This window comes from Cibotium barometz, chromosome 16 (assembly GCF_041138505.1).
Source record: "Cibotium barometz isolate CiBa-2024 chromosome 16, ASM4113850v1, whole genome shotgun sequence".
NCBI lineage: Eukaryota > Viridiplantae > Streptophyta > Polypodiopsida > Cyatheales > Cibotiaceae > Cibotium > Cibotium barometz.
This window is the reverse complement of record NC_141061.1, coordinates 17433240-17577418: the sequence shown is the minus strand read 5'-3', so window position 1 is coordinate 17577418 and position 144179 is coordinate 17433240.

The following is a 144179-nucleotide window of genomic DNA, read 5'->3' as shown; positions in this document are numbered from 1 at the left end:
AATCCAAACTTTTGACCACGTGTCCCAAACTTTTGGGAAATTCCCATATTCCCCAATATGGTGTTGACGACACAAAAGAGCAGCTCCTCCTGAGATCACTGAAGAACTCATCCGCTCTGCAGCTCCCACCAGCAGTCAAAGTCCATGCCCATGCCTTCGAGACAAAATGCCTTTGGACGTCATGTTAAAGAAGAGTTTGTATAACTCCAATGGGAAAGAGTACGAGAATATATAGGATGAGGTCTCAGAGAAAGCCTGCAGAGAGCTATGTCACTGATAATGCAGGTGAAGCTAGTGGATTATTACAACAGGGTCTTATTAAACAGGATTGCTAAAGTGCATGAAGAAAAGGAGGACTAGGTGTATTACATCCACAAAGAAATGGAAAACACCCTTGGTATATAGGGGTTGTCACGGTCCTTGGAACTATAAGGTAAATACCATCATGTCTAGGCCTCAAGCAAAAGTCGGGGATTCCATATAATTGCGGTACTTCCATCTAAAGACCCAATTACTAATTTATGAATTTCAATCTGAATATTAATTTGTATGAATTTTATCACACAATTATAACCTTTTACTGCTACGTCATAAATTTTTGACATTTTTGGCTTCTCGGTTGATCCACATTAGCCAATTCGCTCTGATACCAGCTGAAAGATCCCTGTCCCCACCGCACAATGAATTCAGGGGTGCTAACAATGGAAGTAGCACTTCTTGCGCCGTGGGGCAGGGTCCCTCTTTCGGGCCTCGCCCCCCACCACGGATATTCGGACAAGAGACTAATCCATCAGTTCTTCCAAAACCGAACCTAGAAAAACTTCCCTTGCCTGGAAAGCACAGGCGATTCCTCCAAGATAATTTTTCTCTAACGTAGTCAAAAGCCTTAACTAACAGAACTGATCTGACCGAACCCATAAGTCCCATAGTCAGATCAAGGAAAAGATTGCACTTGGATCATAGAGACCAACACTTTTTTCCTCATTGAGAGGCACAAGCGTTGACTCTTTTCCATATACCATTTTTTATCTGCGATTTACTTCATCTATCATACCACCATAACAGAATTGAGTCTCAATTCTGGGATCCATCAGTCCAGCCAGTCCCATGGGTTAGCCAACCGTCCAACCACTATAGTGATGGGATCCAATTAGGAATTTGATTAGGTTTTGTCACGGGTACTAGGGAAAAGAGTTCCCAGGCCCCCTAGCAGGATATTCATGCAAACTTAAAACTAGTCACACCACTTACACACCCAATATGAAATTGCCTTTCTTACATATTCAGCTCTCTTTAAAACAATCATTTAATGAAATCATAGTGTCACTCATCACAATCCTCCAAAATCTTTGGTTGAATCCTAATTTCCAATCATTCATACTGTGAGATCCCAGTCCCCACCATGCGACAGATTCGGGCTACTAGCAGCGGAAATAACACTTCTCGCGCGGGACAGGGGTCCCACATTCGGGGCCTCGCCCACGGATATCCAGATAAGAGACTAATCCGTCGGTTGTTCCAAAACCGAACCCGGAAAAACTTCCTTTACCGGAAGGCACGGGCGATTCCACCAGGATAACTTTTTACTCTAACGTAGTCAAGATCATTTCTGATCGAGCTGATCCAATTGCATCTATAAGATACTTGGTCAGATCAAGGAAGAAACTTGCACTTGGATCATTGGGATCAACGCTTTTTTCCCCATTCAAGAGGCACAGCCGTTGATTCCTATCCATAGAACAATTTCTGTCCGGGATTTACTTTATCTATCGTAATAACAAAATTTTTGAGTCTCGATTTACAGATCCATCAGTCCAGCCTAACCCCATCCGATCCCATGGGTTAGCCAACCGCCCAACCACTGTAGTGATGGGATCCAATTTGAAATTTGGTTAGGTTTTTGTCCCGGGTACCAAGGAAAAGAGTTCCAAGGCCCCCTAGCCGGAAGTTCATGCAAACATAAAACTAGCCACACCACTTACACACCCAATATGAAATTACCTTTTCTTAGCATCAGCTAACTTTAAAACAATCCTTTAATGAAACCATAGTACCATTGATCACAATCTTCCAATTTATCCGGTTGATTCATAATTTCCCATCATTCCTTCATCAGAGTATCTATGGCATCATTGGCAACTAGAACGCTCACCACCTGTCCACACAGGGGCCGTTTCCTAGTTCCTAACCCATAATACCCGGCAATATAATCACTTATCAAGATGGACTCTCGTTGAAGATCAGCAAGATCAGCAAGATCAACCAACAGATCCATATAAAGAGCCATGGACTCTCGTTGAAGATCAGCAAGATCAACCAACAGATCCATATAAAGAGCCATGGACTCATCCGTTGAGGACCAGCAAGGTCAGTCAACCATATCCATGCCCGGTTTCAGAAAACAACTCTTACTCCTTGTTCCAATATCTTCCACGACGCACGTGTGGGTATCTTCGGCGACCCAAAGCCCGAGCACCGTATGGTCAGCACCCTCTAGGGTCCTTCGCAGGTGACCTAGCGCTTCACTCATAGGCCGCTTCCTTGGTCCCTCATCCACCGTACCGGAAGCTCACCATTTAAATCGAACCGAGGCTGGTCAAGACCTCAGTCGACCTTGCTACGCGAGACGTCCTCCATTGACTCTCCGTCAGCAGTTGCAACTTTAACAGTTAGGTCTTTATGACCTTAATCCACAAGACGGTCAAAATGCTTCCCCAGCATTCATTACATAAAACAGTCATTTACAAACAGTCACAAAATACAGTTTCTAAATCAAACTCTTGTCTTTCCATATTATCCACTCTCGGACTACATTACTTATTCCACATTCCATTCAGTGTGTACTTGTTCTCATCCATTCACTCATATAGACTACATTATCTCACATACATCTTCATATTCATTATTCTACATACATATCCATGTTCGTACGTCCACATCATACATCCAATTTCACATTCATACATACGCATCTACATGCATACATCCACATCTACATTCATACGTCCATACCTCCATTTCCACATCCACACATCCACAATCATATTCATACATCCACATTCACATGCATACATCCATTTTCACATCCTCATTCGTACATCCACATTCACATACATACATCCACATCCGTATCTACATCCATACATCCACATCCATACATCCACATCCACCTCTTCATTCACATTCACATCCATACATACATCCACATCTACATACATACATCCACATCTACATACATACATCCATACATCCACATCTACATACATACATCCATTTTCACATCCTCATTCATACATACACATCCACATACATACATACACATCCGTATCTACATCCATACATCCACATCCACATCAACATTCACATTCATACATATACATCTACATGTATACATCCACATCACATTCATACAACCATATTACATCCATTCTCGTCCTAACACATCTCATATACATCTTAACACATCCTAACTCATCTTAACACATTCTATCACATCTCATACACATCTTATCACATCTTTTTACATCTCATACACCTCTTATCACATCCTATCACTTTCCATACGCATCTTATCAAATCTTATCACATCTCATACACATCTTATCACATCTTTTACATCTCATACACCTCTTATCACATCCTATCACTTTCCATACGCATCTTATCAATTCTTATCACATCTCATACACCTCTTATCACATCTTATCACATTTCATATCTTTTTTTTTTTAAAGAAAAAGAATTCTTATATTTGATATAAGATTTCTCTACACATTTATTTATACATAAATTCCATTTAAGGAGACTAACACTTTCGAAATTAAAATCAATCTTTTATGCATCTTCTTATGCATAAATTCAATTTGGTAGGAAATTACACTTTTAGAATAAAAGAATTTCTCTTATGCATCTAAGTTATGCATAAAATCCATTTATGAGGAAAATCACACTTTTAGTATAAAAAGAATATCTTTTATGCATACCTATATGCATGAAATCCAATATTATAAAAGTAACACTTTTGATATAAAAAATTTTCCTTTATGCATACTTCTATGCATGAAAATTAAAAATGATAAAAGTAACACTTTTGATATAAAAAATTTTCCTTTATGCATACTTCTATGCATGAAAATTAAAAATGATAAAAGAACAATTTTGATCTAAAATGTTTTTCTTTATGCATACTTCTATGCATGAAAATTAAAAATGATAAAAGTAACACTTTTGATATAAAAAAATTTTCCTTTATGCATACTTCTATGCATGAAAATAAAAATTGATAAAAATAACACTTTTGATATAAAAATTTATCCTTTATGCATATTTCTATGCATGAAAATAAAAATGGTAAAAGTAACACTTTTGATATAAAAATTTAACCATTATGCATACTTCTATGCATGAAATAAAAATGGTAAAAATAACACTTTTGATATAAAAATTTATCCTTTATGCATACTTCTATGCATGAAAATAAAAATTGATAAAAATAACTCTTTGATATAAAAATTTATCCTTTATGCATACTTCTATGCATGAAAATAAAAATTGATAAAAATAACACTTTTGATATAAAAATTTATCCTTTATGCATACTTCTATGCATGAAAATAAAAATTGATAAAAATAACACTTTTGATATAAAAATTTATCCTTTATGCATACTTCTATGCATGAAAATAAAAATTGATAAAAATAACACTTTTGATATAAAAATTTAACCATTATGCATACTTCTATGCATGAAATAAAAATGGTAAAAGTAACACTTTTGATATAAAAATTTAACCATTATGCATACTTCTATGCATGAAATAAAAATGGTAAAAATAACACTTTTGATATAAAAAATTATCCTTTATGCATACTTCTATGCATGAAAATAAAAATTGATAAAAATAACACTTTTGATATAAAAATTTATCCTTTATGCATGATATTAAAATTCAATGTCTCCATGATTATAATGAAATTCTTTCAATTAATCTAGGATGATAATTCCTAGAATATGGTTGGAAGTCCTCTTTTTATGCTTTGAATGAAATTATTTTATGCATAATTTTTATAAAAATTTTGCCATAGCTCCGCTACTATGACTGATAAATCTCAATTTTTTCTAAGGGATAAAGCTTATCATTAAGGAAATAATTAAAATGATCTCTAATTGGATCATAAATCCATAATGGATTGAATCATCAATATACATAAACTAAAAGTATAGAAAAAAGCCATTAATTTGGCCTCAAGCATAGCTTAATCTTGGGTTAAGGAAAAGCTTTATGAAAAGCTTGATTTGGATTGAGAATGGGTCATGAGTATGACCATTTCTTGAGTGAGAGAGAGAAATTACATAAAAATCATTAGAATTTAAACATAAATGGAAATTAGCTTCAATAGCATTTATTAAATTATGTAACTCTTCACTACTATTCACCAATTAACTCAATAACATTTAAAAAAAAACATACCAATTAAGCTTCTCAAGCTTGAGAGGGGTTGAGAAGAGAGAAACATTGAGAAATTATAGAAAAAATCAATATTCACTAATTACCTTACAAATTGCTTGATTCTTTGTTCACGGTAGAGGCCCCCAACCAATCAATTGGTTAAGTATGTTGATGGAGCCACTAATGGGGATTGAAGAAAGAGGGAAGCTCCAAAAACTAGTGAATTATTAAATGAATTCACAGTTCTTGGCTTAGGTGGAGTAGAGTAACGATGCATAAACACTATATATTTTTCAACAAGGGGGAGGCTTCTATTTATAGGAAAAATTGAGCTCCTAACCAAACAAATTGATTCTAGAATTTTCTAAATCAGTTTGGTCAATATTTGACCATTTTTAGGTCAGTTAAGCTAACTTTTTGGAACTAGACTTGAATGAGGAGAGAGGAGAGATGAAATATCTGAATTTTTATGAGTTTAAAACTCATTCAAGCATGTGAAATATGCACCTCCTTTAAAGAACTCCCCTTCCTTACATATGTGTCATAATGGAATCATTTTAATATTGCTCATAGTTTTTTTACTAATAAACCTTGTACATTTTCAACTCTTCATCTTATGTGAAATATGCACCTCCTTTAAAGAACTCCCCTTCCTTACATATGTGTCATAATGGAATCATTTTAATATGGCTCATAGTTTTTTACTAATAAACCTTGTACATTTTCAACTCTTCATCTTATGTGAAATATGCACCTCCTTTAAAGAACTCCCCTTCCTTACATATGTGTCATAATGGAATCATTTTAATATGGCTCATAGTTTTTTTACTAATAAACCTTGTACATTTTCAACTCTTCATCTTATGTGAGCATTTACTCATTTTTGGGTATCTTCTTTTACAAATTGGATTTATCTCCTCCCTACACTTGGATTGATGCTATTGGCCCATAGGAACCTTAATTGGACCATAATCCAAAAATTTCTGAAAATCTAGACCCTTAGGCTAAGGTCCTTTATACCCATTTTCAATTAATTCCAATTGCACATTGGAAAATTCTTTTTGAATTTCTGTTTCAGGGGAATTTATCTTAATTATAAAAGATATTTTTCTATCCAAAAATATTCAAAATCTGAATATTCTCTCTCTATAATATTTTCTCTCTCTAGGTTAAAACAGTTAGAAACAAGTCTTTTATATTTCTGAAGAGGGATTGATTACAGGGGAAGATGCTGGACATTTTGAGAGGCTGGGGAGGAATCTTACATTCTCTCCCACTTAAAAAACGCGAGATGCCCTCATCTCGCAAACTGGGGTAATTTCGCAAGATGCACAAGTATGAGACTGAGAGAAAATTTTTTTAATTAAGATTAACCACCAATTAAAAAAATCTCAAGAGAGCAAGATTCAAGATAAGAACAAGATTTAAACTTTATTCATTCTCGGAACTTATACAGTAAAGATAGAAGAACTCTTTACACTTCCATAAGCCCGTCCATCATATGATCACAAAAGCAGCACTCACAAGCTGCACAAGTATAGGGTAACTCATCTATGGGAATGATTCTGCCGGTTATTGCCGCACCTATCTCATTGGTATGAGGTGATCTAACAAAAGGACCTCTGAGAGGCAAGCCAAAAACGGGGTAAAGGCATATCTTCTCATGAGGAAGAAAACACGCCAGTAAGAAGACCCGCTCAGAAAACCCAAGATGCCTTGATCTCATGACGCAGTAGTATCGGGGACCCAAACCCAAGGCTTCAATAACCATGGCCAAGCGGACATTGTTGCGAAAGTGCTGCTGACCTCAAGGTGTTACTCTAGTTATGTCTTGATAGGTCCGCCATTTGGTCTGAGCTACAGACGTTCCCAATTGAGGAAAAAGTGAGCGCTCATACTGTTCTATAAAATCCTTCTTCACAGACTCGCTTGCGTCTTGAAGGTGAGAAATCATCATGGATAAAACTAATTCCTGTTGCCAAGCCATGAAGGAGATTAAGAAGAAGGAGATCGATGGAAGTAAGATTACTGTGAGCGATAAGTAAAATTTACGACTTATATAAAGGAAGGAGCTAGCGTAACTTAGAAGCCAACGGTAACTTGCCACTGAAGTTTTACCGTCTTACGATGATTTGGGTTTGGCACATTTTTCTATAGAAGGCATTCAGAACTTTGAGATGAGGAGATAAAAGAAGTTCGTAAGGTAAATCACCTACTTTCTTTGGTCCACAATATCTGGGAGATAACTTCTTATACTTCCCAAGAGATAAAGAACTTCTTTTGGGCCGTACTCGAGACCAAAACCTTGATATCCAAAACATCGATTCTCACTTCTGAACTCATTGTTCTGAATCCTTAAAACAGGTGGGACTCTTGAGAAGTATTCAGGAAAAAGGTTCTTCCTTTTTTAAACAGAATCTTTCTTTTATTTTAGAGAGAGAATAATTATAAGATCAGAAGGGAGATTCTTACTCCTGTATACCTCTAAGGCTGGGGGAGGAATCTTACATTCTACCCCACTTAAAAGGTGCAAGATGTCCTCATCTCGCAAGTAGAGGACAACTCTTTTGCTTAAGATCCAATTTATTTTAGGGTTCCTTATATTCCAGTCAACCCAACAGAATATGGGGATAAATATCCCTTATATAGAACTCATCATTAAATAACAATTCATTCAGATCATATCATTCATATTTTTAACACGATAATGGTCCATTAGACCGAAAAATTTTCTTATGAACATTCCTCCACATGAATTTTAGTCAAGCAAGTTCTCAATTTGTCATACCTTAACTTGATCCACCAAGTCAAGTATTAATAGTAGCAATCTGACAGCACAATCCACTAATCTCATAGTGATTTGCTGAAATCATTATCATCATTCCAGTTATGAATATCATCACAGGGACTCATCCCATTCATCCTCATTGAAGCTTATTACATTTCAACCAAATTTCAGGGATCATCATTTTTCAATCAGAATCCAAATCAATTCATCAATTCTCAAACAGAATTAAAAATCATATCAACCACATTCGAAATCATCCTCTGGATAGCATTAACGCTTATAATTTCAAGTCTTAGATTTACTCGTATATACTGTCGGTAAAGAGCTGCAGTTATACCCTCGGTATATACGGATAGTCATGATACTCGAAACTATAAGGTAAATACCATCATGTCTAGGTCTCAAGCAAGTCAGGGTTCCATACAATTGCGGTACTTCCAATTGAAGACCCAATTACTAATTTACGAATTTCAATTTGAATTAACAATTTGTATGAATTATATCAAACAATTACAACCTTTTTGTGCGTCTTGATAAACTTTTGACATAATTTGCTCCTCAGTTGATCTTATTGGAGATCTATGACTTAAGTCTGATAAATAGATTTTTCTTTATCCGATCGTCCGTAAAAAAAACATTTGTATATTTATATACAAGTCGCAATAATTACATAGAGTGGCTCGGCTCCAAAATTCAAAATCTCTTCGAGAGACGCATAAGACGACGGTACTGGGCCATAGTCATGCCCTGTTACATAAGTTCTCTAACTGCGAAGGGAGTTATTATTTTCTCCTTAGGGATAAATCGACTAAGGAGTCTATAAATTCGACATGAAAGTCTAAAATTTCGAGGTGTCGAATGATATAGAATGACACCACTCACCATTTTCAGCTTTAACAGGATCATAGTCAATGAGAGATTCTGCCACAGCATTGTACGGCGGTTGCAATGGGCGTGGACATATTGCCCTGCAAACCACTTAAGTTGTATTCTCTCCGCTGGGGTAGGAAAATATAAATCCGCGAAATGGCGTGCGAGTCTTGCTTGGCTTGTTTGAGTTGAAGCGGAAGAGATGAGATGCTCGAAGGCAAATGCAATCATATCTTGAGACTGGGTGAGGTCGGAAATACCAGATAAATGTGGAACTTCCATCTATAAAAACAATTTCTTTGATTAAAATTTCTCCATTAAAGAAGCTTACGGAATGAAAATACATTATGAAAATGCTGTTTCTGAATTCTTATTACCAATTTTAGATAAGAATTTAATTATCTTTATTAGCTTTCAAAATCGCTCTGATACCAACTGTGAGATCCCAGTCCCCACCATGCGACAGATTCGGGGTACTAGCAACGGAAATAACACTTCTCGCGCGGGACAGGGGTCCCACATTCGGGGCCTCGCCCACGGATATCCGGATAAGAGACTAATCCGTCGGTTGTTCCAAAACCGAACCCGGAAAAACTTCCTTTACCGGAAGGCACGGGCGATTCCACCAGGATAACTTTTTACTCTAACGTAGTCAAGATCATTTCTGATCGAGCTGATCCAATTGCATCTATAAGATACTTGGTCAGATCAAGGAAGAAACTTGCACTTGGATCATTGGGATCAACGCTTTTTTCCCCATTCAAGAGGCACAGCCGTTGATTCCTATCCATAGAACAATTTCTGTCCGGGATTTACTTTATCTATCGTAATAACAGAATTTTTGAGTCTCGATTTACGGATCCATCAGTCCAGCCAACCGCCCAACCACTGTAGTGATGGGATCCAATTTGAAATTTGGTTAGGTTTTTGTCCCGGGTACCAAGGAAAAGAGTTCCAAGGCCCCCTAGCCGGAAGTTCATGCAAACATAAAACTAGCCACACCACTTACACACCCAATATGAAATTGCCTTTTCTTAGCATCAGCTAACTTTAAAACAATCCTTTAATGAAACCATAGTACCACTGATCACAATCTTCCAATTTATCCGGTTGATTCATAATTTCCCATCATTCCTTCATCAGAGTATCTATGGCATCATTGGCAACTAGAACGCTCACCACCTGTCCACACAGGGGCCGTTTCCTAGTTCCTAACCCATAATACCCGGCAATATAATCACTTATCAAGATGGACTCTCGTTGAAGATCAGCAAGATCAACCAACAGATCCATATAAAGAGCCATGGACTCATCCGTTGAGGACCAGCAAGGTCAGTCAACCATATCCATGCCCGGTTTCAGAAAACAACTCTTACTCCTTGTTCCAATATCTTCCACGACGCACGTGTGGGTATCTTCGGCGACCCAGAGCCCGAGCACCGTATGGTCAGCACCCTCTAGGATCCTTCGCAGGTGACCTAGCGCTTCACTCATAGGCCGCTTCCTTGGTCCCTCATCCACCGTACCGGAAGCTCACCATTTAAATCGAACCGAGGCTGGTCAAGACCTCAGTCGACCTTGCTACGCGAGACGTCCTCCATTGACTCTCCGTCAGCAGTTGCAACTTTAACAGTTAGGTCTTTATGACCTTAATCCACAAGACGGTCAAAATGCTTCCCCAGCATTCATGACATAAAACAGTCATTTACAAACAGTCACAAAATACAGTTTCTAAATCAAACTCTTGTCTTTCCATATTATCCACTCTCGGACTACATTACTTATTCCACATTCCATTCAGTGTGTACTCGTTCTCATCCATTCACTCATATAGACTACATTATCTCACATACATCTTCATATTCATTATTCTACATACATATCCATGTTCGTACGTCCACATCATACATCCAATTTCACATTCATACATACGCATCTACATGCATACATCCACATCTACATTCATACGTCCATACCTCCATTTCCACATCCACACATCCACAATCATATTCATACATCCACATTCACATGCATACATCCATTTTCACATCCTCATTCGTACATCCACATTCACATACATACATCCACATCCGTATCTACATCCATACATCCACATCCATACATCCACATCCACCTCTTCATTCACATTCACATCCATACATCCACATCTACATACATACATCCACATCTACATACATACATCCATACATCCACATCTACATACATACATCCATTTTCACATCCTCATTCATACATACACATCCACATACATACATACACATCCGTATCTACATCCATACATGCACATCCACATCAACATTCACATTCATACATATACATCTACATGTATACATCCACATCACATTCATACAACCATATTACATCCATTCTCGTCCTAACACATCTCATATACATCTTAACACATCCTAACTCATTTTAACACATTCTATCACATCTCATACACATCTTATCACATCTTTTTACATCTCATACACCTCTTATTACATCCTATCACTTTCCATACGCATCTTATCAAATCTTATCACATCTCATACACATCTTATCACATCTTTTACATCTCATACACCTCTTATCACATCCTATCACTTTCCATACGCATCTTATCAATTCTTATCACATCTCATACACCTCTTATCACATCTTATCACATTTCATATCTTTTTTTTTTAAGAAAAAGAATTCTTATATTTGATATAAGATTTCTCTACACATTTATTTATACATAAATTCCATTTAAGGAGACTAACACTTTCGAAATTAAAATCAATCTTTTATGCATCTTCTTATGCATAAATTCAATTTGGTAGGAAATTACACTTTTAGAATAAAAGAATTTCTCTTATGCATCTAAGTTATGCATAAAATCCATTTATGAGAAAAATCACACTTTTAGTATAAAAAGAATATCTTTTATGCATACCTATATGCATGAAATCCAATATTATAAAAGTAACACTTTTGATATAAAAAATCTTCCTTTATGCATACTTCTATGCATGAAAATTAAAAATGATAAAAGTAACACTTTTGATATAAAAAATTTTCCTTTATGCATACTTCTATGCATGAAAATTAAAAATGATAAAAGTAACACTTTTGATATAAAATTTTTTTCTTTATGCATACTTCTATGCATGAAAATTAAAAATGATAAAAGTAACACTTTTGATATAAAACAATTTTCCTTTATGCATACTTCTATGCATGAAAATAAAAATTGATAAAAATAACACTTTTGATATAAAAATTTATCCTTTATGCATATTTCTATGCATGAAAATAAAAATGGTAAAAGTAACACTTTTGATATAAAAATTTAACCATTATGCATACTTCTATGCATGAAATAAAAATGGTAAAAATAACACTTTTGATATAAAAATTTATCCTTTATGCATACTTCTATGCATGAAAATAAAAATTGATAAAAATAACTCTTTGATATAAAAATTTATCCTTTATGCATACTTCTATGCATGAAAATAAAAATTGATAAAAATAACACTTTTGATATAAAAATTTATCCTTTATGCATACTTCTATGCATGAAAATAAAAATTGATAAAAATAACACTTTTGATATAAAAATTTATCCTTTATGCATACTTCTATGCATGAAAATAAAAATTGATAAAAATAACACTTTTGATATAAAAATTTAACCATTATGCATACTTCTATGCATGAAATAAAAATGGTAAAAGTAACACTTTTGATATAAAAATTTAACCATTATGCATACTTCTATGCATGAAATAAAAATGGTAAAAATAACACTTTTGATATAAAAAATTATCCTTTATGCATACTTCTATGCATGAAAATAAAAATTGATAAAAATAACACTTTTGATATAAAAATTTATCCTTTATGCATGATATTAAAATTCAATGTCTCCATGATTATAATGAAATTCTTTCAATTAATCTAGGATGATAATTCCTAGAATATGGTAGGAAGTCCTCTATGCTTTGAATGAAATTATTTTATGCATAATTTTTATAAAAATTTTACCATAGCTCCGCTACTATGACTGATAAATCTCAATTTTTTCTAAGGGATAAAGCTTATCATTAAGGAAATAATTAAAATGATCTCTAATTGGATCATAAATCCATAATGGATTGAATCATCAATATACATAAACTAAAAGTATAGAAAAAAGCCATTAATTTGGCCTGAAGCATAGCTTAATCTTGGGTTAAGGAAAAGCTTTATGAAAAGCTTGATTTGGATTGAGAATGGATCATGAGTATGACCATTTCTTGAGTGAGAGAGAGAAATTACATAAAAATCATTAGAATTTAAACATAAATAGAAATTAGCTTCAATAGCATTTATTAAATTATGTAACTCTTCACTACTATTCACCAATTAACTCAATAACATTTAAAAAAAAACATACCAATTAAGCTTCTCAAGCTTGAGAGGGGTTGAGAAGAGAGAAACATTGAGAAATTATAGAAAAAATCAATATTCACTAATTACCTTACAAATTGCTTGATTCTTTGTTCACGGTAGAGGCCCCCAACCAATCAATTGGTTAAGTATGTTGATGGAGCTACTAATGGGGATTGAAGAAAGAGGGAAGCTCCAAAAACTAGTGAATTATTAAATGAATTCACAGTTCTTGGCTTAGGTGGAGTAGAGTAACGATGCATAAACACTATATATTTTTCAACAAGGGGGAGGCTTCTATTTATAGGAAAAATTGAGCTCCTAACCAAACAAACTGATTCTAGAATTTTCTAAATCAATTTGGTCAATATTTGACCATTTTTAGGTCAGTTAAGCTAACTTTTTGGAACTAGACTTGAATGAGGAGAGAGGAGAGATGAAATATCTCAATTTTTATGAGTTTAAAACTCATTCAAGCATGTGAAATATGCACCTCCTTTAAAGAACTCCCCTTCCTTACATATGTGTCATAATGGAATCATTTTAATATTGCTCATAGTTTTTTTACTAATAAACCTTGTACATTTTCAACTCTTCATCTTATGTGAAATATGCACCTCCTTTAAAGAACTCCCCTTCCTTACATATGTGTCATAATGGAATCATTTTAATATGGCTTATAGTTTTTTACTAATAAACCTTGTACATTTTCAACTCTTCATCTTATGTGAAATATGCACCTCCTTTAAAGAACTCCCCTTCCTTACATATGTGTCATAATGGAATCATTTTAATATGGCTCATAGTTTTTTTACTAATAAACCTTGTACATTTTCAACTCTTCATCTTATGTGAGCATTTACTCATTTTTGGGTATCTTCTTTTACAAATTGGATTTATCTCCTCCCTACACTTGGATTGATGCTATTGGCCCATAGGAACCTTAATTGGACCATAATCCAAAAATTTCTGAAAATCTAGACCCTTAGGCTAAGGTTCTTTATACCCATTTTCAATTAATTCCAATTGCACATTGGAAAATTCTTTTTGAATTTCTGTTTCAGGGGAATTTATCTTAATTATAAAAGATATTTTTCTATCCAAAAATATTCAAAATCTGAATATTCTCTCTCTAGAATATTTTCTCTCTCTAGGTTAAAACAGTTAGAAACAAGTCTTTTATATTTCTGAAGAGGGATTGATTACAGGGGAAGATGCTGGACATTTTGAGAGGCTGGGGAGGAATCTTACACATTCACATCAGTGTACCTATGGCAACATTGGCAACTAGAACGCTCATCACCTGTCCACTCAGGGGCCTTTTCGATTGTGTCTAGCTCATAGTACTCGCTAATATATTCACATAACAAAATGGAATCTCCATTGAAGATCAGCAAGATCAACCAACGGATCCATATAAAAAGATCCATGGACTCATCCGCCGTTGAGGACCAGCAAGGTCAATCAACCACATCCATGCCTGGATTTAGAAAATAACTCTTAATCCTTGTTCCAATATCTTCCACGACACACATGTGGGTATCTTCGGTGACCCAGAACCCGAGCACCGTATGGTCAGCACCCTCTAGGATCCTTCGCATGGTCACCTAGCGCTTCACTCATAGGCCGCTTCCTTGGTCCCTCATCCATCGTACTGGAAGCTCACCATTTAAATCGAACTGAGGAGGCTGGTCAAGACGTTGGCCGACCTTGCTATGTGATAGGTCTTCCATTCAGCTGTTGCAACTTTATAAGATTAGGTCTCCCCACGACCTCATTCACAAGACGGTCAAAATGCTTCCCCAGCATTCTTGACATAAAACAATCATTTAAAAACGTATTATAAATTTAATTTCTATAATGAACTCTCGTCTTTCCATATTGTTCCACATCAATTCTCATTTATTTCATATGTATTCCCATTCTCATCACATCATTTTCCATCTCATCACATCTTTTCTCATTTATCCGCATCAGATCTCATTCACTCGCATCTACCCATATCCACATCTCATCACATCATATTCGTTCACATCACACATCACATCTATCTCCATTTACATCACATCACATTCATTCATATCCCTCACATTCATTCGTTCATATCCTCCACATACAATCTCATAACCATCCCATCACATACATTCTATCCACAATATATCACATCACTTCTATCCACATCATATCTCGTTCATACACATCTCATCTCATTCATCCACAATATATCACATCACTTCTATCCACATCATATCTCGTTCATACACATCTCATCACATTCATCCACATCTCATCTCATCTCATTCATCCACATCCATCCAATCATTCACATGTACGACTTGTCACATCTATCCATACATTCATATCTATCACTTCACATCCACATATATTCATGTCACATCACATCTCTTTACATCACATCACGTTCTTTCATATACACATCTATATCCATTCTTTCACACTCCACATCCATTCTTTCACATACTCATTCACATCCATTCTTCACATACACATTCGCATCCATTCTTTCACATACATCCACTCACATCCCATATCATTCATTTACATCCTGATTCACATGACATCACATCTCATTCATTGATTCACATCTATCTGATTCACCTCACATCTCATCACCTCTATTCACATCACATCCATCCATCCATTCATGCACATCTATCTGATTCACATCACATCTCATCACATCTATTCACCTCACGTCTCATCACATCACATCTATTCACCTCATCACATCTATTCACCTCATGTCTCATCACTTCTATTCACATTACATCCATCCATCCATTCATTCACATCTATCTGATTCACCTCACATCTCATCACCTCTATTCACATCACATCCATCCATCCATTCATGCATATCTATCTGATTCACATCACATCTCATCACATCTATTCACCTCACATCTCATCACTTCTATTCACATTACATCCATCCATCCATTCATTCACATCTATCTGATTCACATCACATCTCTTCACATCTATTCACCTCACCTCACATCTCATCCATTCATTCACATCTATCTGATTCACCTCACATCTCATCACCTCTATTCACCTCACATCTCATCACCTCTATTCACATCACATCCATCCATCCATTCATGCACATCTATTTGATTCACACCACATCTCATCACATCTATTCACCTCACGTCTCATCACTTCTATTCACATTACATCCATCTATCCATTCATTCACATCTATCTGATTCACAACACATCTCATCACATCTATTCACATCACATCTCATCACATCTATTCACCTCACATCTCATCCATCCATCCATTCATTCACATCTATTTGATTTACATCACATCTTATCACATCTATTCACCTCACGTCTTATCGCCTCTATTCACATTACATCCATCCATCCATTCATTCACATCTATCTAGTTCACATCACATCTATCTAGTTCACATCACATCTCATCACATCTATTCACCTCACATCTCATCACCTCTATTCACATCTCATCTCATCCATCCATTTATTCACATCTATTTGATTCACAGCACATCTCATCACATCTATTCACCTCACGTCTCATCACCTCTATTCACATCACATCTCATCACATCTATTCACCTCACGTCTCATCACCTCTATTCACATCACATACATCCATCCATTCATGCACATCTATCTGATCACATCACATCTATTCATAGAATTTAAACATAGAATTTAAGAGAATTCTAATTTTGATATAAAAATTCTTTATGCATCTATTTATACATAAAAATCAACTTTAATGAGAATAACACTTTTGAAATAAAAATAATTCCTTTATACATATTTCTATGTATTAAAATCAACTTTAATGAGAATAACACTTTTGAAATAAAAATAATTCCTTTATGCATCATTCTATGTATAAAAATCAATTTTAATGAGAAAAACACTTTTGAATTAAAAATAATTCCTTTATGCATCTTTTTATGCATAAAAGTCCAATTTAATGAGAATTACACTTTTGAAATAAAAATAATTCCTTTATGCATCTTTCTATGCATAAAAGTCAAATTTAATGAGAATAACACTTTTGAAATAAAAATAAATCCTTTATGCATCTTTTTATGCATAAAAGTCAAATTTAATGAGAATAACACTTTGAAATAAAAATAAATCCTTTATGCATCTTTCTATGTATAAAATCAATTTTAATGAAAATAACCCTTTTATAATCAAAATTTTCCATTATGAATCTTTCTATGCATAGAAATTAAATTCAATGAAAATAACACTTTTATAATTAAAAAATTTCCATTATGCATCTTTCTATGCATAGAAATTAAATTCAATGAAAATAACACTTTTATAATAAAACAATTTCCATTATGCATCTTTCTATAGAGATTAAATTCAATGAAAATAACACTTTTATAATAAAAAAATTTCCATTGTGTATCTTTCTATGCATAGAAATTAAATTCAATGAAAATAACACTTTTATAATAAAAAAATTTCCATCATGCATCTTTGTATGCATAGAAAATAAATTCAATGAAAATAACACTTTTATAATAAAAAAATTCCATTATGCATCTTTTTATGCATAGAAATTAATTTTAATAATTAATATCAGTGATATCCATGCATATTTATAGGTGAATATATACATGGAGTAAATTAAAATATTTCTTTAGAATTCACAAACGATGGGAATTACTCTTTTGGAATAACATAAAAACAAACTTTCTTTTCCACAAAATTCTGGAAAAATTTGCCATAACCTCCTTTGTATGGCTAACCATTTCTCTTTTTTATCATTCTAATTTCAACTTAAACTAACCCAATATAGATTTATAAGACTCTAATCCACTTAATTTTTAAAAATCAAGAGAGTAAACAATAAGAAAAGTTTAATTAATCATTTAACTAATCTTTCTAAAATTAAGAAAGGGTGAATTGTAAAGAAGAGAAGGGTGTGGCCTTTTCATCAAGGCATAGCATTAGAATTTACTTCAATCAACTATAAAACAAGAAAATCAAGGAAACCATAGATTTAAAAATTAAACAAGTTAGAAAAATAAGCTTACATGGAGCTTGTAAGCTTTCCTTTGGCTTGAGGGATTGAGGGTTCTACTATTGTTTGGAGCAAGAGTGGCCACCAATTACTTTGGAGAGGATTAAGCCAAAAACAATTGAATTATCAAGAAAATTCAATGTAAATGGCTCTGGGTAGGAGTAGAGTAACAATGCAAAAACACCATTAAGCTTTTACAAAGGAGGAGGCTTCTATTTATAGGAAAAAGTGAGCCTCTAACCCAGCAAACTGATTCTAGAATTTTCCAAATCAATTTGGTCAATTTTTGACCATTTTTGGGTCAGTTTAGCTTACTTTTTGGATCTAGTTAAAACACGAGAGAGGAGAGATGAAAATATCTCATTATTTTTTAGTTTAAAACTCCTCCACACATGTGAAATAGGTGCCTCCTTCATGAGGGGAGATCCCCACACTGAGGTGTCAAAAATGCATCATTTCCTCTAAATATCTTTTAATTTTTAACTAATAAACCTTGTACTCAGTCAACTCTTCATCTTATGTGAGCATTTACTCATTTTTGGGGGTTTTTGTTTTATTCTTCAATTTATCTCATCCCTATATTTGGATTAATCTTATTGGTCCATAGAGACCTTAATTGGACCATAATCTAATTTTTTTTGAAAATCTAGACCCTTAGGCTAAGGTCATTTTCACCTATTTTCAATTAATTCCAATTGCACATTGGAAAGTTCTTTTTGAATTTCTGTTTCAGGGAAAACCATTTTAGACACTAGGAGGATTTTTAATCCAAAAATATCTCAATTTTGAACTACCCCCTTCTCTAGACATGTTTTCTCTCTAGGCCAAAATAGATAGAAACAAGATCTGTTATTATTCTGAAAAGGGGATTGATTACAGGGGGAGAAACTGAACATCTTGAGGGGCCAAGGAGGAGTCTTACACTACCGGTAGCTACCTATGCATGTCGGTTGCTTTCTAGGCATGCCCATAGCTACCTATGCATGTCGGTAGTAGCAGCCTAGACATGTTGGTAGTAACCTAGTCTACCTATGGATGCCGGTAGCACCTACGCATGCCTAGATTGTTACCTATGCATGCCGGTAGCAACCTAGGCATGCCGATAGCTTCCAATGTAGGCATGCCAGTAGCTTCCAATGTAGGCACGCCAGTAGCTTTCACTGTATGCCGATAGCAACCTAGGCATGCCTAGCTTTCAATCTTTGCCCATAGAGCAACCTAGGCATGCCGATATAGCAAGCTATGCATGCCGGTAGCAACCTAGGTATGCCGGTAGTAACCTAGTCTACCTATGCATGTGGGTAGCTACCTACCTATGTATGCAAGTAGCTTCCAATGCATGTGGGTAGCTACCTACCTATGTATGGAAGTAGCTTCCAATGTATGCCTATAGCTACCTGTGCATGATGCTGGTAGTAACCTAGGCTAACTATGCATCCTGGTAGCTCTCTACTCATGCCGGTAGTAACCTAGTCTACGTATGCATACCAATAGCTACCTATGCATGCCGGTAGCAACCTAGGCATGCCAATAGCTTCCAATGTATGCCGGTAGCTACCTATGCATGCTGGCAGCAACCTAGGCTACCTATGCATGTCGATAGGTACCTAGGCATGTCGGTAGCAACCTAGGTAAGTAACCTAGTCTACCTATGCATGCCGGTAGCTACCTATGCATGCCAGTAGCAACTTAGACGTGCCGGTAGCTTCCAATGTATTTCGGTAGCTACGTATGCATGCCAGTAGCTTCCAATGCATGCCAGTGGCTTCCTAGGCCTGCATGTAGCTTCCAATGTATTCCGGTATAGCTACCTATGCATGCCGATAGCTTCCTAGGCATGCCAGTAGCTACCTAGGCATGCATTTAGCTACCTATGTATGGTGGCAGCTACCAAGGCTATCTATGTATGCTGGCAGCTACCTAGGCTATCTATGCATTTAGCTATGAATGCATGCCGGTAGCAACGTAGGCTACCTTTGCAGGTCGGTAGCTACCTAGGCATGCCAGTAGCTTCTAATGCATGCAAGTAGCTAGCTATGCATGCCGGTAGATACCTAGGCATGCACGTAGCTTCCAATGCATGCCGGTAGCTACCTAGGCATGCATTTAGCTACCTATGTATGCCGGTAGCTACCTAGGCATGCAGGTAGCTTCCAATGCATGCCGGTAGCTACCTAGGCATGCATTTAGCTACCTATGTATGCCGGTAGCTACCTAGGGTACCTATGCATGCCGGTGGCTACCTAGGCAGCACGCAGTAACTACGAATGCATGCCGGTAGCAACCTAGGCATGCCGGTAGCTACTTAGGCATGCCGGTAGCGTCCAATGTATGCCGGTAGCGACCTAGTCTATCTATGCATGTCGGTAGCTTCCTATGCATGCCGGTAGCAACCTAGGCATGTCGGTAGCAACCTAGGCTACCTATGCATGCTGGTTGCAGCAACCTAGCATCCAATGTATGCCGGTAGCGTCCAATGTATGCCAGTAGCGTTCTAGTCTATCTATGCATGTCGGTAGCTTCCTATGCATGCCGGTAGCAACCTAGGCATGTCCGTAGCAACCTAGGCTACCTATGCATGCTGGTTGCAGCAACCTAGGTATGCCGGTAGCACCCTAGGCTACCTTTGTATGCCGGTAGCAACCTATGATGCCGGTAGCTACCTTGTTAACAATCTACAAATACACCATACAATATTACATATGGCATTCCTATCTCACCACAATATCTTGCTCCTATATCTTGCACCTCTAGGGTGCTTTCCCACATACACACAACACCACGATTACATCTCTCAACACCCCCTCTTAATCGAGGTGTTCCACAACTCACCCATCATCCATCATCCATATCAATGTAGCATTGCACAAACACAATCGCTACCTCTCAACACTCCCCCTCAATGATACATTGGAGTGTTCAATCAAACATGTGTGCGCGTGTCTACCATCTTAGACACCTAGTCCATTTTGAGCCGACTCGCTCACAGCGGAACCACTGAGTCCGATTTGAACATGGAAGTTCGGGTGGGAACTAACCCATGCGCATGCACCTCACACATGCATCGCTCTTGCACACATCACAACAACCATTTTGAGCTTCTCGGTGAGCTCGGGTTGGCAACCCTCATACCATGGATGATTACAAAATTTTTCTCTGAGCACGCATGCTCATGGATGATTTATCCATCATCATGTTTGGGTGAGAAATTAAATGATTACAAAGTCTAGCCAAAGCCAGCTAGCGGACCCATGCTTGTGTGAATTCCAACTTTACAAAGATTTTAGCAATGGCATTGCTATGTGTGAACAATGTCTTAGACAATGTATATGGGGGTGTGAAATGGTAAAAAGATATTGAATCTTTTATTAAAGAACTTTGAAATATGAAATCGTGCAGGCTGCGCTGACGATTTGCACGGCTGGCGTTGAATGCTCCGATGAGCCGAGTCTGCTCTGCAGTCGTGGACCCACTTCACACCAGGTCGTCTTCTTCACAATTTTTTGCACAGCAATTATGGCGGTCTCCTTCCTCTCGACTGCTTCTCTCCTTGGCTACCTCTGCTCAGCTCTTTGCTCCATATGCTTCTGCTGATGATAGCTGCATCTGTTGCTTCTGCAACTTTCGCCGTCCTCATTGCTCAACCTGCAAGTCCTTGAGTTGTCTGATTACAATTCCATGGGCGCCATACAGAGAGCTTCCACGCTGCCTCGGCTATTGATGCTAGCTCTTAATGGCCTGCTCATTTTGCCTCTTTAGCTCTCTGCTGTTGCGACCACCACCATGGCTTCCAAGGCTTCGCTCCTTTTTCACCTATTATCTGCCCACTGTAGCTTCGTTTCTTTCTCATCATTGGCTGCCTAGCTCTACTCTCTGCGCTATACAATCAATGGTTGTCGCCTCTTTGTTGCACTGCTCTAAGCTTGTAGGCTGTGCTGCTATCCAGTTTGTGCTTCATCTTTATGCTGTCGGTTTTCTACTGCTCATTCTAGCCATAGCTGTCCGTCTGTTGCTACAGCTATTTTGCTGCCATCAACTCCTCTACTGATGGCGCTTGCAATTTACCAAGACTGGAAGCTTGCATGTTCTTGTCTCAAAGCTTCCATTGGAAGCTTGCTTCAACTTTCCTAATAGCCTGCGTAACTTTTCATGAGGCTGGATTTTAATAGCCATCAATATAGCCATTGTGAGCTCCCATTTGGGCTCTAAATTGCATGTCTTTTACCATAGCATGCTTCATGAATGCATCCTTCTTGATGCACCAATCTTTGCCTCTTCAACCTTTTTCATAAGGTTTCATCATAGCCATTTACATGGCCATGTTGAGCTCACACATGAGTTCCATAACTATTTGCCTCTTCCATTTTTGACAAGCAAGCTTTCCATGCAGCTTCTCTCACAAGGAAACCACTCCAAGGGTGCCTTCAAGTAGATTTCTCACAAGAAATCTCTAGGTGCCAAACATGTGAAAGCTATTAAGTGCTTCCACCATTGTTGCCCAGCTTTCATGAGCAACTTTGTGAGCCATGCCCTTTCAACATGCTCTAACATGAGCTGCAAATCAGCCCATTATAGCTTGCCACCAAGTTGAAAAGCTTGCACCTCTTACACTCTTTGCCCAAATGCAAAGAACCATGGGATCTTCTCATCCGACAAATCAGCAACCCTTTTTCCATGCTCAAACACAAAACTTTGAGGCAAAACTTCACAAAACCAACCTTCTTGAGGCGTAATCAGCAACATATCTTCTCTTGGTAGCTTCTCCTTGACAGTGATGAAGACTCCATAGCCTTCATAATGCTGAAATCTCCATTTTTAGCTTCCTTGATGATGAGCAAGCGCTCCATGTTGCAAAACTCCATTTGGAACTCTCTTGGGCAGCTTCTATGCAACCTCCTTGTTGCAAATCTCCTCTCAAACTTGAGAATGGTAAATCCAAATCTCTCTCAAATCCTCACAAATGCAAATCCAAATGATAATATGAGTGTGCATAATTTTTTTTCATAATAAATTGAAAATAATTCTTAATCAAAGAAACACACAACCAAGCTAATATACATAATAAACACCATGACCAAGAGCCCACCCAAGCTCTGTTGATACCATGTTAACAATCTACAAATGGGATTGATCATGGTGATAAACATAGATTAAGCAACATAATTAAGGTGGATTAAACCACACTAAAAACTCCATGAGAGAGAGAGAGGGATTGCACACTCAATAATAGCTCTATTGCATATCTCAAGTGAACCATACAATGATATAGGCTCTCTAGCCTTATCCCACTTTACACATCATCATCCATGTGGCACTCCCTTTTCCACTCTTTTGGTCAACACTCACGCACCATACAATATTACATGTGGCATTCCTATCTCACCACAATATCTTGCACCTCTAGGGTGATTTCCCATATACACACAACACCACGATTACATCTCTCAACATATGCATGCCGGTAGTTTTCAATGTATGCCGGTGGCAACCTAGGCATTAGGGGAAGGTTGAGGTCTATAGGGGCCCTTTAAGCTGCCATATTATGATTTTAATGACTTTTTGTTAGAATGTTAAGTTTCTTTGACTTTAGATACCTTCTTATTCTTCAAATGGCTAGAAGTTTGAATTTCAAAGTTTTCCGCCAAAATTGAATTTAAAATTGAGTGGACAAAACCATATCATGTGACATATCTATGGAAAGAGCTCAGCAAGTAGATTCTGGATCTCTAATCTCTGACAAATTTTGAGATCATATGTCTTAATTGATCCCCTAGAATGGAGTCATGTCCTTGCAACATTATCGACATGTGCTTTACCTAAGCCAATTCAATTTTGTGACTCAGATGGATATGACATTATTCCTATACGAATGGTACAACCGCGTGACCTTCTAGATGATTTGTACTATCATGGATGCATCCACAACAGCACTGCATGTAGAGGAAGTCTCAGTGGAGGATTTAACACTCAAATCTGCTAATGATGCTGATAAGGAAGATGGATGGGACTGATTTTGATGATGATGTGATAATCCATGAGGAAGAGTTAGGAAAGGCACGCCTACTCTTGAGAGGAAGGGAGGTTCAAGTAGAGATCCCTCGAAGCCGACCTAAACGTAAATGCTGTAAGAGCCATAAGAGAATCCGTCAACAAGATGAGAGGGAACGACGTGAGAGAATACAAAAAGAAGATGAGGAGTTTAAGAATGAACACTCTCGACCACCACCTCACTTCTCAGGAAAGAATGGATATCTATACTATGTCCAAGCACAAGATAGTATCAAAGACCAAGTAAAACGATCAGATGGATTCCAACCAGGAGAAAAGCTAAAAATTGTTAGCAAAAATCGCAAAAAAACAAAGAGACCAAAACAAAAACTCAAGTCTCAAACAGATTCAAAAGAGAGTGTCGGAAGTGCAAAGATAAAGGTTGAACGAAAAACTCTGATGCAAGATTGCAAAAGAGAGCTCAAAACCCCATGGTCTTCAATTAGTGATGACTCAAGTGGACACACACACAAGAATAAGGTCTCAATGTTCCCCCCAAATTCACACAGTACACTCTTTAAGATCGGAAGATTGTTCTTCAACAGCCCATGCGACAAAAGCCAAGCATGCTAGGGGTTTCATATGATGGTCCAGAAGATGCAAAAAAAATTGATATCGTTGAGCCAGGAAAAGAGCCTCGCTATGTGTGGATTGCCACAGACTTGTCCTTAGATGAGGAGAAGTTATTAACTCAAACAATAAAGGAGTATCGCGATGTTTTTGCTTGGAGTTATAAAGACCTCAAAGAAGTTGATCCAAGCATATGTCAGTATACAATTCCATTACGAGAGGATGCAAAGCCTTCCAAGCAATGTCCTTCAATGAGAATTTTGCACGAAAGATAAAAGAAGAAATAGACAAGCTCTTAGAGGTAAAATTTATCTATGAGATTGAACACACTGAATGGGTCTCCGCTATTGTAGTGGTGCCCAAGAAAAATGGAAAACTTCGAGTATGTGTAAACCTCAAGAAGGTAAATGCAGCTACTGTACGTGATCATTACCCACTTCCAATCACGGATCATGTTTTGGAACGTGCTGTAGAGGGAAAAAGGCATTTAGTTTCTTGGATGGATTCTCCGATTACAATCAAGTGTCAATTGATCCGAAGGATCAACACAAGATAGCCTTTGCTAGTGAAGATGGCATCTTTGCCTATCGTGTTATGCCATTTGGTCTAACAAATACACCTGCAACCTTTCAGCGGTTAATGAGTCATGTATTCAAGGAGTACCTTAGGCTATTTCTTGAGATCTTCATGGATGACTTATGTGTTCACTCACAAGAGCGTGATGATCATATAGAACACCTCAGACTTGTGTTTCAAAAGTGTCAAGTTTATCGTATATGCTTGAAACTTTGCAATTGGATGTATTTTGGCTCAATCGAGAGAACATAATAAGGATTTCCCAATCTCATATGGTTAAAACTTTCATGTCCATATTGATGCTTCAAACTTTGCAATTGGATATATTTTGGCTCAATTGGGAGAACATAATAAGGATTTTCCAATCTCATATGCTAGTCGATAGTTGAACAATGCTGAGAAGAATTATACCACAACAGAAAGAGAAGGTTTTGTCTATGATATATGCAGTGAAAAAGTCTCGCCATTACCTTTTGGCAAACAAATTTATATTTTTTGTGGACCATCAAGCACTGCTATATTTGGTGAATAAGCCTTGTGCAACTGGAAGGATTGTGAGGTGGTTTGTCATCCTTCTTGAGTTTGATTTTGAAGTGGTAGTCTGAAAAGAAACAACTCATCTTAGGGCAGATCATTTGTCTCGAATCACCTCTGGAGAAGCTCCTGTGGGTGTGGACGATGATATGTTAGATTCAACACTTTTCCTTGTAGAGACAGCTCCTAAATGGTCTCTGAACCCATCTTACAAATTTTGACAAGTGGACAGATACAACTAGCGGGTCCTAATGTGGACCTATGGTGACAATTCAAGTTAATCTCAGTGAGATTATATCGTCAGGGTAATGATGGAGTGTTGCGGCTTATACTTAACCTTGACTAATATGAGGAGATCTTGGAATGGGCACATGAGGGTATTGGTGGAATCCATGCATCAGCTACTAGTTGTGTGTGACGTATAACTCAGGATGGGCAATGGTGGCCTACCATGCATGCGGATGCTCAAAAATTTGCTCGTAACTATGCTTCATGTCATATTCAACAACCAATTCATAATGTAAGATTCCTCCCCAGCCTCTCAAAATGTCTAGTATATTCCCCTGTAATCAATTCCCTTTTCTGAAATATAAGAGATCTTGTCTCTGCCTGTTTTGGCATAGAGAGAAAATATTCTAGAGAGAGAATATTCAGATTATGAATATTTTTGGATAGAAAAATAACTCATCTTATTAAAATAAGTTCCCCTGAAAGAGAAATTCAAAAAGAACTTTCCAATGTGCAATTAGAATTAATTGAAAATGGATATGAAGGACCTTAGCCTAAGGGTCTAGATTTTCAGAAATTTTTTAATTATGGTCCAATTAAGGTTCCTATGGGCCAATAGCATCAATCCATGTGTAGGGAGGAGATAAATCCTATTTGTAAAAGAAGATACCCAAAAATGAGTAAATGCTCACATAAGATGAAGAGTTGAATATGTACAAGGTTTATTAGTAAAAAACTATGAGTAATATCAAAAAAAGAGATAAATTGAGTATCCAAAAATGAGTAAATGCTCACATAAGATGAAGAGTTGAATATGTACAAGGTTTATTAGTTAAAAAACTATGAGTAATATCAAAAAAATGAGATAAATTGAGTATCCAAAAATGAGTAAATGCTCACATAAGATGAAGAGTTGAAAATGTACAAGGTTTATTAGTAAAAAACTATGAGCAATATTAAAAATATGAGATATTTTGGGTATAATCATTCCATTTTGACACATATGTAAGGAAGGGGAGTCCATCAAAGGAGGTGCATATTTCACATGCTTGAATGAGTTTTAAACTCAAAAATAATGTGATATTTTTATCTCTCCTCTCTCTTGAACCAAACCAAATCAAAAGGGAACCGAATCAAAAAGGAACCAAACTAGGTCCAAATCTAGTCCAAATTCAACCAAACTGAAATTGGAAAATTCTAGAAATCAGTTAGCTTTGGTTAGAGCCTCCCTCTCCTATGAATAGAGCATGAATCCTTTGAAAAAAAGGAGGAGAATTTTACTATTCTAGAACTATGCTGAAATAATGCTAATATTTACTATTCTCTAAAATTCTCTCCAATTTGTAAGAAATTGGAGCTTCCCTCTTTCTTCAATCTCCATTGGTGGCTCCTTCAACATACTAAACCAATTGATTGGTTGGGGGCCTCTACCGTGAACAAAGAATCAAGAAATTTGTAAGGTAAGTGGTGAATTTTGATCTTTTCTATAATTTCTCAATGTTTCTCTCTTCTCAACCCCTCTCAAGCTTGAGAAGCTTAATTGGAAGGTTTTTGAATGCTATTGAAGTTAATTGATGAATGGTAGTGAAGAGTTACATAATTTGATGAATGCTATTGAAGTTAATTGATTAATGATAGTTAAGAGTTACATCAATTTCCATTTATGTTTAATTCAAATGGTTTTTATGTAATTTCTCTCTTTCACTCAAGAAATGGTCATACTCACGACCCATTCTCAATCCAAATGAAGCTTTTCATAAAGTTTTTCCTTAATCCAAGATTAATCTATATTGAGGTCAAATTAATGGTTTTTTTCTATGCTTTTAGTATGTATTTCATGAATATTGATGATTCAATCCATTATGGATTAATGATCCAATTAGGGATTATTCTAATTATTTTCTTAATGATAAGCTTTATCCCTTAGAAAAATTGAGATTTATAAGTCATAGCAGCACAGCTATGGCAAAATTTTCATAAAAATTATGCATAAAATAATTTCATTCAAAACATGAAAAGAGGACTTCCTACCATATTCTAGGAATTATCATTCTAGATTAATTGAAAGATATTCATTGTAAGTCTAGACAAATTGATTTTTATATTATGCATAAATGATTTTCATGCATTGAGGTATGCATAAAAGATTATTATTTTAACATAAAAGTGTTACTTTTATCATAATTAGATTTCATGCATAGAGGTATGCATAAGAGATTATTATTTTAATATAAAAGTGTTACTTTTATCATATTTAAAATTCATGCATAGACGTATGCATAAAAGATGAATATGTTATTATAAAAGAGTTACTTTTAGCAGAATTGAATTTCATGCATAGAGGTATGCATAAGAGATGAATATTTTATTATAAAAGAGTTACTTTTAGCATATTTGAATTTCATGCATAGAGGTATGCATAAGAGATAAATATTTTATTATAAAAGTGTTACTTTTAGCATAATTGAATCTCATGCATAGAGGTATGCATAAAAGATATGGGAAGTGATAAGATGTGATAAGATGCATATGAGATGAGTTAGGATGTGATAAGATGAGTTAAGAAGTGATAGGATGTGTATGGGATGAGGTAAGAAATGTATGTGATAGGATAAGATGTATATGGATTGTGATAGGGTGAGATTATGGATGTGAATGTGGAGGTGGATGTATGCATGTAGATGTGAATGTGAATGTGGATGTATGGATGTGAATGAGGATGTGGATGTAGATGCATGGATGTAGATGTGGATGTATGCATGTAGATGTAGATGTATGAATGTGAATGTGAATGTGGATGTGGATGTATGCATGGAGATGTGGATGTATGCATGTAGATGTAGATGTATAGATGTGGATGTGAATGTGGAGGTGAATGTATAGATGTGGATGTGAATGTGGAGGTGAATGTATGCATGTAGATGTAGATGTATAGATGTGGATGTGAATGTGGAGGTGGATGTATGCATGTAGATGTAGATGTAAGAATGTGAATGTGAATGTGGATGTGGATGTATGCATGGAGATGTGGATGTATGCATGTAGATGTAGATGTATAGATGTGGATGTGAATGTGGAGGTGGATGTATGCATGTAGATGTAGATGTATAGATGTAGATGTGAATGTGGAGGTGGATGTATGCATGTAGATATAGATGTATGGATTTGAATGTGAATGTGGATGTGGATGTATACATGGAGATGTGGATGTATGCATGTAGATGTAGATGTATGAATGTGGATGTGGATGTGGATGTATGTATGTAGATGTGAATGTACGCATATAGATGTGGATGTATGGATGTGAATGTGCATGTAGATGTGGATGTGAAAATAGATGCATGGATGTAGATGTGGATGTATGGATGTGAATGTGGATGTGGATATGTGTATGGATGTGAATATATGTGATGTGAAGGAATCTGAAGTGATGAGATGGAAAATGATGTGATGGGATGAGTACACATATAAATGGAATGTGGAATAAGTAATGTTGATTGATGAGGGATAATGTGGAAAAATGATAGTTTATATAGAAACTGTATTTGTAAACTGTTTGTAAATACTGTTTGTAAATGGCTGTTTTATGTCAAGAATGTTGGGGAAGCATTTTGACCGTCTTGTGATTAAGGTTGTGGAGACCTAACTGATAAAGTTGTAACTGCTGAACGGAGAGTCAATGGTGGACGTCTCGCGTAGCAAGATCGGCCGAGGTCTTGACTAGCCTCGGTTCGATTAAAATGGTGAGCTTCCGGTACGGTGGATGAGGGACCTATGAGTGAAGCACTAGGTCACCTGTGCGAATGATCCTAGAGGGTGCTGACCATACGGTGCTGGGGCTCTGGGTCGCCTAGGATACCCACGGGTGCGTCGAGGAAGATATTGGAACAAGGAGTAAGAGTTGTTTTGTGAAACTGGGCATGGATCTGGTTGATTGACCTTGCTGGTCTTCAATGGATGAGTCCATGGCTCTTTATATGGATCTGTTGGTTGATCTTGCTGATCTTCAACGAGAGTCCATCTGGATTTTTATAAGTGATTATATTGCCGAGTATTGTGGGCTAGGAACTATTGAAAAGGCCCCTGAGTGGACAGGTGGTGAGCGTTCTAGTTGCCAATGATGCCATAGATACTCTGATGAAGGAATGATGGGAAATTAAGAATCAACCGGATAATTTGGAAGATTATGATCAGTGATACTATGGTTTCATTCAAGGATTGTTTTAAAATTGATTGAATCTGTGAAAAAGGCAATTTCATATTGGGTGTGTAAGTGGTGTGACTAGTTTTATTTTTGCATGAATATCCGGCTAGGGGGCCTGGGAACTCTTTTCCTTGGTACCCGAGACAAAACCTAACCAAATTCCTAATTGGATCCCATCACTACAGTGGTTGGGCGGTTGGCTAACCCATGGGACTAGATGGGGTTAGGCTGGACTGATGGATCCGTAAATCGAGACTCAATTTCTGTTATTACGATAATAAAGTAAATCCCGGATAGTAATTGTTCTATGGATAGGAATCAACGGCTGTGCCTCTTTGATGGGGAAAAAAGCGTTGATCCCAATGATCCAAGTGCAAGTTTCTTCCTTGATCTGACCGAGTATCTTTATAGGTACAATCGGATCAGCTTGATCAGTAATGGTCAGTAATGGTCTTGACTACGTTAGAGAAAAAAGTTATCTTGGTGGCTTGATCAGCTTGATCAGTAATGGTCTTGACTACGTTAGAGAAAAAAGTTATCTTGGTGGAATCGCCCGTGCTTTCCGGGTAAGAGAAGTTTTTCTGAGTCTGGTTTTTGAAAAAATCGACGGATTAGTCTCTTGTCCAGATATCCGTGGATGAGGCCCCGAATGTGGGACCCCTGTCTCACGCGAGAAGTGCTACTTCCGCTCTGCTAGTACCCCGAATCTGTTGCTCGGTGGGATCAGGGATCTCACAATTGGTATCAGAGCAAATTGACTAATAAAGATCAACTGAGAAGTCAAAGATGTCAAAAATTTATCAAGAAGCACAAAAAGGTTGTAATTGTGTGATATAATTCATATAATTTGATATTCAAACTGAAAATTCGTAAATTAGCAATTGGGTCTTCAATTGCAAGTACCGCAATTGTATGGAATCCCGGACTTGCTTGAGGCCTAAACATGATAGTATTTACCTTATAGTTCCAAGTACCATAACTACCCGTATATACCGAGAGTATAACTGCAGCTCTTTAGCGACAGTATATACGAGTAAATCTAAGACTTCAAATTATAAGCGTTAATGCTATCCAGATGATGATTTCGAATGTGGTTGATATGATTTTTAATTCTGTTTGAGAATTGATGAATTGATTTGGATGCTGATTGAAAAATGATGATTTCTAAAATGTAGTTGAAATATAATAACCTGAACGAAACCACAATGAGGGTGAATGGGATGAGTCCCTGTGATGATATTCATAACTAGAATGATGATAAAGAATTCAGCAAATCACTCTGAGATTAGTGGATTGTGCTGTCAGATTGCTACTGTTAACACTTGACCGGTAGACCAAGTTAAGGGATGACAAATTGAGAACTTACTTGACTGAAATTTTCGTGGAGGAATGTTCAGAAAGAAATTTGCGGTCTAATGGACCAGTATTGCGTTAAAAATATGAATGTTATGATCCGAATGAATTATATTTAATGATGAGTTCTATATAAGGGATATTTATCCCAGTATTCTGTTGAGTTGACCAGAATATAAGGAACCCTAGAATAAATTGGATCTTAAGAAAAAGAGTTGTCCTCTACCTTGCGAGATGAGGACATCTCGCATTTTTAAGTGGGGTAGAATGTAAGATTCTCCTCCAGCCTTCGAGGTATATAGAAGTAAGAATATCCCTTTTTGATCTTATAATTATTCCCTCTCTAAAATAAAAGAAAGATTCTGTTTAAAAAAGGAAGACCCTTTCCCTAGAATACTTCTCAGGAGTCACACCTATTTTAAGGATTCAGAACAATGAGTTCAGAAGTGAAAATCGGTGTTTTGGATACCAAGGTTTTGGTTTTCATTCGAGTACGGCCCAAAAGAAGTTCTTTATCTCTTGGGGAGTATAAGAAGTTATCCCCCAGATATTGTGAGCCTTATATCTGAATTCAATGAAAGTAGGTGACTTAGCCTACAAGCTTCTTTTACCTCCTCATCTCAAAGTTCTTAATGTATTTCATAGAAATATGTGCCAAACCCAAATCATGGAAAGACAGTAAAACTTCAGTGATGACAAGATACCGTTAGCTTCTAAGTTACGCTAGCTCCTTCCTTTATATAAGTCGTAACTTTTACCTGTCGCTCACAGTAATCTTACTTCTATCGATCTCCCTTCTTCTTAATCTCCTTCATGGCTTGGCAACAGGAATTAGTTTTATCCATGATGATTTCTCACCTTCAAGACGCAAGCGAGTCTGTGAAGAAAGATTTTATAGAACGGTATGAGCGCTCACTTTTTCCTCACTTGGGAACTTCTGTAGCCCAGACCAAATGGCGGACCTATCAAGACATAACTAGGGTAACACCCTGGGGTCAGCAGCACTTTCGTAAGAATGTCCGCTTGGCCATGGTTATTGAAGCTTTGGGTTTGGGTCCCCGATACTACTGCGTCATGAGATCAAGGCATCTTGGGTTTTCTGAGCGAGTTTTCTTACTGGCGTGTTTTCTTCCTCATCAGAAGATATGCCTTTACCCTGTTTTTGGCTTGCCTCTCAGAGGTCCTTTTGTTAGATCACCTCATACCACTGAGATAGGTGCGGCAATAACCAACAGAATTATTCCCATAGATGAGTTACCTTATACGTGCGCAGCTTGTGAGTGCTACTTTTGTGATCATATGATGGATGGGCTTATGGAAGTGTAAAGAGTTCTTCTATCTTTACTGTATATGTTTCAAGAGAATGAATAAACTTTAAATCTTGTTCTTATCTCGAATCTTACTCTCTTTGAGACTTTTTTTTTGTCGTTAATCTTAATTAATTTTTCTCTAAGTCTCATATTCGTGCATCTTGCGAAATTATCCCAAGTTTGCGAGATGAGGACATCTCGCGTTTTTCAAGTGGGAGTGAATGTAAGATTCCTCCCCAGCCTCTCAAAATGTCTAGCATATTCCCCTGTAATCAATTCCCTTTTCTGAAATATAAGAGATCTTGTCTCTGCCTGTTTTGGCATAGAGAGAGAAAATATTTTAGAGAGAGAATATTCAGACTATGAATATTTTTGGATAAAAAAATAACTCATCTTATTAAAATAAGTTTTCCTGAAATAGAAATTCAAAAAGAACTTTTCAATGTGCAATTAGAATTAATTGAAAATGGATATGAAGGACCTTAGCCTAAGGGTCTAGATTGTCAGAAATTTTTGGATTATGGTCTAATTAAGGTTCCTATGGGTAATTTCTCAATGTTTCTCTCTTCTCAACCCCTCTCTCAAGATTGAGAAGCTTAATTGGAATGGTTTTTGAATGCTATTGAAGTTAATTGATGAATGGTAGTGAAGAGTTACATAATTTTATGAATGCTATTGAAGTTAATTGATTAATGATAGTTGAGAGTTACATAAATTTTCATTTATGTTTAATTCAAATGGTTTTTATGTAATTTCTCTCTCTCACTCAAGAAATGGTCATACTCATGACCCATTCTCAATCCAAATGAAGCTTTTCATAAAGTTTTTCCTTAATCTAAGATTAATCTATACTTGAGGTCAAATTAATGGTTTTTTTCTATACTTTTAGTTTATGTATTTCATGAATATTGATGATTCAATCCATTATGGATTAATGATCCAATTAGGGATCATTTTAATTATTTTCTTAATAATAAGCTTTATCCCTTAGAAAAATTGTGATTTATCAGTCATAGCAGCGGAGCTATGGCAAAATTTTATAAAAATTACGCATAAAATAATTTCATTCAAATCATGAAAAGAGAACTTCCTACCATATTCTAGGAATTATCATCCTAGATTAATTGAAAGATATTTATTGTAAGCCTAGAGAAATTGATTTTTATATTATGCATAATTGATTTTCATGCATTGAGGTATGCATAAAAGATTATTATTTTAACATAAAAGTGTTACTTTTATCATAATTAGATTTCATGCATAGAGGTATGCATAAAAGATTATTATTTTAATATAAAAGTGTTACTTTTATCATATTTGAAATTCATGCATAGACGTATGCATAAAAGATGAATATTTTATTATAAAAGAGTTACTTTTACAATAATTGAATTTCATGCATAGAGGTATGCATAAGAGATGAATATTTTATTATAAAAGAGTTACTTTTAGCATATTTGAATTTCATGCATAGAGGTATGCATAAGAGATGAATATTTTATTATAAAAGTGTTACTTTTAGCATAATTGAATTTCATGCATAGAGGTATGCATAAAAGATATGGGAAGTGTTACTTTTAGCATAATTGAATTTCATGCATAGAGGTATGCATAAAAGATATGGGAAGTGATAAGATGTGATAAGATGCATATGAGATGAGTTAGGATGTGATAAGATGAGTTAAGAAGTGATAGGATGTGTATGGGATGAGGTAAGAAATGTATGTGATGGGATAAGATGTATATGGATTGTGATAGGGTGAGATTATGGATGTGAATGTGGAGGTGGATGTATGCATGTAGATGTGAATGTGAATGTGGATGTATGGATGTGAATGAGGATGTGGATGTAGATGCATGGATGTAGATGTGGATGTATGCATGTAGATGTGAATGTGAATGTGGATGTATGGATGTGAATGAGGATGTGGAGCATGGATGTAGATGTGGATGTATGCATGTAGATGTAGATGTATGAATGTGAATGTGAATGTGGATGTAAGGTCCCTCCCAAGCAATGTATGTATGTGTCTCTTTTAATATAGATTTCAATAAGGAAAGAGAGTGTAATTAGAGAAGAGTGAGACAATAAGGCTAGAAACATTAGGAAAGTGCTAGAATAAAAATATTAGCTCCAAAAATCCTAAAAGAAATAAGAACATAAGAATAGTTCTATTAAGAGATAAGTATTCCCAAAAATAGAATTTCGAGTTTAGGTGATAAGAGGTCATATTTAGAGTACTTTTACACATTTAGAGTCCATGCATACTAAAAATGTGGAAAAATAACGCGTTTCTAAAGATGGTGCGTTTGTGGCTATATACAGACGTTTTTTCCTATTCTGTCCACCTAGACTTGTAGACCAAATGCCTTCCCGTTCTTTTGACTGGTTATATGACTATATTCTGAGTTTTTATCAGAGAGTTATGGTCGGAACAGTTTGCTGTTTCTGTCAAGGTCTCTACACAGAGAAAACTGTGAGAAGGCAGCAAGTAGTCTCAAGCTAATCCTAGAGTTTGAGATGTATATATCCCTTCATTCTTATCTAATATCTTAGAAAAGAAGCTTAGATTTCTATGGTCTTTCGAAGGAAGAGACCAAAACTCCATAGCTTTTCTTGTAGAGAAAGAATTTTAGACCGTAGTCCTGTAAGAGAAGGCTATTTTGCCATAGACCTTAGAAAGAGAGAAGAGTCACAGTATGAGTAAGAGAAGATAAAGCTTAGAGATTATTGGATGATTTCAATCAAAAGACAAGGTATTAGAAGACTCTATTCTCATATGTCAAGTTTTAAAGCTCTTGTTAATACGAGCAAAGACAACGATAAACGATAAATTTCTATAAGGTATAAACATATTTTGTTTATCAATTATATATCATTCTTAGGGGTTGAGGTATGGCCCCGGCTTCTCTATTGATTGTTACAGTGATCTATTTGATTGATTTACCTTTTAAAGTTTGTATTCTTTTAAACAACAGCATATGCCTTAATAAAGAATGTCTTATCGCAATCTCAAGTTGAAATGCTAAAATCTCTGTGAGAAAAGGATTGTTTTATTAAGAAGGTGACATGGATTCTAGTCCTATGGTTTAGTGAGTAAATGGATTGTTATCATGGTTAAATTAAGGTACAGGTACAACTTCTCCCTGCCTTAACGCTGCCCCGTTCTTGAGCTTGTATACCTGGATTGTTATCATGGTTAAATTAAGGTACAGGTACAACTTCTCCCTGCCTTAACGCTGCCCCGTTCTTGAGCTTGTATACCTGGACGACGGAGACGTTAGTAAGGCCCGGAGTTGGCCCATGGTATTCCTCATACCATTGGGAGAATGAGGTTTGCCGATTGAGGCGAGTGATTATGATGCTGCCTAGTTCTGAGGGCCCAGGCTAGTGCGGTGAATTAGCCCACCCTAGTGTGCAGACATCCCTCTGAGGGGCAGGAGGATCGAGCGATGGAGCCTGAGAGGGCGACAGGCCGGCTTGAGTCCTCGCCAGCCGACCGACGATGAGGTGTATGGTCCCGTAGGGTTTTGCCCAGCATGTGGAGGCTGGAAGGCCGAATTCTAGATCATCGGCGGTATAAAGGAAAAGAATAAGAGAGCTAGTTTGGCTTGTATAAAATTGATTCATGTTTAAACTTTGTTTTTATAAATCTTGTCTTTGGCATTATTGTATTGTGAAAAAATGTTGTTTTAATAAACCTTGTGAAAAGGACCTTAATTAAGGAACATGTTTATTTATGTCAAACAGTGTGGTAGGATTAATTAGAAAACAAATTGACGCGTGAGTAGGGTGGAAAGTGGGAGGATGGAATGCCCCGACGGCACCATCCTATGGACGGGTGGACCCGATTAGTCGGGTAGCTTTTCAACAGATTAAGTGAAAGCCCTACGCTAGATAAATAGGTTCTCGGGCAACTCTATTCTAGAAGACTAGGCCAGCGGCGAGCTGTGCCTTGTATGGATGAGGAAAAAAGCGTTGCCTCTAGAAATCAAGTCTTGTAGTTGCCCAATTTATGTGATCAATTACCCTATGGGTGATTTGATTTTAGAAGACCACGCTCCCCCTGCGGGATAGAACTAGGTCTTACCTATGAATCGTATCCTTGAATCTCTGTATGGTCAAGGTGTCGATGAGTAGGAACTTTTCTCTAAGATAAGACTTAGTGGACTATCTTAAGTGTTTCCCCTATTTGTGGAAGAGGGGGAACCTTACAAGTGGTATCAGAGCCGATCTTAGTTCCTAGGATTTGTTTTTCAAAGGTTAACTGTAAAGGGATTAAAACAAGTGATTGTTTATCATATAAGGACGAATCAATCATCTCTACTGGCCATAGAAGTGATTTGAATATCCTCAATTGTTGAGACAATCATCCTATGAAATTGTGCTTGTATCTTGGGGGTGCACACGCAAGATATTTGTACAATAAATTTGAGAAATAATAGTGGGGAGAAAACCTTTTGAGGAAAAACATAGGGTGATCAAATTAAGAAACTAGTGAGAGACTGAATAGAAGGATAGACCGAAACTTTGTTTAGAGAAATTTTCAGGATATATCTCATTAGTTCGCATATTATAAATTATTAAGATTATAACTCCATTAAGGTTTGAATAGTTGACGTGTGAATGTCATCCATTAGATGCTTTACACTAGGACGATCATCCAAGATCTTGAACCCATCTCAGACAAACATGGGTCTAACTTCGGATGTGTAATTTCCAGAGGATCATGCTCTTAGATGTGTTAATCCCAAGATACTAGATATGTAATTTTAAGAAAACTAATCATCTCAGACATGTTAATCCTGATAATCTTTGGATGTGTCAATCCCAAGGCACCAGATGTGTAATTCTCAAAAAATAAAGATCTCACATATATTAATCCAGAGTGCCTTTAGATGTGATGCTATGATTGATAAGTATTTGATAGTTTTGAACTTTTAATGGATATAATGAAAGAAGCAAGCTCACCCTTGCTCGCGTTTAAAAATCGTAAGAAATGCCAAATTAGTTGGAAGCACTATTGTCAATCTAACCACTGGAGCTAGAATTAGACGCCATGAAATTACACCTTCGTGAAAGGTTTTGTCCTCCAGGATTTCGAGAGGATAAAATGAATGAATTTTTGGAGCTAACCCAAGAAGGGAAGACCCTAAAAGAATATCACCAAACTTTTGTTAAACTTCTCCGATTTGCTCTAGAGATGGATGAGGTAACTCTTCTCCATCAATTCATTTGGAAGCTTAATCCACCTTTGAATAACCTCATCAAGAATGTAAAACCATCCTCTATTTTAGAAGTCATAATTATAGCCAGAGACTGTGATTAAGTTTTTTTTTATATAGAAAGTGTTGAGAAGGACATGAGTCCTTCCATGAGAAGAGGTCTCCTGATTCAAGCCAAGCCCACCCTTAGCTACAAGAAGGAATCATGAGCTAGAGCAAAAATTAGGTCAAGAAATAGAGATAGCAGGGTTAAAGATAATCAAATTCAACAAGTAATAAATGGATGCCGAAGAATATGTAAAACGTTGTGACGACTGTCAAAGGGCCAAACCTCCCCATCACAAAGGACAATATGCCATTGCGGCCTATGTTAAGCACACGTGCTTTTACCAAATGGGGTATTGATTTTGTCGGTCCCATTAAACCTCTAGCTCGTCACGCGCATGCCGAATATATTATAGTCGCAACTGACTATTTGACCAAATGGGTAGAGGCAAAGGCTACAGTCAAAAATGATGCCAGAACCATAGCCCAGTTCTTGTATGAGTACGTGTTTACACGCTATGGCTTACCTATTGAAATTGTTAGTGATCAAGGTGTGCACTTTGTGAATGAGGTCATAGAGTTTTTACTTTAAGAATTTTTGGTAATTCACAAGCGTTCTGCACCATATCTCCCTAGACCAATGGTCAAGCTGAGAGTACTAACAAGATTCTCTGCACAGCACTCACAAAGATTGTTGAGGGACATAGGACTGATTGGGAGCAAAAGTTGCACTCAGTTCTTTGGGCATATAAAGTAGCCTATAAAACATCTGTGGTGTGGGCGCAACTCCATTTGAGCTTACTTTTGGGCTAGATGCAATTCTTCCCATTGAATTTCTTGTACCTACTCTATGAGTTGCTAAACAATTGGACTAGACTGGTCATGAGCTTTCTCAATGCATTGATGAATTGGAAAAGATTGATGAGACTCACTTATTGGCGATAATGGGGATGTATGCCGAGAAAAAGAGGAGACAAAAGCAATGGTATGATTGACTCAGGGGGGGTCACTCGTATAAATATGTATCACGTGGGTTCAACAGAAGGACATTTTAAATATTTAAAACTTACAGAAATATATTTAGAGGGGATTTATTTATTGTATTTTTAAAAAAAATTATAGATTTGAATAGGAAAGGATACATTATATTCACTAAAAAATTCACAGATAAGGGACTTTTTAAATAGGCCTTGAACGCATGTGATATAGAGGATTTACATATAGTGACCCCCCCCGAGATGATTGAAATGTAACAACTGGCCGGATTCAAAAAGGGGGACTTTGTGCTCTTGTACACACTTAAGAAGCATAAGCGAAAACTCAAGAAACGTGGCCTAGGACCATTTGTCATTAATGAGCTTACTCCTAGTGGTGCAGTGCGTTTAGAGACACTAGAAGGTGAGGAAATGCCTAACTTCATTAATGGAAGTCGTCTCAAGAAATACAATGAAGGTGAGGAAATGCCTAACTTCATTAATGGAAGTCGTCTCAAGAAATACAATGAACCATTAAACTGAAGCCATGCTTTAATAAATGCATGTTGCCCACACGAGAAAAGAAGCACATGACCTACTTAAACGTCAGGCTCAAGAAGAAGCTAAAGCTAGAGTTGCAAAATCCAAGGAGCGTCGCAAGGCTTCTGTGTTGACCTTACAGTTGGCTACTGAACAATATGTCGATCCTTTCAATATTCACATGTGTCTTCATCTTCATGAGACTACCTACTTTGTCTCTACCTTAATTGACTCTGGTGCAGATTATAATGTTCTCTCATTTGACACATGGGTAGCCTTGGGACAACCAACACTTGTGCACATTCCTATTGACTTACGAAGCTTCTCAGGTGAAGATAACCCTATAGAGGGAAAATGTGTAATTATGATGTCCATTCAGGATCACTAGATGTCAGTTCCCTTTTATGTGGCTAGTAAGTCCAAGGCAGTGGTAGAGACTGTTCTTGGTCGATCATGGTTAAGTGCTACCAATTGTTCATTAGATTGAAAGAATAGACAATACAAATTGCAAATTGATTCTGATTGCATCTTGGGATCTGCTGCTCCACTAGTTTTATCATGTCAAAAGGGTGGTAGTTCTACCTTACACAACCCACTTTCAACAACTGCTCTTCAAGCTCCAAGACAAATGATGTGGATAGTCAATGACTCCTCAGGTGAGGGCCATGGCTGGCATGTTCTGACTACTCTAGTCACAGCTCAAAGAAGGCCAAGTAAGAAGGAATTGTTAATTTGGCTACCCAAAGATGCGTACAAACTTGTACCATCTAGCCTAGTTGCTAAACCTCCTAAAAAGCATATCTTTTCCAAGCCTAAGCCTCAGATTGTTACTCATTGGGTCCCAAAGCATGTTCTTAAAGCACAAGGCTATTATGAGGGTGCAACAGCACTTTGGTTTCCTGAATGCCAAGGTTTGCTAGATCCAGAAGAGTGTATCAATAAGATTCCAGTGTTTGAATAGTCTCACTTTTACTACTGTGGTTCCTTATGCCTTTACAGGATTGTGTTCTTTTTGAGATGATCTTATCTACATTGTTTTTGATAGGGATTATAATGATGGATATGAGTGTATAAAGTTTGAAGTTTCTAAATTTCACTCTTCTACACCCAGATACAACCTGATATGGATACTTGGCGAGATACATGTCCACCATGCATTGACCCTGATAGTACTCAACCTGAACATCGCGGGGGTTATAGTGCTCCTCCTTTTCAACCTCATTCTAGGTACTTTTATGCTCCCTTAGGTGAAATTTGCTATGGGCATCACTTTGTCACTTTATTCTATCAACAGCATCATCCATTTCCACATTGTCAAGAGTGTGCACGACTTGTATTAGGGGAAGCTTCACACATTTGTTGGCTATGCCACTCTTACTTTCGACGATATGGCACGGACTTAATGAAACAAATTGTGGGAATTACATCCCAATGCCATAATCTTCTTGATGTGAGAGTACCAGATCGAGGACCAAATCAACGTAGATTACTTGAGGAGGTTCAAGCACAACAATGGAGGGATACATGAATAAATGACTTGCAACCACCTATCTTGCAAGCCCTTCTTCCCCCAGCCTCAACATGTCAATTTTGGATCACTATGAGCACCTATATTGAGCAATTCCAAAATCGGAATTGTCTGCTTAACCTTCCCATAGAACCAATGCCATATTTTAGCGAGGAAGCACTCCTTCCTCTACCACCTTCTCCAGAGGCCGGCTTTTGTACAGGGTTGTCCTTGCATCCTCAAGTGATTGATACCATCTTTCTAGAGCAGAAGTGGACACGAATCCACGCAGTGCAAGGGTAAGCTCATCAACTCCACAATAAGATCAACAAGCCATGGCACTTTTCTCCCATTGGGTTTTTCCCCTCGGCTATATTCGGTGATTGGCACCAATAACAAATTTTATTCTTTTCTTTTCTTTTCTTGTTTGTTAATAAGACATTTTGCAGAGATCTCAACTAAACAAGAGCATAAAAACACGCCCCAATAGTCCACCTACCGTGCACACAAATTAGGAAGGGGGGAGACATGCAATGCCTACAAAGAGCAAAGAGAAGCAATCTGCACAGCAATGCATCAAGACAAACGCACAACATCAACGACCACTACAATAGGTGTATTCAAATCATAATCTTTTATTCTTTATGTGCTTTTCACTTTTGCATATATGGTTTGCATGTTCACACACAGTTGGCTGGTTTAAGTTTTAAATTAGTTGTGAGTGATTTCTAGATTCTTAGAGGACTTAGTAGAAGGTATTTCTATTTGAAGATGGTGTAAGATATATGCCAATAGAGTATGCCAAGTTCTTATGCTCTCGAAGTATATTAGTTATCCCTAGTGGTAGCTACCTCTTAGGTATGGGCTAGGTGCTACGATTAATAAAAAATTTACGAAACACATGCCCTAAAAATATATATAGAAGTGACTTGAGACATGACGTGTCTACGGCCTACGGCCATGTGGGATGCTTGGTAGGACCTTGGGTTGTTTTAGCACCTTGGGGCCAATGTCTTGGTTTCCATGAGGTGAACACTGGCATCTAAAAATTAAGAAGAATAACTACAAGGACTCTATCACCTTGATAGATGCTGGTAGGACTCTTGGGTACATTATGGGCCCTCGAGACCGATGCCCTCATCTTCATGGGGTACTCCTTATGTCAAAAAGAAAGAAAAGGGTCTGTCGCCCCCTTGAGATACTTAGCGGCCTTTAGATTCTTTTGGCAGAGGTCTCTTGGCCATTGCTTGGGTCTCATTGGGATGGAACCTTCCTCTTTATCAAGCTAAAAATAATAATTCTCTTTAATCTTCTGCTGTTTATACACCAAAAAAAAAGATTTAAAAAAAAGAAAAAAAAAAGAAAGAAAAGAAAGAAAGGTCCAATCACCATGGCTTATATTTAAGAGTAGGGTTGCCACTTCGGAATAACTTAAACACTTGTAGGACATTGAGACTGTGGTCATAACCTGCGGTGTACAAGCACACTTGCCTTTGCATAGCACTATCTACCACTTAGTCTCACTTTGACTAGTCTTCACTCACTTCTTTTAGCACTCTTTAAAACTCTAATCGGCCTTTCACTTGCATGCTCACGTGTGAGATAGTCATTGCTAGTTTTTTTTTTCAATAAAAGACTTTACTCGTCTTCCATTGTTTTTTGCAGCTTTTGTTTCTACCGCGCCTGAAGACGTGCACAATTTAGGAAGGGAAAAATGTTCACTCACAGGAACACAGATTATGGAAGGAGGCCGGAAGCAATTAATGTGAGAGAGCAGGATTGTAGCCATGGGAACTTAAAGACGCACATAATTTTTCTATTTTTTTGTGCCGAAGTGCAATGTAAATCGTTTTAGGCCAATGTGGATTCTAAATGAGAGTTCTAAGTGTATTAAGCAAGGCTCATTTATGGGGTTGTCCGGCCATGTGTGAAAGAGGTTTAGGGTTAGTGACATCTCTACAAAAGAGATGTTAGCTAAAGAAAGAGGACGTTTTTGGCCATTCTTATAAGCTATTGAGTGAAGCTCTTAAGCTCTCAAGCTATGGCAACTCTCTAACTCTCTCTATTGTACTCTAATGAGAATCAAGCTCCAATGAGTATAGCTCCACTTCATTCTCTTAATCTCTTTTAGCATCATTGAAGTAGATTAATCTATGACTACTTGAATGCTTCTTTCTTTCTCTTGTGTATGCTGCATGCTTGTAGTGTGTGTGTGTGTGTAGTCTCCATTGATGCAAGCTCTTGCCCACTTAATTGTTGGCAATGAGTTATTCATGGATAGACTCTCTCTATGAGCTTGTGGGTTTGTGATGAATGTTACATTCTATGCTTGCTTAAGCTTGTGGGTTGGTAGATGCACGCTTATGGATTTGCTGGCATTAGGGAAAGCTAAGATTTATTCAATGTTTGAATGGGATTAAGAGATTGCCATGCATTGCTTGTTCTCTTGATTAGTGTAGTGGGTTTAAGGGATTGAGAGATTGATTGAGGTGTTGAATGGTTGAATCGTCAAGTGGTGGTCGTGTATGTGAGATCTCCCGCAAGGGATAAGCCTTCATGCACTAATCGGGTCGAGTCCTCTGATTGACATTGTGTTTCTCAACACATTTGTTGATTGGTAGTACTCTATGAGCACTATATTGCACGGTAGAGAGAACCGCTCTACAATACCACGTTTGCAGAGATTAGGTACAACACAAAAGTCTTGAACTCCATTTTTGAAACAAGTGTGCATGTGGAATAACACTAGAAGAAAAAGAGGGACTAGCGGTGTTTATAGCATGGCTTTTATAAAAGAATCTGGAAAATTATCGGGGCATAAGAATCGCTATTTTTTTGAAGCTATAAGCATCGCCATATCCCATGGTATAACCATCGCTATATCCCACGGTATAAGCTCCACAAAAAGGAATTCTTAATTTTAAAACTTGTTCAAACAAATAACTTACAATGGGCATAGCTTCATAGTTCAAAGCGAGACCCTATTGTCGCAACCATTCAAACGTGGCCGAGATCCCATTTGATAAGCAAAGTCATACTCGTCACATGAAGGAGAATGACCCACCACATTTTTCTACGTTAAATACACATTAAAAAAGAACAATTTATATAAGTTTTGATTCTTTGGAAACCAAAGTTTTGAATACAAAATGTTAAGGATTCAAATACTTACAAACTGAGCAAGCTGGAAAGAAGGCCTTTATGCATGTCTATTTGGTTTTGTTGTTTTTTGGAGGTGGGATATTTCTTGTAGAACAATTGTGATGTGTTTTTTTTTAAATTTTGCCAAGCAAGAATAGATTCTCTGGAGTCTTGACTCATGGATCAAAGCTACTGCAAGACATCAATTGAGCAAGATTTCATTCAGTTAATCATTTGCACACCACTTAATCTTCCTCACACTCATCATCTAAATAAAACAACAATACTCTCAGCGACACAATCGTGACATCCTTTTATACTTGTCATCACAGCAATGTGCTATAACCTCTGTATATGTGGGCAATATACTATAATAAGATCACACAACTACACATGACAAATATGCTAATAATAACAGAAACTATAATAAATCTTGATGAAAGGTAATCGTGCTATCAAATTGCAAGCTAACAAAACAACTACAAAGAGAGTAATACAAACAAAGAAGCCCTTCATTCAAAGCAACAAACTAGTATCATCTAAACTCCTAGTGCCATGAAGGATAAGCTCAAAGCCCAAAACACATCACCAAAAAACGTCAGCCTACATCACAAAAACATCACCAAAAAAGACTCCATATGAAAAAATCAAAGCCAAAAAAGGTCAATAGAAATGATAATCCTAAACGTAAGTTCTTGGAAATGAACCGAAAAAGATGACAAAGGGAGAATCGCATGGCTCAATAATCATCATATAGGTTCACCCCTACACGACGAGAATCGATCTCTTCCTCTAAGAGCTCATCTACTCTTATCCTTTTAGAAGAGGATGCACATGTGTACTTGCTCAAATATGTCTCCACATATCCAAAGATGATGCCATCATCTGCATATCAAGAAAAACACATGATCTCGCCTTGAATAAAGAAATGCCTTCAAAGCGAGAGATGTGCTCCAGGAGTGTAGTTTAAGGAAGACCTACATACAACACGTGTTCAAAGGGTATTAAAACATAGCCTTTTCTGTGAATTTTGACTTAATAAAATGACCCCTTTTTCTTTATAAACTTTTTTTAGAAAACATACGGGTTTTTTTTTCAAAATGCCATATAAAACCTCCTTATGTAAGTAGATTTCTATAAACATTTCTCAAACTCTTGGTTAAAAAACCCCTCCTATAAATGATCACACCTACTAGACCGCTCACTCGTTGAAGGATGTAGTGCAATGAAAAAGAGCCCACGGCCCTCATATGCATAGCCTCAAACAATGGGTTTCTCTCCAATGCAAATCTGGGTGAAAACATACCACGTTTGCAGAGATCAGGTACAACACAAAAGTCTTGAACTGCATTTTTGAAACAAGTATGCATGTGGAATAACACTACAAGAAAAAGAGGGACTAGTGGCGTTTACAGCATGGCTTTTATAAAAGAATCTGGAAAATTGTCGAGGCATAAGAATCGCTATTTTTTCGACGCTATAAGCACCGCCATATCCCATGGTATAACCATCGCTATATCCCACGGTATAAGCTCCACAAAAAGGAATTTGAACTTTTAAAACTTGTTCAAACAAGTAACTTACAGTGGGCATAGCTTCATAGTTCAAAGCAAAACCATATCGTCGCAACCATTCAAACGTGGCCGAGATCCCATTTGATAAGCAAAGTCGTACTGGTCACATGAAGGAGAATGACCCACCACACTTTCCTACGTTAAATACACATTAAAAAAAGAACAATTTATATAAGTTTTAATTCTTTGGAAACCAAAGTTTTGAATACAAAATGTTAAGGATTCAAATACTTACAAACTGAGCAAGCTGGAAAGAAGGCCTTCCACCCTCCCTACTACAATTACCATTGCAACTCACTCGCTCTCTCCAGTAGGTAGAGGAATTGGATTTTGAGTTCTTATCTGCATATCAAGTAGATTATTATGAGTAAAGAGAAGTATATTCTCTTACATGCATGATGATTATTTGTCGTGTAATGAGTGAGGGGAGAGGAGGTATACTTTATACGAATTATTTGATAGATAAGAAAGATGCTCAAAGGTGTGTTCAATGCGTGTGGGCATGAGGGTCTCACCACAACCACACATCACTACAAGACAATGCTGCCATACACGCGTTTCATACACGCGATAAATTACGAACGCGTGTATGGTCGCGCTTGTATTTGAATAGAATCGGGCGCGTGTATTTTAGCATTTAAATTCGCGTGTATGTTTGCATTTATCAACGCGTGTATAAACGCGTTTATATACATGCAGTAATACACGCTTCTATACACGATAATATTCACGGGGTAATACTCGCTATTATACACGGATAAATACACGCTACTATACACGGATTAATACACGCTACTATACACGGATAAATACACGCTACTATACACGGATTAATACACGCATGGCAGAGAAAAACTGAAAAAAAAACTGAATTCCTTTACAAAATTAAAAACTATTTTCCTTAAACCATCTCATAGTACATTACAGTATACATCATTACACAATCCCACTACATGCATTTACAACAATGAAATATATTCAAAAATAAATCATGCATATGAGATGATAGAAATGTCATCAATTTAGAACATACAGTGACGGATTGGTTAGGGTTCGATCTCATCTTCAATAAGATCCATCCTTGCCAAACGATCAACATCAATATCCATTCACCGCCGCAAGTGGGACAATGCAGAGCCTCCTTATGCGTCCCACGAAAGAGAATGCAATCATTGACGCATGCATGTATTTTATCATAATCCAGTCCTCCAAGAGATGTCACATAGCGCCTCGCTATGTCTCTTGAGGTGGGTAGTCTATTTTCCTTTGGAAGCATGTTTGATAATCTCCATACATGGAGATGTGATTCAAGGTAATTCGACGTGCTCGTACAATGCATCCTTGACATCGATTACACATACATTTGATCCGTTGTCCCAACCACACATCACGATTACGATGACGCATTGTCTCATCTTTCCCAGAACTGCTTGAAGAGGTTGATGACATCCTGTGTACAAATCAGAAAACACAACATCATTATATGTTTTTAATGAAAGCACAAAAATTGCGTGTATTGACGCGGCTATTTCCTAAAAATTGTGTGTATTAACGCGGCTAGTTCCTAGAAATCGCGTGTATTAACGCAGGTAATCTCTGCAAAACGCGTGTATAAACGCAGCTAAAATATCATACACGCAAAAATACACGCATTTCTAAACGCGAATATAAACGCGACGGTATGTTTAAACTAAAAATAACCCGCCTTCCCCAAATATAGATTTTGAACTAAGAAATTGACTCTGCATGCGTTTTCGCCTCTTCCAACAACAAGGAGGGAGCAGAGAAGGAGCAGAGAAGATCCACTTTTTCAGAGGTGAGTCACTTTGTCCTGTGCCTTGTCTCTTTTGTCAGATTTGTTTATTTTGCTCTTTGCTCTTTGGGTTTGTCCTTTTGCACACGATTGGGTTACTGCATCCTGACAGGGGCGACAATGGTTGGTCCTTTTATAAGGACACTCTGTCTTTGTCGGGGGTCGGTCTTTTCGAAAAAAAATTTCGCAGGTCGCGTGTAGAAACGCGTGTAAAAGCGCGTGTAACCTGTCTGCAGAGTCTGTTCACGCGGATATACACGCGTTTCTGGATGGGTGTATACACGCGTTTTTTGACGGGTGTATACACGCGTTTCTGCAGGAGACTGTGGCGTTTCAGATTTCATGATTTGCAGGCAACTGACTTGAATGATGATATTTGTGTGAGTCAAGAGACAGCCCATGATGTACATGAAGATGTTTGTTTTGCAGGTTCTTTATGGATATTCCAGGTTCTTCATCTGATCCATTTGTGTACAGCAATTGGCTGATGGAGATGCTGAATCATTTTGGGTGCCAACCTGGTCCGGTTGAGCTTACAGAGTATATGTATGCCCATCCCACTCCTTCCATGCCTGGTGTCTATACCCCTGTCGCGAGTATCCAGGGCACTCCAGTGCCATCTATTCCTCCGAGTCCGACGAGACGGCATGCAGCTTCTCCTCTTCCACGTCCACCGAGGAGACATACCTCGTCCCAGACACACTCACGTACACCCTCACAGCCACCATCACGTGCTCCCTCAGAGCCACCGTCACGTCAGGGCTCACAGCCACCGTCACGTGGACAATCCCCCAGTCGTGACTCCACCCGCAGCAGTAGGAAGAGTGGGAGTGGAGGATGCGGCGGGTGCTTTGGTGGGGGAGGTGGGGGAGGTGGGGGAGGTGGGGGAGGTAGTAGGGCACGCGGTGAGAGAGGAGATAGAGAGAGAAGAGTTAGAGGAGACAGTTCGGAAGAGGAGGAGATGAGAGAGATAGAGAGAGTGGTCTGCTATGATGTGACGGATAGGGGCGGGATAGTGATGGATGCGAGGGGGAGGGAGGTAATGGAGTACATGCGTGGGGTAGTATCAAACTCATATAGAAATTGTTTTATTAAATTTAAAGATCAAAATAGCCGATTAGTTGGGGAGGTGATAGAGGCTGTACATAGTCGGTACCCCAATCCCCCACATGCTACATTCTTGGATGTATGGGGAAGGACGCGAATAAGGGAGATCTTAAGTAATAAAAGATCTCACCTTAAAAAACTCGCGTACGATTTGACCGGCTAAATGTAGCTGCGGGTGGCTATCCTGCCGAGAAACCTACCACTGCGCACAAACGCGAGTGGAAGGAGGCAAAGAAACGAGCAGAGGGTGGCGTGAAGAGCAGGCAGCATGTGGAGGCACGACGGATCCAGATGAAGACCATTGGATCTTCGCATTTCGGATCTGGCGGCGTCGAGTCATGGGAGGCAGAGTTCGTAAGTATCCTGCCACTTTATTTGATTGTTTACTTAATTCATTGATTCTATGATTGTTTTAATCTTACAAATTGTGTTGATTATGATACAGCGACGGGTTACGGGGAGGAAGCCCACAACCCACGATACTGCGTATGCTCGCCGGCATAGCAGACATGACACGTGGGCCATCTTCAGAGCCGAGGGACGTATTACGGACGCGCAGTTTGAGATGGCCATGAGACCATACGGTCGACAGGTACTTGAAAATTCGTAACGAATGGTTTTGGTTTATTGAATTGCATATATATATACTTATATACTATATATTACTTGAACAGGCACAAGCTGCTGATGATCCACCGGCCGCCGCTACAGAGGGTGGACGTGAGCACTACTCCTCGGACATTCCGACCGATGTGAGCTCATCTAAGCATGGAGGGAGCACCGAGTCATCATCTGGGTCTGAGTATTGAGGATGTGATTGTATATATTTTTTTGTAAACTCAAGCCATGGGCTACTTCGAGATATGGACTCCCTTATATACATGTATGAAATTTTGATAGTAATATTGAATTGATTGATCGATAGTATTACATTCATGTCTGTCTTGAATCGTGTAATGACAATGTATGCATTCATGTCGTTCTTGTCTTAATCTCCCTCGTGCATATGTTCTTCGTGGATGGTCTAATGCACAAAAAAAAAACAGAGAGTGCTATTGGGTGCTGGAATGCTGGAACAGTATTCAGGCACCAAATAGCACTCTCTGGATTTTTTTTTTGCTCTCTGTTCGCGTGTATAAACGCGTCAGAACTGCTAAAACTCGCGTGTATATACGCGGATACCCTGAAAAATACCCGTGTATTAATGCGTATAAACTGGTAATTATGCGTGTATAAGCGCATCTAAATTAAAGAAACGCGTGTATAGACGCAGGTATAAACGCGTCTGCGACATTTGAACTGAACAGGACGCGGCTATACACCAGTGTATAAGCGCGTCTAAAATAAGAAAAAGCGTGTATAGCAGCGTGTATCAATGCGTCTGTGAAAAGAACGCGGCTACACACCCGTGTATACGTGCGTTTGAGTGGTGCTATACACGCGCTTTTACACGCATGTCTCTGGCCGCGATGATACACGCGCTGATACACGGGCCCGCTACTTTTTTTCACAAGTCATTTTGAGCGGCTAGGAGCGCGGGTATGAGCTCGATCCCTTGTAGTGTGCATCATGCACTACTAGTGGTTTGTGACGCATTCCTCCACCTTGGCTACACGACAAAATGACCATCAACACATGTTGGCTCCAAAAAGTTGTATCACTCCACCTAGTTATTGCACTTTAGATGTGGCCCTTGAACGGAAGTATCTTTCGAAGTCTAGTCTCTACTAGTAGATGATTATCTTAGCAGGTGTGCAGGATGTCTTTCCAACAATTGTGCATCATATTCTCTCACCGAGGAAGTGGTGGTGTGCACACACGTGTAATGGAAGAAAGATTCACAGAAATGATGGGGCCTACAAAGTCAAGTTGCAAAATTCCAATGGCCATGCATTGGCGCTTATGAAGTAAATATCATCATATGATCATGAGTAAGGACAGTAGAGGGTGCTTGTCATATATTTTCTCGAAGGGGTCACTATATGTAAAATATCCCTATCGCGTGCGTTCAAGGCCTATATTTTAAATCCCTTATTTGTGAATTTTTTAATCTATATAATATCCCCTTTTCTTTATGAATATGTAAATTTTTTTGAAAAAAATTTAAATCATACCCTTATGTAAATATATTTCTGTAAGTTTCATAAATTAAAATTATGCTTCTGTTGAACGCACGTGATATTCACATTTTTTTTTGAGTGACCCCCCCCCCCCCCCCCCCCCCCCCCCCCGAGTATATTTTGTTGGCACTTATGAAGTAAATCATCATAGAAGAGTAGAGGGTACTTGTCATATATTTCATAGTTAAAGAAAGATTCGTAAGGGAAAACAATTGCCGGTGTAAGAGTGAAGATGCGTGATTCACAATGGTCATGCATTTGCAGGGTTATCTCACGAGTCAAGGTTAAGTTCTCTAGCTCGTAGACCAGTGAAGACTTAAAACTTCAAAGCGTATTGTATAATAGGAGGTCACAATTACACTACTTTTGAAGAGTGTAGTATTAGTAGCTATACTACACTCGCTCGATCGCTGGCTGTGCTTATACGCCCTATAATTTAATCATCACAACTTCTCTCTCTCTCTCTCTCTCTCTGTGGTGCGTTTTACTCAGGAGCTCCTTCTGTAGATGATCATCAGCATGAACTTCATGCACTGGTGATGATCATCTAAGAGGGAGCTTTTGAATTGAAGCCGACGTCCGTCATTATGATTTCCATATTCTCCAAATGATCAACTGCATGCACCCTGCCAAGTTGGTGGACCTGTCGACATGCAAGCAATGATCTTTCGCTTGATAATTGAATTGAATAATGCTCTTTCATTCTCCTTATAATTGGTTGCCTATGATTCTAATGCTTACTTCATCTATTGCTTTGCAGGAAAGGCGACTCAAGGAGACTGCGGGGCAGATCTAACATGCAGCCATTGATAGAGCCTACAAATCTTGAGAAATTTGAACCCTCAGTTTAACAAGTTTTAAAAGGTCAAATTCCTTTTTGTGAAGCGTGTTGAGATATCGAGCCCATCTAGTGAGGTGGTGGACACTGAGATGATGACCCTCTTGGGGGATAGGCCCCACACTTACACCACTGGCATGGTTGGTGGGATCATGGGTGATATGTGGCCAGTGGGATGACAGGCTGTGTGACAGCCATTCTAGAGGTTGGCATAGTTATAGCACCAGCTCATTTAGTTGGGTTCACACTATAGAGAACCCTAGTATATATTTGGTTGAGTACCTTTCATAATGTGTCTACTCTTATCTTTGTATATGGTTTGTTGAGTGTTGTGTGAAGAAGAAGAAGATTTTCAGCCTCTCACCTTGTGTGTTCTCTTTTAGGGTTTTATGAGAGTGTGTGTGTGCTCCTCACAAGAGCTCAAGCTCTCTTCTCCCCTACATCTTTTCATGGTATCAGATCCTGGTTCATGCTAAGAGCTGAGCTGTAAGCAAGAGAAGCATAGGAAGCGGTACGAGGGTAAGAGCTTCATCTACTCTTCCCTATTTATGTTGGCGATACACCCTTGTCAGGAGCTCTATGGGAGGGTAAGAGCTTCATCTACTCTTCCCTATTTATGTTGGCGACTGCACCATTGTCAGGAGCTCTACGGGAAGCACCGACAAACGATCTCGGATTGAGGAGCTTTCTTCGTGGGAGTAAAGCTATAGGGTAACTATTCTCATAATTTTTTGGGCTGAAAACGCATTTCAGGCATGTTAGGACCTCCATTTTTTGGAAAAAGCAGAGTTGATTTCGAGCACTGTGGGTAAGTCATCGATTCTTTGCTCATCAGCAGAACTCTATTTTAAGAACTGCAAGAAGCCAAATTGTTTGTGCAGACATTGTGTGTGCTGCAAGGAGGTCAACAGTTGCCATTGGGTGTATGTATGCACATTGAGGTCACTGGTTGTGACATTTGAGTGTAATACAGTACCGCTGTGCAGAAAGTACAGCAATTTATGTAGGACAAATGAGAGTGCTGTTTCTGGTAAATTTGTGTGTCTGGAAAGATGTCAAATGATGGCATAAACCAGATTGTTGTTTAGAAGCTTGATAAGAACAACCTCCATGCTTGGAGGTTCAGGTTGACAAATTTCCTGATGGGAAAGGGTTACTTATAGAAGGTGAGCAATGAAGAGGCACCGGAGATATCGGAGATCAATTCGACTACTATAGATGTGAATATCTTCAAGGATTGGAACCAAGGAGCCAGAAAAGTTATGTATTGGCTCTCTACTACTATCAGTATACAAGACACCATGATTGGGCACATACAGGATGCCAAGTCCCCCAAGGAGGCATGGGACACCTTGGTAAAACTCTATGAAATGAATACCAAGGCGGCACGAAAGATATAGTTGAAGAATGAACCTCATACTCTGGAAAAAAAGAGTATGTCTGTGAATGACTATGCATCGAAGATCAAGGGTATTGTGGAATCCCTTGCATCTATTGGCATTTTAGTAGATGACGATGATAAGGTGGAAGTTTGTCTACGTGGTCTCGGGTCACAATACAAGGTGTTCAGAGACGTCTATTCAGACTCAAGAAAGCATTCCCAATTTCACAGATTTGGTGTCTATGTTGATTATAAAAGAGAAGAGCTTGGGTGAAGACCAACAGTCTTCACAAAACAAAAATAGTTCAAAGCAACAGGCCTTCTACACAAGTTGAGGAAGAGGACGAGATAGAGGAGGCTATGGACGCGGCCAAGGAGGTGGCCGAACAAGTAATCAGAGAATCATGGCCAGCAGCAGCAACAACAACAGTCCCAGAATTCATAACAACAACAACACACAGGTGGAAGAGGCTAATTCAGAGGCAGGGGGAGTCAAAGAGGTCATGGAAATTGGCAAAGGCAGTATATTGATACACGTGGATGCTTTTATTATGGTAAGCCTAGACATGTGCAGGGGCACATTGTTATAAGAAGCAAGCTGACATGCAAAATGGTAATTGCAGCAAAACAACTATGCATTCTCGAGTAGAAACAATGAGGATAATGAAAGGTTTTTTGTTATGCAGCAGCATGTCGTTAATGCCATGTCTCAAAATGCTGAAGCACATAAAGATGATGTATGGTACGTTGATTTAGGTGCTTTGAACCATATGACAAGTTATGGGGAGTGGTTCAAGGAGATGAAAAACCTTGAAAGACCAGGTTTTATGGAAACAGGGGATGACATTGCTCATCCAATTGCCCATGTTGGAGATGTGCCATGGTCTATGCAGGATGGCAAAGTGAAGTACCTGCAGATGTACTTCATGTTCTAAACATAACAAAGAGTCTGGTTTTAGTTGGCCAAATGATTGAGTAGGGTTTGCAGGTTTGGTTTTACCCTGATGGTGGTTGTCATGTTGAAGACTTTAAAGACAAGTGCAAGTTGGTTGCCAATGGTTCAGGATGTGTTGGAGACACAGACATTTGGCATAAAAGAATTGGACATGTGAATATGGAGAGAATGAAGTCTATGCAGACTAAAGGAATTGTGACAAGGCTGCCAAAGTTTAAAGTTGAAGGTATGCAGTAGGGATTTTAAAAACGTGTTCACAAATTGGTGATCACGTTAACAAAATGTGTTATTAACATTCTAAAACATGTGATCACAATATATATTCACAAGACTTGATCTCTTACCGGCCAAAACTTACTATTCTTGTAAGCTCGCCGGGATTCTTTGTTTCTCGGTGGGGCCCGCTGGGAAACAAAGAATCCCGGTGGGCATATTTCTTATTAATAAAAGGCGCCCGACACCCTTCAGCTGGCTTTCGGGAAGATTGTCCTTGTTTTGGGGGCGTCACATCTTTCCTTGAAGTGCTTATAGAGCTCCCGGTTGGCTAGGAGCATCCTCTAGGGAAGAACATCCTTATCTTAGGGGCTATTATCTTTCCTTGTTGGCACTCCTAAGGCTACTGAGCCACTAGTCCTCAATTCTTTGAATTGTGGTGGGCAAAGTGTGGTTCGTAGCTAATACTCGCAGGGACAAAGTTGGAGTCACTTCAACTTTGCGTTCGAGCAGTGCAGGTAGTCTACCTTATTCTGCTCTATAAATGGTTTGATGGAGCCAAGAGTCCTCCTTAGGGGCTTGTATTGGTTCTTGATATTTGATATAGTCTTTATTAGACAAGGGTCTATTGTCCTATACTAGAGTGTTGGGCAAACATAGATCGTTGATTTGCTTTATCAATGTTAGAGTCTTAGAGAAGGCCTTTTGTCCTATACTAGAGTATTGGGCAATCATAGATCTTTGATTTGTTTAAAGTATCCTTAATTGGGTACGAAAGACATCCTTCATCGGGGGTGCAATGTGCATTGTATGCATGCTGTCAATTACATGTATCTTAACCTTAGAATACACATTTATGCATTCGTCTTGTCTTGTCGTGACGCTAAAAGTCTAGCAAAAATTAATATCTACGGTTTTGTAAGTTGAAAAATAAAATTCCTATAGGGAAAAAACTTTCAGTCATCCTTTGCAGTTAGCATGAATCGTTCATGGATGTCTTCTCTTTTAAAATAAAAACAATAAACAACATATATGACGATCAACATATATGACGATCTTTTATTTTTGTCAAAATAGATTCAAACTAGTTTTAGATTTTTGCTTGGCTACATTTTAGCTTTTCAGTAATCACTTGGTTTTTTAAGGCTTCTATGTTTTCGTGGTGATATATGTTTTGTAATATGTGAGTGGCTTTGTTGTTACTTCGTTTGTGTATTCATTATTGTATGCTTGCTTGAATAGGTTATTTGAGATGGAAGAAAACGTTGGACCTTGCGATGCTTCTAATAGAGACCAAATTCAGAAGAGAAGAAAAAAAAGGCACCTGGGATAGAGTGGAAATATGCAATTAACATTGTGACCAATTCATAGATTGGGAGTGTAAGCTATGCCACGCTGTAAAATCAGGTGGGGCGCCTCAATTAAGAGAACACTTTTTAGGTGGAGTGAAGAAAAAAGGCCGAGGATGTACCCACCCCTCTGCACCTGCAGTGGCCAAACGTTTAAGAGATGAAATGCAGAAGAAAGACGCAAGGAAACTATTCTCATCTACTGCCAATGTATCGAGGCAAGAAGAACATTGTTGTTCTAATCATCAAACTCCAGAAGCATCGCCGGCTTGTACTCCAAACTTTAATGTGCAACCAGAAAGTAATCTACCTAGTGCATCTGCTTGCAAGCGTCGCTTTAACATACCCAAGTGTCAAACTTCATTGCAGGAAAGCTTACGTAACGGTCTACTCGATGATGCACAGCTCGCCCTTGCTGAAGCGACGATCTACTTTTCAGGGAGTGCTATGGTGACATTGGAAGAGAGCATGGAAGAAAATCGGTGAATTTGGATTAGGGTTTTCACTGCCTTCGTATCATGCTGTGCAAAATGATCTATTGGAGAAATGCTATGCTCAAGTGAAAGAACATGTACATAGAATAATTCTTAGCAACATAGAGCTTTCTGGATGTAGTATAGTCAGTGATGGATGGTCCAATGTACAAAGAAAACCATTAATTAATATAATGGTTGTTTCACCTAGAGGCGAAACTTTTATGCGTGCCGTGGATTTGACTGGTGCAATAAAATCTGGGGCGTATATTGCTAGTATCATTGCCTCTGTGATAGAAGAAGTGGGTGCCAAAAATGTAGCCCAAATTGTTATGGACAATGCAAAAAATTGTAAGAATGCATCCAAAATCTTAAAGCGGCAGTATCCACATGTCTTCCCATCTGGCTACAATACTCATAGTTTGAATCTTGTATTGAAAGATTGGTATAAAAGTGATGATACCAAATGGTTTGCCTCAATTGTCGATACATTCGCAAGCTTGTGAGATTTATGCTCAAGAGACAGAGAGTGTTAGATATTTTTCGGCCTCGCATGTCAGTTATGTTAAAGCTTCCTACGGAGACCAGGTTTTGCACTCACTTCTATACTTTCGAGTCTCTTCTTCGAAACAAAGATGCAGTTTGTGAAACATTTACATGTATGGCATTTCAAAGGCTCCTTTGAACATGATTTCCTCTAGAAAAAAGGTGCTTTGTTCCCCTAAAAGTTTAGACATAAAATAAATTATTACAATCTTTTTTCTAGGCTTTGAAAATCTAAAATTAATAGGAGATATGCACTACTTATTTACTAAAACATGGCTAGACCTCACTATGTTTTCTAAGTGGCTGTTCCTCTCTTCTTGTGAGGTTCAAAAAAAAGAGGAAAAAAATCCTGATCATATGAGCCATATCCAAATGAAGTAAAGCATTCATGCCTTACATGCTCCACCTTGTTGCGATTTTAATGATCTAGCATTCATTAACATTAAAACTTAGTGGATAGTGTTATGTGCACCTTAGGGATAGAGGTCCTAAGATTATAAACTCTCCAATTACCATAGTTACCCTCGGTAGGCATGGTGGGTACTTCCCCAGGTAATCTAGGACTCACTTTTAGGTGTCAAGTGAGATAATCTGGGGGAGATGGAGGTGATTTAGGGATTCTAGGTGCCTCCCTCATGAACATCTATATAAGTGTGTTCTCTACACTCATTTGTGAATAAGAGAGGAGACTATGATATAGATTTGTGGTACACACCATTTGGTTATAGTATACTTTGTGGTTCCTTTATGGGAAAAAGGGCTTCCTCTATTGCAACAATAAGGCAATCATGGTGCTTATCATTTCCATTTATTTTGTCTATCGCAATAAGGCAATCATGGTGCTTATCATTTCCATTTATGATGTTTATTGCTTGATCATTTGCATGCTTAGTGTGTAAGATTCCTCCCCCAAACCCCTTTTTGATGTCTAGTATCTTCTTCTATAATCAATCCCTCTTCAGAAATATAAAAGACTTGTTTCTAACTGTTTTAACCTAGAGAGAGAAAATATTCTAGAGAGAGAATATTCAGATTTTTAATATTTTTAGATAGAAAATTATCTCATCTTATTAAAATAAGTTCCCCTGAAACAGAAATTCAAAAAAGAACTTTCCAATGTGCAATTGGAATTAATTAGAAATGTGTATAAAGGACCTTAGTCTAAGGGTCTAGATTTTCAGAAATTTTTGGATTATGGTCCAATTAAGGTTCCTATGGGCCAATAGCATCAATCCATGTGTAGGGAGGAGATAAATCCAAATTGAAAAAGAAGATACCCAAAAATGAGTAAATGCTCACATAAGATGAAGAGTTGAAAATGTACAAGGTTTATTAGTAAAAAATTATGAGCAATATTAAAAGTATGACATATGTAAGGAAGAGGAGTTCTTTAAAGGAGATGCATATTTCACATAAGATGAAGAGTTGAAAATGTACAAGGTTTATTAGTAAAAAATTATGAGCAATATTAAAAGTATGACATATGTAAGGAAGAGGAGTTCTTTAAAGGAGGTGCATATTTCACATAAGAGGAAGAGTTGAAAATGTACAAGGTTTATTAGTAAAAAATTATGAGCAATATTAAAAGTATGACATATGTAAGGAAGAGGAGTTCTTTAAAGGAGGTGCATATTTCACATAAGATGAAGAGTTGAAAATGTACAAGGTTTATTAGTAAAAAATTATGAGCAATATTAAAAGTATGACATATGTAAGGAAGGGGAGTTCTTTAAAGGAGGTGCATATTTCACATAAGATGAAGAGTTGAAAATGTACAAGGTTTATTAGTAAAAAACTATGAGCAATATTAAAAACATGACATATGTAAGGAAGGGGAGTTCTTTAAAGGAGGTGCATATTTCACATGCTTGAATGAGTTTTAAACTCATAAAAATTGAGATATTTCATCTCTCCTCTCTCCTCATTTAAGTCTAGTTCCAAAAAGTTAGCTTAACTGACCTAAAAATGGTCAAATATTGACCAAACTGATTTAGAAAATTCTAGAATCAGTTTGTTTGGTTAGGAGCTCAATTTTTCCTATAAATAGAAGCCTCCCCCTTGTTGAAAAATATATAGTGTTTATGCATCGTTACTCTACTCCACCTAAGCCAAGAATTGTGAATTCATTTAATAATTCACTAGTTTTTGGAGCTTCCCTCTTTCTTCAATCCCCATTAGTGGCTCCATCAACATACTTAACCAATTGATTGGTTGGGGGCCTCTACCGTGAACAAAGAATCAAGCAAGTTGTAAGGTAATTAGTGAGTATTTATCTTTCTATAATTTCTCAATGTTTCTCTCTTCTCAACCCCTCTCAAGCTTGAGAAGTTTAATTGGTATGGTTTTTTTTAAATGCTATTGAAGTTTGAATAGTAGTGAAGAGTTACATAATTTAATAAATGCTATTGAAGTTAATTTTCATTTATGTTTAAATTCTAATGATTCTTATGTAAATTCTCTCTCTCACTCAAGAAATGGTCATACTCATGACCCGTTCTCAATCCAAATCAAGCTTTTCATAAAGCTTTTCCTTAACCCAAGATTAAGCTATGCTTGAGGCCAAATTAATGGCTTTTTTCTATGCTTTTAGTTTATGAATATTGATGATTCAATCCATTATGGATTAATAATCCAATTAGAGATCATTTTAATTATTTTCTTAATGATAAGCATTATCCCTTAGAAAAATTGAGATTTATCAGTCATAGCAGCGGAGCTATGGCAAAATTTTTATAAAAATTATGCATAAAATAATCTCATTCAAAGCATAAAAAGAGGACTTCCTACCATATTCTAGGAATTATCATCCTAGATTAATTGAAAGAATTTCATTACAATCATGGAGAAATTGAATTTTAATATTAGGCATAATGGATAAATTTTTATATCAAAAGTGTTATTTTTACCATTTTTATTTCATGCATAGAAGTATGCATAATGGATAAATTTTTATATCAAAAGTGTTATTTTTACCATTTTTATTTCATGCATAGAAGTATGCATAATGGAAAAATTTTTATATCAAAAGTGTTACTTTTATCATATTGGATTTCATGCATAGAGGTATGCATAAAAGTTGATTATTTTATTATAAAAGTGTGACTTTTATCATAATTGAATTTCATGCATATAGGTATGCATAAAAGATATTCTTTTTATACTAAAAGTGTGATTTTCCTCATAAATGGATTTTATGCTTAACTTAGATGCATAAGAGAAATTTTTTTATTCTAAAAGTGTAATTCCTACCAAATTGAATTTATGCATAAGAAGATGCATAAAAGATTGATTTTTAATTCAAAAGTGTCATTCTCATCTAAATTGAATTTATGTATAGAAAAATGCATAAAAGATTAAAATTTAATTCAAAAGTGTCATTTTCATTAAAAATGAATTTATGCATAGGAAGATGCATAAAAGATTGATTTTTACTTTGAAAGTATTAATCTCCTTAAATAGAATTTATTCATAAATAAATGTGTAAAGAAATCTTATATCAAATGTAAGAATTCTCTTGTATTCTATAAATAGATAAGAGATGTGATAGGATGTGATAAGAGGTGTGATAAGATGCTTATGAAATAAGTTAGGAGGTGATAAGAGATGTGATAAGAGGTGTGATAAGAGGTGATAAGATGCTTATAAAATAAGTTAGGAGGTGATAAGATGAATTAAGATGTGTATGGGGGGATGAGGTAAGAAGTGTATGTGATAGGATAAGATGTATATGGGTTGTGATAGGGCGAGAATGGATGTGATGTAAAAGATTAGATGTGAAGGTATATGGGGTTATATAAATGGGAATGTGGAAATGGATGTATATATGTGGATGTGTGGATGTGGAGATGGGAGTGTGGATGTATGAACGTGAAAATGGATATATGCATGAAGATATATATGCATAGATGTGAATGTGAATGTAGATGTGGATGTATAGATGTGAATGGATGTGGATGTATAGATGTGAATGGGAATGTGGATGTGGATGTATGTGAATGTGGATGTAGATGTGGATGTATAGATGTGAATGGGGAATGTGGATGTGGATGTATGTGAATGTGAATGTAGATGTGGATGTATGTGAATGTGAATGTAGATGTGGATGTATAGATGTGAACGGGAATGTGGATGTGGATGTATGTGAATGTGGATGTAGATGTGGATGTATAGATGTGAATGGGGAATGTGGATGTGGATGTATGTGAATGTGAATGTAGATGTGGATGTATGTGAATGTGAATGTAGATGTGGATGTATAGATGTGAATGTGGAATGTGGATGTATAGATGTGGATGTATGGGAATGTGGATGTGGATGTATGTGAATGTGAATGTGGATGTGGATATATGTATGTATGTGGATGTAGATGTGGATGTATGGATGTGTATGTATGTATGTGGATGTAGATGTGGATGTATGGATGTGTATGTATGAATGTGGATATGGGATGTGGATGTATAAATGAGGATGTGAAAATGAAGGTAAGCATGTAGATGTGGATGTATGAACGTGAAAATGGATATATGCATGAAGATATATATGCATAGATGTGAATGTGGATGTAGATGTGGATGTATAGATGTGAATGGATGTGGATGTATAGATGTGAATGGGAATGTGGATGTGGATGTATGTGAATGTGGATGTAGATGTGGATGTATAGATGTGAATGTGGAATGTGGATGTGGATGTATGTATGTATGTGGATGTAGATGTGGATGTATAGATGTGAATGGAAATGGGGATGTGGATGTATGTGAATGTGAATGTAGATGTGGTTGTATAGATGTGAATGTGGAATGTGGATGTATAGATGTGGATGTATGGGAATGTGGATGTGGATGTATGTGAATGTGAATGTGGATGTGGATGTATGTATGTATGTGGATGTAGATGTGGATGTATGGATGTGTATGTATGAATGTGGATGGGATGTGGATGTATAAATGAGGATGTGAAAATGGAGGTAAGCATGTAGATGTGGATGTATGGATGTGAATGTGGATGTGGAAGTGGATGTATGGATGTGGATATGGATGTGTATGTATGAATGTGGATATGGGATGTGGATGTATAAATGAAGATGTGAAAATGGAGATAAACATGTAGATGTGGATGTATGGATGTGAATGTGGATATGGATGTGGATGTATGGATGTGGATATGGATGTGAATATATGATATGTGATGTGAAGGAATTTGAAGTGAAGAGATGGAAAATGAGGTGATTGGATGAGTACACATATAAATGGAATGTGGAATAAGTAATGTGGATTAATGAGGAACAATGTGGAAAAATGAGAGTTAATATAGAAACTGTATTTGTAAACTGTTTGTAAATGCTGTTTGTAAATGGCTGTTTTATGTCAAGAATGCTGGGGAAGCATTTTGACCGTCTTGTGATTAAGGTCGTGGAGACCTAACTGATAAAGTTGCAACTGCTGACGGAGAGTCAATGGAGGACGTCTCGCGTAGCAAGGTCGACCGAGGTCTTGACCAGCCTCGATTCGATTAAAATGGTGAGCTTCCGATACGGTGGATGAGGGACCAAGGAAGCGGCCTATGAGTGAAGCGCTAGGTCACCTGCGAAGGATCCTAGAGGGTGCTGACCATACGGTGCTCGGGCTCTGGGTCGCCTAGGATACCCACGCGTGCGTCGAGGAAGATATTGGAACAAGGAGTAAGAGTTGTTTTGTGAAACCGGGCATGGATCTGGTTGACTGACCTTGCTGGTCCTCCAACGGATGAGTCCATGGCTCTTTTATATGGATCTGTTGGTTGATCTTGCTGATCTTCAACGAGAGTCCATCTTGATAAATGATTATATTGCCGAGTATTATGGGCTAGGAACTATGGAAACGGCCTTTGAGTGGACAGGTGGTGAGCGTTCTAGTTGCCAATGATGCCATAGATACTCTGATGATGAAGGAATGATGGGAAATTTGAGAATCAACCGGATAATTTGGAAGACTGTGATCAGTGGTACTATGGTTTCATTAAAGGATTGTTTTAAAGTTAGCTGATGCTAAGAATAAGGCAATTTCATATTGGGTGTGTAAGTGGTGTGCCTAATTTTATGTTTGCATGAACTTCCGGCTAGGGGGCCTTGGAACTCTTTTCCTTGGTACCCGGGACAAAACCTAACCAAATTCCAAATTGGATCCCATCACTACAGTGGTTGGGCGGTTGGCTAACCCATGGGATCGGATGGGGTAGGCTGGACTGATGGATCCGTAATTCGAGACTCAACTTTTGTTAATACGATAGATAAAGTAAATCCCGGACAGTAATTGTTCTATGGATAGGAATCAACGGCTGTGCCTCTTGAATGGGGAAAAAAGCGTTGATCCCAATGATCCAAGTGCAAGTTTCTTCCTTGATCTGATCTAGTATCTTGAAGATACAATTGGATCAGCTTGATCAGAAATGATCTTGTCTTCGTTAGAGAAAAAAATTATCCTGGTGGAATCGCCCGTGCTTTCCAGTAAGGGAAGTTTTTCCGGGTTCGGTTTTGGAAAAACCGACGAATTAGTCTCTTGTCCGGATATCCGTGGACGAGGCCCCGAATGTGGGACCCCTGTCCCGCGTGAGAAGTGCTACTTCCGCTGCTAGTACCCGAATCCGTTGCTCGGTGGGAACAGGGGGACCTCACAGTTGGTATCAGAGCATTTGGCTAATAAAGATCAACTGAGAAACCAAATATGTCAAAAATTTATCAAGAAGCACAAAAAAGGTTGTAATTGTGTGATATAATTCATACAATTTGATATTCAAACTGAAATTCGTAAATTGGTAATTGGGTCTTCAGATGGAAGTACCGCAATTATATAGAATCCCTGACTTGCTTGAGGCCTAGACATGATAGTATTTACCTTATAATTCCAAGGGCCGTGACTACCGTATATACCGAGAGTATAACTGCAGCTCTTTACTGACAGTATATACGAGTAAATCTAAGACTTGAAATTATAAGCGTTAATGCTATCCAGATGATGATTTCGAATGTGGTTGATATGATTTTTAGTTCTGTTTGGAAACCGATGAATTGATTTGGATTCTGATTGAAAAATGATGATCCCTGAAAATGGATTGAAATGTAATAAGCTGAGCGAAACCACAAGGTGGATGATTGGGACGAGTCCCTGTAATGATAAATGATGAAAATGATTCAGCAAATCACTATGAGATTAGTGGATTGTGCTGTCAAATTGCTACTGTTAACACTTGACCGTTAGATCAAGTTAAGGGATGACAAATTGAGAACTTACTTGACTGAAATTCCCGTGGAGGAATGCTCAGAAGGAAATTTTTCGGTCTAATGGACCTTTATCATGTTAAAGATATGAATGATATGATCTGAATGAATTGTTATTTAATGATGAGTTCTAAGAGATATTTATCCCAGTATTCTGTTGGGTTGACCAGAATATAAGGAACCCCAGAATAAAATTGGATCTTAAGAAAAAGAGTTGTCCTCTACTTTATGAGATGAGGACATCTCGCACTTTTTAAGTGGAGTAGAATGTAAGATTCTCCCCCAGCCTTCGAGGTATACAGGAGTAAGAATCTCCCTTTTTGATCTTATAATTATTCCCTCTCTAAAATAAAAGAAAGATTCTGTTTAAAAAAGGAAGAACCTTTTTCCTGAATACTTCTCAAGAGTCCCACCTGTTTTAAGGATTCAGAACAACGAGTTCAGAAGTGAGAATCGATGTTTTGGATATCAAGGTTTTGGTCTCGAGTACGACCCAAAAGAAGTTCTTTATCTCTTGGGAAGTATAAGAAGTTATCTCCCAGATATTGTGGACCAAAGAAAGTAGGTGATTTAACTTACGAACTTCTTTTATCTCCTCATCTCAAAGTTCTTAATGCCTTCTATAGAAAATTGTGCCAAACCCAAATCATGGAAGGACAGTAAAACTTCAGTGGCAAGCTACCGTTGGCTTCTAAGTTACGCTAGCTCCTTCCTTTATATAAGTCGTAACTTTTACTTGTCGCTCACAGTAATCTTACTCCCATCGATCTCCTTTCTTCCTAATCTCCTTCATGGCTTGGCAACAAGAATTAGTTTTATCCATAATGATTCCTCACCTTCAAGACGCAAGTGAGTGTGTGAAGAAGTATTTTATAGAACAGTATGAGCGCTCACTTTTCCCTCACTTGGGAACTTCTGTAGCGCAGACCAAATGGCGGACCTATCAAGACATAACTAGGGTAACACCCTGGGGTCAGCAGCACTTTCGCAACAATGTCCGCTTGGCCATGGTTATTGAAGCCTTGGGTTTGGGTCCCCGATACTACTGCGTCATGAGATCAAGGCATCCTGGGTTTTCTGAGCGGGTCTTCTTATTGGCGTGTTTTCTTCCTCATGAGAAGATATGCCTTTACCCCGTTTTTGGCTTGCCTCTCAGAGGTCCTTTTGTTAGATCACCTCATACCACTGAGATAGGTGCGGCAATAACCAGCAGAATCATTCCCATAGATGAGTTACCCTATACTTGTGCAGCTTGTGAGTGCTGCTTTTGTGATCATATAATGGACGGGCTTATGGAAGTGTAAAGAGTTCTTCTATCTTTACTGTATAAGTTCCGAGAATGAATAAAGTTTAAATCTTGTTCTTATCTTGAATCTTGCTCTCTTTGAGACTTTTTCTTAGTGGTTAATCCTGATTTAAATTTTTCTCTAAGTCTCATAATTCGTGCATCTTGCGAAATTATCCCAGTTTGCGAGATGAGGACATCTCGCGTTTTTTAAGTGGGGTAGAATGTAAGATTCCTCCCCCAAACCCCTTTTTGATGTCTAGTATCTTCTTCTATAATCAATCCCTCTTCAGAAATATAAAAGACTTGTTTCTAACTGTTTTAACCTAGAGAGAGAAAATATTCTAGAGAGAGAATATTCAGATTTTTAATATTTTTAGATAGAAAATTATCTCATCTTATTAAAATAAGTTCCCCTGAAACAGAAATTCAAAAAAGAACTTTCCAATGTGCAATTGGAATTAATTAGAAATGTGTATAAAGGACCTTAGTCTAAGGGTCTAGATTTTCAAAAATTTTTGGATTATGGTCCAATTAAGGTTCCTATGGGCCAATAGCATCAATCCATGTGTAGGGAGGAGATAAATCCAAATTGAAAAAGAAGATACCCAAAAATGAGTAAATGCTCACATAAGATGAAGAGTTGAAAATGTACAAGGTTTATTAGTAAAAAATTATGAGCAATATTAAAAGTATGACATATGTAAGGAAGAGGAGTTCTTTAAAGGAGATGCATATTTCACATAAGATGAAGAGTTGAAAATGTACAAGGTTTATTAGTAAAAAATTATGAGCAATATTAAAAGTATGACATATGTAAGGAAGAGGAGTTCTTTAAAGGAGGTGCATATTTCACATAAGAGGAAGAGTTGAAAATGTACAAGGTTTATTAGTAAAAAATTATGAGCAATATTAAAAGTATGACATATGTAAGGAAGAGGAGTTCTTTAAAGGAGGTGCATATTTCACATAAGATGAAGAGTTGAAAATGTACAAGGTTTATTAGTAAAAAATTATGAGCAATATTAAAAGTATGACATATGTAAGGAAGGGGAGTTCTTTAAAGGAGGTGCATATTTCACATAAGATGAAGAGTTGAAAATGTACAAGGTTTATTAGTAAAAAACTATGAGCAATATTAAAAACATGACATATGTAAGGAAGGGGAGTTCTTTAAAGGAGGTGCATATTTCACATGCTTGAATGAGTTTTAAACTCATAAAAATTGAGATATTTCATCTCTCCTCTCTCCTCATTTAAGTCTAGTTCCAAAAAGTTAGCTTAACTGACCTAAAAATGGTCAAATATTGACCAAACTGATTTAGAAAATTCTAGAATCAGTTTGTTTGGTTAGGAGCTCAATTTTTCCTATAAATAGAAGCCTCCCCCTTGTTGAAAAATATATAGTGTTTATGCATCGTTACTCTACTCCACCTAAGCCAAGAACTGTGAATTCATTTAATAATTCACTAGTTTTTGGAGCTTCCCTCTTTCTTCAATCCCCATTAGTGGCTCCATCAACATACTTAACCAATTGATTGTTTGGGGGCCTCTACCGTGAACAAAGAATCAAGCAAGTTGTAAGGTAATTAGTGAATATTGATCTTTCTATAATTTCTCAATGTTTCTCTCTTCTCAACCCCTCTCAAGCTTGAGAAGTTTAATTGGTATGGTTTTTTTTAAATGCTATTGAAGTTTGAATAGTAGTGAAGAGTTACATAATTTAATAAATGCTATTGAAGTTAATTTTCATTTATGTTTAAATTCTAATGATTCTTATGTAAATTCTCTCTCTCACTCAAGAAATGGTCATACTCATGACCCGTTCTCAATCCAAATCAAGCTTTTCATAAAGCTTTTCCTTAACCCAAGATTAAGCTATGCTTGAGGCCAAATTAATGGCTTTTTTCTATGCTTTTAGTTTATGAATATTGATGATTCAATCCATTATGGATTAATAATCCAATTAGAGATCATTTTAATTATTTCCTTAATAATAAGCATTATCCCTTAGAAAAATTGAGATTTATCAGTCATAGCAGCGGAGCTATGGCAAAATTTTTATAAAAATTATGCATAAAATAATCTCATTCAAAGCATAAAAAGAGGACTTCCTACCATATTCTAGGAATTATCATCCTAGATTAATTGAAAGAATTTCATTACAATCATGGAGAAATTGAATTTTAATATTAGGCATAATGGATAAATTTTTATATCAAAAGTGTTATTTTTACCATTTTTATTTCATGCATAGAAGTATGCATAATGGATAAATTTTTATGTCAAAAGTGTTATTTTTACCATTTTTATTTCATGCATAGAAGTATGCATAATGGAAAAATTTTTATATCAAAAGTGTTACTTTTATCATATTGGATTTCATGCATAGAGGTATGCATAAAAGTTGATTATTTTATTATAAAAGTGTGACTTTTATCATAATTGAATTTCATGCATATAGGTATGCATAAAAGATATTCTTTTTATACTAAAAGTGTGATTTTCCTCATAAATGGATTTTATGCTTAACTTAGATGCATAAGAGAAATTTTTTTATTCTAAAAGTGTAATTCCTACCAAATTGAATTTATGCATAAGAAGATGCATAAAAGATTGATTTTTAATTCAAAAGTGTCATTCTCATCTAAATTGAATTTATGTATAGAAAAATGCATAAAAGATTAAAATTTAATTCAAAAGTGTCATTTTCATTAAAAATGAATTTATGCATAGGAAGATGCATAAAAGATTGATTTTTACTTTGAAAGTATTAATCTCCTTAAATAGAATTTATTCATAAATAAATGTGTAAAGAAATCTTATATCAAATGTAAGAATTCTCTTGTATTCTATAAATAGATAAGAGATGTGATAGGATGTGATAAGAGGTGTGATAAGATGCTTATGAAATAAGTTAGGAGGTGATAAGAGATGTGATAAGAGGTGTGATAAGAGGTGATAAGATGCTTATGAAATAAGTTAGGAGGTGATAAGATGAATTAAGATGTGTATGGGGGGATGAGGTAAGAAGTGTATGTGATAGGATAAGATGTATATGGGTTGTGATAGGGCGAGAATGGATGTGATGTAAAAGATTAGATGTGAAGGTATATGGGGTTATATAAATGGGAATGTGGAAATGGATGTATATATGTGGATGTGTGGATGTGGAGATGGGAGTGTGGATGTATGAACGTGAAAATGGATATATGCATGAAGATATATATGCATAGATGTGAATGTGGATGTAGATGTGGATGTATAGATGTGAATGGATGTGGATGTATAGATGTGAATGGGAATGTGGATGTGGATGTATAGATGTGAATGGATGTGGATGTATAGATGTGAATGGGAATGTGGATGTGGATGTGGATGTATGTGAATGTGGATGTAGATGTGGATGTATAGATGTGAATGGGGAATGTGGATGTGGATGTATGTGAATGGGAATGTGGATGTGGATGTATGTGAATGTGAATGTAGATGTGGATGTATAGATGTGAATGGGAATGTGGATGTGGATGTATGTGAATGTGGATGTAGATGTGGATGTATAGATGTGAATGGGGAATGTGGATGTGGATGTATGTGAATGTGAATGAAGATGTGGATGTATAGATGTGAATGTGGAATGTGGATGTATAGATGTGGATGTATGGGAATGTGGATGTGGATGTATGTGAATGTGAATGTGGATGTGGATATATGTATGTATGTGGATGTAGATGTGGATGTATGGATGTGTATGTATGAATGTGGATATGGGATGTGGATGTATAAATGAGGATGTGAAAATGGAGGTAAGCATGTAGATGTGGATGTATGAACGTGAAAATGGATATATGCATGAAGATATATATGCATAGATGTGAATGTGGATGTAGATGTGGATGTATAGATGTGAATGGATGTGGATGTATAGATGTGAATGGGAATGTGGATGTGGATGTATGTGAATGTGGATGTAGATGTGGATGTATAGATGTGAATGTGGAATGTGGATGTGGATGTATGTATGTATGTGGATGTAGATGTGGATGTATAGATGTGAATGGGAATGGGGATGTGGATGTATGTGAATGTGAATGTAGATGTGGATGTATAGATGTGAATGTGGAATGTGGATGTATAGATGTGGATGTATGGGAATGTGGATGTGGATGTATGTGAATGTGAATGTGGATGTGGATGTATGTATGTATGTGGATGTAGATGTGGATGTATGGATGTGTATGTATGAATGTGGATATGGGATGTGGATGTATAAATGAGGATGTGAAAATGGAGGTAAGCATGTAGATGTGGATGTATGGATGTGAATGTGGATGTGGAAGTGGATGTATGGATGTGGATATGGATGTGTATGTATGAATGTGGATATGGGATGTGGATGTATAAATGAAGATGTGAAAATGGAGATAAACATGTAGATGTGGATGTATGGATGTGAATGTGGATATGGATGTGGATGTATGGATGTGGATATGGATGTGAATATATGATATGTGATGTGAAGGAATTTGAAGTGAAGAGATGGAAAATGAGGTGATTGGATGAGTATACATATAAATGGAATGTGGAATAAGTAATGTGGATTAATGAGGAACAATGTGGAAAAATGAGAGTTAATATAGAAACTGTATTTGTAAACTGTTTGTAAATGCTGTTGTAAATGGCTGTTTTATGTCAAGAATGCTGGGGAAGCATTTTGACCGTCTTGTGATTAAGGTCCTGGAGACCTAACTGATAAAGTTGCAACTGCTGACGGAGAGTCAATGGAGGACGTCTCGCGTAGCAAGGTCGACCGAGGTCTTGACCAGCCTCGATTCGATTAAAATGGTGAGCTTCCGGTACGGTGGATGAGGGACCAAGGAAGCGGCCTATGAGTGAAGCGCTAGGTCACCTGCGAAGGATCCTAGAGGGTGCTGACCATACGGTGCTCGGGCTCTGGGTCGCCTAGGATACCCACGCGTGCGTCGAGGAAGATATTGGAACAAGGAGTAAGAGTTGTTTTGTGAAACCGGGCATGGATCTGGTTGACTGACCTTGCTGGTCCTCAACGGATGAGTCCATGGCTCTTTTATATGGATCTGTTGGTTGATCTTGCTGATCTTCAACGAGAGTCCATCTTGATAAATGATTATATTGCCGAGTATTATGGGCTAGGAACTATGGAAACGGCCTCTGAGTGGACAGGTGGTGAGCGTTCTAGTTGCCAATGATGCCATAGATACTCTGATGATGAAGAAATGATGGGAAATTTGAGAATCAACCGGATAATTTGGAAGACTGTGATCAGTGGTACTATGGATTCATTAAAGGATTGTTTTAAAGTTAGCTGATGCTAAGAATAAGGCAATTTCATATTGGGTGTGTAAGTGGTGTGCCTAATTTTATGTTTGCATGAACTTCCGGCTAGGGGGCCTTGGAACTCTTTTCCTTGGTACCCGGGACAAAACCTAACCAAATTCCAAATTGGATCCCATCACTCTACAGTGGTTGGGCGGTTGGCTAACCCATGGGATCGGATGGGGTTAGGCTGGACTGATGGATCCGTAATTCGAGACTCAACTTTTGTTAATACGATAGATAAAGTAAATCCCGGACAGTAATTGTTCTATGGATAGGAATCAACGGCTGTGCCTCTTGAATGGGGAAAAAAGCGTTGATCCCAATGATCCAAGTGCAAGTTTCTTCCTTGATCTGATCTAGTATCTTGAAGATACAATTGGATCAGCTTGATCAGAAATGATCTTGTCTTCGTTAGAGAAAAAAATTATCCTGGTGGAATCGCCCGTGCTTTCCAGTAAGGGAAGTTTTTCCGGGTTCGGTTTTGGAAAAACCGACGAATTAGTCTCTTGTCCGGATATCCGTGGACGAGGCCCCGAATGTGGGACCCCTGTCCCGCGCGAGAAGTGCTACTTCCGCTGCTAGTACCCGAATCCGTTGCTCGGTGGGAACAGGGGGACCTCACATAGTGCATTAGCTATTTCACTCTAGGTAATTAGCATTGTGTATGATCAAGTCTGGGGTTGATTATGCTTAAGCTTTTACTCAATCTAAGTGATTAACATCATTATTATTGCAATCACATCTATTTTCTAACTTGCTATCAAATCTTTCCTTCCTAGGAGCTTTCTCTATGTGAGAAGTGTGTAGGTTCATATGAGTGATTTGTTCACAACCATTTATCTTATCATTAAGTGACAACTTGAGAGAGTTATGTTGCATTTTTTTCTTACATTTGAGTGTTGATTCTTGCTTCTTAGAGTGGAACTTGGAAGCACCAAGAAGGCCAACATCCTTAACCTCTTAGTGAGCATCATCTTTGTGAGCATTGCTTTTTGTGGTGTACTTGTTTCCCTATGCTTTTGTAAGTGGCATGCATAAGAGTGAGGGAGGGAAGATCAATGCTTCATCTTTATCTTGGGTACACAAGAGAGTGAGAAGCAAGAAGCATTCTATGTGAGAGGGCCAAATATTAAATCATTAAGAGAGAAGGAGAGAGAGGCAATCTTGGAGCTGAGCTTGGAGACTATTTTCAAAGACACCATGAACAAGAAGTATGGTGGAATACTTTGAGAAATTATCAATCTCAAATGGTGGCCAACATTGATGATTAAAAGCATCAACATAAAGAAGGTATCAAATATTTTTTTTTATGTGTGCAAAATAGAGTGGAAATAAGCACAAATTGGAGGCCTCATTCCCACTTTTGTGTGAATGTCTATTGCATGCATTGTGTGATGATTTTGTAGCGTAGATGAAGATGTCAATCATGGCCTGCAAAAATCACATGCATTCCATCGTCTACAGTGAGATTACCAAGTAGGGGTCCTAGAGTTTTTGAGAAACTAAGAAGAGAGGTTGATTGGAGGCTATAATTTGCCTGATTGAGCCAAGCATCTGCAGAGTCTTTGTGGGGATTTTGTAGCCCTTCTCTAGCTCTCATAACCTCTCCACTTGCTGCAATATAGCGTGCACAACAATAGTAACAACAGAACCTTAGAAGAGCAACCAGACCAGTGGTTGATCAAGCAATTAATTAAAGCATAATGTGGTGTTAATCGACAAATTGAAAGGCCAGCCTGGTGGCGCAACATACGCATCAATTCAAGCTTGATTAATCTATGAAGAAATCCATCCTCCACCATTTGCTCCCTTTTTCTCCTTCATTATAGGAGGAAAAGTCTTTCAAAAGTTATCTTTATGCTTTTTTTAAAAGGGTTATTTCTCTAAGGTTTTAAGATATTTAATAAATACCTTGTGATAAAGAGGTTCACCCTTGGCATATTTCTTTCATCATCTTAATGAGAGAGTGAGTTATACAGTCTTTGTGAGATAAGCATCCTGTACAATGGTCTAAAGATATAAAGAGCAACATCTCATCTCATTCTGTGTGAAAGATTATAATTTTTTTAGTGTGAAATGCCTAGGTTCATGCATACCGAAATCAAAGTACAACTCAATTTATCATAGGACACTCCAAAAATAAACAAGGAGAAGTCACAGTCCTACTACTACAACCTTGAAAAATCACTTGATTTTTTAAAATTTATGTGCACCCACACATGTATCTGTTTGGTGAAGGTAAATTCCGATTGAGGTAGCTTTTTCCATCACTCTGTGTAAGTGGGACATGGGAAAAATATTTTCCATTGTACAACCCTCCAACTATAATGGGCACCTTTGTGTGTGAGGGGTCACTTAGTTGAGCTTGGTTACCATATCATTTGTACCAGTTGTATCAGATCCTGTGACTGATAAAGGATCTCTCTCATCATTGTGTGTGAGTTGTCATAGTGTGTGCATCATGTCTCACTCTTCTAGTCACCATTTTTGCCATTTCTTGGAGAAATTCGAGAAGTTTGATAGCTCCAAATTTCACACATGCAGCATCAAGATGCAAATGGGCTCAGTGGATCGAGACCTTTGGGTCATTGTCAATGGCACAGAGAAAACGCCAACGAGGTACCCTGACAGCATTGTTAAGTGGACAAGCAATGACTCCAAGGCACTTTCATTTATCATTTGTGGATTAGCTTCATCAAGTGAGATCTGCTAAGAGTTCTCATGAAGCTTGGAACCATCTTAGATCAATCTTTGGTCAAATTAATGTAGCAATCGGATGATTCTAAGAAAGAAATTATATAGGCTTGAAATGGATGAAAAAGATAAAGCTCTAGGCCATTAGCATTGTGTATGCTCAAGTATGGGGTTGTTTATGCTTAATCTATTACTCAATCTAAGTGATTAACATCATTAGTATTGCAATCCCATCTATTTTCTAACTTGCCTTAGATATGTTCTCCTTAGAATTTTCTTTGCCATGCCATATTTGTCGAAAACGGTCAAAATAAGGCTCAAGATGCTAATCATTTACTGGGGTAGCAAGCACATGTCCCCATAAATATGTAAGCTGATAACTACCATATGGCCCTTCCCCAACAATATAAAAATTTGGCATCAAATAGGTTGTCAAGATTACTGTCATATCTAAGGACAAGCATGTCTTTTTCCAAACCTTTTTCCTAAGTAAAGAATCAAATTTCTTCTTCGCATCTTGAGAACTGGTTATAAGGTGATCAATAGATGTCTCTCTGTCAAATTCCAAATGACACAAAGCTATGAGTCTATCTTGAAACGTATCATTAGGATCTATGTTTATCTTCTTTAAGAACTCTATTTTGAGTACATCAACTTCAATAGGAGCAAGTTCTTCTTGACCACAAATAAGATGAAAAGGAGTAAATTATGTAAAGGTAGTACTATATGCCCAAAGTGCTCCATCCAAATGCTAATCCCAAGTCCATGGTTTTGCTTCCACATTTTTTGCTATACTTTTTCATAAGATACCATTAACCTTTTTAACTAAACCATTTCACTATGGGTAATAAGGAGTATAATATCGATGTTTAATATTGAATTTATCAAGGATATGCTTAATATTCCTTCTGAAAATCATGGACCATGATCAAAGACCAATTCCAAAGGTGTCCCATAATGGTAACATATGTGTGAGAAAAGATGAATCTCGAAACTGCAAATTCTTTCACCCTTGAAACTATCATTGCTTCAGCCCAAATCCACTACAAACAAAATGTAAACTTTGTTATTTTGAGTCCTGGGCAACAAAGGTCCAATAGCGTCAATACCCCTTAATTTTCTCAAATGATACATAAGCTAATAATTTGTCTTGGTTCATACGTTAACCTCTTATCACCATCTAATTGACAAACATGACAAATTTTACACCTATGAATCACATCAACATGTAAACTAGGCCAAGTATATCCTAATTGTCAAATCTTCTTGATAGTTATGTCATGTGCAAAGTGTCCACTCCACATCTCATCACGGCAACATTAAAGAATGTGTGGAATATCCATAGTGTTAGGAACCCTCTTTAAAATCATACCCTTCCCTTTGTGATAGAGAAGGTCACCCATAAGTGAATATGAAAGCCCTTTAAGATCATACCCTTCCCTTTGTGATAGAGAAGGTCACCCATAAGTGATAGAGAAGGTCACCCATAAGTGAATATGAAAGCCCTTTCATTAAAAGCCTTGTCTTTTATATTACTATCAAACCAATAGGAAATTCCCTAGTCTGTAGAACGATTATAGAGGTTCTTTCAAAGCTTTTTCTCCTTGAAATATTGAGTCTTTCAAAAGTGCATTGCTCAACATACCTACCATTTTTTCTTTAGTTAGTTGATCTGCTTCTTTTTTTTTTCTCTATGCACATGTAACAACTGAACCTCCTTAAAATTCTTAAACAAATCTTGAATACTTTTCACAGGCTGCTTTAATTTATCATTTTTACATGCCCAAATGCCAAGAACTTATTTTACAAGTAACAATGTGTCCCCTTTAATGATCAATTTATCTTCTCATACTGTGGGGAATAAAGGGCCACCGTGCCCGCCTAGTGTCTGGGCACCCTTTGGGGTTATACCATTATTCATATACCTATTTGAAAAACCTTAGTGGTACATCATCATTGTACCCACATACTGTGTCTCTGTCTCTCCTTTCTCTCTCTTAACCTGCTTCAACAATAGCTTCACTCCATTTATCCTTGCTCAACAAACTGGTATCAGAGCCAAGTTAGCTGCGTGTGCACGTGTGTGCGCTTGCAGGTGTGCTTGGTGTTGAGCTTGGTGTTCTCAAGGAGAGATCTGGCGATAGATTTGAGGAGCTTTGTTGTCTTCCTGTAGAGCTACAGGTCTAAGAAGATCAGTCAAGGCCAGCAAGCAAGTCGTCCCCAACGAGGAGGTATGCTAACGTGGCAGAGCTCAGGGTCAGCGCGGAAGTGCAGGTCTCAACCATAGGTCAAGGTCATAGGTCTTGTTTTGGCATTGCCAACCCAAAAGCTTGTGAGGTTGCCAAAGCTTGAAGGTCAATTGTACGGCTTCTTAGCTATTGGGCCGCTGCTGCTGCCCAGCACGTCAGCCCTTGGGTTGTGTGGCCTCTGAAGCTGGCAGCACATGATAATTGGGTGTGTTTGCAGGGCCGACCACATTAAGTGCAGGTGCTGCACAATCAGGTCCAAGCGCAAATCTCTGAAGCTGGCAGCACATGATAATTGGGTGTGTTTGCAGGGCCGACCACATTAAGTGCAGGTGCTGCACAATCAGGTCCAAGCGCAAATCTTGTTGGGTAAAGCCGGCAATGTGCTACTTGTGCCAAGGTTGCCAGGCAGGTGTAGGTTGGTCACGTGGCATGAGCAAGAGCTTACCAGGTAACGCAGATGTCAACTATAGTGGACAAGGTTAGTAAGTATATTGTTGAGATTCAAGCTCGATGTCAGTGTGAGCCAGCCATGCTATGTGCTAGCATGTTCCTACCTAACATGCTATGTGCTAGCATGTTAGGTAGGAACATGTGTGAGACATAAATGACCGCGTGTCCAGCTAGTCATAGTGTGTGGACATTAGCTAGGGTTAGTAGAGTGTGGACACAACTCACAGTGTGTTGTGTGTATTATGAATTATGGCTTTATGCATTGTGTGAGAAGGGAGATGGCTTCCCTCTATGGTTAGGGTTTGCAATATACATTAGGGTTTTCTCCTGTGTGTGTCTCCTCTCCCTCTACCACTTTTTTAACATGGTATCAGATCAGAGCCTTGTGCTGTCTATTAGGGTTTATGAGTGAGTGAGAGAAGAGGGAGAAGAAGCTGTGAAGAAAAGCTATGAAGCTTGGAGCACACCAACACACCAATTACTATCAGATCTGAGAGCTTGGAGCACACCAACACACCAATTACTATCAGATCTGAGAGCTTGGCCTACCGGGTAAGGTATTCTAAACATCCTTGAGTGGATTGCAGGTGATTCAGGCAAAAGCAAAGCAAATTAGAGTAAATCAAAGCAAAGAAAAATTTTGGTTTTTTGGAAGCTTCCCATTAAAGCTTGGAAGCACTGATGTATGGTGGAAATACATGCAAATCTGACAAAACAAACATGTATCTGACAACAAGGAGGAATGTATTGGCAACTCCTATGCAAGCCCTATTGTGATTTTGGAGCATTTTACATGCATTTGAATGAGTGAAAAATTCTGGTTTTTGAGCTCTCACAAAACAGAGAAAAGCAACTCAAATTTTGATGCATTTGGAGCATGTTTTTGGCAAAAATCAAGGCATTGAGTGGTTGCACACATACCTAAGTGTGTTGGGCACTTATTTAACTCATCAATTAGCAACTCAAGCACTCCCAAAACCCTCAAGAGCAGGCGGCGCATTCTGGACAGCAGAAACAGGGCAGTTTTTGACTATTTTGCAAAGTGGAGGATCAAAATCAACTCTAGTGCTTGATATATTTCAAAATTAGTTTAGCAATTGGTTGTTACACACACTAGAGAAGAATGCTACATGATTGGATTGAATAATTATGCCTAATTGAGCTGGGAATGAGCTGATTAAAAAGCCTATCTTACAGAGAAACAAAGTAAGTTTAACCGAGCAATTAATCTTTGGTCTTAAACAATTGGACAAATTCCTCTTACATGGAGTTAGTGGACACTATTGCTAAGCTAATGAATGCCTGGTTGCTCAATTTGCACAAATATTGAAGAAATTAGAGCAAATTTGCTACTGGTTTTTCTAGTATTTTCTGGTATTTTTTCAAAACAGAGAAAGGGGTTTTCAAAAATTGATGGTGTTGATATTCAACATTGAGGTTGTTTAGGTGTCAATGCAAGTTGTCCATACTTGATTGCACATAATTGGGAAAGATTCTTCTAGACTGCCTACATGGAAGAGGAGGTGTGAGTGGGATCTCCACCTACATGCCACTTAGACTTGGCTATTATCTCATCACACTTTCAAAGTCAAAAAGTCTTCAATTTAATAATCAATAGAAGACAGCCTAAGAGGAAAATTAATGGTGACATCTACCCTTATGTCACTGAAGAGTTGAAGATTTTTATGTTGCAATTTGTACAATGGAAGAGAGGGTGATTCTCCACCTATAAAAGGAGCCCTCATCTCCCTTTCAAATCAAGGAATGTGCCTCCTCAATGTAGCATTTTGTGTCATTGCCATTCTCTTATCTTCAAACCCTTATTCAAACACTCTCTTTACATGTGAATGTCTCATTTAGCATTAGCTCCTCAATGTAGCATTTTGTGTCTGCCATTCTCTTATCTTCAAACACTCTCTTTACATGTGAATGTCTCATTTAGCATTAGCTCCTCATGCTCAGCCCAATTTTGGACCTCTTTGATGATTCATGATAAGTGGGATAAGGAGTTATTATCTTAGTAGGCTTGGGACTTCTCAAGGTAGCCCTTGCCTTATTGCACTAATAGCCATTGGGTGAACAGCGACTCTTGTAGCGAGACTCTTTTTCATCGTATAAGCGACGCTATTTAGAGTTGCCTGCGGTACATCGTTTAGCGAATATTGTAGCGACACTTTGCATTGCATAAGCGTTAATTTTTAAAAAAATTTCTTAACCATCGCATAAGCGACGCGTCGCTTATGTGACGCCCATGCAACGGGAAAAAATAGCTAGCCGATAAATTTATACCGGACAGGATTATATATATACATATTGTTCTTATTAGCGCCTCTCTCTCTCTTTCTCTAGCTCTATCTAGTATTTCTCTCTCTCTTTGCCGCTTGCTTCCTTGCAATTGTGATTGTACTCGGTGCTGTCATTGTTTTTGCGGAGATTAGTCAGACCAGTGCATAAACCAACATGAATTATGGTAAACAACGCTATCTAGCTCTCTTTTATTGTTAATTTTTGAAATTGAAACTTTAAATTAAATAAAAATTAGACTCTTTATACCTGTCACTCACACTCTCTCTCCCCGATATATATCATACACACATGCACAGTGCACACTCTCTCTCTTTGTTATTAGGAGCTTGTGAGGGAAGGGAACCCCTTGGAAATTTTGAGGGTAGCCTACCATGAGCTCCAGAGTCTGTTGCCTATTCAAATAGCATCTAGTTCTCATGAAGCCCTTCTAGACTCAAGTAGTACTATTTCTTGTTAGAGTTACAGTCTTGGGCACTGCCCATTGTACCACATATGCACACACTTTTTCCCTGTCACATTTTTTCTCTCCACACACGACTGTCCGGCTGGTCGGCCTCCATGCATGCCTTCATGTATATAAGGAGGGTCATTAACTCCATAGCTGTAGCTACCAAGTGATAGCCGGCGCAGCAGGTAGAGCTTGAAGCCCATGGGTATCAACAAGGAGAGAGGGGCAGAGTTCCATGGCTAGGAGGATTGACTAGCAGACAAGAGGACTGTAAGCTTTAATGGAGAATAAGATACATATGGGGAGGAGGAGGAGGAGGAGGGATGGGGTATGGAAGAAGGATATATAGGGAAAAATCTAGAATAGGAGCTTTCGAAGAGAGAAAGAGAGAGTATATGCAACTGAATTGGAGGAGGAGGAGGAGGGATGGGGTATGGAAGAAGGATATATAGGGAAAAATCTAGAATAGGAGCTTTCGAAGAGAGAAAGAGAGAGTATATGAATTTTAAAGATGCAACTGAATTGGAGGAGGCATAAGAAAAAACACTTTCTGTTATGTGTCCATCTCTCTCTCTCTCTCTGTATATGTCGCTCACACACAGCGTCATATACAGCGTCTCTATATATCTATCACTCACACTCTCTCTCCCACACACACATATAGGCATATTATCTATACATACACATATATATATAGATACAACGTCTCTGTATCTATCTCTATATATCTATCGCTCACACTCTCTCTCCCACACACACATATAGACATATTATCTATACATAGACACACACACACACACACACACACATACACACACACACACACACACACACACACACATATCATACACACACGCAAAGTGCACACTCTCTCTCTCCGTTATTAGGAGCTCATGAGGGGAGGGACCCCCTTGGGAATTTTGAAGGTAGCCTACCGTGAGCTCCAAAGTCTTCAACAAACGCAAAACTACATTTTTCAGCTAATGCAAACTTGCAAAAAAAATGCAAAGTGGAACTACCTCAAGTTTTGCTAACGCAAACTTGCAACAAATGCAATGTGCAACTAACACAACTCCAACACAAAATGCAGATCTGCGTTTTTTGATTTGCGCTTCCAGATTTGCGATATATAAGAAGGGCCATTAAACTCCATAGCTATAGCTGCTAGGCGATAGCCAACAGGTAGAGCTTGAGGCCCATGGGTATCAACAAGGAGAGAGGGGTAGAGTTCCATGCATGTCTAGGAGGATTGAGTAGCCGACAAGAGGACTTTAAGCTTTAATGGAGAATAAGATACAGATGGGGAGGAGGAGGAAGGGATGGGGTATGGAAGAAGGATATAGGGGAAAATGTAGAGTAGGAGCTTTCGAAGAGAGAAAGAGAGAGAGGATATGAATTTTAAAGATGCAACTGAATTGGAGGAGGCATAAGAAAACACACTTTCTATTATGTGTCCGTCTCTCTCTCTCTATATATATATCTGTCGCTCACACTCTCTCTCCCACACACTCATATAGGCATATTATATATATATATATAATATAATATATATATATATATATATATATAATATATATATATATATATATATATATCATACACACACGCATAGTGCACACCCTCTCTCTCCGTTATTAGGAGCTCGTAAGGGGAGGGACCCCCTTGGGAATTTTGAAGGTAGCCTACCGTGAGCTCCAGAGTTAGCTAACGTAAACTTCATAGCTCGGATCTTTAAGCTTGAAAGTTAGCTTGAGTTGATACGTAGCGTGGAATCTGGGACCTCTATAAAAATTATCAAAATCAAGCCTAACATAGAAAAATAGTCACACTGGAACTACGATAAAGATTCTCATTTGTCTCTATCTAGCTTTCCAAGAGCTTTTGAGAAATTGTTGATGCTTGCCAATATTTACTTCTTTTGATGTGTTACAACGTGGCCTCGCCTCTTTCCTTGTTTAGGGTTTGTTTTTTTAATAAACGTAAAGATAAATAAATAACGTTCTCGTAGATACTTAGGCTAATTAACTTACCGACAAATAATTAATTGTTTGACAATAGACAAATTCAGTGATGCAACAAACATATGTCAATATATATCATCAACAAATATATGTACATGTGTCTAGAGTGTGTGGTGATCAATCCTCACATATACAAAACAGATCCCTAAGTATGATCACTACATGAGCCATCACTATACGAGTCGCTAGTATCGAACTCGTGATCACCATCACCATCACCACTGTCACCACTCGTGCCCCCACCCGCAACACCACCATCACCAGCACCACCCGTGCCCCCACCCACGATCACGCCGCCGCTCCTCTCAGCCTCTCGGCATCGCCCCTTGGCCTCTTCTCGAGCCACCTCTGTCATGTTGTCCTCGCCATATTGCTCCTGCATTAGTTAGTGAAATCAAATAAGAACATATTACAGTTAACATGAAAATAAACTACAAAACAAAACAATGATACCCACAAGTGGATTTGGCCTGTCAGCAAGTGTCGCCTGCAAAGCCCAGTAGTAGTCGTAGTATGTGGTGTACTCCACGACCATAGTCTTTGGTCTGCATCAAGATAGAACCAAAGACTTATTGATTTCTTCATTCAATAATATTACCTTTGAAAGTCAAAATTTTTATTACATAGGATTTGCATGTGCCCCCTTGTTCAGAGGTCACCCTTATGTCTTTTTGTGGACCTATATATAGATGGGGTCCATGGCATCAGCTTACTCGCTACATTCAAAGCATGAGTACTTATGGGTTATGTCCCAATGTAGCCTCTCTTTCTGATAGAGGGATTACACATGCAGAAGGACAAAGACTCTATGTTGATGGAAGACCTTACTCTTAAGGAAACATAGTAGGTTTAATCAATAGTAGTCGAGGGATGAGTTCAAGAACCAATTGCACGTTTGTGGAGTGTGAGAATAGTCATGAACTAGGACATATGAGTAGGGATGTAGAAAGATACACAGTTGTCAATGCTATTAGATCATTACGTGCTGGTGATGAATTGCTGATCAATTATTCTATCCATTTTGGGAGAACTTCGAGAAGTTTGATGGCTCCAAATTTCACACATGGAGCATCAAGATGCAAATGGTCTTAGTGGATCGAGACCTTTGGGTCATTGTCAATGGCATAGAGAAAATGCCAACCAGGTATCGTTAAGTGCACAAGCAATGACTCCAAGGCACTTTCATTTATCATTTGTGGATTAGTTTCATCAAGTGAGATCTGCTAAGAGTTCTCATGAATCTTGGAACCATCTTAGATCAATCTTTGGTCAAGTTAATGTAGCAGCTCTCGGATGGTCCTAAGGAAGAAATTATATAGGCTTGAAATGGATGAAAAAGATAAAGCTCTAGGCCATTAGCATTGTGTATGCTCAAGTATGTGGTTGTTTATGCTTAATCTATTACTCAATCTAAGTGATTAACATCATTAGTATTGCAATCCCATCTATTTTCTAACTCACCTTAGATATGTTCTCCTCAAAATTTTCTTTGACATGCCATATTTGTCGAAAACGATTGAAATAAGGCTTAAGATGCTAATCATTTATTGGGGTAGCATGCACATGTCCCAATAAATATGTAAGTTGATAACTACCATATTCATAAACCTTGTTGATAATGGGTCCCATCATCGAATGGGTTGTCAAGACGATTGTCATATCTAAGGACAAGCATGTATTTTTCCAAACCTTTTTCCTTAAGTAAAGAATCAAACTTCTTCTTAGCATCTTGAGAAGTGGTTGTAAGGTGATCAATAGATGTGTCTCTGTCCAATTCCAAATGATGCAAAAAGCTATGAGTCTATCGTGAAACATATCATTAAGATCTATGTTTATCTTCTTTAAGAACTCTATATTAAGTACATCAATTTCAATAGGAGCAAGTTCTCATTGACCATAAATAAGATGAAAAGGAGTAAATTATGTAAAGGTAGTACTATATGCCCATAGTGCTCCATCCAAATGCTGATCCCAAGTCCGTGGTTTTGCTTCCACATCTTTGGCTATAGATAAGAAGAGAACAATAGAGTGGAGCAAATAGATAAGTAGAGAACAACATTTGATTGCGGTGTCAAAGTAAATTTCATGCAAGAAATTCATTCAAGTGCAAGTGACCTAAGTAGTGAAGTTGGCATGCTTGATTACTATGGAACGCTATAAAACATTATCAATATTGGGTTTAGAAAGTTTTCTATGTACATTTTTTATGTGAAGTGGTTCAAGGTGGTGACTCAGGGACCACAAGAAACCATGCATAGAGATAAGAGCGGATTCGTTCAAGTGGAATCGACAAAGATATGGACTAACCAAAGGGACACATTTGTGCTACCACAGTATTGTGACCAGGTTGTCTTCAAGGTGGACCCGAGAGATCATAGGTGGTTGTTTGTAATCCAAATTGATCCACACAGTAAACAAATATTTGAAGATATAAAAAATCTGATGAAATAGAGTTTGAGGAGCCCACTCTATAAGCACAATAATAGATATTGATCCAATTGAATACCTAGAAGAAGGATTAAATGAAGGTATAGTAATTTAGCAGCTAGAAGAAAGATCAAATGAAGCAATGGTAATTCAACAACTAGAACTTGAACCAGAAGCAAACACAATAGCTAATCCAGAATTCGAATAAGAAATAGAATAACAACTTTCAATACAACCACCTCTAATGCCTGAAATAGAAGAGGACGATACGGATGAACTACCTTCTACTCTAACAAAGGAGGCTACACCCATTAAGGAAGATGTAAATGGAGAGGGTCTTTCTAGAAATAGTTGTATTTATAGCCATGGATCTAGCTGAGGATGAGAGAATCGATGATGAGCTATAACATCTTATTTCATTTTTATTCGCCAAGAAATACTTGGTTTTTATCACAATTTTTTTTGTTTAGGCCTATTAATGGGAGCTTTAAAAGATAATTGTCATAATTTCTTGTAAATACTGCTATATATATCCTTGTATTTGGTATTATCAGATTGGCAAATAATTAGTGGTTTATTAATTTTCATAAATATTGTTACATATCTTTGTATTTATTTGAAAAGTAACTAAAAACTAATTTGATAAAGGACTATGAGAACTCAAAACACTTGAATTGTTTTAAGAAGTCACACCCAAAAAAAAATTTGATGTTTTTTTTAATGCTTTTTTCAACCCTCATTTTGACACTTATTTCGATATAAGCATGATGATTTTTTTAACAATGTGGGTACCATCAAAACTAGGCATTGAAAATAGAAGATCTTGTGGTAGTGATTCTTAAAGTTACTAAGTAAGTTGCTCCAAAGTATTAGCATCTTGAAGACCATATTAGGTATTTTGGAAAAATCCCATTACTTTGGTAATTTACTTTTAAATCTACTTTTTGGTGTATCTTGAGTATACCAATTCCAAAGTTATCAAAGAATATGAATTTAGAACCTACTCTTCAAGAGATTTTTAACAATATGTCAGATGAGGGGGTTTGACAAATCTTATCATGCCCCCCATTTTTCGATCTTGCAAAATGGGAATTGGGATTTTTTCAAACTCTCTAATATGGTCTTCTTGAGATTGTTGTGAAGGCTATATAGGAAGTTGTTGATCTTGATGAGGGAAAAATCTTGGTATAGGTACCTCAACTCTAGTGCATGTCTCTCTAATGTTTGATAAATGTATGTCAAAAGCCAAATTCCACCTTAGCTCTAAGGATAGGATGGAGACCACCAATAAAACGATCCTTTTTAAGGATCTCTACAACCTCACTCGGAGTTTTGATGGAGTGAAGAAAACTCATTTAGTCCGTGTTGAACTTCTCTTCATAGTATTCATATTCCTCTATCTTATCTTGATGTAAAGACTAGATTTGTTGCGCAGAGAACTTCAGTGGTTTGATCCTTCATATATTTTACTTGAAAATCTACTTCCAACTCTATAAAATTCTCACAAAAGAGATAAGAACCATCTACGTGCATTCTTTTTCGAAACACCATTATGAAAGCACTTAGCTTTTTTGCCAGTGTATCTTTCCCAAAAATGGAAAAAGACATCTTCATATTTTCCGTAAAATCCTCTGCATCTTCATTAGGTCCACCATAAAATAATGGGTACTCATGGAGAGTATCCATCTCATGGGTTTGTTACATAGCCATATCCATCTTGTAAACTAAAGGTCCCTGAGATGAAGAACTCCTTAGTGGGGGCACCAAAATGAAGGCAATAAAAGGAAATAGACCTCTATAGTGTCCCATATTCCCTCATTGGAAAACAACCACCTTGACAAGATTCATGCACATTCTCAAAACAAAAGAAAACCCCTACAATCCCTTAGTGCAAGAAAACTAAGAAAAGAAGGGAACAACTATAGGAGAGAAATGGGAGACTTTATGTTGCAAAGAGTCTAAGAAAACTCTTGATGTGAAGGATTTCACAAACAGACACCTTGTGTGATCCACACTCTTATCATTTTTGAAGAGAAGAACACACACCCAACATGAAACACAAAAAGAACTCTCTCACACACTCTCTCTTCAATAAAAAATTTCTCTGAATACAACTTATATGAGAAAATGACAAGGAATATATCTTCTATGAAAGAGGAGGTAGGACTTTCACCGCCCGCTGGTGATGAAGAGGTGCGACAAAACACCCGCAATGGCTGCAAAGGTTCAACTAACATTGAAATTTCATCCTCATCACAATATAAATTTGCCTAAGTGAAGAACCCTTAAACTCTTCGACTAATGCACCCATAAATGTCGTTTCATAGTTGGGATCATCTCTTGTAGGCGATGTTAAAATCTACCTTCACTCCTTCAATTGTCACATATAGGGTTTTTTATATAGGTGTCTAAGGGCTCTCTCCTCCTCTACTTTATGTTGCAAAAAAGAATAGTACTATACTAAATCATCCAGTACTTTTAGTAAAAAATGGTGTCATTCTTTTGTAAAAAGATTTCTTCTTTTTTGGAAAAAAGATTATTATTTTTATATCGCAAATGGAGGACTCTACTTTTTTTCCTATCCCTGAAAATGGGGCATGTCTGTGTATCTTTGCAGTGGACAAACAATGGTAGCACATAGTCAATGAGGACGACCACAAGGGACAAGTGGCTCACAGCCAAGGACACCAAAAGGGTGCAACTAGTCCACACTAGTAAAGGCACCCAAGCGTTGGAGCTCAAGGCCCACAAGCCCAAGCCATATGAGAAAGATGTTGAGATATCGAGCTCGTCTAGTGAGGCGGTGGACACTGATGACTCGCCTGGGGGATAGGCCCCACACTTACACCACTGGCATGGTTGGTGAGATCTTGAGTGATATGTGGCCAGTGGGATGACAGGCTGTGTGACAGCCATTCTAGAGACTGGCATAGTTATAGCGCCAACTCATTTAGTTGGGTTCGCACTATAGAGAACCCGTGTATGTATTGGTTGAGTACCTTTCATATTATGTGTACTCTTATCTTGTATATGGAGTGTTGAGTGTTGAGTGAAGAAGAAGAAGATTTTCAGCCTCTCACCTTGTGTGTTCTCTATTAGGGTTTTGTGAGGGTGTGTGTGCTTGCAAGAGCTCAAGCTCTCTTCCTCCCTACATCTTTTCATGGTATCAGAGCCTGGTTCGTGCTAAGGACTGAGCTGCAAGCAAGAGAACCACAGGAAGCGGTACGAGGGTAAGAGCTTCAACTACTCTTCCCTATTTGTGTTGGTGACTACACCCTTGTCGGGAGCTCTACGGGAGGCACTGGCAAACGATCTCTGATTGAGGAGCTTTCTTCGCGGGAGTAAAGCTTTTCTCGGCCAAAAACGTGTTTCGGGCGCGTTTGGACATCCGTTTTTCAGAAAGCAAGCGATTTCGAGCACTGCAGGTAAGTCATCGATTCTCTACAGAACTCTGTTTTAAGAACTGCAGGAAGACAGATTGACTGTGCGCAGCAGACACTGTGGGTGCTGCAAAGAGGTGAACAGTTGCCATTGGGTGTATGTATGCACATTGAAGTCACTGGTTGTGACATTTGAGAGTACTACAGTACCTGCAGAAAATATAGCAGTTTGTGCAGAAAAACCAGAGTGCTGTTTCTGGTAAAATTGTGTGTTTGGCAAGATGTCAAATGATGGGATAACCCAGATTGTGGCTGAGAAGCTTGATAAGAATAACTTCCATGCTTGGAGGTTCAGGTTGATGAATTTTCTGATGGGAAAAGGCTATTGGGACTACATAGAAGGTGAGCATGAAGAGGCACCGGAGATACCGGGGACATAAATCCGACTGCTGCAGATGTGAAAGAGTTTAAATACTGGAACCAAGGAGCCAGGAAAGTTATGTATTGGCTCTCCATTAGTATACACGGGACACCATGATTGGGCACATTCAGGATGCCAAGTCCCCCAAGGAGGCGTGGGACACCTTGGTAAAACTCTATGAAACAAATACCAAGGCACGTAAGATACAATTGAAGAATGAACTTCATACTATGGAGAAAAAGAGCGTGTTTGTGAATGACTATGCATTGAAGATAAAGGGTATTGTGGAATCCCTTGCATCTATTGGTGTGTCAGTAGATGATGATGATAAGGTGGAAATCTGTCTACGTGGTCTCGAGCCACAATACAAGGCATTCAAGACGTCTATTCAAACTCGGGAAAACATTCCCAACTTTACAAATTTGGTGTCTATGCTTATTATAGAAGAGAAGAGCTTCGGTGAAGACCAACAGTCTTCACAAAACAAAAACAGTTCAAAGCAACAGGCCTTCTACACAAGTTCAGGAAGAGGACGAGGTAGAGGAGGCCGTGGACACGGTCAAGGAGGTGGCCGAACAGGTAATCAGAATTATGGCCAACAGACAGCAGCAACAACAACAGTCCCAGAATACATAACAACAACAACAATAACATGTAGGTGGAAGAGGCAAATTCAGAGGTAGGGGGAGTCAAAGAGGCTGTGGAAATTGGCAAAGGCAGTATAATGATGCACGTGAATACTATTATTGCGGTAAGCCTGGACATGTGTAGGCAGAATGTTATAAGAAGCAGGCTGACATGCAAAATGGGAAAGTGCAGCAGAACAACTATGCATCCTCAAGCAGAAACAATGAGGATAATGAAAGGTTATTTGTTATGCAGCATGTCGTGAATGCCATGTCTAAAAATGTTGAAGCAGCACAAAAAGATGATGTATATGGTATGTGGATTCAGGTGTTTCGAACCACATGACAAGTCATGGGGAGTGGTTCAAGAAGATGAAAAACCCAGAAAGATCGGGTTTTGTGGAAATAGGGGATGACACTGCTCATCCAATTGCCCATGTTGGAGATGTGCCATTGTCTATGCACGATGGCAAAGTGAAGTACCTTGCAGATGTACTTCATGTTTCGAACATAACAAAGAATCTAGTTTCAGTTGGCCAGATGATTGAGCAGGGTTTGCAGGTTCGGTTTAACCCTGATGGTTGTTATGTTAAAGACTTTAAAGACAAGTGTAGGTTGGTTGCAAAAGGCAACAGAGTGGGCAGAATGTTTACATTGAATGTAGACATGCCTGAAATGAGTGCTGCAATGTTTGCAAATGGTTCAGGGATTGTTGCAGACACAGACATTTGGCATAAAAGAATTGGACATGTGAATGTGCAGCGAATGAAGTCTATGCAGACTAAAGGAATTGTGACAGGGCTGCCAAAGTTTAAAGTGGAAGGTATGCAGAGAATATGTGAAGCATGCCAATTTGGAAAGCAAACAAAGCATGTATTTCTACGTAATAGATATGTGAGCAGAAATGCACTAGATGTTGTGCATTTAGATGTATGGCGTCCTATGAAGACCATGTCTATGGGAGGCTGCAGGTATTATGTGACTTTCATTAATGACCACACAAGGAAAGTGTGGGTATATTTCATGAAGGAGAAGAGTGAGGTGTTCACTCACTTTCAGAATTTCAGAGTTTTGGTTGAAAAGCAAACAGGGAAATATGTAAAGTGCCTAAGGTCAGATGGAGGGGGAGAGTACTTCTCCAATGAGTTCTCTCAATTTTTGAAGAAGAATGGTATTCGGAGATAGTTTACATGCAGATACACTCCACAGCAAAATGGAGTTGCTGAGTGAAAAAACAGGCACATTGCTGAGATTGCGCAAGCATTGATGGAAGAGAAAAATATACCGCATAGCTATTGGGCTGAGGCTGTTTCTATAGCAGTATTCATCATGAACAGGACTCCAACTGTAGCCATACATGATGTAACTCCACAGAGGACAGGTTTACTGGCAAAAAACCTGATTTGTCTCATCTGAAAGTTTTTGGATGCATTGCATATATGCATGTGCCAGATGAGCTGAGAACTAAGCTGGATCCGAAAGCTGAAAAATGTGTGTTTATTGGATATTCTCTTGAGAAAAGGGATACAGGTGTTATAACCCTGCTACACGTGAGTTGAGGGTAAGCAGGGATGTTGCCTTTGATGAGATGAGCAGCTGGTATGCTGTTGAAAAAGAAACTATTAGGGCTGATGTGAGTGGAAGTGTGGTTGCAGAATGCAGGTCAGCAATCACAGTCTTTGAGTGGACCAGGAGAGTCCTCATCTAGTGGGTCTGTTGATAGACCATGGAGTGGCAGGTTGCGTCATAATACCAATCCTGCAAATGTGATTAGTACATCACGTAAAGGAAAAGAGAAAGTGGTTGAGTCCCTTGGTATGCCTAACATTTGTGCAGGGCATTCTCATGATGTTGATGGAGAGTCTAGTGGCTCAGATATGAGCCTTGATGAGGAGCTTGGGATCCCAGCTATGAGAACACCTGGTGTAAAGTAGGCTATGGAAGCCATGAATGAAAAGCTGCGAAGATCTGGGAGAGTGAAAAATCTTGTGCAGAGATTTACCTATGATGGTTATGTGGCACATTACTATGCATATATGGCAAAGGTTGTGTAGGTTGTTGAGCCCACATGCATTGATGAGGCTGTTGGAAATGTGTGTTGGGAGAACGCTATGGATGAGGAGATGAATGCACTATATGGAAATGAAACTTGGGACTTAGTGCAATTGCCTGAAGGCAAGAAACCCATTGGATGCAAGTGGGTGTATAAAGTAAAACATAACAGTGATGGAAGCATAAACAGGTACAAGGCTAGATTGGTAGCCAAAGGATATGCACAGACATATGGCATTGGTTATGAGGAAACTTTTAGCCCAGTTGCCAAGATGGCAACAGTGGGAGTTTTGATAGCAGTGGCTGCATCAAAGCAATGGTCTTTACATCAGATGGATGTAAAGAATGCACAGACATATGGCATTGATTATGAGGAAACTTTTAGCCCAGTTGCCAAGATGGCAACAGTGGGAGTTGTGATAGCAGTGGCTGCATCAAAGCAATGGTATTTACATCAGATGGATGTAAAGAATGCATTCTTGCATGGGGATTTGCAAGAAGAGGTGTATATGTTGCAGCCACTTGGTTATGAGGATGTGGGTCACCTCGAGCATGTTTGCAGGCTGAAGAAAGCCTTGTATGGCTTAAAACAAGCACCAAGAGCATGGTCTGACAAGATTTCTGAATATCTTGTCACTATTGGCTTTCATGTAGCCAATGCAGATTTCTTGCTGTATGTGAGACATGGTGATAGAGGGGTTGTGCTTGTTCATTACGGGGGACCATGATTAGCACATAAAGAACAAAAGATTATGTTTTGAATACACCTGTTGTAGTGCTCGTTGATGTTGTGCGTTTGTCTTGATGCATTGCTGATGTGCAAATTGCTTCTCTTTGCTCTTTGTAGGCATTGCATGTCACCCCCCTTCCTAATTTGTGTGCACAGTAGGTGGACTATTGGGGCTTGTTTGTATGCTCTTGTTTAGCTGAGATCTCTGCAAAATGTCTTATTAACAAACAAGAAAAGAAAAGAAAAGAATAAAATTTGTTATTGGTGCCAATCACCGAGGGGAAAAACCCAGTGGGAGAAAAGTGCCCTGGCTTGTTGATCTTATTGTGGTGTTGATGAGCTTACCCTTGCACTAGTGGTGGATCCGTGTCCACTTCTGCTGGAAAGATGGTATCAATCACTTCAGGATGCAAGGACAACCTTGTACAAAAGCCGGCCTCTGGAGAAGGTGGTAGAGGAAGGAGTGCTTCCTCGCTAAAATATGACATTGGTTCTATGGGAAGGTTAAGCAGACAATTTCGATTTTGGAATTGCTCAATATAGGTGCTCATAGTGATCCAAAATTGACATGTTGAGGCTGGGGGAAGAAGGGCTTGCAAGATAGGTGGTTGCAAGTCATTTATGCATGTATCCCTCCATTGTTGTGCTTGAACCTCCTCAGGTAATCTACGTTGATTTGGTCCTCGGTTTGGTACTCTCACATCAAGAAGGTTATGGCATTGGGGTGTAATTTCCACAATTTGTTTCATTAAGCCCGTGCCATATCATCGAAAGTAAGAGCGGCATAGCCAGCAAATGTGTGAAGCTTCTCCTAATACGAGTCGTGCACACTCTTGACAATGTGGAAATGGATGATGCTGTTAATAGAATAAAGTGACAAAGTGATGCCCACAGCAATTTGCATCTAAGGGAGCATAAAAGTACCTAGAATGAGTTTGAAAAGGAGGAGCACTATACCCCCCGCGATGTTCAGGTTGAGTACTATCAGGGTCAATGCATGGTGGACATGTATCTCGCCAACATGTATCTCGCCAAGTATCCATCAGGAGGTATCTGGGCATAGAACAATGAAATTTAGAAACTTCAAAATTTATACACTCATATCCATCATTATAATCCCTATCAAAAACAAGTAGATAAGATCATCTCAAAAAGAACACAATCCTGTAATGGCAGAAGGAACCACATTAGTAAAAGTGAGACTATTCAAACACTGATCTACCAAAGAGCTTCAATTGTAGTGTTAATGCCTTACCTTTGGTTTTGGGTATGTCCTTCTTAAGAGGTGGGAAGGATAGCATTTGTCGAGGAATTTGAGCAAGATAAGAGGATTTAGGCAGTGAAGTGCTAGAATCCATGCTCAAAGGAGACTCATGTAAAGTTGGATTTGTCTTAGGTACACAAGTTGATGGTGGAAGTGTGTAACAAGAAGAAGTTGGGACAACCGGTGATTCAATACATGTTTGGGGAAGCTCAACACAGAGAGATTTGTAGGTGCTATTACAACCACCTATCCTATCTTGAAGAGGTTGTGTTGATTTCCTTTGCACCCACATTGATATGAAAAACCAAGAGTGGCTTTTGGAATCTTATTGATACACTCTTCTCTCTCTAGCAAACCATGGCATTTGGGAGCCAAAGTGCTGTTGCACCCTCATAATAGCCTTGTGCTTTAAGAACATGCTTTGGGACCCAATGAGTAACAATATGAGGTTTAGGCTTGGAAAAGATATGCTTTTTAGGAGGTTTAGCAACTAGGCTAGATGGTACAAGTTTGTACGCATCTTTGGGTAGCCAAATTGACAATTCCTTCTTGCGTGGCCTTCTTTGAGCAGTGACTAGAGTAGTTGGAACATGCCAGCCATGGCCCTCATTTGAGGACTCATCGATTATCCACATCATTTGTCTTCTTGCAGCTTGAAGAGCAGATGTTAAAAGTGGGTTGTGTAAGGTAGAACTACCACCCTTTTGACATGATAAAACTCGTGGAGTAGCAGATCCCAAGATGCAATCAGAATCAATTTACAATTTGTATTGTCTATTCTTCCAATCTAATGAACAATTGGTAACCATGATCGACCAAGAACAACCTCTACCACTGCCTTGGACTTACTAACCACATAAAAGGGAACTCACATCTGGTGATCCTGAATGAACATCATAATGACACATTTTGTATTGTCTATTCTTCCAATCTAATGAACAATTGGTAACCATGATCGACCAAGAACAACCTCTACCACTGCCTTGGACTTACTAACCACATAAAAGGGAACTCACATCTGGTGATCCTGAATGAACATCATAATGACACATTTTCTCTCTATAGGGTTATCTTCACCTGAGAAGCTTCGTAAGTCAATAGGAATGTACACAAGTGTTGGCTGTCCCAAGGCTACCCATGTGTCAAATGAGGGAACATTATAACATGCACCAGAGTCAATTAAGGTAGAGACAAAGTAGGTAGTCTCATGAAGATGAAGACACACGTGAATATTGAAAGGATCAACATATTGTTCATCATCAGCCAACTGTAAGGTCAACACAGAAGCCTTGCGACGCTCCTTGGCTTTTGCAACTCTAGCTTTAGCTTATTCTTGAGCCTGACGTTTAAGTAGGTCATGTGGTTCTTTCCGTGTGTGGGCAGCATGCATTTGTTGAAGCATGGCTTCAGTTAATGGTTCATTGTATTTCTTGAGACGACTTCCATTAATGAAGTTAGGCATTTGCTCACCTTCTAGTGTCTCTAAACGCACTGCACCACTAGGAGTAAGCTCATTAATCACAAACGGTCCTAGGCCACGCTTCTTGAGCTTTCTCTTATGCTTCTTAAGTGTGTACAAGAGCACAAGGTCCCCTTTTTTGAATTGGCCAGTTGTTACATTTCGATCATACCATTGCTTTTGTCTCCTCTTCTCAGCATACATCCCTATTGCCGCCAATAAGCGGGTCTCATCAAGCTTTTCCAATTCATCAATGCATTGAGAAAGCTCATGACTAGTCTAATCCAATTGTTTAGCAACTCGTAGAGTAGGTACAAGAAATTCAATTGGAAGAATTGCATCTAGCCCAAAAGCAAGCTCAAATGGGGTTGTGCCCACAGATGTTTTATAGGTTGTTCTATATGCCCAAAGAACTGAGTGCAATCAGTCCTATGTCCCTCAACAATCTTTGTGAGTGCTGTGCAGAGAATCTTGTTAGTACTCTCAGCTTGACCATTGGTCTGTGGATGATAGAGTGCAGAACGCTTGTGAATTACCAGAAATTCTTGAAGTAAAAATTCTATGACCTCATTCACGAAGTGCACACCTTGATCTCACTAACAATTTCAATAGGTAAGCCATAGCGTGTAAACATGTACTCATACAAGAACTTGGCTGTGGTTTTGGCATCATTTTTTGCTGTAGCCTTTGCTTCTACCCATTTGGTCAAATAGCTAGTTGGGACTATAATATATTCGGCATACGTGTGACGAGCTGGAGGTTTAATGGGACCAACAAAATCAATACCCCATTTGGCAAACGCACGTGTGCTTAACATAGGCCGCAATGGCATATTGTCCTTTGTGATGGGAGGCTTGGTCCTTTGACAATCGTCGTCACAACATTTCACATATTCTTCGGCATCCATTTGTAAGGTTGGCCACAAAAGCCCAGACCACCTAATCAACTTAGCTGTGGTATTGCCCGAAAAGTGTCCACCCCCAACACCTGCATGTGCATGAGTCAAGATTTTCAAGTAGTCAGCTTCACATTACACACATGTGCAAGTTGCCATCCTTGCCCCTCTTGTAGATTTGGCCCTCTATCAGCATATAGTTGGCCACTTCAACTTCAATAGCATGCTTTCGATATTTAGGAATTGTTCGATCAGTGTGACCATGCTGAAGATAGTCCACAATATACTTGCTCCAACTTGGTGTAGTTGAAATTTGGAATAATGTGACATTATGAATTGGTTGTTGAATTTGACATGAAGCACAGTTACGAACAAATTTTTCAGCATCCGCATGCATGGTAGGCCACCATTGCCCATCTTGAGTTATACGTCGCACACAAGTAGTAGCTGATGCATGGATTCCACCAATATCCTCATGTGCCCATTCCAAGGTCTCCTCATATTGGTCAAGGTTAGGTATAAGCCGCAACACTCCATCATTACCCTGACGATATAATCTACCTGAGATTAACTTGAATGGTTGCCATAGGTCCACATTAAGGCCCGCTAGTTGTATCTGCCCACTTGTCAAAATTTCTAAAATGGGTTCATACCATTTAGGAGCTGTCTCTACAAGGAAAAGTGTTGAATCTAACATATCATCATCCACACCCACAGGAGCTTCTCCAGAGGTGATTCGAGACAAATGATCTACCCTAATATGAGTTGTTCCTTTTCGGACTGCCACTTCAAAATCAAACTCAAGAAGGATGACAAACCACCTCACAATCCTTCCAGTTGTACAAGGCTTATTCACCAAATATAGCAGTGCTTGATGGTCCACAAAAAATATAAATTTGTTTGCCAAAAGGTAATGGCGAAACTTTTTCACTGCATATATCATGGACAAACCTTCTCTTTCTGTTGTGGTATAATTCTTCTCAGCATTGTTCAACTGTCGACTAGCATATGAGATTGGGAAATCCTTATTATGTTCTCCCGATTGAGCCAAAATACATCCAATTGCAAAGTTTGAAGCATCAATATGGACATGAAAGATTTGGTTCCAATCTGGTGCCCGTAAGATGGGTGCAGACACTAATGCTTGCTTCAACTTTTCAAAGGATTCCTCACACTCGTCAGTCCATTTAAACTTTACAAGAAGAGCATATAATGGTCTGGCTAGGACAGCGTACATGTAGATGAATCGATGATAATAGCCACAATGTCCCATGAATATTTGTACCCCTTTAGGGTTGATAGGCCGAGGTAATGAGACAATGATATCAATTTTATCCATATCTGTTGAAATCCCATTGCGAGAAACAATATGGCCCAAAATTTTCCCTTGTCTTACCATGAATTTGCACTTGTCAGGATTCAAGCATATACGATAAACTTGACACTTTTGAAACACAAGTCTGAGGTGTTCTATATGATCATCACGCTCTTGTGAGTGAACACATAAATCATCCATGAAGATCTCAAGAAATAGCCTAAGATACTCCTTGAATATATGACTCATTAACCGCTGAAAGGTTGTTGGTGTATTTGTTAGACCAAATGGCATAACACGATAGGCAAAGATGCCATCTTCAGTAGTAAAGGTTGTCTTGTGTTGATCCTTTGGATCAATTGACACTTGATTGTAACCGGAGAATCCATCCAAGAAACTATATGCCTTTTTCTCTGCAACTTGTTCCAAAACATGATCTATGATTGGAAGTGGGTAATGATCACGTACAGTAGCTGCATTTACCTTCTTGAGGTTTACACATACTCGAAGTTTTCCATTTTTCTTGGGCACCACTACAATAGGGGAGACCATTCAGTGTGTTCAATCTCATAGAGATAAAATTTGCCTCTAAGAGCTTGTCTATTTCATCTTTTATCTTTCGTGCAAAATTCTCATTGTAAGTATAATGTAAGACCCCCGGGGCGGGGGAATCCTTTTGATAGGCGGTCAAGTCTCATGTTATTTTCCGATTGACGACACCTCGATCTCGTAGAAATACGAGGTTACGAGCAAACGGACGGACCTAACTCTATCTCGCAAGGGAAGCGTAGTCATCCTATAGGAAATTCTAATCCCCAGCACGAAATGTGCGTGGAGATGGAACAAGACCCACACTTGGTTCAAGGAAGCCAACGCCTTTTTCCCCCGTATTTCAAGAGGCACGGCCGCTGGCTCGGTCCCCTAAAACAAGTCTTGTTCGTGACTCTACTATTCCCTAAGTATCGTAAGTTACGACTAGTAGAAAGCTACCCGACTGATCGGGTCCACCCATCCTTAGAATGGTACCGTCAGGGCATCCATTCTCCCACTTTCCACGCACTCACCCGTTCAATTATTTTCTAATTACGTCCTACCACACTGTGAAACACTTAAAAACAAATTCCTTTGTTAATTAATTACACTTGATTCCTTAAGAAAAATCTTCCTTAGCACAACATTGAAATCAACGAGCATACTTACAGTGAAAAATATTTACAAAGACCCTGAAACCGGGCCGATATTCCAATCCAAACTCATATCCAAACCATAACCATAACCACAATCCAATCACAGTCACAACCACAACCACAACCACATCGATGATCTAGAATTCGATCTTCCAGCCTCAACCAGCTGGGTAAACCTCACGGACCGTCTCCCCTCGTCGTCAGCCAGCCGACGAGGGCCAAGCCGTCCTGTCACCCCCTCAGGTACTGACGCTTGTACCAAACCCTCTCGCTCTTCGGAGGGGACGTCTCCTCATGAGGTGGGGGTTAAGTCACCGCACTAGCCTGGACCCACAGAACTAGGCAGCATATATACATCACCCTGGTGGTGAAAACCAATTCCCAGTGGCATAGGAGGGGATTGCCCTGGGCCGACTCCCGGCCTCGCTATATCCTCCGCCCGTCTACACAGACAAGCACGGAGTTAGCTAAGGGGGGGAGAAGCTGTACCTGCATGTTAGCAATAAACCAGCAGTATATCCAATAAAAGAAAGACATAGCCTTTATTCAATGAATTCACACATTAACAAAACCCATCGTTTTGGAAAGACAATGATTCAAAAGCAAGATTATTTTCCTATAACTTTACTTAAGAGTAACCATAAGGTACTTTAGGCCATCTATACTAGGGTTTAACCTTGGTTCCTTTCCTATTATTTCGAATCTTTGCATTAAACTTCATAAGAGAGAATTTTTACTTAAATTTATTAAATGACCAACCTGGTTATCATTTTCATGCCTATTCGCTTCAAGAGGGGCGAAGTCGATTGCAGGGACGCGATTCGCCTCGTTCCCTCCTTGGGCAGCGCGTGGTTCTTCAATTCGGCGGCGTTTCGGCGCCATAGGAGCACTAGAGTTTTAAGAGGATAGAGAGAAAACGAAGTGAATATAAGAGGATGGGAGCGTGGAGAGAAAAGAGAGAATTCTACTGGTTCAAACGGATTCGAAAACGGAGTCCGTTTGGGGTAGGAAAAGCTTGTTGGGCTTATGGGCAGGAACGACCTCTTAGCCTAAGTTTAAGTCGCCGCATATGGGGGGGGGGGAATTGTGAGGGTGTCCTTAACCTGGAGAGCTCTTGAGAAGAGTGTACGCCTAGGGAGGCCTAGGGAAGAGTAAGGCAAGGGTTGAAGGAGAGGCACACTTTAAGTCTATTCACACGGGGGGGGGGGGGGGGAGAAGAGTGTAGGACATGTCCTAGAGCTTGAGAGAGAGCTTGCGCGTAGAGGCTTGCTGGGGGCTTGTCTGGAGAAGGGGGCTGGGAGGGTCCTTTTATAGGTGCTGGAGGGTGGACGTCCGGGTACGGGAGGGTGACACCTGGGTGGTGTAGGTGTCCGGGAGAGGTATGGGCGTGAGACACCTGGGGGTGGAGGTGTCTCGAGGAGAGAGAAAGTGTGACACATGGGGGTGGAGGTGTCCCCAAGAGAGAGAGAGCGCGACACCTGTGGATAGAGGGTTCTGGGAGGAGGGGGTACGTGTAGGGGTGTGCTGGAGGGTGCGTCTAGGTCGTGTACACGCTTGGGTGTCTCGGGCGGATTGTCGGTTTTTTTCACGGGCGGCGCCCGTGGTGGGGCCCACGCCGGCCGCCCGCCGCCCGGGGGGGGTCAAAAAATATTTTTTGACGGAAATGTCCGGCCTTGCCCCGTGACCATGGAGGCGTATTCCGTTCGTTGATTAGACGCCTGGATAGTTACTATTTTTGGTCGGAAGTTCGCAGATTAAAGGCTTAAAAGCTTAATTAAACCCATTCCGGGTACCCGTTTTTAGTTCAGAAAAAACCATTTTAAGCGAAAAATTACGTGTAGATTTCAAATTTGGATTCAAAATTACAAATTTCTAAGTAAAAATGGCTCGTTTTCCAAAAATAGAAGTTTTTTTGATCGTAAAAATGACAACTAAGTTATATTGTTCAACTCTGAAGCAAGTACATTGTTATTTACAATGGGTATGTTACATCCTTCCCTACTAAAAGAACTCGAGATGTCCTCATCTCGGCACGAACTCTGGGTAATTCTTTTGGAGGGTTGACTCTTCCTCCCAAGTGGCATCCTCCTCAGGGTAATCTTTCCATTCCACTAAATGTTCCCTAAGGATTCTATTGCGAAGCACTCTTTCTCTAGAGTTGATGATTCTATTAGGTCTCATTTCAAGGACTCCCTGAGTTGGCATTACAATTTGTTCATCATCAAGAACATGATCAGGATGAGGCACATATGGCTTTAGTAAGCTTACATGGAATACATCATGGATCTTGAGGTGGGTTGGGAGGCGAAGTTTGTAGGCATGTTTTCCCAAACATTTGATGACTTCATAAGGCCCACAATACCTTGGACTCAGTTTCCTAAATTTTCCAAGAGATAAAGAACTTCTCTTTGGCCGCACTCGAAGAAAAACTTTGTCTCCTTGCTGAAAAATTCTGTCAGATCTTTTGGTATCAGCATAATGCTTCTGTCGATCCTGGGCGGCTTTAATATCCTTACGAATAGCTTTGGTTTGTTCTTCCATTTCTTCAAGCATTATCCTGGAGGCTTCAACCTTTAGTGTGGGGTCAGAGAAATTTAAGGGAGATAAACACTCTTGACCATAAAGAGCTTTGAATGGTGACATCCCTATGCTTTGGTGATAGGATGTATTGTAAGAGAACTCCACTAGAGGGAGATACTGAATCCACTTCTTTGGTTCACGCCCACAATAGGCTCTCAGGATGTCTTAACATACCCATTGTAAATAACAATGTACTTGCTTCAGAGTTGAACAATATAACTTAGTTGTCATTTTTATGCCTATTCGCTTCAAGAGGGGCGAAGTCGATTGCAGGGACGCGATTCGCCTCGTTCCCTCCTTGGGCAGCGCGTGGTTCTTCAATTCGGCGGCGTTTCGGCGCCATAGGAGCACTAGAGTTTTAAGAGGATAGAGAGAAAACGAAGTGAATATAAGAGGATGGGAGCGTGGAGAGAAAAGAGAGAATTCTACTGGTTCAAACGGATTCGAAAACGGAGTCCGTTTGGGGTAGGAAAAGCTTGTTGGGCTTATGGGCAGGAACGACCTCTTAGCCTAAGTTTAAGTCGCCGCATATGGGGGGGGGGGGAATTGTGAGGGTGTCCTTAACCTGGAGAGCTCTTGAGAAGAGTGTACGCCTAGGGAGGCCTAGGGAAGAGTAAGGCAAGGGTTGAAGGAGAGGCACACTTTAAGTCTATTCACACGGGGGGGGGGGGGGGGGGGAGAAGAGTGTAGGACATGTCCTAGAGCTTAAGAGAGAGCTTGCGCGTAGAGGCTTGTTGGGGGCTTGTCTGGAGAAGGGGGCTGGGAGGGTCCTTTTATAGGTGCTGGAGGGTGGACGTCCGGGTACGGGAGGGTGACACCTGGGTGGTGTAGGTGTCCGGGAGAGGTATGGGCGTGAGACACCTGGGGGTGGAGGTGTCTCGAGGAGAGAGAAAGTGTGACACATGGGGGTGGAGGTGTCCCCAAGAGAGAGAGAGCGCGACACCTGTGGATAGAGGGTTCTGGGAGGAGGGGGTACGTGTAGGGGTGTGCTGGAGGGTGCGTCTAGGTCGTGTACACGCTTGGGTGTCCCGGGCGGATTGTCGGTTTTTTTCACGGGCGGCGCCCGTGGTGGGGCCCACGCCGGCCGCCCGCCGCCCGGGGGGGGTCAAAAAATATTTTTTGACGGAAATGTCCGGCCTTGCCCCGTGACCATGGAGGCGTATTCCGTTCGTTGATTAGACGCCTGGATAGTTACTATTTTTGGTCGGAAGTTCGCAGATTAAAAGCTTAAAAGCTTAATTAAACCCATTCCGGGTACCCGTTTTTAGTTCAGAAAAAACCATTTTAAGCGAAAAATTACGTGTAGATTTCAAATTTGGATTCAAAATTACAAATTTCTAAGTAAAAATGGCTCGTTTTCCAAAAATAGAAGTTTTTTTGATCGTAAAAATGACAACTAAGTTATATTGTTCAACTCTGAAGCAAGTACATTGTTATTTACAATGGGTATGTTACATATAAGGACGTTGCTTGGAAGGCTTTGCATCCTCTCACAATGGAATTGTATGCTGACATATGCTTGGATCAACTCCTTTGAGGTCTTTATAACTCCAAGCAAAAACATCGCGATACTCCTTTATTGTTTGAATTAATAACTTCTCCTCATCTAAGGACAAGTCTGTGGCAATCCACACATAGCGTGGCTCTTCTCTTGGCTTAGAGATATCAATTTTTTTTGCATCTTCTGGACCATCATATGAAACCCCTGGCATGCTTGGCTTTTGTTGCATGGGCTGTTGAAGAACAATCTTCCGATCTTGAAGAGTGTACTGTGTGAAGTTGGGGTGTGAAGTTGAGGGGAACATTGAGACCTTGTTCTTGTCCACTTGAGTCATCACTAATTGAAGACCAGGCGGTTTTTGAGCTCTCTTTTACAATCTTGCATCAGAGTTTTTTGTTCAACCGTTATCTTTGTACTTCCGACACTCTCTTTTGAATCCGTTTGAGACTTGAGCTTTTGTTTTGGTTTCTTCATTTTTTTGTGATTTTTGCTAACAATTTTTAGCTTTCTCCTGGTTGGAATCCATTTGATCGTTTTACTTGGTCTTTGATACTATCTTGTGCTTAGACATAGTATAGATATCCATTCTTTCCTGAGAAGTGAGGTGGTGGTCGAGAGTGTTCATTCTTAAACTCCTCGTCTTCTTTTTGTATTCTCTTACATCATTCACTCTCATCTTGTTTACGGATTCTCTTATGGCTCTTACAGCATTTATGTTTAGGTCGGCTTCGAGGAATCTCTACTTGAACCTCCCTTCCTCTTAAGAGTAGGCATGGCTTTCCTAACTCTTTCTCGAGGATTATCACATCATCATCAAAATCAGAGTCCCATCCATCTTCCTTATCAGCATCATTAGTAGATTTGAGTGTTAAATCCTCCACTGAGACTTCCTCTACATGCAGTGCTATTGTGGATGCATCCCCATAGTACAAATCATCTAGAAGGTCACGTGGTTGTACCATACATATAGGAATAATGTCATATCCATCTGAGTCACAAAATTGAATTGGCTTAGGTAAAGCACATGTCGATAATGTTGCAAGGACATGACTCCATTCTAGGGGATCAATTAAGTGCTCAGGTAAGGGTTGTGGAATGTATGTCTCATCTGATACACTTCGATTACCCTTAAGTCTCTCAGTGTTGAAATCCTTACATGACCTCGGCTCCACACATCCATAGATCTTCTCGCCCATCTGACAATGTAACTCTTGAGCCCTCAGATGAAGCAAAATCAAACTCATCTATTGGAGACCGCATTACATCACGATATGAGTGATTCTTTAGGTTGACCCTTGTGATGATAGAATCATCACGATATGAGTGATTCTTTAGGTTGACCCTTGTGATGATAGAATCATGTTTGAGGTACAAATAATTGTATCCCCAATCCTGAATCATTTGAAATTGTTGCATGAATGGTCTACCCAATATCACTTCATAGTTTGGATGCTTTCCAAAATCCACTACTGCAAATGTGTGCTCATATTCAATCCCACATGTGGTGACCAATATGTTCTCTAGCAGCCCAATGGGATGTTCTAAGCTTCCATCTGCTAGCTGCAAGTGCATTTTGGTACTCCTAATAGCTGGTTTGCGCCACTTTTCCCAAATGGACCTTGTCACAATGCCCACTCCAGCACCACTATCAAGTATTGCAGTTGAAGCTACTTTTCGCACTTCTAATGGGAGGGTAGCATTTCCCTGATTGTCCTCACAAAATTTTCCTACTTTGTTGATAGGAACTGGCATAACATGCTTTGTCTCTCAAGGTGTATAGTACATTGATGGTGACCCTTTTGTAGCAATACCTGCTCTGACAAACATGTGGCAATATCATTCCACAACTCTAGTTGAAGCTTTATCAAATCAAGCAAAGGTAAGGTACAAGCCACTCTGGTGCAGACAAAATAGCTTGCATGATACCCATATCCATCTCCTTTGTCAACCTTATATGCATGGAGGGTATTCTCAACGATTGAGAACAGTTCTCATATTCTCCCAAATAAGATGGTAAGGTTTTCATTGTATGCTTACTTCTAGGAGAAACAATTGTTTGAACTTCCTCCTGGATGCTTGGGCGTCTAAAGTTGTTTTCTGTGCCCCTAGTAAAATCCACTTCAGAGAATGGAGGTGAAATAATAGAGGACATATTCTCATTAACTTTCTCATGAACTACTGCCCACATCTCATTTGCCATGTCCTCGTTAGCATCAATAAACTTCATCATTGCATGGGAAGGCAAGACTAGGTGGTGGCAGAATGCCTTCTTTCAATGGGGTGTCAATTGGTGCAGACTTCTCGCTATGAGCTTGTGAGATCAGCTCACTTTTCATTTTCCAACTTGATGATACTTCTGGTGTGGTTTCTAATGTTGGCTTAAGAGAGGTGGCGCCCCAAGGGATAGCTGGAGGTGGGCCCTCAAGTATTGATTGAGCTTCCCTAATGAGTTGCTGATGTACAACTAGATTGATCTTCTCCTCACGAGGGTTTGGGTATTCTTGAGAGAGGTGGGGCCCCAAGGGATAGCTGGAGGTGGGCCCTCAAGTATTGATTGAGCTTCCCTAATGAGTTGCTGATGTTGGGAGGTGGGGCCCCAAGGGATAGCTGGAGGTGGGCCCTCAAGTATTGATTGAGCTTCCCTAATGAGTTGCTGATGTACAGCTAGATTGATCTTCTCCTCACGAGGGTTTGGGTATTCTTGAAGCTTCTTGGGTAGCTCAGAAAAAGCTGCAATGCGACTTCTATGAGCATCAATGATGGCATCTAGAGTCTCGTTCACCTTATGCACAAAAACAGAACCCTCAGAACTATCCTCGATTGTACTAGCCTCATCTTGTTTAGCACTAGGACCAGGTTGAGGTTGATGCTCCTCATGCACTTCTTGGGATGTAAAAGCTTGATCCTTCATGTTTTGTTTAGAGACTTCTAGAAAACTAGTGGATGCACTCTTAGTTTGCTCGTTGCGGTTCTTTTTCCTCCTAGTGGTCCTTTTTCTATTGGAATGTAGGGTCTTGTCCACTAGATTTACCTTTGCATCCCTAGTTCGAGGTGTCTCATCAGTCTGCATTTTGGCATTTCGTGTCTGTGATCTAGTCATGACTCTAAGTGGCATGACATCCTCATTCTCTGATGAAGGTGGCGATGGAACTGCCTCTACAAAGTTGAGTGAGACCTTTGGTTGAGAGGTGCCTTCCTTATGTGGTTTCAGCCAAACAATCCTTTGGAAAGTGTTCTACACAACACCCTAGACAATATCTTTGAATTGGTGGAAACTGTGGTACTGTTGTATTGGATTGAGCTGCTTGTTGCCTTGGGCGATGTGGACAATCACGAGCCCAATGGGGTTCTCTGCACTCATAACAGGGGCCCATTAGTTTGGCTTCTACTTTCCTTTGCTGTGCCATTGACGTGAGGGGCTTGGAGTCCTAGGTTGGTAGCCTCCTAGCAACATCAAAGAATTTTGTTCCCCCGGCTCCAGTGCTTGGCTTGGATATGCGGGACTTTCAAAGAGATTTTCCTTGGATGAATATGATGCATATTCCTCCTCCACATAGCTTGGGTTTACCAAGTCTCTACACATATTTGAATTGTCGTAGTCAACAAACCTCACAGGAGCAGTCCTAGGAGCAAGAGGTTGAGCTCCAAGTACAGTTCGTGCTTGCTCTTGTGCCATCAGTGGCTTACGTTCAAAATTAGTATAGTGTTCATGCATTTGTGGAGCCACTGCACCCCTTTGCTGCTCACGCTCTTGTCTCATTCTTGCAATGCGAGTACATTCCTATGTGGTGTGGGTATAATTCCAAGCACAAGCTTGGCACCACTTCTTTGTGGGTTGGTTTGTGAGTAGAGGAGAAAAGGTATTACATTCTTCGGTTTTATGGTTACCGCCACATGCTCCACAAAGATGAGGACCTGTAGGTAGTACACTCCTCATTCGCTCTGCTGCTCGGCTACTGTTGTGGCTGCATGGGTGGGTGATAGGTTTGTCCCAATCTCCTTAGTACTAGGTTATCTATTTGGTCTGGATTTACTATTGCGCTAGACCCTGAACTTTGGTCATCACCCCACTGATCTCTAGGTTGCAGCTCAGGGCCAGTACCATCTTGGAATTTGAAGTTATCTATGAAATCCATAGCATCATGGCAAAACTCATTGAAATTTGTATGCTTCTTTGCATAGAGATGTGTGTGCAGTGTTGAATTTTTGAGTCCTTTTAAGAAGAGAGAAATTAATCGACTCTAGGTGAGCTTCTCATCTTCTAGGCAATGACTAATGTACTTTTACACAGTCTCTAACACTCTCAGTCTCGCCTTGCTTGAAAGAGTAGATGTTTGCTACTGTGTCATGCTGAATCCCCATCAAGGAAAAAGCAACGAATCTCTCTTCCAAAACTCATAAAGAAGATTTGTCTGAAACCTCTAGTGCCTGAAACTAAGCAAGGGCCTTTCCCTCAAGAGTGAGCCCAAATCCTTCAATTTGCGTATGCTTGTCAGTCACTTGCTCAGCTCGAATTGCTTGCCTAAATGCTGCTACATGGTCATATGGATCTCCTAACCCTTCATACTTCTTTACCAGTTTCTGAAGAGTTGATGGCCTTACTCGTCTTGAATACTCATCATCGGGCCTACGGCCTCTCACTCTCAGTGGGAGCTGTTCCTCTCTTTGGTAAGATTGTCCACATGCATCCCAAATTGGTGTGGGTCCCCTATTACCTGCCTCACCAACCCTCTCCAAAGATCCTGTTACCCGCATTTCAGGAGGTGCATTTATGGGACGCCGAGTTGGCTCCCCTACCCTCCGATTGTCATAGTGAGAGAAACATTGTTGTGGTGTGATTTGTGGTCGCACTTTTGGTGTAGGATAATATCTTGGTGCTAGAGTTGGGCTACTTGCAATGGTCCACTTTGATGTTGATGGTCCCTCTCTAGTGAACTCTCGTAGGGGAGGAGCAACAGCTTCTCCCAGAAAGGCTGTCTCTCCTGGTTTAGCTGTATTAGTAGAGAACACTTCCATGAATAATGGTTGTCCTCTCGTGAGCTCACGAATCTCCTTCCAATCTAAGGTTTGGTATTCATTGGCCCATTTATCTCAATGATTCAGTTCTTGTATCCTGCAAGCTTCTCGACTACCACCACAAGTGCTAGAGGAAGATCTAGCTCTGGCAATCTAGTTGTGGCATAATATCCTTCTAAAGAGTCCTTATAGACTCTTGAAGTGGGTCATCCTGAAAGACCTTTGTCACTGGAATTTGTCGTACAAACTCCCATTGGTTCTCAGCCCCCTGATCCATTTTGCTCTTGCCTTTCCTGTCCCTTTCCAAATTTAGATCTACAAAAAGTAAATCATCTATGGATGGCTTTGAGGACTGGGCATTGGATGGTCCAGGCATGTCCGGCTCAATGAGCCAATCATCTCTAGACTCCCTTGCTCCGGAAGGCTCTTCGATAAGTCTAGGAACTCACTCTTAGAGAGTCCTCCTAATTTGTCTATATTCTCTGGATGATAGGTGACTTCGTAGCGAACACCATCTCCGCCCATGTACATGTTACCCTGGTCATTGACTAGAGGTGCTCTATCAAGCTCTGAGAAAAAGTCTGCAATCTTAACGAGATACCGTTGTTGTGGATCCCTAAAGATCTCAGCTCCTTGAGCATTCGTGTAAACATATTGAAGTCTCACATTGAGTGGTAACCCCATGATGTCGGCTTCAAATGGATTAAAAGATCTTGTGGTGGGTGTCTTGTTTGGGGCTAAGGGATGACTATTTGACGGCCTTAGATTGTCCATAGACAATGAGCTTGTTGTCCTGGAAAGGGTATGAGATTGGGATTGGAAAAGGTTTCAGCAATATCTGCCAAATTTCCTACCGATTGGGTCCCACTTTCCTACATAGGTACTCTAGAAGGTGCCCTAGACCCTATGGCAGTGTCTATATGACGTCCCGACTGTAAGTGCATAAGGTCAAATTTTAAGGTTGTTTTTTAAAAAAAAAATCAAAAAAATCCAAAAATTTTCAAGTTGGCTCAAACTTTGCCAAAACCCATTTTGAACCCCCCTGAACACACTAGGCCAAAAAAATAGCATATTTTTCAGGATCGAAAATCGCCTAAAATTTACCAGTTTCCCATACTGACTCACTATGGAAAAATGGTTCCGGGACCGAAATTTCGACGATGGGTGTTTTCTAACTCCTCTCGAAAAGTTAGATAACCTCCCAATTTTTTGCGAATGAAAAATTTTGATGTGGATGGATGTATGGATGATAAGGATTGACGTGTGGATTGATGTGGATGGATGTATGGAAGATGTGGATGGATGTGTGGATAATATAGATTAATGTGGATGGATGTATGGATGATGTGGATTGATGTGTGGATGATGCGACTGGATGTGATTTGATGTGGGAATGATGTGATGTGATGTGATAGAGATCGATGAAGAAAAAAAAATTATGGGAAGATGAGAAAAGATGGAGACTAATTTGAAAGGATGTGGAGTGATGAGAAAAGATGGAAATATTGTTGGAACTGTGGGAAGGTGAGAAAAGATGTGAAATCTATTTTTAAATGACCGTTTTATGTCAAGAATGATGGGGAAGCATTTTGACCATCTTATGAATGAGAAAAGATGGAAATATTGTTGGAGAACTGTATTTGTATGTGAAATCTATTTTTAAATGACCGTTTTATGTCAAGGATGTGGAGTGATGAGAAAAGATGGAAATATTGTTGGAGAACTGTATTTGTATGTGAAATCTATTTTTAAATGACCGTTTTATGTCAAGAATGATGGGGAAGCATTTTGACCGTCTTATGAATGAGGTCGTGGAGACCTATCTCTGTAAAGGTTACAACTGCTCACGATGGAGAGTCAACGGAGGACGTCTTGCGTAGCAAGGTCAGCCGAGGTCTTAACCAACCTTGGTTTGATTTAAATGGTGAGCTTCCGATAGAGTGGATAAGGGACCAAGAAAGTGGCCTATGAGTGAAGCGCTAGGTGACTTGCGAAGGATCCTAGAGGGTGCTGACCATACGGTGCTTGGGTTCTGGATCACAGAAGATACCAACACGTACGTTGAGGAAGATATTGGAACAAGGAGTAAGAGTTGTTTTCTGAATTCGAGCATGGATCTGGTTGATTGACCTTGCTAGTCCTCAACAGATGAGTCCATGGCTCTTTTATATGGATCTGTTTGTTGATCTTGTTGATCTTTAACGGAGACTCCATTTTTGTTAAAGTGAATACTTGCCGGTTACTATGAGCTAGGAGCTATCGAAAAGGCCCCTAAGTGGACATGGGGTGAGTGTTCTGGTTGCCAATGATGCCATAGGTACACCGATGAAGGAATGTTTGAAAATAAGGATTCAACTGCATAATTAGAGGATTATGATCAGTGACACTATGGTTTCATTAAATGATTGTTTTAAAGACTCTTGAATCTATGAAAAAGGCAATTTCATATTGGGTGTGTAAGTGGTGTGACTAGTTTTAAGTTTGCATGAATATCCGGCTAGGGGCCTAGGAACTCTTTTCCCTGGTACTCGGGACAAGCTAGCCAAATTCTTAATTGCATCCTATCACTACAGTGGTTGGGCGGTTGGCTAACCCATGGGACTGGATCGGGTTAGGCTGGATTGATGGATCCCTAAATTGAGACTCAATTCTGTTCTAGTTCGATAGATGCGGTAAATCTCGGACAAAAATTGTTCTATGGAAAAGAATCAACGGCTATGCCTCTCAATGAGGAAAAAAGCATTGGTCTCTATGAACCAAGTACAATCTTTTCCCTGATCTCTTGAATTCATTGCGCAGTGGGGATAGGGACCTCACAGCTGGTATGAGAGCGAACTGGCTAATGAGGATCAACCATGAAGCCAAAAATGTCAAAATTTTATGAAGAGGCAATAAAAGGTTGTAATTGTGTGATAAAATTCATACAATTTGATATTCAAACTGAAATTCATAAATTGGTAATTGGGTCTTCAAATGGAAGTACCGCAATTGTATGGAATCCCTGACTTGCTTGAGGCCTAGACATGATGGTATTTACCTTATAGTTCCAAGGATCGTGAATACCTGTATATAGGTATAACTGCAGCTCTTTACTGGAAGTATATACGAGAAAATCTAAGACTTGAAATTATAAGCATTAATACTATCCAAACGATGAATTCGAATGTGGTTGATATGATTTTAAATTCTCGTTGAGAACTGATGAAAGTCAATATTAGATAAAGTGGAAAAAATCCCATTCCCATGAAAAAAGTGGGGGTATGGTAAACTCATCCAAAAGTTTGTCAAAACATATTCATGTGACATATCATTGGAAAAAGCTTGAAAAGTAGAACCCAGATCTACTTTGTCTAACAAATTTGGAGTTTGCATGTTCAAGTTATGGCCAAAACAAGTTTTTTAAATACATTTCCATTTTGAGGGATTTTTTCCATTTTATCTAATATTGACTTATGAGTTGATTTGGATTCTGATTGAAAAATGAAGATTCTTGAATTTTGGTTGAAATGTAATAAACTAAGCAAAACCACAATGAGGATGAATGGGACGAGTCCCTGTGATGATGTTCGTAGCTGGAATGACGTTAATGACTTGAGCAAATCACTATGAGATTAGTGGATTGTGCTAGCAGATTACTGCTGTTAACACTTGACCCAGTGGATCAAGTAAAGGGATGTCAAATTAAAAATCTGTATAATTAAAAAATTCCATGAAGGACTGTTCAGATAGAAATTTCGGTCTAATGGACCATTATTGTGATAAGGATTGAACTTTACGTCTAAGTGAATTATTATCTGATGATGAGTTTTATATAAGGGATCTTTATCCCAGGATTCTGTTGGGTCCACCAGAGGTGCATTAGAAATAAATTATAATCTGCTCAAAAGACCTTAGCCTAAGGATCCAGACTATAAGGAACCCCAGAATCAGTTGGATCTTAAGGAAAAGAGTTCTCCTCTAATTTTGCAAGATATAGATATCTCGCATTTTTTAAGTAGGGTAAGATCTAAGATTCCTCCCTCCAGCTTTTGAGGTCTGCAGGTATAAGAACCTCCCCTTCTGATCTTATAATTATTCCCCTCTCTGAAATAAAAGAAAGATCCTATTTTACCCTGTTTTGGCTTAGAGAGAGAAAATGTCTAGAGGGAGGTAATTTAAAATTGAGATATTTTTGGATATAAAAATCCTCCTAGTGTCTAAAATGGTTTTCCCTGAAATAGATATGCAAAAAGAAATTTCCAATGTGCAATTGGAATAAATTGAAATTAGGTAAAAAGGACCTTAGCCTAAGAGTCCATATTTTTTGAAATTTTTGAATTAAGGTTCCTATGGACCAATTAGATTAATCCAAATGTAGGGAGGAGATAAATGGAAGAATAAAAGAAAATCTCCCAAAAATGAGTAAATGCTCACATAAGATGAAGAGTTGACTAAGGACAAGGTTATTAGCTAAAAAGAAGAGATATTTAGAAGAAATGATACATTTTTGACACCTCAGTGTGGGGAATTCCCCTCATGAAGGAGGTGCCTATTTCACATGTGTGTTTGAGTTTTAAACTCACAAATAATGAGATATTTTCATCTCTCCTCTCTCGTTCTTCAACTAGATCCAAAAAGTAAGCTAAACTGACCTAAAAATGGTCAAAAACTGACCAAACTGATCTGGAAAATTCTAGAATCAGTTTGCTTGGTTAGAAGCTCACTTTTTCCTATAAATGAAGCCTCCCCCTTTGTAAATGATTAATAGTGTTTCATGCACTGTTACTTCACTCCTCCCCAGAGCAAAAATAGTGAATTTATTGATAATTCATTTGTTTTTGACCATTTCCTCTTCAAAAGAATTGGTGGCCACTCTTATTGCAAACAAGAGTAGATCCCTCAAACCATCAAGCCAAAGGAAAGCTCACAAAACTCCTAGTAAGTTAGAAATTCTACTTTTTCTTATTCTATTTTATGGTTTTCTGATTTTTGCTTTCTTTAAAATGAAAATGGATGTTATGCCTTGCTGAAAAGGCTTTTCCCCTTCTCTTCATTATTGAATTCAGCCTTTCTTTATCCTAGATGTGTAATCAAATTGATGGAATTAAACTTTTCATATTGTTTACTCTTAATAAAGTGAAAATTGATTAGATTAGAATGATTTAAATCATCTTGGATAATTTCTAGTAAATTTTAGAGTGAAAAATTTAAAAAATGGTTAGCCTTAAAAAGGAGGTTATGGAAAAATTTTCTTAAATTTGGTGAAGTAAGTTTTATCTTTTTATTATTCAAAAAGAGTAATCCCCACTCCTTGTGTATTCTAAAAGTGTTATTTTTATTCTATGCATAGAAAAATGCATATTAGAAATATTTTAATTATAAAAGTGTTATTTTCATTAGAATTAATTTCTATGCATAGAAAGATGCATATTGGGAATATTTTGATTATAAAAGTGTTACTTTCATCAAAATTGATTTTTATGCATAAATAGATGCATAAAAGAAAATTTTTATTATAAAAGTGTTACTTTCATTAAAATTGAATTTATGCATAAATAGATGCATAAAAGATTTTTTTAATTATAAAAGTGTTACTTTCATTAAAATTGAATTTATGAATAAATAGATGCATCAAAGAATTTTTTTAATTATAAAAGCGTTACTTTCATCAAATTTTGATTTTATGCATAGAAAGATGCATAAAGAAATTTATTTTTATTTCAAAAGAGTTACTCTCATCAATTTTGATTTTATGCATAGAAAGATGCATAAAGAAATTTATTTTTATTTCAAAAGAGTTACTCTCATCAATTTTGATTTTATGCATAGAAAGATACATAAAGAAATTTACTTTTAATTCAAAAGTGTTATTCTCCTTAAAATTGAATTTATGCATAAATAGATGCATAAACGGATTTTTATAAAAGTGTTATTTCCCATTGAAGTTGTTCTTATGCATAAATAGATGCGTAAAGAATCTTTATATCAAAAATAAGAATTCTCTTACGTTCTATAAATAGATGTGATAAGGTGTGATATGAATCAGATAGATGAGAATGAATAGAGAATGGATGTGATGAGAATAGAAGTGATGAGAATGAATAGAGAATGGAAGTGATGAGAATGAGAGGTAAATAGATGTGATGTGATGTGAATCAGATAAATGTGAATGAATAGATGAGATGTGATGTCATGTGAATCAAAGATGTAAATGAAAGATATAGGATGAGGAAGAAAGTCTTAGCATGCGAATCGGGATGTGAATGAATGATAAGAGATGTGAATGGATGTGATGTCATGTGAATCAAGATGTAAATGAATGATATAGGATGGAATGAATGTGTTAGCATGTGAATGAATGATATAGGATGTGAATGAATGTGATAGCATGTGAATCGGGATGTGAATGAATGATAAGGGATGTGAATGGATGTGAAGTCATGCAAATCAAGAAGTAAATGAATGATATAGGATGTGAATGAATGTGTTAGCATGTGAATCGAGATGTGAATGAATGATATAGGATGTGAATGAATGTGATAACATGGAATCGGGATGTGAATGAATGATAAGGGATGTGAATGGATGTGATGTCATGTGAATCAAGATGTAAATGAATGATATAAGATGTGAATGAATGTGTTAGCATGTGAATCAAGATGTAAATGAATGATATAGGATGTGAATGAATGTGTTAGCATGTGAATCGGGATGTGAATGAATGATATAGAATGTGAATGAATGTGATAGCATGTGAATCAGGATGCGACTGAATGATAAGGGATGTAAATAGATGTGATGTCATGTGAATCAGGATGTAAATGAATGATATAAGATGTGAATGAATGTGTTAGCATGTGAATCCGGATGTGAATGAATGCTATAGGATGTGAATGAATGTGTTAGCATGTGAATCAGGATGTGAATGAATGATATAGGATGTGAATGAATATGATAGCATTTGAATCAGGATGTGAATGAATGATAAGGGATGTGAATGGAAGTGATGTGATGTGAATGAACGATCAGGGACGTGAATGAATGTGTTAGCATGTGAATCGGGATGTGAATGAATGAGATGTGATGTGAAATGGATGTGATGAGATGATGGTAAACTGGATAGATGTTAATGTATGTGAAGTGATGAGATGTATGGGTAGATGCAAGTGGATGAGATCTGATGAGGATAAATAAGGAAAAAAGTGATGAGATAGAAAAAGATGTGATTAGAATGAGAATGGGAATACTTATGAAATGAATGTGGATTGATGTGGGTTGATGTGTGGATAATGTGGATTGATGTGGATTGATGTGGATGGATGTATGGAAGATATGGATGGATGTGTGGATAATGTGGATTGATGTGGATGGATGTATGGATGATGTGGATGGATGTATGGATGATGTGGGTTGATGTGTGGATAATGTGGATTGATGTGAGTAGATGTATAGATAATGTGGATTGATGTGGATGGATGTATGAATGATGTGAATTGACATGTGGATTGATGTGGATGGATGTATGGAAGATGTGGATGATGTGGATTGATGTGGATGGATGTATGGATGATGTGGATTGATGTGGATGGATGTATGGATGATGTGGGTTGATGTGTGGATAGTGTGGATTGACGTGAATGGATGTGTGGATAATGTGGATTGATGTGGATGGATGTATGGATGATGTGGATTGACGTGTGGATTGATGTGGATGGATGTATGGAAGATGTGGATGGATGTGTGGATAATGTGGATTGATGTGGATGGATGTATGGATGATGTGGATTGACGTGTGGATTGATGTGGATGGATGTATGGAAGATGTGGATGGATGTGTGGATGATGCGATTAGATGTGATTTGATGTGGGAATGATGTGATGTGTGATAGGGATCGATGAAGAAAAAAAAATTGTGGGAAGATGAGAAAAGATGGGGACTAATGTGAAAGGATGTGGAGTGATGAGAAAAGATGGAAATATTGTTGGAACTGTATTTGTATGTGAAATCTGTTTTTAAATGACTGTTTTATGTCAAGAATGCTGGTTTACTCTAACGTAGTCAAGGTCATCACTAACCAAACTGATCCGACCAAACCTGTAAAGACACTCTGTCAGAACAATTACTATCCAGGATCTACTTCATCTATTGTACTATAACAGGATTGAGTCTCATTTTACAGATCCATCAGTCCAGCCTTAGTCCCATAGGTTAGCCAACCGCCCAAGCATTGTAGTGATGGGATCCAATTAGGAAATTGGTTAGGTTTTGTCCCGAGTACTAGGGAAAAGAGTTCCCAGGCTCCCTAGCCGGATATTCATACAAACTTAAGGTTAGTCACACCACTTACACACCCAATATGAAATTGCCTTTTTCATAGATTCAGTTGTCTTTAAAACAATCTTTTAATGAAACCATAGTGTCACTGATCATAATCGTCCAAAATATCCGGTTGAATCCTAATTTCCAATTATTCCTTCATCGATGTACCTATGGCATCATTGGTAACCAGAACGCTCACCACCTGTCCACTCAGGGGCCTTTTCAATAGTTCCTAGCTCATAGTACCTCGCAATATATTCACTTTTAAAAATCCAGGTGGAATCTCCGTTGAAGATCAGCAACAGATGGAATCTCCGTTGAAGATCAGCAAGATCAACCAACAGATCCATATAAAAGAGTCATGGAGGTCAATCAACAAGATCCATGCCCAGTTTTAGAAAACAACTCTTACTCCTTGTTCCAGAATGGCCCATAATACCTATTTGGCAGCTTAGAAAATTGGACTTCTGCGGCATAAATCTGACCTCTTTCCTCTTCCACTACTTCTGCTATCATAACTGCTCTCGTTGCTCTGCAGATTGGGGTGGACTCCTTCTCTTTGGTTACCCCAGTTCTGGGAGGGAGTTCTGGGATTACTCTGAACAGAGGCAGATGGCTGAGCTGGATTCCTCCTGGGATTGTTTTGATTTTGGCAAGACGATGGACCCTGATTTGATTGATACGAAGGGGCTGGTCTATGCACTCTGGGTCCTTGACTTCCCTGTCCTCTTGACATGGCAGGAGTTAGGAAGTCTTTAAGCTGGTGACCAAAACCCTGACACCCAAAACACCTGTTCTCACTTCTAAGCTCATCCCTTTGAGTCCGCAAAATAATCCTCGTCCATCCATTTTGCATTCATAGATGAATAGTTTTTAAACTTCACAAGATACCTGCGTACTAGCGGGCCACCTGCATGCTTACGCTCCTTTTAAAAAACTATCTGCTCAAGTTGTAATACCTCCTCAAGTTTCATCCACCTCTAGTGGATCTTCTAAAATGGGTTCCATAGGAGGTGGTCCCACATAGGGCCTCAGCAAGCTAACATGAAATGCATTATGTATTTTCTAGTGATCAGGCAATAACAATCTATAAGCCACTTCATTTATCTTTTATATGCGAAGGATCCTAGAGGGTGCTGACCATACGGTGCTCGGGCTCTGGGTCACCGAAGATACCCACATGTACGTCGGGGAACATATCGGAACAAGGAGTAAGAGTTATTTTCTGAATTCGGGCATGGATCTGGTTGATTGACCTTGCTGGTTCTCAACGGATGAGTCCATGGCTCTTTTATATGGATCTGTTGGTTGATCTTGGTGATCTTCAATGGAGACTCTATTTTTGTTAAAGTGAAAACTTGCCCGTTGTCAGGCGTTTTCCTGAAAGGCATTTTGGGCTTATGTAGATACAGGATGCATGGCATGTGTGAGAGTTTTGCTCGAGAACGCCTTGGCAGATGTACAGGGTGGACGGTTTGTCTTGGGCTTGTGCGGGCTTGTTCGGAGGGTGGTCTACTGGAGGTCCGCTGGAGATGACATCAACCACTTGGTCGCTTGTTTGTGTGCGCGTCCCAAGTATAGTGGGTATTGGAAAGTTGCATCTCGAAGGTGTATGGAGGCATGGGCAATTAGGAAAGAAAGGGCCAGTGTTGCCAAAAGCATTGGTGTGAAATAGAAGGAATAAGGGTGGCCATCTCTTAGGCTTTTTAAATAAAAAATAATGATTAATGTGCCAATAAAACAATAGCCACATGGCTACTTGTTTGGATGCCAACGCTGCTTCGCCAGCACGTGAAGAGAAGGTTGGCGAAGAAGTCCAGTCGGCGGGCCGCCCAGGTGAAAAGAGGTTCGCGGTGTGAAGTCGTCGGGGGTGGTTATTCTGAAGAGAAAACGGCGAAGTGAGAGCCGCCTGGTGGATGAAGGTCGCCTCGACAGTGGGAGGCAGAAAAAAGAGAGATGGGTGAGTCGCTCTCAGGTGCCTATGCAGACAGACGCGGGTGCTTGGTGGCCATCGTGTAGAGAGGAGAAGGCTTCTTCGGGTGCTGCAACCAGAAGAGGCAGCTGCAGTCACACACAGAGGGAACGCCACCCTTGAGGTGATAGCGCAGGTGACTGAGCAGAGGCACGAGTGAGTCGCCCTGGGGGTTAGCAGAGCAGCTGCAAGCGCAAGTAGCGGCCTTGCAGAGAGCAGCTGGGCGTGTGCAGTGAAAGAGACAGGAGAGAGCCTTAGAAGAGGCTGTGTGAAGAGGCACAGCCGGGAGCTACAGTGAGCGGACACGCATGGCCGTGAAGAAGGGTGGGCGCCTTGGGTAAGAAGAAGCTGCAGGTGCTGAAGCTTGGTGAAGCGGACGGGCGGGAGAGTTGAGCAAGAGGAAGTCGTCGCCCAGGTGAGTCTGCAGAGACAGACGCCAACACGTGGAAGGAGCCGCTTGTGAAGGGGGTGATTCTGGGTGAGCTGCTGGTGCTGAAAGTCGGTGGCGAGTGATCTGGAGGCTGGCGAGTCGGGATTTCTGGAACAGTGGTGTTGCCGCCTTGTGAGAAGAGTCGCTCTGGGAGTTTTTGTAGAACTGCAGCGAGTGGAAAAGAGAAGTTGGCCACCTTGTTATGGGCCTCTTTTGTGAGAAGGAGACCAAAGAGACTGGGAGAGGGTGCAGGCGAAGAGCAGCACAGCAAGGTAGAGGAAGAGAAGCCGACTGTTGGCTGGGGATTCTGCAGTCCACGCAAGGTGGGAGAGCGTGAAGAAAGGTGGCCGCCTCTCTGGTGAAAAGGCTGGCGAGTAAGCGTGCTGGAGCTGGGCTCGTGGCTATGCAGAGCTGGAAAAGAAAGGTGCCCGCCGCCTTGTGGAAGGCCTGGTCTGGTGATAGCTGCAGAGGAAGTTGACGGGCTGGTGTGGGCCGCGTGAGAAGGGCGTCGACTGACGGACTGGGGATAGCGAGAAGGAGCAGCAAGCAGTGAAGAGAAGGTGTTGGTGTTTTGGCACGTGGACTACAGGTCGTCTGAAGAGAAGAGCTCGATGTGAGAGAGGGCTGCTGTTGGCAGTGACTGAAGTTGAAGGAGAAGCTGGAAGCACAGAGAGGGAGAGAGCGCTCATGTGTGGGGTGTTTTGCTGATTAGCTACAGTTGATGTCACAGAGCAGCTTGAGGGAAAAGGTGATGTGTTTTTGAGGAAGGATGAGAGAGGGATTGGCCAAGATTAATGGGGACAACTAGGTGAGTATGCATCCTTTATGTTGATGTGAAGGTGTCGTGTTTGTAAGGTTGTGTGAGTGAAGCTTCTATGTCAGAAGAAGCTGTATGAAGTGTTGATTGGGAATCAAAGATGAAAGACACTGGTGATGTGTCTGGTTATGTTGTTGTGTTGGTATCCCGTGTGTGTTGATTTGCAGGAGAAGGCGTGATTGACATGTTTGGTGGTGTAGTCCACGGGTTACACTCTCACAGCGCACTTTGTGCCAGCCTTTGATTACCTCGTCACGCACACGGTGGAAGTGTATGTGTTGTTGGGTGTTTACTTGGTTTATGGTGCCCTTGTTTTGGCTGATTTTTTTGGTGTGGGTGGGTGGTGAACTGTGAGAAAGTGTTCCAGCCGGTGGCTGGTGGTGCCGCCGCCGTTCGTGTTTGTGTTTCCAAGTTTGGGAGGTGAAGGGCTATAGAGGCAGGTTCTTTTTTCTTTTTTTACCTCACACCCGTTACTATGAGCTAGGAACTATAAGACCCCTGAGTGGATAGGGGGTGAGCATTCTGGTTGCCAATGATGCCATAGATACACCGATGAAGGAACGTTTGGAAATAAGGATTCAATTGGATAATTAGAGGACTATGATCAGTGACACTATGGTTTCATTAAATGATTGTTTTAAAGACTGTTGAATCTGTGAAAAAGGCAATTTTATATTGGGTGTGTAAGTGGTGTGACTAGTTTTAAGTAAGCATGAATATCCGGTTGGGGGGCCTGGGAACTCTTTTCCCTGGTACCCGGGACAACCTAACCAAATTCTTAATTGGATCCCATCACTACAGTGGTTGGGCGGCTGGCTAACCCATGGGACTGGGATGGTAGGCTGGACTGATGGATCCCTAAATTGAGACTCAGTTCTGTTCTAGTTCGATAGATGAAGTAAATCCCAGACAAAAATTGTTCTATGGAAAAGAATCAACGATTGTGCCTCTCAATGAGGAAAAAAGCGTAAGGCTTTTGACTATGTTAGAGAAAAGTTATCCTGGAGGAATTGCCTGTGCTTTTCAGGCAAGGGAAGTTTTTCCGGGTTCGGTTTTGGAAGAACCAATGGATTAGTCTCTTGTCCGGATATCCGTGGGTGAGGCCCCAAGTGTGGGACCCTGCCTTGTGGAAGAAGTGCTACTTCCGTTGCTAGCACCCCTGAATTCGTTGTTGCGCAGTGGGGATAGGGACCTCACAGTAGGTGACACCCAGATATTATAGCAAGGACAAAGTAAAAATTTAGGAAGAAAGGTGAAGGGCCTCCCATTGCAGAGGTTGCCAGAGCAAAGGCTTCTAGCTTCATAGGTTCACATAGAAGAAAAGGGAAGTCTATGTATATTCTCTAGAGGGCCACGGTCAGGAGGTTTTCTCAAGGGGTGATAGTGTTAAGAGAGATCAGGAGGGTACAAAAGGCAATGGGGTTTGCCATCCCAAAGGCTCCCTTCCAAAGGGTTGTGAAGGATATTGTTGACAATTAACACCTAAGATATAGATGGGCAAGGACTGCATTATTAACCCTTGCCGAGGCAAATGAGGACTTTATGATAGAGTTCTTTCAAGATGGCATGCTGTCACATTGATGGTTAAGGATTTTGATACACTTAAGAGAATCCGATACAAATACGACAAACTTTTTCATCCTGCTAATTCGGTTGACCTGAAGATGAGAGAAATTTTTTTGGTGCCACCAGCAAAAGGAATGTAATATTCCTCCTCAGCCTGAATAATGAATAAGCTTTACTTCAATCCCCTGTAATCATTCCCTATTTTAGAATGCAAAAAAATATTATTTTTTCTTGTTTTTGCCTAGAGAGATAAAAAATTCTAGAGAGAGATAATTCAATATTGAGATATTTTTAGATATAAAAATTCTACAAATATCAAAAATATATTTCTAGTAAATAGAAGTTCAAAATAAATTCTCTAAGGTGCATTAGGAATCAATAAAAAATGATTTAAAAGAACTTAGCCTAAGGGTCAAGATTTTTTAAAAATTTTAGATTATGGTCCAATTAAGGTTCCAATGGGCCAATAGGATTAATCCAAGAGTTAGGATGAGATAAATCCAATGAATAAAAGAAAATACCAAAAAATGAGTAAATACTCACATAAGATGAAGAGTTGACTGAGCACAAGGTTTATTAGTTAAAAATTAAGAGATATTACTAACAAAATGCAATATTTTGGAGGAATGATGAATTTTTGACACCTTGGTAAGGAGAGGGGGACCTTTGAGGTAGCCGCCTCCTTCACACGTGTGGGAGGGTTTTGAATTCAAAAATATTAAGATATTTTTATCTCTCCTCTCTCCTAGATTTAACTGGATCAAAATTGGTCAAATCTTATCCAAATTCAGCCTAAAACTGAGGCTGGAAAATTCTAGAACTTAGTTGGACTCAGTAAGTGGCCTCCCTCACCTATAAATAGACCCTCATTCTTTTGTTTTATCATCTGTGAACTATACCATGCCAGTAATACTCATATTTTCTATTATCCCATAAAAATCCTCTACTTTTAGAGAGATTGGAGTTTTTCTCTCTCTTCAACAATCCTTGGAGCTTTCTTCTCAATATACTAAACCAATTGATTGGTTGGGGGCTTCCTTCTTCTAAGATAAAGAAGCAAGCCAACTCTAGAGGTAAGAAGTAATTTCATGGTTTTCATTAATATTCTCAAAAGATTTCACTTCTCAATCCCTCTCAAGCTTGATAAGTTTCAAATTAATTGTTTTCAATGCAAATCAAGCTTTCTATAGGAGTTCTAATGCTTAATCACAAAAATTTAGTCTTTATGCTTAATTAGGATGCTTTTTATGTGTATCTGTCTCTCCCAAAAGAATGGTCATTCCTATGACTAATTTTTTTATTCAAATGGATGCTTCTCATTGATAAATTCTCAATTCAAAAATCAAACTCTGTGCTAGTTAAGCTAGAGGTTAATAAAATGCCTTTTTTATACTCTTATGCTAATAAAATTATGGCAAACTTATGATTTATTTGCATAAATTGGATTTAAGTCTAAGGATAGTTATTCTATTATAATTGTATTACAAAGTCCTATTCTTTCTAGAAATATTGAAAATTATTAGTAATAGCAGCAATGCTATGACAAAATTTTTAGAAATTAATACATAACTCATTTTATGCATAATGTGATAAGAGGACTTCTTAACATATTCTAGGATTAGTCATCCTATGCTAAAAGAATAATTTTCATCACATTCATGGAAAACTAATTTTTGGTATTTATGCATAAATAATGAATTAAAGAAAAGATGAATTTTTGGTATTTCTATTTTTATGCAAAAAGAGGAATTCCCATGACAATTGGAATCCAATCATTAAATGTGAAAAAGAGGAATTTTAAGCTTGTTCAAAAAAATGGATATTTGTATATTTTAGTTAAAAGAATAATTTTTATGAGAAAGATCTGAATTAATTTTTGGTGACAAAAGAGGAATTCTCACCATAGTTCCACCTAGAGAATTAGAGTTGATAAATTAAAGTGGTAGAAAGAATATCTTTAGATATTTTATGTGGATAAATCACCAAAGTGATATTTACCCAAAATTAGATTTAATGGAAGAAGAGTATTTTCATTAAAATCTAATATTCTCATATAAAACCATTTCTTAATCTATTATGGTTAAGAAGGAATGAAATTCATAAAGTAGGAATTTTCTTTGGTTAGAATTTTCTTTAGTTTATCTAAAGAAAATCCTTGGAATCAAAGCTAGAACTAAACCGAATGATTTTGGTTAGACCACGACTATGAGAGGAACGGTCAGTAAACTACTTGTCCATCTCTCGATCTGAATCAAGCAAAAACTTTGTGTGACCAATTCCAGTTCTTAATACAAAAAATAGTACTGTTGAATTAACCTAGCTTTTTCTTGACCAAAATCACCAAGAATCTAGTTGGACAATCAGTCAAATGATGGGTAGATTACCCTGATGAGAGACCAATGATTCTCATTTTATGAAATTATGGATTAAGAAAAAAGTTTAAAAGGGTTTTGTGGAACCAATCTCAATTCGGGAGTTTTACTTGCATAGAACCTATGTTTTCTTTTAAAGGACTGTTTTACGTCAGAATGCTCGAGAAAGCATTTGGTATGTGTTTAAACTAAGAAGAGGCTTGTTACAAAACAACTAGCGGGGAGTGTCGCTCGCGGCACAGCTCGCCGAGGTCTTGACCAGCCTCGGTACGGTTAAAATGGTGTGCTTTGGGTATGATGGACGAGGATCGACGAAGCGGTCCCTAAGTGAAGTGCTAGGACACCTAAGTAGGATCCTAGAGGGTTTTGTCCAGGTGATGCATGGACTCACGGTTGCTAGGACATCCATGCGTGCATGGAGGAAGATTTGGATGGACTGAAAAGGATGACTTTTGTGAATCGAATTCTGATATTGGATCTTGTTGGTTGACCAGCTGGTCTTCAACGGAGAGTCCAGATGACATATTTTGTAATCAGGGATTTTATATTCACGTGATCACAAAATTTTTCTTGTTAATAACATGTGTGAACATGTTATTAACATGTTCACATGTTAACATGTTCACAAAAAAGCCGGTGGCAAGCGACCTGGTAACCGGGAAAAATCCCGCCGGGCTTTTGATATACCCCGGCGGGCCCGCCGGGCTTATGCTTTACCCGGCGGGGCCCGCCGGGGTCGTCACATATCCCGGCGGGGTACATTTTTCTATATATATGGGCCCGGGGGGCCCTTTGGGATTTCATTGCTGACAGCACACAGGTAATAAAAACTTGTGTGTGTGTGTGTGTGTTTGTGTATGTGGGTGTGTTCGTGCGGGCAGCCGCCCACTGTCGCAATGCGCGGCAAGATGTGGGTGGTCCGCCACACGAGGGATGTGTGTGTGGGTGAGTTCGTGCGGGGAGCCGCCCATTGTCGCAATGCGCGGCAGGATTTGGGTGGCCCGCCACACGACTGGTGTGTGTGTGTAAGGCCATTCCTTGGAATGGTGCTTACCCTGGGGCACTTAGTCGGTAACGCGGCTAGTCTGTGTCCTATGGTAAGTATGGCACGCCGTAGCGGTACTAGTCGGTAACGCGGCAAGCATAGTATCGTTATGGCGATGTCACCTTCCCTTCCCTTCCCTTTGTCAAATGCGGACATATGGTCGGTAACGCGGCCAGTGTATGTTCGTATCCTATTGGTATTCCCATAGAATCAGGCGGCATTTTGTCGTTAACACGGCAAGTTGGTGTCGTCTGCTAGTGCATAAAATGTTTTTTGCATATTGCGGCATTTGATCGTTAACGCGGTCGAAAAAGTGTCGTAAATTTGCTTGTGTATTTCGGCATATGATCGTTAACGCGGTCGAATAAATGTCGTAAATTTGTTTGATTTGACTTGTATTGTTTTTATTGTGTTTGATCCATGCGATACTTGGTTGCTAACGCGGCATTAGTATTTCATGGATCAAAGTTTACATCATATTGTCTAACCGTTTTATTTTATAATATCGTGATTCGTAACTCGAAAAATATGAATCTCTCTCTTCTTACCCCCCTCTCTCTCATGATACACTTCACAACTCTTTCTCTATCTCTCTCATGATTCACTTCACAACACGATAGATGTGTAGATAATGATTTTTTTTCTCTCTTAAAATATACATACTTCTTAATAATTTTTTTTTCTCCCTCTATTTACTTAAAAATTAAAACAATACATTATCTTTCTCTTTAGGAACTCCCAAAAACATTAAAAATGTGATTTAATGTTTCTTCTCTCTATCTGTCAACTCTCTCTTCCTCTCCTCTCTCTCTCTCTCTCTCATGATACACTTCACAATTCTCTCTCTCTCTCTCGCAATGATACACTTCACAACTCTTTCTCTCTCTCTCTCATGATACACTTCACTAAATACTTTAGGTATGTAGATGAGGAGTGCTTTAGGATTACAAAACATTATTTTTCTCTCTTTAGGAACTCACAAAACTATAAAAAATATCATTTAATGTTTCCTCTCTCTATCTGTCACACCTCTCTCTCTTCCTCCCACTCTCTCTCTCTCTCTCATTCGATAATGTATACACTTCGTAAGTAATAATGCGCTTGTTGCGGTTGTCTCACGTTCGTTAATGTATTGCATGATGTTGAGTTCAATAATGTTTGATATATTCTGTTTTTGTTTGTTCATTGATAAGTAATGATACACTTATTGCTGTTTTCTCACGTTTGATGATGTATTGGATGATATTGAGTTCATTAAAATTATTTGATATTCTGTTTTTGTATGAACATTGACGATATTGATATACTTGTTGCTGTTCTCTCACGTCTGCTTGATGTTTATTTCAGTAATGTTTGATATTTTGTTTTTTTATGTTTAGTGTTATTTGCTGGATTTACGAAGACGATCAACATGCTTACTCCCGAAGAGCGCAAAATTGTTCTGCGAGCAATTCGCGTTGAAGCGGTCATCACAGTATCACAATGTACTGATGATGTCGTCAAGAAGACCAACGAGTCTGAGATAATCATGCGAGATCTCATAGACCAAATATGGGAAAATGCACAGCGGCGGCTTCGAAGCGGAGGCAACGCTGAGCTGCTGGATAGACAGAAGATAGCAGATTTCAACCATCAGCACATAACACGAACCATTTTGGGGAGCATGCGAGTAGCGTGCAGTGATCTTCGAGATGCTGCCCCGCCTGAAGCCAACATGCAACGTCTACAGTTATGGGACGTTGTATGGAGCGAGCAGAGGGCCAAGAGCAAGCGCATGAAGGCGTTGGATGCAGAGTCCCTCCCCAAAAGAGTTCGAATTGCCCAAGACGTCGCTGCAACGTCCAGTCAGGCAGATGCAAGTGGTACAGGTGTCATTAATCGTACCATCTACAATTCTATGTGCACACATCTTATTGGCATCCCGCACGAAGCTCTTCACGAAGGACGAACAATAGGCTCCGGTGTGTTTGGAACAGTAAAAGAGTATGCAATTAAAGGCATATCTTTTTTACCCGAGCACATCACTTTTTGCGGAAAGCACTACAAAGGAGAAGGCAGCGCGAAGTTCGAGAGCTTCCAGGCAGAGCAGGGTATGCAAGTGCTACATCCATCGATTGTCCGATGCATTGCCTTTACAAAAGAGGCTCCTTGGATCACAATTTTTCCGTACTTTAATGGCGGCGCTCTTGGTGATACTCTACTGAAGGTTCCCTTCAGATTCAGTGAGTTCACCAGAGCCATTTTTCGTTTGGATCGAGGATGGAGACAACCGCCGCCTGATAATATCCCTTTAGGTCATCTAGAACTTTCAAAAATAAAAGAGGTAGTAATAAACATGCCACATATTATGCATGCCCTGGTGGAAGGTGTAGCGGCAGCGCATATGGCAGGTATTGTACATACCGACCTACATCCTTTTAATGTAGTGTTGGATTATACAAAAGAGCTAAAGCCACGCATAGGTATTATCGATTGGGGATTGCTGCTGAGAGCGCCCAAAAAACGGGTGTCTCTCAATTTTGTTTATGAAGCAGACAAGAACCCCGAGAAGGTGGCACAGGCAGTCTCCCACGCAGACAGAGAGCGAAATAAACGGCCGTGGATAGCCCCAGAGCTTTATGATCCATTTTTGGCAGATGCATACACTCCTGCATCTGATGTTTTTGCCTTGGGATATTTATTACAAACTTTATATGACTTTTGGAAGAAAGTGCAAGAGTTGTGGATGGATAATAGTTCCCATGACAAAGTTACCATGGATACTATTATTCATAGAGTCAAAAATTGGATGTTTCTGCCTAATCGTGATGAGCGAAAGTCAATTTTGCAAGTGGTTGAATTTTTTAGGTCACTAAATACTGACCCTACGAAGGCACAACGTCCTCTTGTAGAGCTATCGGTGGCATTCACCCCGACTTTGTAATGATACAGTATCAAGAGATGAAGTTTCAGGAATTTGAGAATTTGATGTGTCCAAGGTTTCAAAATTTTGTTTCTCTTCAAAATTTATTGTTTTCAATGTTTCAAAATTTTGTTTCTCTCTTCATTGGGTCTTTGCAATATCTCTCTCCTCTTCTGGTGTTTAAGTTTATGTTTTCTCTTTAAAATTTGATGTGCGAGCATTGTTTGAAGTGTTTTTGGAGTCAAGTGGATATTTCTCATCGAGTCTTTGCAATACATATCTCCTCTCGTTGTGTTTGACTTCAAGATTTTGAGAGCAATGGTCAATTTATCTTGCGTTGATCTTTACTGATGTCGTTTACGTTCATGCAGATATGGAGCAAGCGCAAGCGAACGAGCATCAGGAGTTAGCCAAGAAGGCATACGAGAGAATGAAGGCCCTTGCACATGGCCTGACAGCCCGCGAAGCTACAAGAACAGCGTGCAGATTATCGAAGTGGACAAATCCAACTTATGCCCAATGGAAAGACATAAACAAACGGGTAACCACAGAGATGATAAAGGCAATATGGCCATGTCCAGATGGCGAGGTAAAGAAGGGAAGATGGAAGATTTCTCGTTGCACTAACAATGATATCAAAACTAATGCCGAGCGCATTTTCTTGGAGGTGTACGGCCGTCCTCTCCATAACGCCGACGCTCCACTGTATTTTGCTAAAATGCTATATGCTCACTTTGTACTGGAAACTCCAGTGGACTTCGCCTCCAGAGAGGCCACTGTCAACACCCACGATATACGTGAAGAGACAGTTACATTCACAAGAGAAGAACTTGCTCTTATGGTGGAGGGCGCCGGACTGGAGTTAAACCAGGTCAAAGAAAGCTTAGGGGCACAGCTAGCAGAGAAGGAGAAAGAAGCTGACCGATTAACTCAAGCGTCAACTCCTCCCCCGGCCAATAGAGGAATTCAAGAGCAGCTAACAAAGATCAGCCAAGACGTGCAGAGCATCTCTTCACGTATTGCTCCTGTGCGCCAAGGAAACCACATCTCTCATTTTTTGATACATCCTGATCTTGTGGGAGTTTCTACTGAGGCTACAAGTTCCTCCACCCCCCAATGTCCTGTATGTTACAAAGTATTCGATGGGTGGAGCGGCCAGTATATACTACCATGTGGACACTACTACCACTTAATATGTTTAGTGAGACAAATGCAAAATACTTCCACATGTGCATTGTGCAGTGTCCCAATAAATCAAGGTATTTATACAATGTTCGGCATGGCTAGCGAATATAAACCACCAGGACCTTTAGATGCAACTCCTAGTGCAATTCGTAATTTATTTCAAGATGAGAGCTAAGAAAAACAAATTCTACTTTTGTATTGATAATTTCTCCAAATATGATCATTTGTACAAGTACTTTTTATTAAATTAATAAAGTGACTTCTTCCTCTATGTCAGTATCTTGCTCCAAAATTCTTTCACCGTTTACTCTCTCGTCTGCTAAATTAAGCTCATCTAAGTCAATGTCTAAATTGTCTTCTATCTCAAGGGTGGTGCACAACGTACGTCCAACATCAAAGTTCTCGTCTACATCTTCACAATTGTACATCCATCTGGGCATATCTTCTTCATACTCTTCGCTTTCGATGTCTCGCAAGATCTTTTCATTGCAGTACATGTAAACAAGTTTATCTGCTCGATCCGCAAGAAGTCGATTGCGAATAGTACTATGAATATATTTATACATGCTCCAGTTTCTTTCTGAGCCTGAGTTTGAAGAGCACTGACTTAGAACCTTCATCGCAAGGTTGCGCAATAAAGCATAATGCTCACCACCATTCATCATCCACCACTTCCATGCAGGTTGCTCTTTAGCCATTTGTTGAACAAGGGAGTTGGAAAATAAACCCTCTTTCAACCGAAATGAGGTCATCTCCTTTATGCACTGTACACGATCATCATCATTATTATAGAAAGTGTTTACCACTTTATAAAAATCTTGCACCACCTCAACGTTGGACATCAAATCCATATTCCAATATTCAGGATCTAACATGTAAGCAGCACTGTGCAGTGGTGAATGCGCTCCAATCCATCTAGCATGAAAGTACTTCAACAGAACTTTTCTTTGTCTACTAGAGAACGGTACACGCCATTGCTTCTCCACCACTGAATGCTCTAATTTCTCAGGACACTCCAAACTCCGCTGGACAGTCCACCATTGCATCCATGCTTTTCCGAGATTAGGCGCTCTTTGATCAAGGCTTCGTACAGCATACATAACAGGCATCATTACATGGTATGCATCCATCACACTGTTCCACCAACTTCTTCTCGTAAGCGCTGCCTTCAAGACTTTGATTTTCTCTTTCACTTTTTCAAGTTGAGTGCTCTCCCAGTCATGAAATGCAATGCATGTAAATGTTTCACAAACTGCATCTTTATTTCTAAGAAGAGACTCAAAAGTGTAAAAGTGAGTACAAAACCTAGTCTCCGCTGGAAGCTTTAACATAACTGACATGCGAGGTCGAAACATATCCAAAACTCTCTGTCTCTTGAGCATGAATTTCACAAGCTGGCGAGCAGTGTCGACGATTGAGGCAAACCATTTGGTATCATCAGATTTATACCAATCTTTTAATACAAGATTCAAACTATGAGTATTACAGCCTACCGGAAAAATATGTGGATATTGTCGCTGTAGGATTCTGGATGCATTTTTACAATTTTTTGCATTGTCCATGACGACTTGGACTACATTTTTGGCACCCACTTCCTCTATCACAGTGCTAATAACTTGAGCAATGTAAGCCCCAGTTTTGATTGAACCAGCTGAATCCACGGCACGGATGAAAGTCTCACCTCTAGGTGAAATAACCATTACATTAATTAATGGTTTTCTTTGCACATTAGACCATCCATCACTTACTATACTACATCCAGAAAGCTCTATATTGCTAAGAATTATTCTTTGTACACGTTCTTTTACCTGCGCATAACATTTCTCTAATAGATCATTTCGCATAGCATGGTACGTAGGCGGTGAAAACCCTGGTCCAAACTCACCAATTTTCTTCCATGCTCTCTTCCAATGCTCACTGTCCACCATCATCATAGCACTCCCAGAAAAGTAAATCGCTTCAGCAAGGACGAGTTGTGCATCATCGAGTCGACCTTGACGTAGGCTTTCTTGCAATGAAGTTTGACGCATGGGTATATTTCCTACGTCAAAGTTTTGCTTGCAAGAAGATGCACTGGGTAGATTACTTTCTGGCTGCATATTGCCGTTCGGGGTACAAGTAGGCGATGTAGCGGGAGTTTGATGATTAGAAGAACAGTGTTCTTGTTGCCTTGATACATTAACGGGAGGAGTGTCATGTTTTCTTGAATCTTTCTTTTGAATTTCTTCTCTTATGCGTTTGGCCACTATAGGTGCAGAGGGGTGGGTACATGACTTTTTCTTCGGTCCGCCTAAAAAGTGTTCTCTTAGTCGAGGCGCCCCACCTGATTTTACTGCATGGCATAGCTTACACTCCCAATCTATGAATCGATCACCAACGTTAATTGCATATTGCCACTCTATCCCAGGTGCCTTTTTTTTTCTGCTATTTGAAATTTGGACTCTATTGGAGGTACCACTGGATCCAACATTGTCCTCCATCTCAACAAATAGCCTATTCAACCAAGCATATAACAATGAATACACAAATGAAAAAACAACAAATCACTCACGTATAACAAAAACATACATCTGCAGACAAAGTACTTCGAAACTATCTTGACAAATACAAAAGATCATCACATAACACAAAACTATTTCAAACTATCTTGCAAGGTCTTACTACAAAACTACTTCGAAACTATCATGCACATTGCACCCCCAATGAAGGATGCCTTTTGTACCCAATTAAGGATACTTTACACAATCAAAGATCTATGCTTGCCCAATACTCTAGTATAGGACAATAGACCTTCTCTAACATTCACAAAAAAAATCAAAGATCTATGCTTGCCCAATACTCTAGTATAGGACAATAGACCCTTGTCTACTCTAAACTATATCAAGTATCAAGAACCAATACAAGCCCCTAAGTAGGACTCTTGGCTCCATCAAACCATTCATAAAGCAGAATGAGGTAGATTACGTACGTGGCTCAAATGCAAAGCTGAATGACTCCAAATTTGTCCCTAATCTCCGCAAGTATTAGCTACGAACCACACCCTGCCCCCAGTTCAAAGAACTAAGGACGAGTGGCCCAATAGCCTTAGGAGTGCCTACAAGGAAAGACGACAGCCCCTAAAATAAGGACGTTCTTCCCAAGAGGACACTTCTAGCAACTCGAGAGCTCTACAAGTACTTTGAGGAGAGATATCACGCCCCCAAAACAAGGACTATCTTCCCAAAAGTTGTACGACGGGTGTCGGGCAGTGTTTATATACAGAATAATACCCCGCCGGTGTTTTTGTTTTTCCCGGCGGGCCCGCCGGGCTTTTATCCTTTCCCGGCGGGCCCGCCGGGAAAACCTCATACCCCGGCGGGCCCGCCGGGAAAGGATAAAAGCCCGGAGGTGTTACTGGAATAGTGGGTTCCGGCAGGTCATTTCTCTGGTCATGTGAATATACAATGTGATCACAAGTTTTAATATGTTAACAATAGGTTTTGTTAACGTGATCACGAAATTGTGAAGACGTTAATGAAATCCCTGTTTGTAATACAATGGACTCAATATTTTTGAGTATTATGATCAGTAATACTGTGATTTTCATTGAAGGATTGAAGGATTGGTTTAAAGACAGCCAAATCTGTTATAATGGCACTTTCATATTGGGTGTGTACGTGGTATGCCTACCTTAATTTTTGCATGAAACGCTGGCTAGGGGTCCTGGGAACTCTTTTCCTCAATACCCGGGCAAAAACATAACCAAATTTTTTTAAAGGAATCCCACCAATACAGTGGTTGGGTGGTTGGCTAACCCATGGGCCGGTTGGGATGGATCGGGGGACTCTTGTGTGATACAAATAAGTTACGATTAGTTACGTTAGTTAGATTAAGTCCTAGGAAGACCCTTGTTCTGTGGGAGGGAATCAACGGTTTTGCTCTGTTAAAGGAGGAAAAAAGCAGGGATTCTATGGACCAAGTGCAAGTCTCTTCTTTGATCTAACCATGTGACTTCAGGTTCGATTAGATCACTTTGAATAGTTAAGACTTTGACTCGTTAGATTGAATCTCCCGTTAGATGATTTTCCTAGTGGAATCGCCCGTGCCTTGGGGGCGAGGGAAGTTTTTCCAGGTTTGGTTTCAGAGGAACCGCCGGACTAGTCTCTTGTTCGGATATCCATGGGCGAGACCCCAAGTGTGGATCCCTACCCTGCGCGAGACCCCAAGTGTGGATCCCTACCCTGCGCGAGAGGCTGATGCTACTTCCACCACCAGCACCCTCGCAGGGGGCACCGCAAAGGGGGCGGGGGTCTCATAGCTGGTATCAGAGTTTTGTTGAAAGCTAATAGGGACAAATTAATTCTTATCAAGAATTGTTAATAAAAACTCAAAAAGAGCATTTACGTATTGTATTTTCATTCCTTAAAATTCATTAATGAAGAATTTTAATTAGAGAATTTGGTTTTATAGATAGAAGTTCCACACTTATCTGGTGTTCCCAATCTCACCCAGTCGCCTTCGAGCATCTCATCTCTTCCGCTACAACTCGAACGAGCCGAGCCAGACTCGTAGGCCATTTCAAGGATTTATATTTCCCTGACCCAACAGAGTAGCACAAGTGGTTTGCAAGGTAGTATGTCCATGCCTCTTGCGACCAACGTCGTGCGATGCTGAGGTAGAATATCTCTTTGACCATGATTCTGATGACGCTAAAAGTGATACATGGTGTTATTTTATATCACCCGACGCCTTGAATTTTATACTTTTCTGCCATATCTACAGACTCCTAAGTCTCTTTATTCCTAAGGAGAAGATAGTAGCTCCCTTTTGGCAGTAAGGGAACATTTGTATCGAGGCATGTCTATAGCCCAGTACCACCATCTTATGCATCTCCCGAGGAGATTTTGACTTCTGGAGACGAGATGCTCTATGTACATATTGACCTTTATATAAATAAAGAAATGTTTTGTGAAAAAATTCCCTGTTGTATAAATGATTGTTTATTATACGACGAGTTGATAAAGCAAAATTTGTTACCAGACATATGTCATAGATCTCTAATACAATCATTTATCTTGTTTAAGAAATTATTTTCCAAACCTGTTAAGTCTTAGGATCTCGTGGACGAAATCAAAATATAAATTTAATAACATATCATTTTTGGCAGAATCATGAGGCGAGGAAACTGTGGCCATTAGCCATACCCTCACTGATGAAGAAGAGCTTGACCCTGATGTTTGCAAGGCTCTTCACAGAACTCAGCTAGGACCCTTCAAAGGTGAAGGGGAGAACTCGGGCGAGGCTATGGAGGAATGGGTTGAAGCCATGGAGGAATATTTTGATGTCACTGGTTACAACGAGAGGACCAAAATGGCTCTTTCTAGGCTGAAAATTATGGAAATAGCTAGGGTGGCATGTCGAAACCAACGTGACACCATCCATCTAGATAGGAATACCCATTCCTGGAATGATCTTAAAGCCTATCTAAGGAAGAGATTTTGTCTTCCCGTATTTTTAGAAACCAAGATGAATGAATTTTTAGAGCTAAACTAGGGGAGAAAAACCATTGAAGAATATCACCAGGCATTTGCTCTTCTCCTCAAGTACACACACCACCGCTAGATGAAGAGCAACTTATGGTGGCCAGGTTCATTCGAGTAATGAACGAACCTTTAGACACACTGGTCAAGAATGCCAAGAAAGTTTTCATGGTAGAAGCTATAAGAATGGCAAAGGACTTTGCCAAAGCCTTCATCGTAAAAGTCCCTCCAAAGTCAGCTCCCTCATCCTTCAAGAGATTCCAGACACCGGAAAGTTCTTCCAACCTTTCATCTCCAAAGAGACACCAAGGTACCAACCAGAATTTGGAGTCCGAAAGTTTCAGGAATGAGGGAAGATCTTTCCCTCGAAGTACATTCTCATGAACTCCAGCCCTTTCAAGAATGCAGAGGGAAGAGCTTCAAAGCGAGAATAGGTACTTTGGATGTCATGGGTTTGGGCACCAGCTCAAGGATTTCCCATATCCTTCTGTGGGCCAAGGAAGCCAGGGTCCCAGAATTCAGAGACAGACTCCTTCGTATTAGTCCAATCAAGGTCCCCCGTGCCAAAATCAGGGCAACCCCAGAAGAGTGCCAGGTTAGCCTCCCTGCAAAGAAGTCTCTGAACTCCCTCCCAAAATTGGGGTAACCAAAGAGAGAGAGTTCCACCTTAAACTGCAGTAGCTAGAGCTGTAACTATAGCTGAGGAAGTGGAGGAAGAAAAAGGACAGATCTATGCCACAATCGAGCATCAGGGGAATAACCGCGCCGTCAATTTTCAATCCTCCAGACTCCAAGAGAGTACCAGGGTAAGAAATTCAATCTTTTGATTGATTCATGTAGTGCTCATTCTTTTATTTCCCCAAGATGTCTGCATAAGTTAGTCCTGAATCAAAAATTAGGGAAACCTATGCAAGTGGAATTGGCCAGTGGAAAGATTCTTTTTACACCTTGAGAGCATACCTTACTCAATTTAGTCTAGATGGGAACGTAACAGAGTGCTAGTTCAAAGTCTTACCCTTGGGAATCTATGATGGAATCCTTGGAATGGATTGGCTCCATAAGAATCAGGCTGACATTAATTGTCACAAAGGAACCATCTCTTTCCTTCGACCTTCATGGGAATAAAGTTCAAGGAACTGGAATTTCCGGATCCCCAGCGCTACAATTAGTCAAGGCTTCTAATTTGTGAAAAGGGTTCAGAAAGAGGCAAGTTGTTTATGTTGTTAAGATGAATCTAGTAGACATAAAATGCAAGGCTAAAGAACCAGAGTGGTTAAGTGAGTATGCAGATGTGTTTCCTGAAGAGCTGACTGTGATGCCTCCGTCTCGCAAAGTAGATCTTGAGATCGAGTTAACCCCCGCCGATGCTCAGCCACCAGTAGCCCAGTGTGCATGCAAAATTCTAGTCCCTGAAGCCATAGAACTTAAGGAATAGTTAAGATAACTGTTAGAGTAAGGATTCGTCAGATTGAGTGTCTCACCTTGGGGTGCGCCCGTTCTCTTTCAAAATAAGAAAGATGAAACGTTAAGACTCTATATTGACTACAGAGGATTGAATCAATTAACAATTAAAAATAAGTATCCTATCCCTAGGATTAATGAACTTCTAGATCGATCAACTGGGACCTAAATGTTCACAAAGATAGATCTCAAATCTAGGTAGTACTACAAGATGAGAATCAAGGAACAGGACATCCCGAAGAGAGCATTCAATACTCGCTATGGGCATTATGAGTTCACAGTCATGCCGTTTGTATTGACTAATGCCATTTGGATTGACTAATGTCTTATGTAGGATATTTTCAGAGAATACTTGGATGATTTTGTTCTTGTCTTCTTCGATGATATCTTGGTATACTCAAAGAATGCTGCAAATATGTGCGCAAGGTCCTCGAAATCCTAAAAGGAAACACCAACTCTTTGCAAAAAAGAGCAAGTGTTCTTTCTCTGTTGACAAAGTGGAATACTTGGGATTCATAGTGTCAAAGGATGGAATTTCTCCTGACCCCGCAAAGATCCAAGCAGTCGGTAGATTGGCTGAAACCCAAGAAAGGAAGTCAGAGGATTCCTAGGATTAACTAGATGGTATAGGATCTTTATACCTAGGTATGCTCAGATAGCATCCCCTTTAACTAACCTTCTCAAGAAGAGTACCCTTTTTCAGTGGATTGCAATGTGTCAGAGTGTCTTTGATAAACTAAAGACAGCCTTAGTAACCAACCATGTTCTTAAGTTGCCAAATTTTACCAAACCCTTTGAGGTAGATACTAATGCCAGTGGGTTTGTCTTAGGTGGTGCTCTTATGCATGAAGGTCATGCAGTGGCCTATGAATCCAGAAAACTCAGAACACATGAGAGAAATTATGTCGTCCATGACTTGGAGTTACTCTCAATAGTTTATGCTCTGAAGTTGTGGAGACATTATCTTTTGGGACAGAGGTTCACCTTGATGCAGATCATCAAAGTCTGAAGTGAATCTTCACCTAAAGGGATCTCAACATGCGTCAAAGGAGATGGATGCAAACCTTGCAGGAATTCGATTTTGAAATTAGGTATCGGCCAGGGAAAGAAAATGTGGTGGCAGATTCGCTCAGCAAAAAAGCCTCCTTGCTTGCAATTACAATGGTGTCAAATCCATTGATCATCAGTGAAGCAAGGGAGACAATCATGGAGGACAAATTATTTGCCCCTATGGCTACCCTTCTGATGCAGGAAAGCAAGACTCCTCAGGAAATGAGTCAAGTTCTTGGGTACAAATTGGATAAAGGATGCATGTATTATAATAATCGGCTATGCATTCCCAATGATGAGGGAATAAAGGGAAGGATTTTGAGAGAAGCCCCTGGTAGCCTGATAGCTAGTTATCCAGGGTTTATAAAAACCTATATGTCTATGAAGAAAAGCTTCTTCTAACTAGGACTCAAAAAGGATGTACTTGATCATGTGCGAAAATGCTTAATGTGTCAAAGAGAGTCAAGATGCCAAGGAAACTGCATCCTCTAGACATTCCACAGATGAAGTGGGAATGTATCAGCATGGACTTTGTCACTCACTGGATTACCTTGAGTACAATTAGGTTACAACTCCATTTTTGTGGTAGTTGACAGACTAACCAAAGTGGCCCATTTGATTCCAATGAAAGAAACATACACTGTAGTGGATGTTGCCCGAGTTTTCCTTAAAGAGATCATGGCCTACCTAGGAGGATAGTAAGTGACAGAGATCCCAAATTCATATTGAAATTCTGGACTACGTTCTTCGAAGCAGTAGGAACTTTCTTGGATCTCAATACACAGCCTATTACCCTAAAACAGATGGCCACACTGAAAGAGTGAACCAGGTAATAGAAGATATCCTTCGATCATGCTACGACACGGAACCCAAGAAGTGGTTAAGCCATTTGCATCTGGTTGAATTTGCTTACAATGCTTCTTATCATCGAAGCATTCGGATGAGTCTTTTCAAAGATTTGTATGGACAAGATTGCCTTACACCATTGACTTGGTCTGACTCATTGATCAGAGTCGAGATGTCAAGACAAATGCTTGATGACATGGACCAAAAAATGCAATCAATCCGTAAAGATATAAAGACAGCCCAAGATAGGCAAAAGCAGTATGCAGATAAAAAGAGATCAAAGAGAGACTTTGAAGAATAAGATATGGTCTTCATTCGAGTAAGAAGAAAGTACAAGAATATCTCTCCCAGATACTATGGACCATATGCTATTATAAAGAAAGTGCGCGATCTAGCTTATAAACTTCTTCTGCCTCCCCATCTCAAGGTACATAATGTATTCCACGTCAGCTTGCTTAAGAAATATGTACCTAGCTCGAGTCACGTGCTTGATAATGAACAATTGATATCTCCGACTCAAGGCCTGATGGTAATCCAACCTGAAGAAATCCTTGTTGTTTGGGAGAAGGTTCTCACAGGAGTAGATTCCTCAAAGAGTTCTTAGTCAAGTGGAAGTTCTTCCCTCTAGAAGAAGGAACTTGGGAGAAAGAAGAAGAGTTGGCAAAAAAGTATCCCCACTTTGCGAGATGAGGACATCTCGCGTTTTTCAAGTGAGAGAGGATGTAAGATTCCTCCTCAGCCTGAATAATGAATAAGCTTTACTTCAATCCCTTGTAATCATTCCCTGTTTGTTTTTGCCTAGAGAGATGAAATTGAAAATTATTAGTAATAGCAACAATGAAGCTATGACAAAATTTTTAAAAATTAATACATAACTCATTTTTATGCATAATGTGATAAGGGGACTTCCTACCATATTCTAGGATTAGTCATCCTATGCTAAAAGAATGATTTTCATCACATTCATGAAAAACTAATTTTTGGTATTTATGCATAAATAATTAATTAAAGAAAAGAGGAATTTTTGGTATTTCTATTTTTATGCAAAAAGAGGAATTCACATGACAATTGGAATCCAATCATTAAATGAGAAAAAGAGGAGTTCTAAGCTTGTTCAAAAAAATGGATACTTGTATTTAGTTAAAAGAAGAATTTTTATGAGAAAGATTTGAATTAATTTTTGGTGAGAAAAGAGGAATTCTCACCATAATTCCACCTAGAGAATTAGAGTTGATAAATTAAAGTGGTGGAAAGAATATCTTTAGATATTTTATGTGGATAAATCACCTGCAAAGTGATATTTACCCAAAATTAGATTAAATGGAGAAAGAGTATTTTCATTAAAATCCGATATTCTCATATAAAACCATTTCTTAATATATTATGGTTAATAAGAAATGAAATTCATAAAGTTGGAATTTTCTTCGATTTGAAGTTTAGTAGATGTTTATCTGAAGAAAATCCTTGGAATAAAAGCTAGAACTAAACCCAAATGATTTTGGTTAGACCACGACTATGAGAGGGACGGTTAGTAAACTACTTGTCCATCTCTCGATCTGAATCAAGCAAAAACTTTGTGACCGGTTCCAGTTCTTAATACAAAGAATATACTACCATTAAATTAACCTAGTTTTCCCTTGATCGAAATCATCGATAATCTAGTTGGACAGTCAAGATTACCCTGATGAGAGATCAATGATTCTCATTATGAAATTATGGATTAAGGAAAATGGGTTTTGTGGAACCAATCTCAAACTGAGAATTTTACTTGCATACAATCACTATTTTCTTTTAAAGGACTATTTTACGCCAGAATGCTGGGGAGAGAGCATTTGGTATGTGTTTAAACTAAGAAGAGGCTTGTTTTGCAACAACTGGCGGGGAGTCGTCAAGGGACGTCGCTCGGCGACAAATCCTGCCGAGGTCTTGACCAGCCTCGGTACGATTAAAATGGTACGCTTCCAGTTTGATGGGCGAGGACCGACGAAGCGGTCCCTGAGTGAGGTGCTGTGAGTGAGGTGCTAGGACACCTAAGTAGGATCCTAGAGGGTTCTGACCAGGTGATGCACGGGCTCGAGGTTGCGAGGACACCCATGCATGCGTCAAGGAAGATTCGGATGGACTGAAAAGGATGACTTTTGTGAATGGAATTCTGATATTGGATCTCGTTGGTTGACCAGCTGGTCTTCAACGGAAAGTCCATATGACATATTTTGTAATACAATGGATCTGTTATAATGGCAATTTCATATTGGGTGTGTACGTGGTATGCCTACCTTAATTTTTGCATGAAACGCCGGCTAGGGGGCCTGGGAAATCTTTTCCTTGGTACCCAGGCAAAAAATAACCAAATTTTTATAAAGGAATCCCACCAATACAATTGTTGTGCGGTTGGCTAACCCATGGGCCGGTAGGCTGGATCAGGAGATTCCTGTGATATAAATAAGTTACGATTAGTTACATTATTAGATTAAGTCCTAGGAAGACCCTTGTTCTCTGGGAGGGAATCAACAGTTGTGCCTTGTTAAAGGAGGAAAAAAGCGGTGATTCTATGGGCCAAGTGCAAGTCTCTTCTTCGATCTGACCATGTGACTTCAAGTTCAATCCGATCAGTTTGAATAGTTAAGACTTTGCCTCGTTAGATTAATTCTCCCGTTAGATGACTTTCTTGGCAGAATCGCCGGTGCTGCCTTCTGGGCGAGAGAAGTTTTTTCAGGTTTGGTTTCGGAGGAACCGCCGAACTAGTCTCTTGTCTGGATATCCGTGGTGGGCGAGGCCCCAAGTGTGGATCCCTGCCCTGCGCGAGAGGCTGACGTTGCTTCCGTTGTGCCAGCACCCTCGGAGGGGGCACCACGGAGGGGGTAGGGGTCTCAAACAGAAGCCAAATGATGAAGGAATAAAAATACATGAGGTAACACACAATACGGATACAAGGGGGAAGGATTCTTATGAAGAGTACATGAGAATCCTGAGGGAGGAATATAACAAAGAGTTTATCCAAGAGACTCCCATAAGGGATTTTCAGAATTTGAAAAGGCTGAATGAACTAGGGTCAAAAATTGTCATCAACTTGGAAGATATCAATTCTGTAAGAGAGATGACTTTGACCAAAGAGTGTCTGCTAGCCATGAAGTCACGGACTAAGTGTGTGACAGATACACTTATTTTTTCTATTCTCAGGTAAATGTATTCTTGTTTAGGTGATGATATGGAGTGAGTGTCTTCTACAATGCACTAACAACAATATTTTTTTCCAGTATGTACAAAGCAGAGTTGAAAGTGGACTTTTAGATTGAAGCTCCTGTGCTTGATCCTTGCTTCTCTATCTTATTAAGAAATCCAACGTCTTCTACTAAGAGTCTAACCAACAAGTGGTTCACACACTGCAACTTTAACTTGATCATTGTCCATCATCTTCCCTTACCCCCACTAAGAGTAAGTTAACAAGGCATGGTACTTCAGAGCTTCTATCATTTGTTCTTTTAATGTTAATTGATGTTTGAGTCTTCTTTTGTAGCAACCATTGGAGCCTAATTACTATGGACCTTCCGTAGAAATAATGTTTTCATATTAACTCCCTTTATGGAACCCATAAGGAGCTGGATTTGTAGGTGTTCTTTACTATAGTCTTGTTGAACTCTTGAATGATTCCTTAAGCATAACTAACAATTAGGATTATTTTGCAGATGCTTGAAAATATTGTTTGATATCTTGGATCATTGTCCTCCACATACAAATCTACTAGCTTCAGTTGAAATCTTTGACTTGAAAAGTAACAACTTTTCTACCTGTTCAACATTGTTTGTTCAATCTTGCATAAACACCATATCTTAATTTTGTAATGTTTGTATAGGCACCACAATAGACAGATCCTTATTCGTGTGCGTGGAGGACAGTGATCCATGCCAAATAAATGTTAGATATGTACACTTTCTAGAAGAAGCACTAGAGAAGGCAAAAATTTAAATCTTTAAATTCACAGTGACTCCTACAAAATTGAATCGTTGTTTCTCTTCTTCTTGCTTACATATTAGAGAGAGGATAGCTACACATCAATATATGTTGATGGATATAGATCTCATTCCATACAAAAGCTACTTGAGTATGCTCATAGAGCACCCAAAGAGAGATCTGCACCCAAAGAGAGATCCGCACCCAAGACTTCATTAGCCAGTACTTATGCATAGAACCAGCCCACTGATGAGGAGCCTCCTATCATAGTTGGGGCCAGAGACGGTGTGGAGGAGCAAAAGAATGAGGGCTTCATACAAGTTGAGGAGACTCTCAATGTGTTGAAGGAGCATGTAGATGATCAGCTTGCACGAGGTGATCAACCAGTGTCTGAGAAGAAACCACCAGCACAAGAGGATGAACTGCTTGCAGAGGAGCCCACAGTGCCTAATTGTCACACTGCACCGGAGGAGTCGTAGCCTCTACTTGATGAGGACCCATCACATGAGCAGCCTCCTGCATCATCTGCATAGGAGTAGATGATTTCAGCATAGTTGTACTATAAATTTGGGTACTCACTTATTTTTGTATTTGAACTAGATATCATTTTTGTACTTATGAGTTGGATTCATATAATACTTGTAATCAAGAGTTTTGGTTTATCTCAACAATCCCATTTGGGATGTCTTTGCCTATACTTGTACAAAATTATTCATATTCAGTGATATAAACAATCCCTCCAGGGATGCTTTTACATTCAATTGTGCTTTCTCTCCTATGCAAAACCTATTGTAATGCTTCGTTAGTCATGTGTGTCGCAAATGCAGACAAACAATTGATGTCAAACTCATTTACCTTTTTGTTGTTAAGTATAAATGAAAATTCTTTGAAGTTGATGCGTTCTATCTCCATACGAATGTCATTGTGCAATTGTGCTAGCGTACAACACTGCCTCATTGATATAACACCAAGTTGTTATCCATCCTTTGGCATGCAAACATTGATCTTCATGATTCTTGTAGCAATGCCAGGCCGTAAAGATTGTTGAACTTTTGCAAAGAGCTTGACCCTATATGTCTGTCACACTACCGTGAGGCACTGGCCAGTCTATAGTATTCCATGATGGAAGATCTTGTTTTTTCAACACACCACCATGAGTGTGTCCTTTGTCCATCAACTCATAAAAATGGTCATAAAAGAATATACTTGTCTGAGCTAATGCAGTTGCACATCTACCTTGATATTGTAGTTCTCCGATTATTCCATGCACATGTCTAAAAAGCCCAAAATGCACGGGCCAATGGCTGCCATTCTTCATATGATGATGGATATAGATCTGAAAACAGAAAACACATTTTAGTTTAGATAGTAAACAGAAATGTTCCAAAGTAAGGATTTCAAAGATGAAAAGAGAAACTTACAGTTGGGCCTATGCTGTGGAAGATAGTATGGATAATCTCGCAGCACAAGTTCTTTGTGCATATATACATGCTGGATCAAGATTTCCTTTACACATTTCTTCCCATCTATTGTTCAAAAATCTTTCACTCTGCCCTTATCCAAGAGGCTAAAAATGTATTATTTGACTGTGGTTTTTTCCTCCTCGTTGTTTGTTGGCTGCACATCAGCACCCACATTTATTATCTACAGTGATATGAATAAATAATATTTCTTTTTTCTATTCTGTGGAATTTCATTATATTTTGAAAATTTACCCAACGTTACGCTGGCCTTGTGATTGGTAGAGAGTTATTTTTGGCTTTGGCTAAAAGGCCCAAAAACGAGTTCCCTTTTCTCCTAATGTCAAGAATGTGGGCTTCCACCATGACTTTAATTATGGAAGTGTATAGTGAATGGATCAAAGGGATTCAAGAGGAATATCTTATCAATAAAGGTGCTACCCATATTTACAGGAAATTATAGCAAGGAGATGATGGAAAATTCCCTCATTACAAGCTTCGTAAATGGTCTCCTATGGCACAAGGATAAGGTGTACTTGGTTCGTACCTCATCCTACATTCCCAAGGTGATTTATGAAATGCATTCTTCATCACTTTTGGGCCATCTAATTGGTGTGCTTAATTTTTTTTAACAAAGTGAGTAAGAGATTCTATTAACAAGCTTCTATTGGAAAGGCATGTGGAGAGATGTTAACAAGAAGTTTGTGTTGGAATGTGTATCTTGCCAAAAGAATAAGGATAGCCATCAACTTCCAAGTGAATTGCTTCATACTTTTCCTATTCTGGATGGGAAATGGACTCACATTTCTATGGACTTCATTTACAGGTCTACCAACAAGGACAAAGCATGAATGGGATCAAATATTTGTGGTGGTGGATAGACTAACCAAATTAGCCCATTTCATTTCTTCAAAGATCACTTATGGGGTCTCTCACGTTGCCAAGCAATTCATGGAACATATATTCAAGATACATGGTTTGCCACTTAACATAGTTTGTGATAGGGACACCAAGTTCATGGGGGTACTTTTTTGGAGGACATTATATAAGAACATGGGAACCCAAATCACTTCATCTACAGCCTATCACCCTCAAACGAATAGGTGAACAAGGTGTACAAACATATGGCTGAAGTGTATTTGAGACACTGATATGCAAACATCTTAGGATGAGAGGCTCTATCATCTTGCTGAATTTTGTCACATTTCAAAGCAAGCACTTGAGTATTGAGATGTCACCTTTTGAGGCTCTTTATGGGTATCAACTGCATGTGCCATCTATTTCCTTTCATGAGGACAAAATGGTTAATCGGCCTCTGGCCAAGGAAGAGTTGGAAACGATAAGACAACTTCTTCAACTTTGCAAGGACAACATGAAGAAGGCTCAAGAGGTCATGAAGGCAAATACGGATGAGCATAGGCATAAGACAGAGTTTTAAGAAGGTGAATATGTGCTATTAAAGCTTCCTAAGAGCTGTCATAACATCCTCAAAGGATCTTCCAATCCAAAATTAGCTCATAGATATTATGGTCCATACATGGTAGTCAAAAAGGTGGGTGACTTGGCTTACAGGCTTGATTTGCCTTCTTTTACAAGAATCAATGATGTGTTTCATGTGTCCAACCTTAAGAGTTTTGTGGGTATTCTTCCACAAGATATTGAAGAGCTACTGCCCATGGATGAAGAAGGGGAGATCATATATGAGTCGGAAAGATTGTTGTGACAAAGTGGAATGGTCTCATATGAATAATGGGCCAATTTACCATGCCCATGGACAACACATGATAGTGTGAAATGGGAGTCATTTATATAGGTCACATACACCATACCTTCGGATACCTTTTTGATAAGCAAGATCACACAAGTTCTTTTCTTTCTCTTATTGCTCTAATCCTAGGCTAATCTCTCATGTTTTCTTTAATCCTAGGCTAATGAGGCTAAATCTAGATTGCCACTTTCTTTCATTGGTTAGAGCTGTGTCTTTGATATGTCTTTCTTTCATTGGCATCAGAGCCATGTCTTTGATCTTATTTTTTGATTTTTTCTTAATTTCTTGAATTTTCTTGATTCTCTTGAACTTTCTTGATTTTCTTGGACTTTCTTGATTTTCTAGATTTTCTTGATCAATAAGTGGGAAATGGTAATTATGATTGGGTGGAATTGATCTTTCTTGAGCTAGTTTCCAAGTTTTTGGGATCATGGATTGGTTAAGGACCAAATTCTAAGGCAGCCGCTCCAATTTTTTGAACCGGGAACAAAATTGGGAAAAATATTAGTGTTAATCTTGATTACTTTCCTTAATCAAAATGTTTATTCTCTATTTCCCCCTTTTGCTTGATTCTTGTTGGCTATGGAACCTCTCCTTTGAGCTGAAATCTTCACCATTACTCTTTCCATAGCCTAAGCAATGTTATAAGCTCTCTATTGAGCCTTTGATGCTTCAAATCATCGCCAGATTCTTCATCAATGAACTGCAGAATCTTCGCACGTTTCTGCCAGCGTGCCTTGATGTTGTGAAGATTGGAAGCCATGCCTAAGGTAGTTTAAGCCTTGTCTAAGCTTAGCCGACTCTAAGTGGAGCTTTAAGGACTTGTCAAGGGTGATTTTGGGCTGAACATGCTTCACAACTGAGCAATGGGTTGCAACACGATTCAACACTCTAAGGACCATGAATTCTTGCCTTAAGCATTAGGCAAAGCTTATCAAGTGTGTAAGGTAAGCACCAATCTAGTAATGTTGCATTTCTTTCCTCCTTTGCATAGTTGGGAGCTCATGAAGAAATTAGGGTTTTCCCATTAAAAATTTCAATAATTTCTTCAATAATTTCCTCTATCATGCTTGGCTACCACTTACAAATGGTTCAATGTTTAAGTAGCATGAGATTTCTTCAATTTCTTGAATTTCTTGAATCTCATGGTGGGTAGAATTAGGGTTTCGGTCAACTAGACTCAAGAATTGCCATCAAACTCAACTTCCCTATGCCTTCTTCTTCACATCAATGTGCTCAATGCTTGATTTCAACTTGGATTTAGAGTTTCTTGGCCTTCTTGAGTGAATTGGGGTTTCTTGAGAAAATTAGGGTTCTGCATGTTTTCATGAGATCCAGGGCATTCATTATCTTCATTAAGCCTTCCTCTATCCTCCTATATCACTTTTGTATCAAAATCAATAGGAGA